The sequence below is a fragment of the Cherax quadricarinatus genome, chromosome 7 (assembly GCF_038502225.1).
Source record: "Cherax quadricarinatus isolate ZL_2023a chromosome 7, ASM3850222v1, whole genome shotgun sequence".
NCBI classification, from domain to species: Eukaryota; Metazoa; Arthropoda; class Malacostraca; order Decapoda; family Parastacidae; genus Cherax; species Cherax quadricarinatus.
The window spans coordinates 62,327,521-62,456,821 of NC_091298.1; the positions used below are offsets into that span (position 1 = coordinate 62,327,521).

The 129,301-nt window shown below is 40.0% G+C and overlaps 3 protein-coding genes and 1 long non-coding RNA gene across 12 annotated transcripts; 2 read left to right on the forward strand and 2 right to left on the reverse strand.

Moving 5' to 3' along the window:
* Positions 1-4,060: 4,060 nt before the first annotated feature.
* Positions 4,061-49,717, forward strand: Cul5 (cullin 5). 7 transcript variants are annotated; one of them, XR_008406732.2, is made up of 18 exons: positions 7,245-8,630; positions 9,229-9,438; positions 9,791-9,973; positions 10,895-11,095; positions 12,108-12,269; positions 12,502-12,595; positions 14,091-14,221; positions 17,444-17,611; positions 18,883-19,020; positions 19,410-19,534; positions 20,291-20,424; positions 21,530-21,702; positions 22,421-22,582; positions 28,847-28,965; positions 34,788-34,911; positions 36,217-39,262; positions 41,131-41,230; positions 41,604-49,717. XR_008406732.2 is itself a non-coding variant. In XM_053774196.2 (17 exons), exons 2-17 carry the CDS (start codon positions 8,613-8,615, stop codon positions 36,409-36,411), a joined length of 2,337 nt encoding a protein of 778 aa, XP_053630171.1. In that variant the 5' UTR covers positions 4,454-4,511; positions 8,357-8,612; the 3' UTR covers positions 36,412-49,717. The 7 variants fall into 7 exon arrangements, 4 of the variants coding, with proteins under 4 accessions (XP_053630172.2, XP_053630171.1, XP_053630170.1 ...); XM_053774196.2 differs by adding an exon at positions 4,454-4,511 and having other exon boundaries at positions 8,357-8,630; positions 36,217-49,717; XM_053774195.2 differs by adding an exon at positions 4,460-4,530 and having other exon boundaries at positions 8,357-8,630; positions 36,217-49,717.
* Dbp45A (putative ATP-dependent RNA helicase Dbp45A) lies at positions 40,287-68,936 on the reverse strand. 3 transcript variants are annotated; one of them, XM_053774199.2, is made up of 10 exons: positions 68,559-68,934; positions 66,329-66,522; positions 65,687-65,865; positions 62,900-63,065; positions 61,115-61,294; positions 59,382-59,543; positions 58,452-58,628; positions 53,907-54,043; positions 50,225-50,400; positions 40,287-40,414 (listed from the first exon to the last, which is right to left on the reverse strand). In XM_053774199.2, the coding sequence occupies exons 1-9, from the start codon at positions 68,650-68,652 to the stop codon at positions 50,265-50,267; spliced, it is 1,425 nt and encodes a 474-aa protein (XP_053630174.2). In that variant the 5' UTR covers positions 68,653-68,934; the 3' UTR covers positions 40,287-40,414; positions 50,225-50,264. The 3 variants fall into 3 exon arrangements, with proteins under 3 accessions (XP_053630174.2, XP_053630173.2, XP_053630175.2); XM_053774198.2 differs by lacking the exon at positions 40,287-40,414 and having other exon boundaries at positions 50,096-50,400; XM_053774200.2 differs by lacking the exons at positions 40,287-40,414; positions 58,452-58,628 and having other exon boundaries at positions 50,096-50,400; positions 68,559-68,936.
* Positions 68,937-72,371: 3,435 nt separating this feature from the next.
* LOC128686917 (uncharacterized) lies at positions 72,372-107,382 on the forward strand. The gene is made up of 9 exons (XM_053774191.2): positions 72,372-72,489; positions 77,802-77,873; positions 81,510-81,684; positions 82,584-86,109; positions 101,783-101,933; positions 103,054-103,193; positions 103,654-103,761; positions 104,291-104,504; positions 105,006-107,382. The coding sequence occupies exons 2-9, from the start codon at positions 77,839-77,841 to the stop codon at positions 105,067-105,069; spliced, it is 4,413 nt and encodes a 1,470-aa protein (XP_053630166.2). The 5' UTR covers positions 72,372-72,489; positions 77,802-77,838; the 3' UTR covers positions 105,070-107,382.
* Positions 77,186-77,843, reverse strand: LOC128686921 (uncharacterized). Its single transcript, XR_008406733.1, has 2 exons — positions 77,707-77,843; positions 77,186-77,439 (listed from the first exon to the last, which is right to left on the reverse strand). It is a non-coding gene; the product is annotated as an uncharacterized lncRNA (long non-coding RNA).
* Positions 107,383-129,301: the final 21,919 nt, after the last annotated feature.

Consider the following 129,301-nt stretch of genomic DNA (forward strand, 5'->3'; position numbering starts at 1 on the left):
CTAGTACTGAACTTGCACACGAAAATCACTCACTACGAAAGCAAAAGACTTGGCAGACGATGCAACATCCCCCCAATGAAAAGCAGGGGTGTCACTAGCACGTTAAGAGACCATACAATAAGTGTCATTGGCCCGAGACTGTTCAACTGCCTCCCAGCATACATAAGGGGGATTACCAACAGACCCCTGGCAGTCTTCAAGCTGGCACTGGACAAGCACCTAAAGTCGGTTCCTGACCAGCCGGGCTGTGGCTCGTACGTTGGTTTGCGTGCAGCCAGCAGCAACAGCCTGGTTGATCAGGCTCTGATCCACCAGGAGGCCTGGTCACAGACCGGGCCGCGGGGGCGTTGATCCCCGGAACTCTCTCCAGGTAAACTCCAGGTAAAGTTGAGAAGTATTCTCCTATTCGGTTTATGGCCCTTAAACGTTCACGTTGTTAAACATTTGTCACTGGTCATGCAGTAGTGACGTAACTGGAGTTTACTTCCCCCATCCCCCCGCCCTTGAATTTCATGGGGGTGACACCAAAGATGCTGCCCCGGGTGACACCAACTCTAGCGACGCCTCTGCTAAGGAAAAGGGCGATCAGCTGTCTTAAAAAAAAAAAAAGTTTCTCATAGGCCATGGCAGTTCCCCCCCCCCCCTTCAAGGGAGGTTTCTTGAAACTTGATGCCTCTAGCACTCCCCACAGCCCTTTCTACCTGTAAATACCTTTGTAACTTGTCATGATTGTGACCAGACCTACCTGGAGTTCATTACCTTTGTAAATTGTGAGTTCATTACCTTTGTAAATTGTGAGTTCATTACCTCTGTAACTTGCTCAGCTATCAAAACTTTGGAGTCCAGTCCCTGGACCAATTATGTACCTCTGTAATCTTTTGACTACCGCCCACAGGATGGGTATGGGGTGCATAATAAACATATTAAACTAACTACCTCAATTTCTTGCTCCCCTCAAGGGAGGTTCCTTGACGCTGGTGAGGGGCTCTTGATCTAGTGAATTGGATCTGTACTCCGGTTCCCTCAATTGAGGAACCTACCCTCCGCCCCCACATGCGCTGTATAATCCTACGGGTTTCGTGCTCCCCATAATTATAATACTAATCAATCTCTTGGATATTACCCCATTCCTCCATTTCCCCCCAAACTCTTCTAGAGTCACAACCAAAGCTTGGTCTTGGAGCCGAACAGGATGCCTTAAGCTGTATTGATAACTTAGTCACACAGGACACTTTCACAAATTATTTACGTGATGGTTCCGTACACCAATCCACTGGTGCAGCTGGTAGTCTTGCTGTTGTCATACATAGTGATGGCTCTCATAAAGAAATTGGAGCACGCATCAATAACTGGGCCTCTACCCTTCAAACAGAACTGTTTGCCATACTCCTTGTACTCAAATGTATCCATGTATCTAAGGTTGACACTTTAATTGTAACTGATTCTCTGTCATCCATAAATGCTCTCAACTCATTAAGTATAAACTGTGGCATGCTTGTGTCAGAAGCCAGACACAGGTATGGTAAGATTGTGGACAGTGGAGTCAGGGTGCACATGCTGTGGATTCCATCTCACATTGGTCTGCAGATGCATGATAGAACTGATAAATTGGCTAAGCTGTATGCTTTCAAAGAGGGGGTAGATTACAATCTTGGATTGTCAGTTCGCAGTTTGAAAACAATAATACGAAAAGAACTTAAATTGAACTTTATTGACTTAAGACTTAGGGAAATTGACGCAAGTCAGTCCATCTATCATCATTCCATCATGCAGGAGGAGCCACATGTCTATGGCGCATCCAACAAAATAAGCAGACTCTTGGATGTCACTACTGCCCAGCTCCGGCTGGGTTACAAGTATCTTTGGCAGGTTAAATCACCACCACCAGATGTAGACCAAACGAAATGTAAACTTTGCCAGATGGACTATTGTCACACCCTGCGTCATTATGTACTGGAGTGCTATAAAATTAATGAATTTAGAGACAACTCACTACGAAATGTTCAAGAAATGGCAAAGTATTTTATCCACACTGGTATATTTCTGGAGAAATGCCCTGACTTTGCTCCCTGTAAATAAGCATTACCACGTGTTTGTCTGTGCGCGCACTCGTGTACTCACCTAGTTGTGGTTGCAGGGGTCGATTCATAGCTCCTGACCCCGAGAGTGTGCGCGATCGTGTGGGTGTATGACCCACTTAATATTTATATTTATAACTCATTACAATTGTGACCGGGTGTGGACATGTCAGTGGCTCATTACTTTGTAATTTGTTCATGATTGTAACCATGTATATAAGTATAGATGATTCATTACCTTTGTAACTTGCCATGATTGTGACCAGATCTACCTGGAGTTCATTACCTTTGTAAATAGTTCAGCTATCATAACTTTGGGGTCCAGTCCCTGGACCCATTATGTACCTCTGTACTCTTTTGACTACCGCCCACGGGATGGGTATAAGAACAAAAGAACATAAAAAAGGAGGAACACGGCAACAGGCCTGTTGGCCCATACTAGGCAGGTCTTTCACAATCCATCTCACTAACAGAATATTTGCTCAGCCCAGTTTTCAATTCTACCCAAGCAATAAGCTTTGATAATTCTATTTACTCATGTGCAAGTCCCACTCAAATCCAACCCCTCTCATGTATTTATCCAACCAAAATTTGAAACTACCCAAAGTCCTAGCCTCAATAACCCAACTAGGTAGACTGTTCCACTCATCAACTACCCTATTTCCAAACCAATACTTTCCTATATCCTTTTTAAATCTAAACTTGTCTAATTTGAATCCATTACTGCGAGTTCTCTCTTGGAGAGATATCCTCAAGACCTTATTAATATCCCCTTTATTAATACCTATCTTCCACTTATACACTTCGATCTTGTCTCCCTCATTCTTCGTCTAACAAGTGAATGTAATTTAAGGGACTTCAATCTTTCTTCATAAGGAAGATTTCTAATATTATGTATTAATTTAGTCATTCTACGCTGAATGTTTTCTAACGGATTTATGTCCATTCTGTAATATGGAGACCAGAACTGAGCTGCATAATCTAGGAGAGGCCTTACTAATGATGTATAAAGCTGTAATATAACCTCTGAACTTCTGTTGCTTACCTTTATGATCATTTTACATACATTAGTACAAGTTCTTTATTTAATTGGCACCCCTGTCTAATATATAAATATATATATATATATATATATATATATATATATATATATATATATATATATATATATATATATATATATATATATATATATATATATATATATATATATATATATATATATATATATATATATGCAAAACAACCACTGTGAAAGAATAGAGAAGTTCCAAGCGCTTTCGTGACTACTCGCATTAACAAGGAACATTGTTCCTTGATGTGAGTAGTCACGAAAGCGCTTGGAACTTCTCTATTTTTTCACAATGGCTGTTTTGCATATTCGGAAATCACTTGTTTACTGTGATCTTATTGTGTATATATATATATATATATATATATATATATATATATATATATATATATATATATATATATATATATATATATATATATATATATATTGTTCCTAAATAAAAAAATATAATCCTCTATCAAAAAAAGGAAATTGAAGATGGGAATGTTATGTAGTGACCATAGTACCAGGGCAAAAAAAACAAGATTATAAGCAATAATGAAAAGCTTATATGCAAATTTATTTATACAAATGTGCTCTTCTCAGAAAGTCAGTTCATTTAGGCACAGGTACATATAAGTACAATTATTATACATAGTGCACATTACCTAGTCCCTTGATGATAGTTAAGAGCTCTTCATCCAAGGAAGTGTAGCTACCCTTCCCTTCCCTTCCTTGTATCCGACACGATTATTTTTCATCGTCTGTCCCTAAGTTTAATAATTCACAATATACTGATGTAATTAAAATTTACTTCAAAATTCGCGGGGAAGAACTGAGTCAAAATAAGTCAAATGAGAAACATAACTCTCTGCCTTACAACAATAATTTTGAAATGCAAAAATGAATTTATCTATAATTACACCTTGTATATATACGATATTATATGTGCTAAAACTGTAAAGATATGGTTTATGGTGGTATTATAGATATTATTAATAATAATAACGTGAACTTTAATACTATGTCATGGCGGCGTTGTTAAAGGTTTGTTATAGTCTGGAATTACTTCATTTATCTCTATTTCCTCTCCATTTAATGAGCCAAGATAAGTCACATTTTTTTTCCAAACACATGAATAGTCAAATATTAAATATAATGCGAGGTTACAGTAATTTAGAAGTTCTGTGAGGAGAAATAAGGGTGATAATTGAGTGTGAAGGTTTGTTTACATCTGTGTGGGACTTTGTCAGTGAGTTGGGCTGATGGCCAAGAATTTGTCTTTGTGACTGTGAGTGGTGCATGATGGTGTGTTTGTGGCGTAGTTGGTGTGTGGTGGTGATGGGAGGCATAGACCTGCACACTTGTGCACCTGGGAAGTGAGGGAGACCTAGGCTGGTATAGGGGACAGGAGCTGTGTACTTGCGAGTGTTCAAGAATAATTCCTTCACTGTGACTCTCCTCAAGAACGCTACTTATAGGCTTAAAAAAAAAAAAACCCTTAAGGGTGATCCCTTCAGAGGCTCATAATTCAAGTAATTGGATGTAACCCATTCCTTGGATCAGACCTAATTGTCTCCCAGTCCTTATGAGCTGCATAATCTCCAACTGGTTTAGCGTTTCACCGGTTATAATAATAATAATCATATACTACTTGCACATTATCTGCAATGTAAATAAGTCATTATGATATAATACATTTTCCTAGGCTAAGCCTATACAGTTGAATACTTATATATGCCTACAACATCTGTGTCTTCTGAATCTTTGTACAAATATATATTGCTGCAAAAATTTGTAGATTCCCTCATCCCCCCAAAAAAACTTACTTTACCCTAATACTATTATTAACTTGGGCATAAAACTCTGATTGCAAACCTATAACAGAAAATCAGCACAATAAAAGCAATAAACACCACCTTGATATTCCAAGTGTACCACTGAAAGTCACTAAGTCTTCGATATAATGGACTGATAAGAGAAGGGAAGTGAGTGGCTGATAATGGCAGTTGTGATGGATGCAGAAGACAAGTACTTTCGTCGTCGTAGTAAAAATAACTAACAATCCTATAACCAGTGGAATCTGTCCATTTTCTAATTGAGTGACAGTAGATTTTGTCTCGCATTTCCCAAGTCCATTATATAAAGGTCCTTTATGTCTAGGGTTTACTGCTAGTTACTGTGCACAAATAAATATCAAAAAGTATGGAGCAGCTTACTTTAAGAATGTAAAACTGTTTAATGGTTTAGGCACTTCTTTGAATATAATAATAATAATAATAATAATTGTATTGTACATTAGTTTTCAATTTCCAGCCTTGCAACCCATTGTTTAGTTAACAGTATTTATACTGCCTTATTCTTATATCCACTGTATATATAGTATAGCTACAGTATTTATCTACTAAGTAGCTCTATGTAATATTAGTATTAGTTATGCCTAAAATAGCATCCATTGAGTCACAGAATGTTCCACCAGTGTTAGAGAATTATTTAGGTATAAGGCTCACAGACTTGGTAAAATATTGCGATGAGTTATCCAACTTCATAAATGCATTAATTTCTGTTGAGTGTACCTGGTAAAGTGTATGGTAGAGTTATAATTGAAAGAATTAAGAGTAAGACGGAGAATAGGATAGCAGATGAACAAGGAGGCTTTAGGAAAGGTAGGGGGTGTGTGGACCAGGTGTTTACAGTGAAACATATAAGTGAACAGTATTTAGATAAGGCTAAAGAGGTCTTTGTGGCATTTATGGATTTGGAAAAGGCGTATGACAGGGTGGATAGGGGGGCAATGTGGCAGATGTTGCAAGTGTATGGTGTAGGAGGTAGGTTACTGAAAGCAGTGAAGAGTTTTTACGAGGATAGTGAGGCTCAAGTTAGAGTATGTAGGAAAGAGGGAAATTTTTTCCCAGTAAAAGTAGGCCTTAGACAAGGATGTGTGATGTCACCGTGGTTGTTTAATATATTTATAGATGGGGTTGTAAGAGAAGTAAATGCGAGGGTCTTGGCAAGAGGCGTGGAGTTAAAAGATAAAGAATCACACACAAAGTGGGAGTTGTCACAGCTGCTCTTTGCTGATGACACTGTGCTCTTGGGAGATTCTGAAGAGAAGTTGCAGAGATTGGTGGATGAATTTGGTAGGGTGTGCAAAAGAAGAAAATTAAAGGTGAATACAGGAAAGAGTAAGGTTATGAGGATAACAAAAAGATTAGGTGATGAAAGATTGAATATCAGATTGGAGGGAGAGAGTATGGAGGAGGTGAACGTATTCAGATATTTGGGAGTGGACGTGTCAGCGGATGGGTCTATGAAAGATGAGGTGAATCATAGAATTGATGAGGGAAAAAGAGTGAGTGGTGCACTTAGGAGTCTGTGGAGACAAAGAACTTTGTCCTTGGAGGCAAAGAGGGGAATGTATGAGAGTATAGTTTTACCAACGCTCTTATATGGGTGTGAAGCGTGGGTGATGAATGTTGCAGCGAGGAGAAGGCTGGAGGCAGTGGAGATGTCATGTCTGAGGGCAATGTGTGGTGTGAATATAATGCAGAGAATTCGTAGTTTGGAAGTTAGGAGGAGGTGCGGGATTACCAAAACTGTTGTCCAGAGGGCTGAGGAAGGGTTGTTGAGGTGGTTCGGACATGTAGAGAGAATGGAGCGAAACAGAATGACTTCAAGAGTGTATCAGTCTGTAGTGGAAGGAAGGCGGGGTAGGGGTCGGCCTAGGAAGGGTTGGAGGGAGGGGGTAAAGGAGGTTTTGTGTGCGAGGGGCTTGGACTTCCAGCAGGCATGCGTGAGCGTGTTTGATAGGAGTGAATGGAGACAAATGGTTTTTAATACTTGACGTGCTGTTGGAGTGTGAGCAAAGTAACATTTATGAAGGGATTCAGGGAAACCGGCAGGCCGGACTTGAGTCCTGGAGATGGGAAGTACAGTGCCTGCACTCTGAAGGAGGGGTGTTAATGTTGCAGTTTAAAAACTGTAGTGTAAAGCACCCTTCTGGCAAGACAGTGATGGAGTGAATGATGGTGAAAGTTTTTCTTTTTCGGGCCACCCTGCCTTGGTGGGAATCGGCCGGTGTGATAATAAAAAATTAAATTTATGTACACTTTAGGTTAATGTTACATTGAAGTTTTTCAGAGGGAGTGCCACGATGCTGGTGAAGGGCTCTTGATCCAAGGAATTGGTGAAATTCCCCCCTGTGTACTTTCCTGTGTTCTAGTTATTGGATGAATTAATACGCTACACAATGTTGGGACTTTATTGACAGATGTATCCAAGTACAATATAATTGGTAGCTGTGTCAGAGACACAGCCAAAAGTGGGATAAGTGGTAGTTACAAGTAACAGAACAGAAGAGATAGGGTCAGCATCAAAAAATCAGAGCAAAGCAGGGTCAGATGGCCCAGCTGCCTAAATGCTATTCTTGGTGGGAATATCTGTTTTTAGGTGCACAGGCAAGAAATACAATGACAGCTTTACACTGATAAATCCTGATTATCTCCCATAACCTTTTCATAGAACATTTATAGAGAACTTTCATGCCTTAATTCCTCCCCCAAGAACATTATTAGAGAACCTTGTGGCTTTAGTAAGGTCACCTTATATGGTGGGGAAGATTCCATGGATTGTATTTGGATAAAAACTGTGTCTCAAGCACGTTTCATGGACAAAGATCCCACCAATGATTTTTCTGTAATGAGGATATTTCAATTGTCAGAATTTCAGTACTGTTTGATCTTGATAGGCTTCATGTTTTCTCTTGAATATCCATGCATTAACCCCTCTTCTGGAGCCCTTTTTTTTTTTAGGAACCATTTATGGTTAAATTCCTCTGTAGTAAGGTGAGATTTGTTTGTATTTTTAACCTGGTGGGTTAACTACTCAAGATAACCCAATAAAGTCAGTGCGTCATCAAGAACTGTCGGTCTTGTTTCCATTGTTTTTTTTTTAATCTTATCCCCCAAGATGCAACCCATAACAGTCGACTAACACCCAAGTACATACCTATTTACTGCTAGGAGAACTAGGACAGCAGGTGTAAGGAAACATGCCCAACATTTCCACCTGTGCCAGGCATCAAACCAGGGAAACTTTGTATGTGAACTGAGTGTACTGTCAATGGTGCCATGGGACAAGTAATGTTTGCTGAAAGATGGAAACTTAATTATTGGAGTATATGCTTGCTTTAAGCATGGATCATGTGTTTCATAATTGTCAGTAGACTTTCCAGCATTACAAAAAATCTTCTAAGTGAATAAACTCGGTGCTAAAGCTGAGTGTTGTTCTTCATGTGTCGGATTACCAAAAGATGAAAATTACGAAAATGAATTGTTGGGAAACTCACTATAGAAACAGTGTTGGAATTCTGGAGTGACTAAATAAAATTTTGTGACACCACCACCACAGTACTTCATCAGTGTTTTTGAGTTTGTGTAAATTTATTGATAAAGGTAGTGTTGGCATCAGTACCCCAAGCCATGGGATCACTGTGGCAGGTTAGTAATTGTCAGGCACAAAAATTACGTTAATTGTCAGTTGTTTAATCTGTCACCGGGGTATTTATGTATACTAAGGATTGGCTTTGTGTGTAAGAAATCCTTAAACACTTAGATGGGAGAATTGGCATCAAGTTTCACCTTTATTATATGTCACCTGGCAGGTCAGGTAATTTTTTAGGATGGTCACATATTCTTGAGTTTTATTGTTTTAAGCCATAGTTCCCTTAATTCCCAAAAGATTGTTAGTTTTATGGTGCATAGCAAGTTTATCGCATTACAGGAATGTCATAGTAATTCTTGGTTATAAGACCATGACCAGGTTAACATTGAGCTGTCAGGCCATGATAGAAATTGTATTGAATTCTTAGTCCATGGAATGGATAGCACCAAGTGCTCAGGTCTTAGTATGGTATTGACCTGTCAGGTATGGTTGAGATAGTATCTGGCTATAATTTAAATTATCTATGGGTACTTGTCTTCAGTACAGATGATTTAGATATAACACCTCATGTCAGGCATAGTAGCTACTAAGCATTCAAGTTAGGTATGCTATTGTGAATGAAATTATAAAATCTGAATTTTTTATTTTATTCAGGATAAAGGAACTGTCACCTTCGAGGAAAAATGGCCGGCGATGCGACCGACCGTATTAAAGCTGTTAAGGCAGGAATGTGTGAGCCGTGCAGAGTGGCAAGACCTCTTTTGGGCAGTTCACAAGGTTTGCCTTTGGGATGAGAAGGGCCCACCAAAGGTTCAGAAGGCATTACAAGATGATATACTAGACTTCATCACGCATGCTCAGGCTGTAAGGAAAGCAGTGCTGTAATCAAAGCTTTCAAACTATGTTCCTCGGACATATTAATATCTCATTTAATGTGTATCTTACTCAGTTGTCTAATGAAGGCACAGTAGTCAGTTGATTTAACATGGTTCAGGTGGATATTGCTGAAATGAAAGTCATAATTTAAATGATAATACCTGAGTGCTTTACTTGCATGCTTCATTCAGAGTTTTAAGTTTAAGTGAAAATTAAATCTACTTTCACTTTACTTTCCACTCTAATGAAATAATATACAGAACTGTATTTCATTGTTGTGCTAGAGGTGGGGCATATAATCAGATTATTTACTATTTAATATTATTATGGTGTTGGATAGCGTGTTCTGGATCAGCATGAGGACCAAGCACTCCTGAAGGCATATATCAGTGAGTGGCGGAAGTTCTTCCAACAATGCAATTATCTTCCGCTGCCTTTCAACCAGCTTGAGTCTGCCTTGGCAGGCAAGACTACTACCTCAGTCTCCAAGAAAGTCCAAAATGATGATTCAATAGTTAGAAAGGTGAGATGCATTTATTTGGCCATTTATCTTTCAGCATCTCTAATGCTCTCTGTCACTTTGATTTTTTTTTTTTTAAGTTCCTTGCCAATTGATTCTGTATCCATGGCTCTCACCAATTTAAGTACTTAGCATAGCCTCAGGCACATCACAACTTGAATAATCACAACCTTTAGTTTAGTGTGGTGTTTGTCTAATCTTGACTCTCTTATTTCTTAATTATTGTCTTCATGATAGTGGGGTTGAACATACCACTGTCATTAATTTTCCTTGCTTCGTACTGAAAAATGTCGTTTCACTGTTGGTCTCTCTTGGCTTCATTTACATTCCATTGTCTTGCCTCTTCTCTTCTTTTCCCCCTACATCTGTTTCCCTTTTACAGCACTTCATATCACATTGACTTTATTATTTGCTGAAATTAAATAAATGCACTGTGCACTAAGTTTTGATAAAGCTTTTCCCCTTTTATTATATGTTGATACCTGTACTTGTATGTCCTTCAGTAATATGTTTCATAGATACTTCTCTGGATCAATGCTTTGTTGATACACTTCTCTGGACCATTGTTTTGTTTATCCACCTCTCTGGGCCAGTGTTTTGCTGGTACAGTACACACCTCTGCAATAATTCTCTTTAAGGCAACAATTTTTTTTAGTTATTTATTGCATGTATAGTTAAGGTGTTATGTGAGTATTTTTTTTTGGGGTGGGGAGGGAGGGGACAGGGTTCTGTGTATGTCTGGCTTAAAAATGGCATATCTAACATTTTTATTTGTAATAATTTTCATGTTGAAGCTTTCCTTGTTGGGAGACATTATTTTGTGGTATGTATGTATGTATTAAACTGTCTGTATAATATATACTGTATACCTTCTTTTAGTGTAAATAATTTACACTGACGTGTTTCTATTTCATTTTTTTGCAGTTAATGTTGGACAGCTGGAATGCAAGCATTTTCAGCAACATAAAGCAGAGGTTACAAGACTCAGCTATGAAACTGGTTCATGCTGAAAGAAATGGAGAGGCATTTGACTCCCAGTTAGTCATTGGTGTCAGAGAATCCTATGTTAATCTGTGTTCCAATTCTGGTGATAAATTACAAATTTATAGAGAAAATTTTGAAAAGGTAAACTGTTCATTTTTAATCCCTTCTTATTTACATCACTGATTTTCTCCATTTGCTATTTGCTTCATATTACCATGTACGTACTCACTTTTAACTTGGCATTTTAACGAAAACTTTTATGTAGAAATTAAGCTGAGAAATAGATTATCATTACAAGGCAATAAGATTAGGAGTATTGGACATTTTTGTATGTGAAATATTTACTAAAGCAAACCAAAAGGAAATTAATAAATTTCAAGTACACTATTTTCACATTATCAGGAGTTATAAACACATTAGGTTACCTTCAAGTAGGGTGACGATGCTAGCGAAGGATTTTTTCTTCAAAGAATTAGAACTACTCTTCCCTTGGGTCATACAGTGCCTGGGGAATGGGAGGTAATCACCTCCCATTCCTCAGGCACTGTATGACCCTTATGAGATTAGCACTTCCCCATGAATATAATGATAGGGCATCATGCTGTTGAGTTATACAGTTGGATTACAGTAGCTAGCATATAGGGCAATATAAACAAGGGTTAATGTATTAGATTTTTTAATGTGGTATATTGAGAGAAATGTTGCATTGATAAAATTGTGAAAGAAACTTTTGTATTTATGTAATTGTATGTACCTCAAGCTGGGCTTGGAGAGTAAAACTCTCAACACCAGTCAGGGGTAATTAATGAGAAGTCATTGACAGAAAACAGCTGTCTTGTACAGTATTCATATATAGACTAGTATGCCATTTGGAAATTCTTTGTAGTAGAATTTTTTGTATTAGTAATGTTATTCTAAAATGATCTCAGGAGACAGTAGTGATAGAAAAGTACAATAGATATAATTTAATAAGGTAAGAAAATATGTACATGTACTTAATTATTGGCGATATCCAATTTTAGAATGCACACTAGACAAATGAATGTTGCAGACAAACAATTTCATAGAAAATGCACCACTATCTAGTCTCATAAAAGCAGTCATTTTTCAATGACCACATGAGTGTTTTTATTAATAATCGTTTCTCCCACAGGCATATATAGAAGCAACTAAAGCATTTTACCGTGTCAAAGCACCTCAGTACCTAGAGGCCAATGGTGTACAAAATTACATGAAATACGCAGAACTCAAATTGAGAGAAGAGGAGCAGCGTGGAGAAAAATATTTAGAGTCATTTAGTGGGTCATTACAGAATGTAAGTTTATCAATTCTTAATTTCAATAAAATCTTTTTAATTTTTCCTTTTTGTCATAAGTAGATCAAACAAAAATACAAGCTCTATCAATACGTAAGTCACTAGAAATAGAGTACAGAGTTTGTCTTGGTTACCAAAGTTCTTTAAATCTTACATATAGCTACCATGTTATCATGTACTCATTTTTCTGATGACAAAATGCTGCTGCCTACATATTTCTCTTATGTTTCAGTTAAATGAATGCTGTGTTGAAGTGTTAGTGACAACCTTCCGTGATACCATCTTGGCAGAGTGTTCGCAGATGATCAAAAACAACGAGACAGATAGTCAGTATCTCTGTGTGTCAGTGTTGGCTGTTCTTGGATGGGTAAAGTGACTAGTTCACACTTAATTTGTATTGAAGTAGTAGAATAAGAGCCACAGTATCTTGGCTGGGACAATTCACAATTAACCCACTAGTTGGAGATGGAAATTAGGTGATGTTTCAGTCCACCCTGCACCTTTTCCAAATCACAACTGAATGATCCAGGTTGCATTATTAAGGGTGTAAAGCACCCTTCTGGCAAGACAGTGATGGAGTGAATGATGGTGAAAGTTTTTCTTTTTTGGGCCACCCTGCCTTGGTGGGAATTGGCCAGTGTGTTAATAAAAAAATAATAATAACTTCCATTTTTCTTTTTGTGGGTTAGTTGTAAATTATCTTATATTATTCCCAAATTAAATTTTTTTTTTCTTAACGGGAAGCAGGAATTGGTTTGTGACTAGATTGGCTTTACATCTAATTTGCATATTATAACATGGTTATATTTTTATATTTGTTTGTTATTAGGACAACTTTCTGCTAATCTGTGAATGCAAGTTGGCATTGAATCTGATAAAATGTAAGCTGGAAGTGTTAAGTTTTTGTATACAAAATAAATCACAAATTCAAGTAGCCTGGTCCAGGGAGACTTCTATGCTAAGAAACGAAGAAATTTTCTAGTGGTAATTTTTAAATATGATATGCTGTATCTCAGTACATTTTGGTTTCGTTATGTTTCTGGTGTAGGTGAGTATATATTGGAAATTTTTTTATTTATGTATACTTCAGTGGTTTATGAAAATACATAAAAATGGTAGGAAACAACTGATACGGCAAAAAAAAATACAGAAAAAAGTTTTGGTTTGTTTTAAGGATCTTTCTTTCAACGCACCAGCTGTATCCCACTGAGGTGGGGTGGCCCAAAAGGACAAACGAAAGTTTCTCCTTTTAAATTTAGTAATATATACAGGAGAAGGGGTTACTAGCCCCTTGCTCCCGGCATTTTAGTTGCCTCTTACGACACACATAGCTTACGGAGGAAGAATTCTGTTCTACTTTCCCATGGAAATAAGAGGAAATAAACAAGAACAAGAACTAGAAAGAAAGTAAAAGAAAACCCAGAGGGGTATGTATATATATGCTTGTACATGTATGTGTAGTGTGACCTAAGTGTAAGTAGAAGTAGCAAGATATACCTGAAATCTTGCATGTTTATGAGACAGAAAAAAGGACACCAGCAATCCTACCATCATGTAAAACAATTACAGGCTTCCGTTTTACACTCACTTGGCAGGACGATAGTACCTCCCTGGGCGGTTGCTGTCTACCAACCTACTACCTAGGTGTTTTAAGGATATTAATATAAATTTAAAGTGCCAAGAATAATCAGTTTTGTATAACAAAAATTATGGTAATGCCTGAGGGTTATAAGGAGGATGCAAGCAAAAGAATTTTGGGTTGGAACTGGCTTTTTCAATGTGTGTTGACAAAAAATTCCCAGTTTCTTTACTGCCTTGCAGAATTGCAGCTTATGTTCAAATTGATGGATCGTGTGCCGGATGGAATTCAACCCATGTTGGATGCTCTAGAAGAACACATTGCCTCCGCTGGTCTAGCGGACATGGTGGCTGCTGCAGATACCATAACACAAGTGAGCATTGTACTATTATATCTTAGTCTTTTCCTATCATGGATGTCTTGTATTCCCTCACCACTCTATTCCCTTTAAAGGGTGGCAGGGTGGCTTCATTTATCTCCAAAAGGTAACGTATTTATTTTTGAAAAGGTGACTTACAATATTTATGTTTTGAAAAGATGGCTTTATCTATCCCTGTTAGGTTAGATTTATCCTTGAAAGAATAGCTTTATTTATTCCTAAAGGGATAATTTTATTTATTCCTAAAGGGGTAACTTTATTTATCCCTCAAGGGGTAGCTTTATTTATCCTTATAAAGGTATCTATAGTTAATCTTGAAAAGGTAGCTTTGTTTAAACTCCTCTCTTGTCATTTCAAGTGCCTCCAACTTCAGGTACTCCTTGAAGGAGTATGCGTTCTGACATTTACTTATTCAAGAGAGGAAATGCCAGCTGCTGTTGGTTACATCAATCACCAGCTTACAGATATATCAGCTGGGAAAAAATGATGGCAAGTTGCATTTGCTTCTAATATTTCTGAGCAGAATAAGGCAAAGAAAAATAAAGTATGATAATAGCTTTCCATTTTATGGACTGTTGAAGTTGGCAAAAAATTGACAGGCTCTTGGCAATGTTGTTAAGATTCTCCCAAGAAGTATTTGTGTTTTCTTGTTTCTGTGACAGAAGACCTTTTTTTTTTGTGTGTGTGTGTGTGTCAGTATTTAACACTACATACACTTGTTTCTTATTATACTAGATGCATTTCAAGGCATTTTAGTACTCAGAATAGAAAATGCTTAACCTGACATAGCCCCACATTGAGCATTCAATACAATATAAATTTGTGCAGATATTTGTTTTTCCTTACTTCTTTCAATTCCTTTTGTCTTTTAACACTGTGTACAAGAAAATCATGTGATATTACAGTTGATTCAGGGTGTGATACCTGTAGACATTGGAAATAAGTCATGTTGTTTGATTTATGTTGTCCTTGGATAAAAATATTCAAATACTGTTATGTACTTTTTGTGCCCATAAAATCTGGAACAAAATAGAAGGACATCGAGAGAGTATATATCTGTAGTGGGGGGAAGGCGGGGTAGGGGTCAGCTTAGGAAATGTTGGAGGGAGGGGATACAGAAGGTTTAGTGTGTGTGAGGAGCTTGGACTTCCAGCAAGCATGCATGAGCGTGTTAGATAGGAGTGAATGGAGGCAGATGGTTTTTAGGCCTTGATGTGCTGTTGGAGTGTGAGTAGGGTAACATTTATGAAGGGATTCAGGGAAACCGGCAGGCTGGACTTGAGTCTTGGAGATGGGAAGTACAGTGTCTGCACTCTGAAGGAGGGGTGTTAATGTTGCAGTTTTATAATTGTAGTGTGGACACGCCTCTGGCAAGACGGTGATGGAGTGAATGATGCTGAAAGTTTCATTTTTTGGGCCACCCTACCTTGGTGGGAGATGGTCGATGTGTTAATAAAAAAGAAAATCTGTATGCTCTCAGGAGACTATGTGCAAAGAAATCCATATACGTGTATATCATAATTGATTCAGGGGATGCTACTTCTTAATTCTTGGTTATTCATAAGGTATCCTGGGTTAAAAATATACATACATGGTAATGTGCTTTTTATATGCCCTAAAGACAATTTTAAAAAAATATATGTATGCTGTGTACATACAACTAAATAAAAAAAATATACGTAGATGCAAAGTGGAATGTCACACATCTTGTGTACATGTCGTGCTGAGTCAGTGTTATTCGTAATGCAGTATGTGGACCTACCTGACCCTATATTTTTCTTTTCTAGAGATGACTAGATGAGAGAACACCCAGAGAGTTGAACTGAGATATAAATAGCAGTTGGCAGCAAATTTTAGCCCACCAAAAATTAACATTCATGTATGTCATGCATAAAACAAACTCCTGCATATGTACATCATACATAGATTAACCCTTAAACTGTCCAAACATAGACCTACATTCATGCGCGTAGCTCTCCGACCTTAATTTTCTCCATTTGAAAGCATGTAAAAAACGTAGATCTACATTCAGAGCACTATGTACATGAACGTAGATCTACGTTTGGACAGTTCAGGGGTTAAGGGTTAATACTTGAATGTTTTAAATATTTGTGAGGAAGATTTTGCTTGTAGCCCTTTCACAAGGCTGGGAAGTTCCCGGAGAATAAAGTCTTTACCCATTCACTACCCAGACCACCAATCTGAAACTTGTCTACACTGCCCAAATATTTAAAAAAAAAATTTCTTTTTTACCTATGAAATGTTAGAGAATCTTTTTCTGAAGATAATTAAACAAAATGTATGAAATTTGATGGAAAATTGATGAAATTACACTTTTGTGAATTTTGCTGTGTCAGCGATATTCACACAAAAAAATAGAAGATTTATTGTTATGCAATATTGTAATAATTATATAAATAATATCAGCGCATTCATGAATGAGTATTAGACCCACCGTTTGAACGTATATTGGATGAGTGACGTGATTTGTTTACTCTTGAATATTAGCAAAAATCGAACATTTCTTCCTCAGTTTCAAGCCATTTTCATTCCTGAAACCAGTCAAAATCATCTCTGTTTTTGTAATATATATTCAATTCTATCAAATGAGACCAAGAAACTGAGAATACAGTAATAAAAACCATACAAAAATACACCACAAATTGCTGTTTTAAACCAAAAACATGGTTGCAATTTTTTTTTCTCCTGCAATGTGTGCTGCAGGATTTTTTTTATATGGTGCATACTTACTCCATAGACCCATTCTCTCATATGTAGGCCCAAATTTACCACTCACAGTGTATCTGAGTCAGCTGAGCTCATGGTATAGTACTATGGCACAGCCAGTGACCTCAAAGCTGTAGTACTACGGCACAGCCAATGAAGTCGTTAAATATGCACACATTAATATGCTGTATTATTAACTGCTGTATGAGCACATTAAGTTTACACAAAGGAAAGTTCTTAAAAACAGCTGTGCTAATTAACATTTGATGCATGATGGAAAAAAATACAGCTGCAGCATTAGTGTTAGTTGAATACTATTTAAGAGAGAATTAACAATGGTTAGAGGCAGGTGTAATATCTAAAAGATTGGGATTAAAAGCAGCTATGGTCATAAAGAGCAGTTAGAAGACTGAATAGAAATGTCTTTACATATACCAAGACATGAATGATACCTAGAATGGAAGAATACTCATTATTTCATATTTTCAGGACTCGGAGCAGTATGTAGAAAAGCTTCTAGATCTATTTCAAAGATTTAGTAAATTGGTGACTGAAGCATTTAATGAAGATCCACGGTTCCTCACAGCGAGAGACAAGGCCTATAAACAGGTTGTCAATGATACACAAGTCTTCAAATTAGAATTACCAAGTAAAACGGTATGTTCTTGATTTTTAGTGATGTTGAAATGCTGAGTAATAAACATGTTTGTGTTTTATTTTAATATTAAAGTGTTATCCTCTGAATGAGAAAAGAATATGAATTGTGGATTGCTAGCAACTATTCATGGCAATACTTATAAACTTCAGGTGTTACACAGTATGCTTTATGTACTCTACATAATTTTAACTGTACTTTAAGTGCTGCATAACCCCTAATATGTATAATTTCCCTAAGATATATAATAATTCATTTCTACCTTCTGGCGATGGTAATATATATTTGCCTAAAACTGTATCACTGCAAATTTTTCAAAGATTATGCTTCAGCAAACACTACAACACACACTTTAAACACAGCATTACAATTTTCATTTATTTTTTACTGTCTTGTAAATAATATTGGTATACTAACTGTCATTATACAATATTGTCTATTGTTATATCATGTTTCAGAAATGAATCCCAGTGATAGTGATTGATTTGTTGGTGAAACATTGATTGTACTTCATCAAATGAGCTAAGAAGTTGCAAGTCTTTCCTACCTGCTATGAATTATATTTATTCAATTTCAATCATCTTTACATTAATTTTTCATATTGTGTTGAAATGATTATTGTTGGTTTTTATTCTGCAGACTTCATCTAACTATAGATCAGGTTGTGTTATAGAAAACTTTTCGTATTTAGTGTACCGTCTAGGAAAGTGCCTTGATACCTTGATCCAAGGAATTGGAGCTACTCTTCCTTTGGATCAAACCTGATTACCTACCATTCCCAATGTGTTGTATAACCTTTATAGATATATCACTTCCTCATGAATTTAGTAATACTGTAACCACACAATGTGATCTTGAAATTTATCTTCATATTTCTTTGCTCAGGCATCTCCTTACTCACAAAATTATAATAACGCGATGGCAAACAAATCAGGGAATGAGTGGGGTTTGAACCAATGGCAAGTGAGTCCTAAAATTCACAGGCCAGTGCATTAACCACTCAGCCAGATGACTCTAATCAAATTCATCCAGCTAGGAGTATTTCTGTACATACACCATAAGGAAGTTAGCATGGGTCCCACTGAGACCACAGATGCCAGCCATTTGCCAGTCACCCAAGGCCTACCCTGGTTCCTGACCTTGAGCATATAAGATGCAAGGTGATTTTCATGCTAGGTAGTAAAGTTAATTTTGTAACATAGTATATTCTCTGTAATTGTTATCAATTTTATAACAGTGGTAATGCCTTTAAAAGCTCTATATTCACTTACAGAAAGGCATTGGCATCAAGACCCAGCCTGAATCCAAATGTCCAGAATTACTTGCAAACTACTGTGATATGTTGCTTAGAAAGACGCCACTTAGCAAAAAGCTCACTGCAGATGAGATTGAAAGCAAATTAAAAGATGTGGTAAGTACTGTATTTTGTAATACTTTAGGTAAATAAAGATGTCTTTTGATGTTTGTAATATTTAGTGTTCTCCATGGGGAAATGGAAAAGAATCCTTCCTCCATAAGCCATGTGTGTTGTAAGAGGTGACTAAAATGCCAGGAGCATTTTTCTGTATAAATTACTGAAGGTAAAAAGAAGAAAAAACTTTTGATTCTTCTTTTTTGGGTCACCCTGCCTTGATGGGAGACAGTGTGTTAAAAATATATTTAGTATTGTATAAAATAGCATTAAATTACTGGGTTCATTTCTTTTTCTAAATGTAGTAGTATAAGAGTGGAGGCTTGATTAACTTCTAGATGCTACAGATATCTTTGTTGGCAACTCGTAATTTAGACATTATTATGCAGTTGCTGGTGCTAAAGTATGTGAGCAACAAGGATGTTTTTATGCGGTACCACAAAGCACATCTCACCCGCCGCCTCATCCTTGACACTTCTGCAGACTCTGAGAAAGAAGAAAATATGGTAGAATGGTAAGTAGAAAAAAATGGTGTGATTTGACTTTGCATGGTAGTATGCAGTAGGACACTTGGTCTAGGCCATGGTAGGGTAACACTGCAGTGGGGAAAGTCAAGGGGAAACTTTCTTCCTCTGATCTTGATGGTGCTCTATGTTTTCCTTACTTCCATGTTATTTTTCCAGTCTGTTTTTTTTACTTTTCTTGTGCATGCCTGCCTTTATCTGCCTTTTCTTTTCGATTTTTTTCATTTGCAAGTGGCATTCCCAGTGTAGCTTTGAGCTGAAAGTTGGCCTGCCTGTGTGGCCTGGATGACCATTACCTGGTGGGACCTCTAGGGTCAAATCTGATATTTCTAAGAGATGAATTGTCTGTTTTTTTCCCCTAATTTTTTTTTTTAAGTAATAATTTTGTCTCATCATTGTAGTTAGGGCAAATACTTTAAAAGAGTGATGCCTTCGTTAGTAAATAAGGCATTATAAAAAAAGACAGATAAACAGAGTCTCTTGAGTAATGAGGAATCTTATAATAGAATGTTAACTCATGGGCAAATGTAGGTAGGTATAGGGTAAAGAAATATATTACAGTACTGTACATGCTGACATTGTTATAGTAACATCTAATGTAATATGGTAGCGTAATGGCCTGTAGGTATGGATTTGGCAATATGGGGAGCAAATATTTATTTTTAGTGTTAGATAAATAAAAAATGTGAACATGGAACCGAGATCAGTTTCTAAGATTATAAAACAATTTCCCACACACAATATAGGTTACGAGAGGTTGGCATGCCTGCAGACTATGTGAACAAGCTAGCAAGAATGTTCCAAGATATTAAAGTATCAGAAGATCTCAATCAACAGTTCAAGGAGACAATCAGAACGACTACCAAGTCTAGTGTAGCAGGTAAGAACTTTGCACGTATGATGCTTTATTTGCCTCATATCTGTAATTTAATCAAATTGAGGAGGAGGAGTATGGAAGAAGTGAATGTTTTCAGATACTTGGGAGTTGACGTGTCGGCGGATGGATTTATGAAGGATGAGGTTAATCATAGAATTGATGAGGGAAAAAAGGTGAGTGGTGCGTTGAGGTATATGTGGAGACAAAAAACGTTATCTATGGAGGCAAAGAAGGGAATGTATGAAAGTATAGTAGTACCAACACTCTTATATGGGTGTGAAGCTTGGGTGGTAAATGCAGCAGCGAGGAGACGGTTGGAGGCAGTGGAGATGTCCTGTCTAAGGGAATGTGTGGTGTAAATATTATGCAGAAAATTCGGAGTGTGGAAATTAGGATAAGGTGTGGAGTTAATAAAAGTATTAGTCAGAGGGCTGAAGAGGGGTTGTTGAGGTGGTTTGGTCATTTAGAGAGAATGGATCAAAGTAGAATGACATGGAGAGCGTATAAATCTGTAGGGGAAGGAAGGCGGGGTAGGGGTTGTCCTCGAAAAGGTTGGAAGGAAGGGGTAAGGGAGGTTTTGTGGCCGAGGGGTTTGGACTTCCAGCAGGCATGCACGAGCGTGTTCGATAGGAGTGAATGGAGACGAATGGTATTTGGGACCTGACGATCTGTTGGAGTGTGAGCAGGGTAACATTTAGTGAAGGGATTCAGGGAAACCGGTTGTTTTTATATAGCCAGACTTGAGTCCTGGAAATGGGAAGTACAATGCCTGCACTCTAAAGGAGGGGTTCAGGATATTAGCAGTTTGGAGGGATATGTTGTGTATCTTTGTACATATATGCTTCTAAACTGTTGTGTTCTGAGCACCTCTGCAAAAACAGTGATTATGTGTGATTGAGGTGAAAGTGTTGAATGATGAAAGTATTTTCTTTTTGGGGATTTTCTTTCTTTTTGGGTCAGTCTGCCTTGGTTTATAAATTTGGTTTATAAATTCATCTTTACTACCAAGATATTTTAATATTATAATGTTTAGATCTTAGATATTGAGGAAATTTTATATAATACAATGTACAGTACAGTATATTGTTTTACTAGATTTTTTTTACAGATAATCTTAATATAAAAATATTAAATGCTGGAGCCTGGGCTAGAGGAAGTGATCGGGTGGCTGTTAGTTTACCAATGGAGCTGGAGGACTTCATCCCAGAGGTTGAAGACTTCTACCGTAAGAAGCACTCAGGACGCAAGCTTCAGTGGCATCATCATATGTCCAATGGCACAGTAGGTGCCCACTTCTCATGTTTACTTTTTGGTTTTGAACTATTTACTCATCTGTATTCAGCTAGTATTTCATATTTATTTAAATCAAATGATCATTAGAAGTGTAATGTCCATGCTCTTCTGAAGTGTGTGATTAGGAAATTTTTTTTTATCATCTTACCATAATGGGGAAACTGCAAATGTGATAAAAAAAATTAACAACTTGTGGTGTTCCCAAGGTTTTGCTGTTATTAAACCTTTTTCACGTGGCATGTGAAACATAAGTATAGTATCAGCTATTACTGGCAATGTTTGCTAACTTTTGTATAGGTCATTGTGTGAATGTTGAAATTAGTTTATCAGACATGTATAAGAAAAGCCTAAATATAAGTCTGGTTTCCATGTATATCTTTTATATTTTCTATCCATAAATATTTGTGTCTGCCTGCCTGCTTTATGATGTAGTTCTTTACACATGAGATTCAAGTTCATATATAGAAGACAACTTTACACCTGTAACTTTTAAAATTAATCATTACAAATTATGTCAGTAATGACTAACCGTAGTCACTGATTAACAGCATAATGCTTGGTACAAGTGCTTTGTGCCCTAAGTGGTTTAGCACGTCCACTTGAGTATGATAAAATATTGGCACCAACATGACTGGTGAAGGTGAATGTGAATAATTTTTGACATCCACTGCTGATGCTCACTCTTCTTTCTTTTCCGTCATCACAGATAACCTTTTCCAATAATATGGGAAGATTTGACTTGGATGTCACCACCTTCCAAATGGCTGTCATGTTTGCGTGGAATCAGCGGACACACGACAAGATATCTTTTGACAACCTTCGACTTGCCACTGAGCTGCCAGATCCTGAATTGCGACGGACACTCTGGGTATATTTCCTCTTTTGATACTAGCTTGATATAATTCTCTCCTCTCCCTCTCGTTACCAAATTTAATTCACGTTGATTCTTAAGCATGGTATAAAAACGACATGGAAAATGGTAATGCTAGTGTGTGAAATGAGAAAATAAGAGTAAGATAAACCACTAAACATGTATGATGAATGCCTTAGCTACAGAAGTCTTCAGAGCAATAAGAAAAACAAAAAAGTGTTGTACAGAAGTGTTGAAGAAAGCAAGATAATATAAAAGGGAAACAAAAAAGAAAGCAAGAACAGCATATAATTTTCAAATATATGTAAGAAATTTTAATGAGTGTTGATTGATAATTAGCCACATTATATTAATGTGTAGATGATAGAGCATAAAATTTATTATTTGAATATTGATGATTTAATGAATCTGATTTACACAAGTAAACATGGTGAAATATCATGATTGCGTTAAAAATCAATGTATAGTGATGGTAGTGTTTGCTGAAATGGGATCAACTTCATTTTTTTTTTTTAACAAGTCGGCCGTCTCCCACCGAGGCAGGGTGACCCAAAAAAGAAAAAAAATCCCCAAAAAGAAAATACTTTCATCATCATTCAACACTTTCACCTCACTCACACATAATCACTGTTTTTGTGGAAGTGATCAGAACACAACAGTTTAGAAGCATATACCTATAAAGATACACAACATATCCCTCCAAACTGCTAATATCCCGAACCTCTCCTTTAGAGTGCAGGCATTGTACTTCCCATTTCCAGGACTCAAGTCCGGCTATATAAAAATAACTGGTTTCCCTGAATCCCTTCACTAAATATTGCCCTGCTCACACTCCAAGAGATCGTCAGGAAAAATATAAACTCTCCCACCCCCTTCAGCTTTGTTTCACTTAAAGCCAGGACATCCAGCTTCTTCTCATTCATAACATTCACAATCCTCTCTTTCTTATCATTTGCACAACATCCACACACATTCAGACTTCCCACTTTGACAATTTTCTTCTTATTCTTTTTAGTAATTATTACAGGAAAAGGGGTTACTAGCCCATTGTTCCCGGCATTTTAGTTGACTTACAACATGCATGGCTTACGGAGGAAAGATTCTTATTCCACTTCCCTATGGATATAAAAGGAAAAGTAATAAGACCAAGAACTATTAAGATAAAATCAAAGAAAACTCAGATGAGTGTGTATAAATAAACATGTACATGTATGTGTAGTGTGACCTAAGTGTAAGTAGAAGTAGCAAGACGTACCTGTAATCTTGCATATTTATGAGACACACAAAAGACACCAGCAATCCTACCATCATGTAAAACAATTACAGGCTTTCATTTCACACTCACTTGGCAGGACGGTAGTACCTCCCTGGGTGGTTGCTGTCTACCAGCCTACTACCTACAATCAACTTCATTATGTTCATTAAATCTTATAAGAGGAATATTTTAAGTGATATCTGTTTTAGATTTTTCATTTGGTGTATCAAAGCAGATATGCTATGTGTGTATTATGTCTGTTTTTATACATATTTGGAGTGAAAAAAGCACAGCTATGCTCAAGGTGTTTTGTGTTTAGTACTACTTAGTTTATTATAAAATTGTTTTATCTTTTCTCCTGTTAATCAACAAGATAATGTTGTGTGTTTATAGTCATCATAACTTATACTTTTTGACTGTAAGTTAATCTATAGCATGTCTTTAGACGGTTTATTCTTTACCTATATTTTTTTTCAGGTGTGGACACCACACTACACTTGCATATTCCAGTTTTTCATCATGTGTTTTTGTCAACAAAATTTTTTTTTTATGGAATTTCACTGTCCATGTAGGGATGTCTCCATGTGATAGATGCACTTCTGGTCCATGTTGCATAAATCAAACCTAATACATTATGACATGTAAAACATTGGGATACTTATTAGGCTTTGCAAATTCCACATTTCTTTATTAATGCCTGCAAAATATATGATTACTACACATGCACCAAATTGTCATATATAAAAGAGAAATTAATTTGGTCCAAAAACAACCAAGAAGAAAGTGATAATCCCTAGTCCCAACTTTGCATCAGGACAGTCCAACTTCGTCTGGCTGGGTGCCCATTTTCTTCTTAGTGCAAAAAAAGTTAAATTGAAAACCAGATTAGATTTCCCATGCCCAAATCTAATTGTTGTTTTTCCTGTTGTTTTGTAAGTGTCAGTATAAAAAGAGTTTAAAGTAAGAATAAGGTTGTCTTATAAAGCAAAACTGCATAAAGTGAGACAAACATATCTGAAGGCTATTTTGAAGTGTGTCAGTGTAGTATATGAGCTTTTTGCTACAGCCATTTTGTGATCTGATGGTAATTTTTTGTCTTAATTGTTCATAGATCTTCATCTCTGTCATTCATAAGCATTTTATTACAATTTACATTCTTTATGTTGCACATTTTTGTTTGTAGGAAGTGCACAGCATGACTGGTCAGAGACCAGTTTCTGTTAGCAGACAGTGGATCAAGCCTTCACCAGTCTTGTGCTAAATGATTTGCACAGGTTTAGCAATTCAAATAATAATAATTCTTGGCCCAAACTCTAACTTTCTATTGCTTGATGTAAAATGGTTTCATCATACTGTAGTTACATTTGAACCTCGGTATGGAGTCCATTTTCACTTTCATTCATAGGGTCATTCCACTTTTTTTTTTACCACCCTTATGTTGAAAAGTTTTTGGATATCCCTGTGGTTCAGTTGGGTGTGTAGGTTTCACTCAGGCTCCTTTTTTTTTTCTTTTGGGGGGAGTAAAGAGCCTATCCTTGCCTATTGTGTTTTATGTGTATGAGTATTTCATATAGTTAAAAGAGACATGTATAGCAAAAGGAGATCTTTCATTATTTTGATGTTTCAATTACAAGAAGCTTTACCTAGGAAAAATACAAAATATCAGTGTATAGTGCCAAAAGGCAGTCACATCAGGTGCTAGGCTAGTGTAAGGTCAGATGTAAGTGACATGTCCTTTCAGGTGTAAGTGGCATGTCTTTTCAGGTGTAAGTGACATGTCCTTTCAGGTGTAAGTGACATGTCCTTTCAGGTGTAAGTGACATGTCCTTTCAGGTGTGACATGTCCTTTCAGGTGTAAGTGACATGGCCTTTCAGGTGTAAGTGACATGTCCTTTTAGGTGTAAATGACATGTCCTTTCAGGTGTGACATGTCCTTTCAGGTGTAAGTGACATGTCCTTTCAGGTGTAAGTGACACGTCCTTTCAGGTGTAAGTGACACGTCCTTTCAGGTGTAAGTGACACGTTCTTTCAGGTGGGGTGGGCATGCATGGCAGACTGACAGAGACACACAGACAGACAGACAGACAGAGACAGACAGACACACACAGACACACACACAGACACACACACACACAGACACACACACAGACACACACACACAGACACACACACACAGACACACACACACAGACACACACACACAGACACACACACACAGACACACACACAGACACACACACACACAGACACAGACACACACACACACAGACACAGACACACACACACAGACACACACACACAGACACACAGACATGCACACACAGACACACAGACACACACACACACACACAGACATGCACACACAGAGACACACACACAGACACACACACAGACACACACACACAGACACACACACACAGACACACACACACACAGACACACACACACAGACACACACACACAGACACACACACACAGACACACACATATTTTTTGTTTTTTTTCAACAAGTCGGCCGTCTCCCACCAAGGCAGGGTGACCCAAAAAAGAAAGAAAATCCCCAAAAAGAAAATACTTTCATCATCATTCAACACTTTCACCACACTCACACATTATCACTGTTTTTGCAGAGGTGCTCAGAATACAACAGTTTAGAAGCATACACATATAAAGATACACAACATATCCCTCCAAACTGCCAATATCCCAAACCCCTCCTTTAAAGTGCAGGCATTGTACTTCCCATTTCCAGGACTCAAGTCCGACTATATGAAAATAACCGGTTTCCCTGAATCCCTTCACTAAATATTACCCTGCTCACACTCCAACAGATCGTCAGGTCCCAAGTACCATTCGTCTCCATTCACTCCTATCTAACACGCTCACGCACGCTTGCTGGAAGTCCAAGCCCCTTGCCCACAAAACCTCCTTTACCCCCTCTCTCCAACCCTTTTGAGGACGACCCCTACCTCGCCTTCCTTCCCCTATAGATTTATATGCTTTCCATGTCATTCTACTTTGATCCATTCTCTCTAAATGACCAAACCACCTCAACAACCCCTCTTCTGCCCTCTGACTTATACTTTTATTAACTCCACACCTTTTCCTAATTTCCACACTCCGAATTTTCTGCATAATATTTACACCACACATTGCCCTTAGACAGGACATCTCCACTGCCTCCAACCGTCTCCTCGCTGCTGCATTTACCACCCAAGCTTCACACCCATATAAGAGTGTTGGTACTACTATACTTTCATACATTCCCTTCTTTGCCTCAATAGATAATGTTTTTTGACTCCACATATACCTCAATGCACCACTCACCTTTTTTCCCTCATCAATTCTATGATTAACCTCATCCTTCATAAATCCATCCGCCGACACGTCAACTCCCAAGTATCTGAAAACATTTACTTCTTCCATACTCCTCCTCCCCAATTTGATATCCAATTTTTCTTTATCTAAATCATTTGATACCTTCATCACCTTACTCTTTTCTATGTTCACTTTCAACTTTCTACCTTTACACACATTCCCAAACTCATTTATTTATTTATTTAGCTACATTAATTAAAATAAATTTTTGAATACACAGAAAAAAATAGTGTGCTGAAAGTTCTATAGTGACTGATTAGTATGACAGGAGTAAGCTAGGATCTATAGCAAGCCAACAAAACATTGTTTCTTTTTGAGTATTCTATGCTTTTTTCACAATCATTTAATTTAATGATGTGCCAGAGTATCTGTATGAGAGGTATCTGCTGATTTTATTTGTATCAGTATTGGGTAATTTTTATGGTCTCGGTACAAGCTAATTTTGATGTTATTGGTATGAGCCTAAAATTTAGTACAGTGGACCCCCGGTTAATGATTTTAATCCGTGCAAGAGGGATAATTGTTATGCGAAATAATCGTTATGCGAATGAATTTTCCCCATAAGAAATAATGGAAATAAAATTAATCCGTGCAAGACGCCCAAAAGTATGAAAAAAAATTTTTTTTACCACATGAAATGTTAATTTTAATACACACAAACTGAAAAAGGCATGCACAATTACATGACACTTACTTTTATTGAAGATCTGGTGATGATTGATGGGATGGGAGGAGGGGAGAGCATTATCTTCTTACTGTTTAGAAGGGGAATCCCCTTCCATTACGACTTGAGGTAGCAAGTCCTTTTCCGGGGTTACTTCCCTTCTTCTTTTAATGCCACTAGGACCAGCTTGAGAGTCACTGGACCTCTGTCGCACAACAAATCTGTCCATAGAGCTCTGTACCTCCCGTTCCTTTACGATTTGTCTAAAATGGGCCACAACATTGTCATTGAAATAGTCACCAGCACAGCTTGCAACAGCTGTGTCAGGGTGATTTTCATCTATAAAGGTTTGCAGTTCAACCCACTGTGCACACATTTCCTTAATCTTTGAAGTAGGCACAATGGATTCCACAACTGGCATAGGCTTCTCAGGGTTAGCCCCAAACCCTTCAAAATCTTTCTTAATTTCCATACTAATTCTCACCCTTTTTACCACAGGGTTGGCACTAGAAGCTTTCTTGGGGCCCATGGTCACTTATTTTCCAGAAACAGCACCGAAAACACTGTAATAATACGAAATATTCCGAGTGTATGCTTGGATGTTACCGCGGAGGCTGGCTGGTAAACAATGGGACGGGCGGCACATGTGAGGGCACATTGGACGCGTCTCGGACGAAAATCGGTGAGCGGGTTTTTAATCGGTATGCGCGGCAAAAATTTTGCGATAAAAGTAAGCGGTATGCGGAAAAATCGCTATGTGATGCCATCGTTATGCGGGGGTCCACTGTATTAGTATCATTATAGGTAAAAATTTGGTATCATCCCATCCCTAACTTGATAGAAGTCATTTACATGGAAAATATTAGATGTCTGAGATAATTTTTATCATATCAAAATCAAGGTTTTAATTTTGTATATGCTGTTTGCAGTATTTGAAATTTCTTCCTTTTGTGTTTCCTTTCAGTCTTTGGTAGCATTTCCCAAAATGAAAAGGCAAGTTCTCAGTATGTCTGGGGAGGTGACGTCTCCGAAGGATTTCACAGAAAACACACTCTTCTGGGTTAACCAGGAGTTTGCTCCTATGTGAGTAGAGCTTAAGGTTTTGTGATCCACTGATTCCTTCAATCCTAACTTAATAATTATTAAAAAGTAACTAATGAAAATGGATGGTTCATATCTTGGTGATTAGATAACTAATTTTGATTTATAGATTTTTTACTCAAACCCTGACAAAGATGGTCTTCTCATGTATAGGGAACTTAAGCATTATGGCCATTCATGCAAAATTTCAACTAGTTTAGACTTTTTTTAGGATATAATGCCTATAAGTGTAATGACTATCCCAGACTTCAGCAATGGAATGAATGGATCAGTCCTGCACCTGTTGTGTGGAAATGTTCATGATCATAATACCAATAACAGTGTCCGAACAATTGAATCAGGTCTAGTAAATACCCATACAACAGACCAGGGTGCCTTACCTGTCCTCGGGAAATTTGGAAAAAATCAAATATTTTTGCTAATTTGAGGCTGATTTAAAGTTACTTTTGGTCCTCTATTCTATTTTATCAATGATACCAACAAACAGCCAATAAAACCATCTTAGGAAATACCTTAGAGACCATTTTCAATCAAATACAGGGTCAGATTTAAGCTTTTCCCCATCATGTATCACATGGAGCAGGATTTGTTTATATGTACTACAGTAGAATCCCCGTATCCACAGATTTGGTTTCCATGGTTTCAGTTATCCACGGTTTACTGTGGCCTGAAAATAACCCTTAATTTTGCTAAATAATGACACCAAAGCACAAAAGTAGTGATAGTGACAGTTCTTCAAAGTCTAAGAGAAGCTATGAAGTGCTTCCCATCAGTGAAAAAGTGCTAATTCTTCACTTATTGTGTATAATTTATCAATTAAACTTTATCATAGGTATGTATGTAAACAAAAAATGACATATATATATAGGGTTCGTTACTATCCACGGTTTCAGGTATCCATGGCAGGGCTTGGAATGTATCTCCTGCAGATACGGGAGGACTGTTGTATGTGCACACACCGCACAGACCTATTCTCTCATATATTGGACAAAATTTATCACTCAGCATTTTGTGAGAGAGTTGAGCTCAAGACATAGAGATATGTTAGGGACCCTGGTGGCAAAAACAAAGTCATATGATAGACAGGAAAAGCATTAATAACATAGGTGTACCTCTTTGATCTGGAGCTAGGAAGTATCTGTTAGAGAGGATGTATTCTCATTTTCTTGGTCTCATTTGATAGAATGGAAGATATATTACAGAAATAGAGATGATTTTGATTGGTTTAATGATGAAAAGTACCCTGAAATTGAGCTCAAAGTAGCAGAAATGTTCGATTTTTGTCGATGCTCAAGAGTAAACAAATCACGCCATGCGTTCAGTACATGTTAGCTGGTGAGTCTGATATTCTTTCACAAGTGCATTGATATCATTTATACCATTTTTACAATAATGCAGTAGTCTGCATAACAGTAAATCTTCTATTTTTCTGAAAATAAAAATTCAAAATGGAAAGCAAGAGTAATGTAAGAGGGGCCTGGAGCCATGACTAATGAACAGAAAATTTTTTATTTTAGTGCCAGGAATGTCTGTCTTGTTTATTCTGGACCCTGTTTTGAAATTGGCCAGATTGCCAATTTTTGACCACTTCATTGGGTAATTGAAATCGGTAAATGGGTGGTTTCTTGTACTCATTCAATAGAACAAATGGAGTGAAATAACTATGATTTTAGTCGACTGGAACATTGGAATTGGCCGAAAATGAGGCTCAAAGTGGGCAAAATTGCCAATGCTAACTTCGCGAGAGCATAATTCTGTAAGTTTTCCTTCAAATTTCATACTTTTGGTGTCATTACCATCGGGAAAAGATTCTCTATCATTTCACAAGAAAAAATAATTTTTTTTTTTTTTCGACCCTGAGAACGAGTTCAGGATAGGGGGTCTCGACCCTGAAAGGGAAAATCCAGTGGCCACAGGCAGTATTTTACCTTAGTCAAACATTCTTGGCCATGGCTGACCAAGTACAGTTAATTATTTTGGTTTTCTTTTTCTGTCTCATAAACACGCTAAGATAACAGGGATATCTTGCTACTCCTACTTACACTTTGGTCACACTTCACAGACACGCACATGCATATATATATATACATACATCTAGGTTTTCCTCCTTTTTCTAAATAGCTCTTGTTCTTTTTTATTTCTTCTATTGTCCATGGGGAAGTGGAAAAGAATCTTTCCTCCGTAAGCCATGCGTGTCGTATGAGGCGACTAAAATGCCGGGAGCAATGGGCTAGTAACCCCTTCTCCTGTATACAATTACTAAAAAAGAGAAGAAGAAAAACTTTATAAAACTGGGTTGCTTAAATGTGCGTGGATGTAGTGCGGATGACAAGAAACAGATGATTGCTGATGTTATGAATGAAAAGAAGTTGGATGTCCTGGCCCTAAGCGAAACAAAGCTGAAGGGGGTAGGAGAGTTTCAGTGGGGGGAAATAAATGGGATTAAATCTGGAGTATCTGAGAGAGTTAGAGCAAAGGAAGGGGTAGCAGTAATGTTAAATGATCAGTTATGGAAGGAGAAAAGAGAATATGAATGTGTAAATTCAAGAATTATGTGGATTAAAGTAAAGGTTGGATGCGAGAAGTGGGTCATAATAAGCGTGTATGCACCTGGAGAAGAGAGGAATGCAGAGGAGAGAGAGAGATTTTGGGAGATGTTAAGTGAATGTATAGGAGCCTTTGAACCAAGTGAGAGAGTAATTGTGGTAGGGGACTTGAATGCTAAAGTAGGAGAAACTTTTAGAGAGGGTGTGGTAGGTAAGTTTGGGGTGCCAGGTGTAAATGATAATGGGAGCCCTTTGATTGAACTTTGTATAGAAAGGGGTTTAGTTATAGGTAATACATATTTTAAGAAAAAGAGGATAAATAAGTATACACGATATGATGTAGGGCGAAATGACAGTAGTTTGTTGGATTATGTATTGGTAGATAAAAGACTGTTGAGTAGACTTCAGGATGTACATGTTTATAGAGGGGCCACAGATATATCAGATCACTTTCTAGTTGTAGCTACACTGAGAGTAAAAGGTAGATGGGATACAAGGAGAATAGAAGCATCAGGGAAGAGAGAGGTGAAGGTTTATAAACTAAAAGAGGAGGCAGTTAGGGTAAGATATAAACAGCTATTGGAGGATAGATGGGCTAATGAGAGCATAGGCAATGGGGTCGAAGAGGTATGGGGTAGGTTTAAAAATGTAGTGTTAGAGTGTTCAGCAGAAGTTTGTGGTTACAGGAAAGTGGGTGCAGGAGGGAAGAGGAGCGATTGGTGGAATGATGATGTAAAGAGAGTAGTAAGGGAGAAAAAGTTAGCATATGAGAAGTTTTTACAAAGTAGAAGTGATGCAAGGAGGGAAGAGTATATGGAGAAAAAGAGAGAAGTTAAGAGAGTGGTGAAGCAATGTAAAAAGAGAGCAAATGAGAGAGTGGGTGAGATGTTATCAACAAATTTTGTTGAAAATAAGAAAAAGTTTTGGAGTGAGATTAACAAGTTAAGAAAGCCTAGAGAACAAATGGATTTGTCAGTTAAAAATAGGAGAGGAGAGTTATTAAATGGAGAGTTAGAGGTATTGGGAAGATGGAGGGAATATTTTGAGGAATTGTTAAATGTTGATGAAGATAGGGAAGCTGTGATTTCGTGTATAGGGCAAGGAGGAATAACATCTTGTAGGAGTGAGGAAGAGCCAGTTGTGAGTGTGGGGGAAGTTCGTGAGGCAGTAGGTAAAATGAAAGGGGGCAAGGCAGCCGGAATTGATGGGATAAAGATAGAAATGTTAAAAGCAGGTGGGGATATAGTTTTGGAGTGGTTGGTGCAATTATTTAATAAATGTATGGAAGAGGGTAAGGTACCTAGGGATTGGCAGAGAGCATGCATAGTTCCTTTGTATAAAGGCAAAGGGGATAAAAGAGAGTGCAAAAATTATAGGGGGATAAGTCTGTTGAGTGTACCTGGTAAAGTGTATGGTAGAGTTATAATTGAAAGAATTAAGAGTAAGACGGAGAATAGGATAGCAGATGAACAAGGAGGCTTTAGGAAAGGTAGGGGGTGTGTGGACCAGGTGTTTACAGTGAAACATATAAGTGAACAGTATTTAGATAAGGCTAAAGAGGTCTTTGTGGCATTTATGGATTTGGAAAAGGCGTATGACAGGGTGGATAGGGGGGCAATGTGGCAGATGTTGCAAGTGTATGGTGTAGGAGGTAGGTTACTGAAAGCAGTGAAGAGTTTTTACGAGGATAGTGAGGCTCAAGTTAGAGTATGTAGGAAAGAGGGAAATTTTTTCCCAGTAAAAGTAGGCCTTAGACAAGGATGTGTGATGTCACCGTGGTTGTTTAATATATTTATAGATGGGGTTGTAAGAGAAGTAAATGCGAGGGTCTTGGCAAGAGGCGTGGAGTTAAAAGATAAAGAATCACACACAAAGTGGGAGTTGTCACAGCTGCTCTTTGCTGATGACACTGTGCTCTTGGGAGATTCTGAAGAGAAGTTGCAGAGATTGGTGGATGAATTTGGTAGGGTGTGCAAAAGAAGAAAATTAAAGGTGAATACAGGAAAGAGTAAGGTTATGAGGATAACAAAAAGATTAGGTGATGAAAGATTGAATATCAGATTGGAGGGAGAGAGTATGGAGGAGGTGAACGTATTCAGATATTTGGGAGTGGACGTGTCAGCGGATGGGTCTATGAAAGATGAGGTGAATCATAGAATTGATGAGGGAAAAAGAGTGAGTGGTGCACTTAGGAGTCTGTGGAGACAAAGAACTTTGTCCTTGGAGGCAAAGAGGGGAATGTATGAGAGTATAGTTTTACCAACGCTCTTATATGGGTGTGAAGCGTGGGTGATGAATGTTGCAGCGAGGAGAAGGCTGGAGGCAGTGGAGATGTCGTGTCTGAGGGCAATGTGTGGTGTGAATATAATGCAGAGAATTCGTAGTTTGGAAGTTAGGAGGAGGTGTGGGATTACCAAAACTGTTGTCCAGAGGGCTGAGGAAGGGTTGTTGAGGTGGTTCGGACATGTAGAGAGAATGGAGCGAAACAGAATGACTTCAAGAGTGTATCAGTCTGTAGTGGAAGGAAGGCGGGGTAGGGGTCGGCCTAGGAAGGGTTGGAGGGAGGGGGTAAAGGAGGTTTTGTGTGCGAGGGGCTTGGACTTCCAGCAGGCATGTGTGAGCGTGTTTGATAGGAGTGAATGGAGACAAATGGTTTTTAATACTTGACGTGCTGTTGGAGTGTGAGCAAAGTAACATTTATGAAGGGATTCAGGGAAACCGGCAGGCCGGACTTGAGTCCTGGAGATGGGAAGTACAGTGCCTGCACTCTGAAGGAGGGGTGTTAATGTTGCAGTTTAAAAACTGTAGTGTAAAGCACCCTTCTGGCAAGACAGTGATGGAGTGAATGATGGTGAAAGTTTTTCTTTTTCGGGCCACCCTGCCTTGGTGGGAATCGGCCAGTGTGATAATAATAAATAATAATAAAAATAATATATAATTTACTTGTACTCATCTTTGGTCCCAGTCATACTGAGACAATGTAGTAGTTTGCTTTTAATGTACAAGAATTGATAAGAGAAGTGTGGATTCTTTTATGGAAGGTGGTTCGTAAGAAGGGTTTGCAGTTTAACTAGAATATGGCTAACTTTTAAACAGAAGCATAATTTTTGTTAAGGTGTGAGTGATTTATTATTTTTTTAGAAGTCACTGATCTGCTAGTCTTTTGATGATAATGAACTTTATTAATTCTTAAAAGTAGCCATTATGTCTGATGTATTAACATTTTTCACTCTATGTATTGTAATCTTATTTCAACAGTAAAAATGGGAAGCCTCAGAAAAGGGGAAAAGTAAATCTTATTGGGCGACTACAGCTGAGCACTGAGAAGAGCAAAGAGGAGGACAATGAGGGCATTGTACAGCTGAGAATACTGCGCACCCAGGTCAGCGTTTTTGCATCACTTTTTGATGTTGTGTACCCTCGTTGCTTAGTAGCAAATGTGTGTGCTATGCTTTCACTATTGTATACCCTCATTGCTTAGTACCAAATACCTGCACTACCCTGTCACTATTGTGCACCCTCATTCCTTAGTAACAAATACTTCTACCACACTTTTACCATTGTGTACCCTCATTGTTAGTAGCAAATACCTGTGGTGCAAAGAACAAGTGGAGGTGCCTTGTAGTCTTAGTGTTCTTGTAAAAAAAATGCAAGAAATATGCCTGAAAATCTTAAGTCTATTCTTTTGTATTAGCGTAAATTTATAATCTTCCAAAATACAGTACAGATAATGAAAACGCGAGATTTGTAGAAAAAAGTGTATACCACTATATTTATAAGAAGCTTATAACTTATGTTGGTCATTCTGCACAAGGAGTGGTGGAAGGCTCAATCTATCTAATAAGAGTGAAAGAGACTCACTATCTAACTGAACCTGAGGGAAACTTATGTTTTTGTATGTAGTGTTAGTGTTTAAAGAGAAATCATAGAATAAAGATGTATATACTTAAAACTGCATGAGCAGGTAGAAAACAGTATAAAGGAAAATTGGCCCAAAGCCTTTTTAGGACATTGTAAAGTATGAGAAAACAACACAGTAAATATGTGATATATTCCTGTGCCAAGAGAATTAATATTTTTAAGAATATGGAATGAGTTCATTGTATTGCATAAAACACTTCAACAGGTGTGAGTTAATCATTGCAAGTGTTCATTCTTTGTGGACTGAGCCTTCACCACCTTGCACTGAATAATATATAGGTTTAATTTACTTTGCTTCTTTCAGTATTTATTGAGGGGAATTTAATTTATTGTAGAGGTTCTGCAACCTTATCCTGCTTTATTTACTTGGAAACAATGTATGATTTAATAAGTAGAAGAGTTGGCTAACAATATATATATATATGTATACTGTATTCATAAATTTCCATATAGAATCATGCTCACAATGTAGTTGCAAGGAAAAGAGGTTGGATGTAAAGGAATGTTAGGATCATTGAAAGTATGGTATTACATAATAAGATTTTTAGTTGTTATAACTTAGAGGTAAGCTTTATAGACTTCTTAATTAGTATTTTCTGTAGTTTTATACAAACTGTAGTATAAAATCAAATGAGTAAATACTGATACATGTATTATGTTTGAAGAAATGTGTAGTATAAGATAAAAATAGCCAGGTTGTTAGTTTACTCAGATATGACACAAATGTTAAATGTTTGTTTAGTGCAAATGTACTTTTGATCCACAGGAAGCAATAGTGAAGATATTGAAGATGAGGAAGAAGATCTCTAATGCACAGCTGCAGACAGAACTAGTGGAGATGCTCAAAAACATGTTCCTGCCTAGTAAGAAACTAATTAAAGAGCAACTCGAGTGGCTCATAGAACACAAGTACATGAAACGCGATGATGATAACATCAACATATTCATATACATGGCCTAACCGAATCATAATGAACCACATCAGAGGAAAACCGTCTACGAGTGCAACCTCCTGGCACATCTTGCAGCTGTACATATATCCGAGTCTCTTGTGGCCAAGTGGTTGTTGCAATGACTGCTGCCTGCTTACTGTCTGGTGGCTGTTACTGTATAAATAATAGTTTATTAAGATTCATCACTCCTATTGGCCAGATAGTTAAATATTTGTTTCTTCTACCAAGCAAGCGGCCAGTGGTGGGTGTCGTGGGGCTTGTGCAGGCACGGGTCAACAGTCTAGATAGTACTATACTAGGAGCCAAAGTCAGGAGTGCTGCCATTTGCTCTACTACCAGTTGATCAGCAATTAATACTAGTGTCATAAATGAATGCCAAAGTTTTATTTAATATTTCATTGACACCAATAATATCACTTTCCAACCCTCAAAAGTGAAGCTAGTTAAAAATTTTAAGAACAGAATTAAAAAAAAAATTATTTCTAATTTCCACGAAGAAAACCTGGACATTATAGGATTTCCAAGCTACTGTCTAACAAACATGTATAAATAATTGGATGCAGTAATACTACTTCATTAGTTTTTACAGTTGAATTTAAGGGCTAAGAGCTGTTGTCTTACCTCGGCTCATTTCAAAGGCCAGCCCTATCTTAAGTGCACTACCATCCCTCCTTCCAGGATGTAGTCCACAACAGCTACCTTACACCTAGGTATTTATTTACTTTTAGGTAAACGGGTGGCAGGTGGAGAGACTTACCCATGCCTCTTGCCATACTTGGGAATCAAGCCCAGGTTCCTTTGGTTGTGAGCTTAGCTCTCTACTATTGAGCTACAAATGATTCTTTAATCAGGGTGAGTTACTTATAATCCTGTCAGGTTAACTGGGTCTTGAAATTGTTGGATGCATCCAGTATTGTGGTATAAAAGAAGTAACTGAGATAGTTTCTAATATAAAGAGATTCTCCTTTGGAGATAAAGTTACATCACTGTCAGTTGTAGTACTTACTTTCATTAGTCAGCTGAATTGAGTGTTATATTTAGTTAAGTATTAAAATTCCATAACGTTTAAAGTCTCTCCAGCTGAGGCTCATGATGCATGTGGATAGAGCAGGGCAAGGTTAGGGAACAAAAGCTCAATCAAAATGGCAGCAGACTTCATTGTGATTCCCAGCTCTGCATACACATGACTATTGTGCCCTCATTTGTGCCTGCAGCATTCTGTGGGACCTCAGGTAGCTCAGAGATTAATAAATTGTGTGGCTAACTTGTGATACAAATACATATATATTCTGTAAATAAAGTAAATATTATAGTAATATTAAAGGTAGTATTTCTGAGCTGGGTTGTATTGATTTTTCTGGAAATCCTAGTTGTCACCTTTTCATAATTTGCAATAATAGTACTTTTTATAGCATCCTTATCTATTTTTTGTTTTATAGTTACATCAGAAGACCACTGTAATAAATTTATGAAAAGGTATAGTGAAAGTAAAAATGCATGCCAAATATATAACCTGAAATAGTCTCGCATAAAAAAATTATACACAAGAGTTGGGCTGGCTATTCCCTGCCACTATGCCCAAAAACCCATATGCCATGAATCTTATTTCATTCTTTCTCGTGGATATACTAGATAACGATTGTTCTATGAGGTTTATAGTAAGTGAAAAATGTCTGCTGCTGGTGGCACAGTATTGTAGCAGTGGCAAGATGGTAATTAATGACTAATGTGGATACTAGCTTGGATTCTGAACTATCATGATGTGTGATGTTTACATTGGTGCCTCAATCATGTTTGAAAATTTCTTGTTCAATATGAATATAGAGCATTCTGCTCTAGCTGTAGTTTTAATACCAAAAGTTTTTACCTATAGGAAATTTTTCTTTACCAGTTTTGCAAAGCTTTGAAATATATTAGCTGTATGGTAGCTAGTAGAAAAAGCTAAATCTTTTCTAAGAAGTTACTTCTGGCAAGTGATTTACACAAAATTTCCCAATAAGAATTACCATTATGTTTTGGTTACTACAGTACTATAAATCACAGTTGCATATGTTATCTGTATGTTGTCCAGAACAGGGTGATATAACACTGATCAGATTTTTTTTAAAGTATTTAAACCCAGTTTTAAATTATTCTTATACAGTATGTATTTAAAAAATTTTGCAATAAGCAAAATCTCTGCAAAGGTGTATTTATTTCATGAGCATACTGTCGAGACATGCAATCTGGCCAAGTAGTACCACTGTCGTATCACCATGAAAAATTGCCTTACCTGTGCCCTTGGCACTCATAATGTAAATATTATTGTAATTACTACTGTATTACCTATAAAAATGTCAACTGTCCAGAATGGCAAAATATGGAAATCAAGTGATTTTTTTTATTGGTATGTTATGTGACTAGAACAATTAGGATGATGCAGCATCATGTGTCCCTGTGTGATCTCAATAAACATCCTTTTTTTTTTTTCCCTCATACTCCTTACGAGTTATCTTGGACCATCAGTTATAATAGTTTGAGGTCATGATATAACTTGACTTTGTATGGTATGTGCAGAAGGAAAGTAATTTTCTTTTGAGGTGTAATTAAATGTTTGTGGAATTTTCACAGGTCTTGATCTGCTAGTCTTTTGATAAAAATGAATTTTATTTATACTTCAAAATATCTTACATAAAACAATGCCTGCTATTTTGAAAGCTGAATGCCATTTTCCCTGATACACATTTATGACTGCTGCAACACTTTTCTCTCCCTTTGAGATGCACAATAGCCAGTGCAGTACATCATTTGAGATATATTTTGGTTCATGATGCTTCTGGGACAAGTCTTAAGAAGATTAAATCTCACCTATTACATAAAGTAAGTCAAACTTGAGGTTTTTGTAAATTGTGTTGGCTTATTAACAGAATCTTAGGTGTGGAATAATTAATTATGTATTCCTTCCGTGTGACTGGTTACCCATGAAGTACGGTACTTCTATGAGGAAAGTAAATGCAAGGCCCTATTTTCAAATGATGCTTCCTTAGTTATTCTTAAATTTTAGTAAATAATTTCCCATGGGTTTCTTCTTATCTATAATATTCTTACAGTGACCCATGGTTTATCTATTTCTTGTCTAATCTTTCTGTGTTTACAGTATTTGTTCCTAGATAAAAGAAGACATGAAAAAAATTTTTTTTAGTATTTTTAGCAATTTATGTTTTCTAAGCCTTTCATTCATTGTTTCAAGAATAATAAACTTGGTAAACATTGTATAAAAGTAAACAATTAAACCATTAATATATTCTTGATGACCTTTATCAACTGGAATATTAATGTTAGTGCCTTGGACTTCTTGATATCCCACACTAAACAAGTCTTATGACAGTTGAATATCAAAAACACTCAAGTACCAAAAGGGAGTTGACAGGAAAAAATATGTAGACTCCATGCTTTCTTAATTGGCACCAATTTTCTACACCATCTGTGACTTTCCTCCTTTTTTTTGAACTATCCTCTCCTTGACACTTCCACCTCTATCCTTATACCATCGCTCTCCATGAATATAATAATGTAGTACATTATACAGTATAATGTGATTTCTCAAGGTAAAGGGTGCCTGTATCTGTTGCCAGTAACACCGCAAGTGTACAATTTTTAAATGTTTAATGTAATCAATTTAGTTCTCTTTAACCCTTTCACTATTGTTCATACAGATCTACGTCAGTGGGATCAGTGTTGCAGACATAGATTTACATCTTAACCATGGTGCCCTCAAATATGCTGAGCTGAAAATTTTCGCCTAGACATGAGAGAATGAGCCTGTATGGTGGGTGTGCACAGTATAAAAAAAAATCCTGGCCCATGCAGTGTGTGATGGGAACAGTTAACCTCTGACTTTGGGTTAAAACAACAACTTTGAGGCATTTTCTAGGGTGGTTTTCATGGTTTTATTAACTTTCTTGGTGCCAATGGATAGACCAGAAGATAGTGAAATGGAGATGATTTTGGTTGGTTTCAGACCAGAAGTACCTGAAATAATGGTGGAAATATTCAATATTTCAATTTTTTTGGTCTGTTTTATGGGTTTTTACCACGTCTGCTGTAACTACTAGGATGGCTTAAACCATTACCAAGCAATCTTGGTCATATTTTATTAGCCAAAAAATGAAGAAAACTTGACTTTTTTGTGAAATGGAGTTAAAATGGAGGGCAATGATTAATGAACAGGGGAAAGGTTGCTTTAGTGTTTGTTTTGGAATTTGTTGAACTTTGAGCAAAATTAGCTATATTATAAAATTTTTGGCACTTTATAGTGGAATGGGCGAGTCTTGGGCTTAATGGTGAGGAAGGCATACTAGTAAAATAGCCAGGAATTTTCGATTTGAGTACTAGAATTGCCTAAAGTGAGCCTCAAAGTGGGTGAAATCACAGGTGAGTAAAGTGCTTCTAACTTCAAAATTTGCACCTGCGTAATTCTGTAAATTTTACATCAATTTTTTATGTCATTATCTTCAGAAAAAGATTCTCTACCATTTTAGAAGATAATTTTTTTTTGTGACACTGACAGGATTTTTAATTTTAGAGGTAGCAACAGTGAAAGGGTTAACTAGCCTCTAATATTTACATTATAGATATTTGAAAATTATAGCTGAATGAATGAATTAGTAACACTATTATAGTCTTCCAATATTGGTTCATATTCTTATCATTCAGTAGTCTACCATTAATGGTTCATATTGCTACAGGAAAAACACTGCAGGAATGGTGGGGATATTGCAGTTTGGAGAGGCACCTGAGCTGTAGTGTCAGTACACCTCTGGCAAGACATTGATGGAGTGAGTGATGGTGAGTGTGTTTCTTCTTTTTTGGGTCACTCTACCGTGGTGGGAGACAGTCAGTGTATTAAAAAAATGATACAGGTTTCATTTGGTAAAATGAAATTAGTTTCTTATTGTATCCCTTAGTGCAAATAACTGCTTAATGTTTCAGAACATATGGGTGGCATACTGATCTTTCCTTATCAAGAGTCCCTCAGTGGCATAAAGGAACCTTTCTTGAGGAGTCCATGTTTATAAACCTGAATGAGCATTTGTGAGCACAATAATAATTCATGTTTAAATAGCAGTGTTGCAGAATATATGTAACTACCCTGTAAACTGTCAAAGTGATTGGAAAAAACATTTTCTATTAAAATAAGTTTTGATTTCCTCTGCTACAGGTACCTGTAACATCTTGCTGGCCTACCTGCTACAGCATCCTCAGTTTTATTTTTGCATGAATGTACAGGGGAATCAAATAATTACACCATAGGTTTATTGATGCAATATGTTTCATAACAGGTTTATAATTAACTTTCAACACTTGGATGGCTTGCTTAGCCTAATCTGTAGCCTTTAATGGAGATAGTGACCAGCATACTCCTCTTACAATTCTCCATCTATGCCTGGTTGTGGGCTAAAATTTATTTATTAGCAGATTGGGAGTCTCGAGTTTTGCACACCATGTTATAGTACTTGTACATATCAGTTTTAACAAATTTTAAAATATGACTGACTGGCTACAGATTTCTAGTCACTCTTCTCATTTAAATGGCAGACTTGCATAATATCATACTGAAATTTGAAGAAGTGACACATTATGCAGACCAAGTTTTTAATGGGACAACATTTTGATCTGTTATCTAATCACAGATTTTTAATTCTCAAATTAATTTTATACAAATGTATATTCATGGGGAAGTGCTAAAAAACCCCTCCAGGGTCATGCAGCACCTGGGGAATGGGATTATTAGTACATACAGGAGGGCCTTGCTTATATAGCAGGTTAGGTTCTGGGCTACTGTTGTAAAGTAAAAATTGCTGTAAAGTGAATCATAGCCTTTTTTTCACTTTCAAATGCATGTAAAAGCCTGATAAAATGTTTACACTATCATATATTAAGTGAGCAATAGAGCTAGGCCTAAAAAAATGCATATATGGTACACACATTACTTAACTTAAAATATTTTCATCCTTAGCTTATAGTGAGTGGTGAATATATTTATTGTAGGAAGTCTGAATAAATGAAGAATGGGTGTAATTGAAAACCACTGCATTAGCGAAACACTGTAAAGTGAAGTGCTATACTATATATTTATATGAAGCGCTAATCCCACATAGGTCATTCAGTGCATGGAAGGCAGTGGCGGAGGCTCAATCCTCCACCTACTAATCATGCAATAGATGCATTACTCTTGCAGTCAGCCAAGCTGTAACATACAGTCATATAGATACAAAAATTATATACACACTAAGTGACCACTTTATTAGGTACACCTGTATATTTGCTTGTTAATGCAAATATCTAATCAGTGAATCACATGGCAGCACCTCAGTGCCTAAAAGCATACATACATGATCAAGAGGTTCAGTTATTCATGCCAAACATCAGAATGGGAAACAAATGTGATCTAAATAACTCTGACCATGGAATGATTGTTGGTGCCAGATGGGGTGGTTTTAGCACCTTTGGGATGTGGTGGAAGGGGAGATTCGCAGAATGAATGTGCAGCCAACAAATCTGTAGCAACGGTGTGGTGCTATCATGTCAATATGGACCAAAATCTCTTAAGGAATGTTTCCAGCACCTTGTTGAATCCATGCCAAGAAGTATTCAGACTGTTCATGGGGCATAGCATGGGGGTGGGGGATATGGCATACCAACAAAGAGGGTGTGCATAATTAAATAGCTACTGAGTGTATATACAGTTGTCCCTTGAGTTACAATAATTTTAAGTTCTGATTTACCTTCATAAAGGAATTTAGTTTTGAGTTCCAGTGAAAAATTTGAGATACAATATGTATATAACAGTCAACATGCATGGGTGGGCCTCTGGTCAGAGACAACATAGGGTGAAGGTCTTAAATGTAGTGATGGTGGAGGGTTTGTTGGAGGTGAGTGGGTGGGAGTAAGGGAAGATGGTAGGGAGGAAGGCAGGCAGACATGTGAGGGAGACTGTATGTGTACCAAGACATCGGCAGTGGGAGGCTGTGATAACAGGAATATAAGTTTTAAGTCTACAATTCTTTACCAGTCTCTGCCTGCCTACCTGCCTGCCCAAATCTGTTCTGCCCTTCCAGCTTTACTTTGCTCTATATGCCCCAGCCTGCCCTGCCTGCTCTGTCTTGCTCTATATGCCTCAGTTTGCCCTGCCTGCTATATCTTGCTCTAGATACCCCAGCCTGCTCTACAATGCTCTACATTTCCCAGCCCTTCCTGCCTGTTTTTCCTTGCTCAAACTACCCTGTCTCCTGTGGTCTGCCTGCCTACCTATCTAAAATGGAGTGATGGTGGAGGGTGTGTTGGAGGTGAGCAGGAGGGAAAGGGGTAGTGGGAGACTATGCACACCAAATAAGGGCATTAGAAGACTGCGACAACAAAAATGTAAATATTAAGTCTGTCCTGCTTCTGCCTTCTCCTGCCTGCTTTGTCTATATATACATGTCAATAACAACACTGTGACTAGCCAAGGATTCGAACCCATGTCGTTTTGGCCCGCCTCATGGTGAGCGAAAATCACACGATGCTCTAACCCACAGGACCATGCAGTCCTACCAGAATCAAGCACCCAACAGAGCTAGGTGTTTTACCTTGATCCGAGGACACATGTGGCACCCACACCACCATATGTCCTCGGATCAAGTAAAACACCTAGATCTGCTGGGTGCTTGATTCTTGTAGGACTGCATGGTCCTGTGGGTTTGAGCATATAGAGTATGAGAGTATAGTTATACCAACATTCTTATATGGGTGTGAAGCATGGATGGTGAATGTTGAAACAAGGAGAAGACTGGAGGCAGTGGAGATGTCATGTCTGAGGGCAATGTGTGGTGTGAATATAATGCAGAGAATTCTTAGTCTGGAAATTAGGAGGAGGTGTGGAATTACTAAAACTATTATCCAGAGGGCTGAGGAGGGGTTGTTGAGGTGATTAGGACATGTAGACTGGATGAAACAAAATAGAATGACTTCGAGAATGTATAAATCTGTAGTGGAGGGAAGGCGGGGTAGGGGTCAGCCTAGGAAAGGTTGGAAGGAGGGGGTAAAGGAGGTTTTGTGTGCGAGGGGCTTGGACTTCCAGCAAGCATGCATAAGCGTATTTGATAGGAGTGAATGGGGACAAAGGGTTTTTAATACTTGATGTGCTGTTGGAGTGTGAGCAAACATTTATGAAGGGATTAGGGAAACCAGCATGTCGGACTTGAGTCCTGAAGTTGGGAAGTACAGTGTCTGCAATCTGAAGGAGGGGTGTTAATGTTGCAGTTTTATAACTAGTGTAAGCACGCTTCTGGCAAGACAGTGGAGTGAATGATGAAGAAAATTTTTCTTTTTCGGGCCACCCCGCCTTGGTGGGAATCAACCGATGTGTTAATATAATATCAAAATATAATAATATATGTAATATATGCCTTTTCATCCACTTCTTCGAGGCTATGGGTTCTGCAATTTACACCAGAGATGGACCCCTTTTATGTATGTATACAGAGGTCCCTCGTTGTTCGTAATTACTCCGTTCCTGGAGCCGTTACTATAAACGAAATTTACAATTTACGAATCAATTTTCCCCATAAGAAATAATGTAAATACAATTAATCCGTTCCTGACACCCAGAAGCATTAAAACAAAAAATTTTTTAACATGAAATATACATGTAGTACATAAACAATACAATGGGAAATGATGAATGAAACATTAACAGCATAACACTTACCTTTATTGGAGATTCTTCTTAGTGTATGGGAGACTGGAGGAGGAGAGAGAGTGGATTGTTTATAGTCTGGAAGGGGAATCCCCTTCCATCAACACCTCGGGTACCATTTGCTTTTCTGGGGTTGCTTCTCTTCTGTTTCTTAATGCCACAAGGACCACCTTGAGAGTCACTGGAGTCCTGTCTCACAAAATAACTGTGGAGAGAGCTCTGTTTCTGGCGTCTCTTTAACACTTCCCTAAAATGGCCCAAGACTTTGTCACTGTACATGTTGCCAACCTGGCTTGCAACAACCTTGTTAGGGTGATGTTTCTCCATAAAGCTTTCCATCTTACCCCACATAGTAAAAATCTCTTTAATTTCTGAAGAAGGCACCTTCTTCCATCTCTCTTCCTCCTCCTCTGCAGCAAGATTCTGAGCTGCGATGTGTTGCTCTTCCTGCTGAAGCTCTTGCAGCTCCTCAGTGGTGAGCTCTTCATTGTGGTCTTCCACCAATTCTTCCACATCCTCCAAACTCACATCCAACCCCATGGAACTCCCCAGTGCCACAATTGATTTTACAACAGACATAGGCTCATTAGGGTCAGTCCCAAATCCTTCAAAATCCCTCTTGTCGACACAATCTGGCCACAATTTTCTCCAGGCAGAGTTCAAAGTCCTGGTAGTCACTCCCTCCCAAGCCATACCTATAAGGGTTATGCAGTGGAGGATGCTGAAGTGTTCTCTCCAAAATTCCCTTAGGGTCAAGTGAGTGTCTGTGGTCACAGTCAAGCACCTGTGAAACATTGCTTTTGTGTAGAGTTTTTTAAAGTTTGCAATAACCTGCTGGTCCATGGGTTGGAGGAGAGGAGTGGTATTCGGGGGCAAGAACTTTACTGTGATGAACCCAAACTCCTCGAAAATTAAGTCATCCAAGTTTGGAGGATGAGCAGGCGCATTGTCCATTACTAGCACGCACTTGAGATCCAATTTCTTTTCCAGGAGATACTCCTTCACACTAGGGCCAAACACTTCATTGAACCACTCTACGAAAATTTCCCTCGTGACCCATGCCTTACTATTAGATTTCCAAAACACACACAATTTACTCTTCATAACATTGTTTTTCCTGAACACTCTGGGATTTTCAGAATGGTACACTAGTAATGGCTTCACTTTGAAATCCCCACTAGCATTAGCACAGAACATTAGCGTCAGCCTGTCTTTCATAGGCTTATGTCCTGGCATTGCCTTTTCCTCTTGTGTAATGAAGGTCCTCTTTGGCATTTTCTTCCAAAAGAGGCCTGTTTCGTCACAATTGAACACTTGTTCAGGTTTCAGTCCTTCAGCCTCTATGTACTCCTGGAATTCATGCACATATTTTTCAGCCGCCTTGTGGTCCGAACTGGCAGCTTCACCATGCCTTACCACACTGTGTATGCCAGTACGGTTCTTAAATCTCTCAAACCAGCCTTTGCTGGCCTTAAATCCACTCACTTCACCACTATTTGCAGGCAATTTCTTTACCAAATCTTCATGCAACTGCCTAGCCTTTTCACAAATAAACGAAGTCATAAGAGTATCTCCTGCTAATTGTTTCTCATTTATCCACACCAATAATAACTTCTCAACCTCTTCCAGTACTGGTGATCTCATTTTTGTCAGCATAGTTACTCCCTTTGCAACAACAGCATCCTTTATTTCATTTTTCTTGGCCACTATGGAACATAAGGTTGTGTAGGGTTTCTTATACATTCTGGACAGTTCTGCCACACTTGTACCACTTTCATATTGTTCAATGATGGTTTTCTTAAGTTCAATCGTATTTCTCACCTTCTTTACCACAGGCTTGGCACTAGGAGCTTTCTTTGGAGCCATGGTAGCTTATTTAGTACTTGCAAGCACTAAAATAAATGGAATATTATGAAATATTTTGCTGGAGCACGCGAGGGGACCTTCGCTCACTGGTAAACAATGCCAGACTGGCTGCCGCCCTGGCCCAAGCCGTGCGTACGCGTCCCGGACGAACTACGACTCGCGAGTCAACCTATGAAAAGCGAGTCCATGTTTATACAAAAATACCCCTATGATTGGCGAATTTTACGATTGCCGGGAACTACGAAAAGCGGGGGACCACTGTATATGTATGTATGTATGTATATGTACAGTATATATGTATGTATTTTTTTTAACACTAGCCATCTCTCACCGAGGCAGGGTGACCCCCTCCCCCCAAAAAAAAAGAAACACTTTCACCATCATTCACACATAATCACTGTCTTTGCAGAGGTGTGTAGATACTACAGTTAAGATGCCCCTTTAAACTACAAATATCCCCACCCCTCCACCAGAGTGCAGGTATTGTACTTCCCACCTCCAGGACTGAAGCCTGGCTAACTGATTTCTCTGAAACCCTTCACAAATGTTACCTTACACTCCAACAACTCAAGTCCCAAAAACCATTTGCTTCCACTCACTCCTATCTAATAAATATCCAAAAAATATATATTTATTTATTTATATGTATATCTTTATATGTATATGCTTCTAAACTGTTGTCTTCTGGGCACCTCTGCAAAAACAGTGATTATGTACGAGTGAGGTGAATGTGTTGAATGATGAAAGTATTTTCTTTTTGGGGATTTTCTTTCTGGGTCACCCTGCCCAGGTGGGAGATGGCCGACTTGTTAAAAAAAAAAATTGGATCACCCCTGCCTCGGTGGGAGATGGCCAGCATGTTGAAGAAAAGTAAAAATATATACAGTGGACCCCCGCATAACGATTACCTCCGAATGTGACCAATTATGTAAGTGTATTTATGTAAGTGCGTTCGTACGTGTATGTTTGGGGGTCTGAAATGGACTAATCTACTTCACAATATTTCTTATGGGAACAAATTCGGTCGGTACTGGCACCTGAACATACTTCTGGAGTGAAAAAATATTGTTAACCGGGGGTCCACTGTACAGTGTATTTTTTTAAGATGTTGGCTGTTTCCCACCAGGGCAGGGTGACCCAAAAAAGAAACACTTTCACCATCATTTACACATAATCAATGTCTTTGCAGAGGCACCCAGATACGACAGTTCAGATGTCACTCCAAACCTGCAATATCCCAAACCCCTCCTTCAAAGTGCAGGCATTGTACTTCCCACCTCCAGGACTCAAGTCCAGCTAACCTTCCTGAATCCCTGTATATATATTTATTAGATAGGAGTGGAGGCAAATGGTTTTTGGGACTTGATGAGTTGTTGGAGTATGAGTAAGGTAACATTTGTGAAGGCTTTCAAGAAAATCGGTTAGCCGAGCTTCAGCCCTGCACTCTGAAGGAGGGGTGGGGATATTTGCAGTTTGAAGGGCATCTTAACTGGAGTATCTGCATTCCTCTGCAAAAACAGAGATAGTATGAATAATGGTGAAAGTGTTTTTTTTGGAGTCACTATCTTAGCTGGAGACAGCCAGTGTTAAAAAATATAAAATACACATACATACAAGCATGCATATATCCTGTATAACTTGATGATCTTAATATAAAAGCTTGATCTGCAAAGAGTCCTGTCTTTACTATATTCTTCAAAATTAGTCATTTCAGTTATCAATGAAAATTTACAGGAAATGTTTGGGTAGGGTTAATGTCACCATTTTGCATTTGAAGTCACTGAAATGCAGCTGTTTTAATATCCCAATGGAATATTTTATTGTGCACATTTTCATCCATAGCCATACTATTAAACTGAAGTCCTGAAACTTGTCTGCCACCTTTTGCACACTGACAACTCAGTGCTAAATATAGTCAGGGTTAATATGCTGTGTGTAGACCTTTTGTGATTTATACTGATAAAACTGCAGCCTTCACATTTAAGGATGGCAGGACTGCATGTTATATTGTAATGCAATGTTTTGAGCCACGATATCAAATCTGTATGGATTATTTACAGATATATTGTGAAATTATTCAAATAAAATAATGGTATTCTGAAACACCAGAATAGGAAAATTTAACTGTTTATAGTTCTTTTCTTATACTTTTGTGAGAATATATATTTAAATGCAATGGTGAAAATTTGTGGATAAAAGTATCAATGTGAACATGGCAAATCCCATGTAGGCAGTGATCATGGTGGTAGGTCAGTGTATGCTCGAGCAACTTCATCAGCTGCCTGATTCAAGTTTAATACCAGAGTTTGTCAAGACAGCTAGTGATGTATATGACTTTCAAAACCACAAAGAGTAAAAATGTTTTTAGTCCCACAGAAAAGCCACACAATGCTTAGTATAGCACAGGGTTTAAAAAAGAGAATGGTATCTAAGGACTACTGTTATCAGGATTTTAGGAATTTAAAATATTTTTAAATATGCTAATGCTTCTGAATGTCTCAAGTGCAATTAATCAATTTAAGTAGTACTGTATTATGGAGGAGTTACTATGGGCTTGTATGTTACTTAAAATAACTTATTAATGGAATGAACAAATAGGAAAAGTTAATGTGATACAAAGATAAAACACTCCTGCCAGACCACACACCCATTCCTCATGAGACCTGTGTTACTGCTGTCCCCATCTTGTATGCTGTGATGTTATTTTAAATAAATAAATGATTACTTAATTACTTCTTTCTGCCTTATACTTAGTATGGAAATTTACCTAAATAGCTCTGTACTGACATTTCCTGGTGTCTAAGAGAGTAATATAAGATAGTACTATTATATTTGCCATTAAAGGAATTTCACTAAAAAAAGTGTTCAACACTTTGCTATAGAATGGCTAGCAGCAGTGATGATGACACAATACTAATGTTTCTTAATGCAACAGCCGTTTGCCACTGAGGTAGGGTGACCATCCCCCCCCCCCATAAAAAAAAAACACGCTTCCACCATCACTCATTCAGTGCTAATATTAGGAGAATATTATAATGTAGTCATAAAAAAAAAGCCCTACCTGTATATCATTCAGCCCCAATATTAGGAACAGTATTTAGTGATACTCATTGTTTAAATTTATTTGAAAAATAACATTTGCAATTGTTTTCTACAAATTATGTGTCAGCAGAGGAACAATTTTTTAAAATTTACTGAAAAAACTTAAGTATTAGTTAAATTGGTGTTAATGTTACCTTTTTCTTATATTCTTTTACCGTCTTTTAACCTCATCAGTTATGAGTCTCCATCGTCTTGCTTTTCCCACTTTTTCTTCTCCAAGTGTTTGAGCAACTCGTTCCTTTCTTGCCTCTCTGCTTTTCTGAGTTTTTTCAAATGCTTTCGTTTCTTCTTCTCTTCCTCATCAGGATCTCTAATCAATTAAAAAATTGTTAAGGTTAATGAAGGGGTTATTTCCTCTCTTTTACAATTAAACTCATCATTGTTTCATCAGTACTTACACACCAAAACTTTTTCTGTTTTCACAGCTGTATTACCCTTGTGGGTTTAGCACTTTCATTTCTTTACCTATCCTTTTAGTACATAATAAATCTGTAGTATTTGTAGTTCAAATAAAATTAAAATGTCAGAAGTTTACCTCTCAGAATTCAACTTATCCTGTTTTGAAGATATTTTAAGTAATATTCATAAAATTTTGAGAAATCTCTAAGGAAATTCAGGTAGTCAAATTCATCAGGCAAGCATATGGACAACTCAGTATTGTTATTGGGGAAAGCACAAATCCTGTAGGGATCAAATAGTGCCTGGGGAATGGAAGGCAAATAGGCTTGATCAAAGAGATGGACAGGTTAAATTCCTTGGATCAAGAGCCTTTCACTGGCATCAACTAGCCTCCCTCGGGTGGAATCAACTTGGCAAAATAACATTAGAAGTTCTATGCATTCTGCTTCACATAATTATCCTTTCATATATCCTCACTATATCACCTATGACAACTCTGCCACTGCTCATTATACATCCTATGTTTACAATCTTATATACTTGTCAAAATTTCTACTACTTTATAGCAGTAAAACTTATGCATTCCTTATATTATCATTATTTTTTTTCTTTTCACACACCAGTAGCCTCCCACAAAGACAGGGTTACCCCAAAAAAGAAAACACTTTCACCATCATTCATTCAATTATTGCCCTGCCAGAGGTACAGTAACATCACAATACAGATGGCTCTCCGAACTGCAATATCCTCACCACTCCAATGGAGTGCAAGAACTGTACTTCCCACCTCTAAGACTCATGTCTAGGTAACTGGTTTCCCAAAATTTCTTCATAAATGTTATCTTGTTCATGCTCCAATGGCATGTCAGGCCATGAAAACTACTTTAGTCTAATTACTCCTATTTAACATGCTCACACAAGCCTGTCAGATGTCCAAACCCCTGGCATTAACCCTTTCAGGGTCCGTCCCGTAGATCTACGGCTTTACGGTGAGTGTCCAAACCGTAGATCTACGCCATGAGCTCAGCTCACTCTGATAAACTGTGAGTGGTACATTTGGGCCTAGATATGAGAGAATACATCTATGTGGTATGTGTGCACCACATAAAACAGATCCTGCAGCACACTGTGTATAATGAGAGAAAAAAACTGAGACCGTGATTTTCGATTAACCCTTTGACTGTTTCAGGCCCCTCTCTGAAACTGTCATTCTATGTCGCTCAATTTTTGAAAAAAAAAAAATTATTTTTTCTTATGAAATGATAGAGAATCTTTTCCCGATGGTAATGACACCAAAAGTTCAAAATTTGGTCGAAAACTCGTGGAATTATGCTCCCGCGAAGTTAGCGGTCTCGGCGACATATGCGTATCGGCGATTTCGCCGACTTTGAGCCCTATTTTCAGCCAATTCCATTGTTCCAGTTGACCAAACTCATAGCTATTTCTTTAGAACTCCATTTTATCTATCAGCTGAGTACAAGAAACCTCCCATTTACTAATTTGGACTACCCAATATGGTGGTCAGAAATTGGCAATTTGGCCAATTTCACGCAAAATAAAAAAGATGCCAATTTCAAAATAGGGTCCAGAATAAACAAGGTAGACATTCGTGGCACTAAAATAACAGATGCTCTGTTCATTAGTCACATCTCTAGGCCCCTCTTATATTATTATTGCTTTCTATTTTGATTTTTTATTCATACAAAAAAAATACAAAATTTACTGTTATGCAGACGACTGCATTATTGTAAAAATGGTATAAATAATATCAGTGCACTAGTGAAAGAATATTAGACTCCCCAGTTGACGTGTATTGGACGTGTGGTGTGATTTATTTACTCTTGAACATTGGTAAAAATCGAACATTTCCGCTACTTTGAGCTCAGTTTCAAGGTCGTTTTCATCGTAAAAGTAATGAAAATCATCTCTGTTTCTGTAATATGTTTTCCATTTTATCACCTAAGACCATGAAAACGCGAATACAACGATAAATACTATACGAAAATACACATCAAAGTCGGCGTTTTATTCCAAAAAAACGATCAGAGTTTTTTATTTCTCATTACGTAATGTGTGCTGCAGGATTTTTTTTACGTGGTGCACACTGACCACACAGACCCATTCTCTCACATGTGGGCCTACCAGCTTTCTCCCACTTGATTTGAAGCCGCTAGAATTATTGAGTATATATACGTCAAAAACATTGGCTCGTAAGACGTATTTATACGTCGAAAACAGTCAAAGGGTTAAAACAGCGACTTTGCAGTGTTTTTTCGTATGTTTTTTATAGTTGTATTTGTGATTTCTTAGTCTCATTTGATAGAATGGAAGACATATCATAGAAATAGATATAATTTTGAAAGGTGTTAGCACTGGAAATGGCTTCAAACTGAGCTCAAAGTGGCAGAAATGTTAAATTTTTGCAGATGTTCAAGAGTAAACAAACGACCTCACACGTCTTATACATGCCAGCTGGTGGGTCTAATATACATTCACAAATGTGGTGATGATATTTATACAATTATTACAATATTGCATAACAGTGAATCTTCTATTTTTTGGTGTGAATAAAAATTCATTATTTGAATAAAAATTCAAAATGGAATTTATTTGTAAAGCCTCAAAACATAACTAATGAACAGAGGAAATGTTAGTTTAGTGCCAGGAATACCTACATTGTTTATTCTGGACCCTATTTTGAAATTGGAATATTTTGAACTTTGTGTTAAATTGGCCAAATTAACAATTTCCGATCACTTTATTTCATAAAACAGCCTTTATCCACTCCTTCTAACCTTTCCTAGGATTACCCCTACCCTCCTTTACTCTCAGATTTATCCACTCCACCCTCTGAATAATACCTTTGGTAATTCCACATCTGATCTCCAAGCTTGGAATTCTCTGTATAAAAGTCACGCCACACATTGTCTTCAAACACATCTCCACTGCCTCCTTGCTGTAATGTTTAAAACCAATGCTTCAAACCCATATGACAGTATTGGTACCACTATACCCTAGTACATTCCTAGTATGATTAGAGGGGAAGCACTAAACCCACAAGGGTCATACAGCACCTAGGGAATGGGGATAATTAGATTCAATCCAAGGAAAGAACAGGTCTAATTCCTTGGATCATGGGCCCCCCCTCACAACCTCAGGGCACCTCCTTCGAGGAGTTCTTTCATGTATGACTGGCAATACACTTAATATATAACCAGTGTTAGGAACCTATTTACTTCTGAAATACATCACTCTTATGCCAGCATACTACAGCACTGTACATTCATTTATCACATTTCTCATAATAATTTTACAATAAAAAGAAATTTTCTCACTCATAAAAATGCCATTCAATTTTTACAACACCATCTGATATAAAACTTTTCTTGTGGCAAACTAACAATCATTAAAACCTTACCTGCCCTCTAAGATGAGCCGTTTACGCTTGTTAATGTTCCGACGCTCATCAAAGTCAGTTTGTTCAAGCCTGATTTCTTGTTCTCGTCGAGATACATTAACTTGCTTCATGATCTTGCGCACCATAGCTTCATCCACCTGTAAATACAATATGTTATTAACATATTCATGTGAAAGCATTACACCCAAAAGGGTCGTAAAGTGTCACACAACAGAGATGAGAAATGGGAGAAAGGAAGTGGCACAGATGCTGAGATGGCAACACCAACAGAAAGGAACACGATGAGATCACAGGTGATGTAGCAAAGTAGAGGCAGAAAGTCTGCACTAAGAATGGGACTGTGAAGAAAGATGTTGCAGTAGTGGCAGTGTCAACAGTGGCAGCATCAGTGACTCTCATCAGCAGCAATGCCAGTATCAGTGGCACTTGCAGTATCCACAGTTGCAGCACATGGTGAAGTCTGGTTGTCACAATACAAGATTAGTCACAGGTTAAAAGTAGCAACAAACTTTGATAAATTGGAATGGCCCTGCTATTTAGCCTGTAAAAAAAAAGGGAAGGGTGGGGGTATCTAGGGATGATCTGAAGAAAGGCAGGTGTTCTCTGAATCCTTATATCAAGTGCCTTTCATGATGACAAGGAACCCCTTTAAAAGGTGCTAACACAACATAATTCTGTACGAAGAGGTATTCTGTTTTTTTTTTTATCTTATCAGTTATTAAAAGTAATAACAACAAAGAATTCCTCAAGCTTCTTTAACTACTTATTAGCGCTGTATAGCCCTTGTGGTTTAGCGCTTCTTTTTTATTATAATAATAATAACTTAACTACTTATTACATTTCATAGGTTGGTAGACAGCAACCACCCAGGGAAGTACTACCGTCCTGCCAGATGACTGTGAAACAAAAACCTGTAACTGTTTTGCATGATGGTAGGATTGCTGGTTTCTTTTTCTGTCTCATAAACACGCTAAGATAACAGGGATATCTTGCTACTCCTACTTACACTTTGGTCACACTTCACAGACACGCACATGCATATATATATATACATACATCTAGGTTTTTCTCCTTTTTCTAAATAGCTCTTGTTCTTTTTTATTTCTTCTATTGTCCATGGGGAAGTGGAAAAGAATCTTTCCTCCGTAAGCCATGCGTGTCGTATGAGGCGACTAAAATGCCGGGAGCAATGGGCTAGTAACCCCTTCTCCTGTATACAATTACTAAAAAAGAGAAGAAGAAAAACTTTATAAAACTGGGTTGCTTAAATGTGCGTGGATGTAGTGCGGATGACAAGAAACAGATGATTGCTGATGTTATGAATGAAAAGAAGTTGGATGTCCTGGCCCTAAGCGAAACAAAGCTGAAGGGGGTAGGAGAGTTTCAGTGGGGGGAAATAAATGGGATTAAATCTGGAGTATCTGAGAGAGTTAGAGCAAAGGAAGGGGTAGCAGTAATGTTAAATGATCAGTTATGGAAGGAGAAAAGAGAATATGAATGTGTAAATTCAAGAATTATGTGGATTAAAGTAAAGGTTGGATGCGAGAAGTGGGTCATAATAAGCGTGTATGCACCTGGAGAAGAGAGGAATGCAGAGGAGAGAGAGAGATTTTGGGAGATGTTAAGTGAATGTATAGGAGCCTTTGAACCAAGTGAGAGAGTAATTGTGGTAGGGGACTTGAATGCTAAAGTAGGAGAAACTTTTAGAGAGGGTGTGGTAGGTAAGTTTGGGGTGCCAGGTGTAAATGATAATGGGAGCCCTTTGATTGAACTTTGTATAGAAAGGGGTTTAGTTATAGGTAATACATATTTTAAGAAAAAGAGGATAAATAAGTATACACGATATGATGTAGGGCGAAATGACAGTAGTTTGTTGGATTATGTATTGGTAGATAAAAGACTGTTGAGTAGACTTCAGGATGTACATGTTTATAGAGGGGCCACAGATATATCAGATCACTTTCTAGTTGTAGCTACACTGAGAGTAAAAGGTAGATGGGATACAAGGAGAATAGAAGCATCAGGGAAGAGAGAGGTGAAGGTTTATAAACTAAAAGAGGAGGCAGTTAGGGTAAGATATAAACAGCTATTGGAGGATAGATGGGCTAATGAGAGCATAGGCAATGGGGTCGAAGAGGTATGGGGTAGGTTTAAAAATGTAGTGTTAGAGTGTTCAGCAGAAGTTTGTGGTTACAGGAAAGTGGGTGCAGGAGGGAAGAGGAGCGATTGGTGGAATGATGATGTAAAGAGAGTAGTAAGGGAGAAAAAGTTAGCATATGAGAAGTTTTTACAAAGTAGAAGTGATGCAAGGAGGGAAGAGTATATGGAGAAAAAGAGAGAAGTTAAGAGAGTGGTGAAGCAATGTAAAAAGAGAGCAAATGAGAGAGTGGGTGAGATGTTATCAACAAATTTTGTTGAAAATAAGAAAAAGTTTTGGAGTGAGATTAACAAGTTAAGAAAGCCTAGAGAACAAATGGATTTGTCAGTTAAAAATAGGAGAGGAGAGTTATTAAATGGAGAGGTAGAGGTATTGGGAAGATGGAAGGAATATTTTGAGGAATTGTTAAATGTTGATGAAGATAGGGAAGCTGTGATTTCGTGTATAGGGCAAGGAGGAATAACATCTTGTAGGAGTGAGGAAGAGCCAGTTGTGAGTGTGGGGGAAGTTCGTGAGGCAGTAGGTAAAATGAAAGGGGGTAAGGCAGCCGGGATTGATGGGATAAAGGTAGAAATGTTAAAAGCAGGTGGGGATATAGTTTTGGAGTGGTTGGTGCAATTATTTAATAAATGTATGGAAGAGGGTAAGGTACCTAGGGATTGGCAGAGAGCATGCATAGTTCCTTTGTATAAAGGCAAAGGGGATAAAAGAGAGTGCAAAAATTATAGGGGGATAAGTCTGTTGAGTGTACCTGGTAAAGTGTATGGTAGAGTTATAATTGAAAGAATTAAGAGTAAGACGGAGAATAGGATAGCAGATGAACAAGGAGGCTTTAGGAAAGGTAGGGGGTGTGTGGACCAGGTGTTTACAGTGAAACATATAAGTGAACAGTATTTAGATAAGGCTAAAGAGGTCTTTGTGGCATTTATGGATTTGGAAAAGGCGTATGACAGGGTGGATAGGGGGGCAATGTGGCAGATGTTGCAAGTGTATGGTGTAGGAGGTAGGTTACTGAAAGCAGTGAAGAGTTTTTACGAGGATAGTGAGGCTCAAGTTAGAGTATGTAGGAAAGAGGGAAATTTTTTCCCAGTAAAAGTAGGCCTTAGACAAGGATGTGTGATGTCACCGTGGTTGTTTAATATATTTATAGATGGGGTTGTAAGAGAAGTAAATGCGAGGGTCTTGGCAAGAGGCGTGGAGTTAAAAGATAAAGAATCACACACAAAGTGGGAGTTGTCACAGCTGCTCTTTGCCGATGACACTGTGCTCTTGGGAGATTCTGAAGAGAAGTTGCAGAGATTGGTGGATGAATTTGGTAGGGTGTGCAAAAGAAGAAAATTAAAGGTGAATACAGGAAAGAGTAAGGTTATGAGGATAACAAAAAGATTAGGTGATGAAAGATTGAATATCAGATTGGAGGGAGAGAGTATGGAGGAGGTGAACGTATTCAGATATTTGGGAGTGGACGTGTCAGCGGATGGGTCTATGAAAGATGAGGTGAATCATAGAATTGATGAGGGAAAAAGAGTGAGTGGTGCACTTAGGAGTCTGTGGAGACAAAGAACTTTGTCCTTGGAGGCAAAGAGGGGAATGTATGAGAGTATAGTTTTACCAACGCTCTTATATGGGTGTGAAGCGTGGGTGATGAATGTTGCAGCGAGGAGAAGGCTGGAGGCAGTGGAGATGTCATGTCTGAGGGCAATGTGTGGTGTGAATATAATGCAGAGAATTCGTAGTTTGGAAGTTAGGAGGAGGTGCGGGATTACCAAAACTGTTGTCCAGAGGGCTGAGGAAGGGTTGTTGAGGTGGTTCGGACATGTAGAGAGAATGGAGCGAAACAGAATGACTTCAAGAGTGTATCAGTCTGTAGTGGAAGGAAGGCGGGGTAGGGGTCGGCCTAGGAAGGGTTGGAGGGAGGGGGTAAAGGAGGTTTTGTGTGCGAGGGGCTTGGACTTCCAGCAGGCATGCGTGAGCGTGTTTGATAGGAGTGAATGGAGACAAATGGTTTTTAATACTTGACGTGCTGTTGGAGTGTGAGCAAAGTAACATTTATGAAGGGATTCAGGGAAACCGGCAGGCCGGACTTGAGTCCTGGAGATGGGAAGTACAGTGCCTGCACTCTGAAGGAGGGGTGTTAATGTTGCAGTTTAAAAACTGTAGTGTAAAGCACCCTTCTGGCAAGACAGTGATGGAGTGAATGATGGTGAAAGTTTTTCTTTTTCGGGCCACCCTGCCTTGGTGGGAATCGGCCGGTATGATAATAATAAAATAATAAATGCTCAATTTTTCCTAACTCTTCTGTGTCTAATGTTCTGTAAGTTATTCAGAATTTAAATACAGCCCCAAAAATTATTTCAAATTTCATTACTATTGCCCATTCTACTTACTTTCAACTCAGTCATTTTCCTTCGTGTCTCTGACTCAATAGCTAGCAAAATCTTGATTTCATGTGGAGTGATGAAGGAAAGAGCCTGACCAGCCCTGCCTGCTCGAGCTGTTCGACCAACTCGATGGATGTAGTTCTTGGGAAGGTTAGGAATGGCATGATTGATTACCAGCTCCACCTTGAAAAATAAAATTATGCAGTATTAACAACATAAGCAAAAGCACTAGGAAAGAAAAATAAGAAAATGACAAAAATAAAAGCTGGCCAAGATAGAAAAAAAACAACTTTCTGAAACTACTTAGAAAAGATACAAAAATAGACTATAATAACACAGAATTTTTAAGAAAGGAAGCTTGGAAAGACAATCATGTACCTAGTGGACCTCAGGTAATGTATGACCCCCAAAAGGTTTACCTCTTCCCCATGAATATAATATGCATTTTTAACACCAGCCATCTCCCACTGATATTATCATTATATTTAGGGAGAAGTGTTAAACCCATAGGGGTCATACAGTATCTGGGAAACAGGAAGCAATCAGGTTTAATCCAAGGAAGAGGAGGACAAGAAGTGAAGGATAGCTTAGCATCAAAACACTATTGAAAAGGATCAATGCTATAACATGGTTATTGGAGAATTCTGCTGAAGAATGATATAATGGGAGATAATCAGAGATTTTTGATGCACCACAAGTGTTCACAAGTTTATTATATTAAAATTCTAGTATAATGTTGCCATTCCGAGGGTCATTTGAATTGTAATGTCTGTATCCTTCTGGCAAGGTAGCTATTGAATGTTATTATTAATACAATCAAAATTTAGTGCTAAACTCACTAGGGTCATATAGCAGCTATTGAATGAATGGTGATTTTTTTTAAAAAGAAGTACAAAAATAAATAAATTATTCTGAGTAACTCTTTTCAATACAAACCAAAGGAATATCCAGCCCTCTACTTGCAACATCAGTGGCAATGAGAACCTTCACTTGTGATGACTTGAATCGTGCTAAGGCAGACAGTCTCTCTTTCTGGGAGAGCATGGAGTGAAGAGCCACACACTCTATACTTAAGGAGTTCAGCAACATGCTCAGTACCTGCCAAGAAACACAAACCAAGACATGGCATAACCTCAAAATAGTCAATTCAAGTGTTAGTCATGGAACTGATTTTTTTATTACCTCTCTTGCCATCAGTGTTTATGGAAACGTAAACTTTCAACGTAAACCATGACAAGTATTATTATTATTACTGGGAAGCACTAAACCTATAGAGGTCAAACAGTACCTGGAGAGTGGGAGGTAATCTAGTTTCATCCAAGGAAAGTGAGAATGGCTTAATTTCCTTGGATGAAGATCCCTTTGCCAGCATCAAGGCATCCCCTTGAAAGGATTATTACCCTGTACATTAACAAGTATGAACTAAACCTGTATGAGTTGCACAAAGTCTGAGGAATGGGAAGAGTGGGAGGCAATCTGGCTTGATTGAAGGGAAGGACAGCTCCAAATCATTGCAACAAGAACACTTCAGTAGCATCAGAGCACCTTCCCTACCTACCTTGGAAATGATCATGGAAAGTAAAATCCTCAATGACAAGGTATTACTTTATTATTATAATTACTATTATTATTATATTACAATAAGGAGTGAGTACTAAACCCAAAGACGTCAAATAGTCCATAGGAGGCAATCAGGCTCAGTCCAAGGGCAGGATAATTCCATTTTCTTGGATCAAGAGTCCTCTAACCACCGTCAGGGCACCTCCCTGAGGTGTCTATGAAAAGGTAAATATGACTTCTAGCTAAAATTGGGCAGAATTTTATTTTACTACCAGAGATTTGCATTCAGTTTTCTGTTTAGGTAATAAGTACATAAATGCTTACGTAGCATCCCAGTCACCCCCACACTTATTTTAGATGAAGAATTACTCTTTATCAACTACAGAAACTTTTGCTCCAGTTAGTAAGTTTGTTCAGGTATACACAAATGCAGTTACATAGATTATCATACATAACAGCATAAGTGTAGAGAACCTAGGATAACCCAAAAAAGTCAGAGTGATTTATTTCCATTGGGGTCTTTACAGAGCATACTTGATATTTTACAGCTGAATCAAACTATAACTTCTATTTTCCAGAGAGGGAGGGACCAATGGGAAGGACATGGGGTGCCTTAATACTAGTGAAGGGTTCTGGATCTATGAGATTAGAGCTACCTTCCCTTTCCTCAAATCAAACCTATTTATCTCCCTTTCCCAAAGGTGCTGTATGACCTCCTATGGGTTTAGCACTTCCATAATGAACATAATAATAATAATAATAATAATATACTACTATGAGAATATCACCATCATTAAAACATAATTTATTACTGTGCTCTCACTATACAAAACTGGGCCAAACATTAGATATAACATTGATTTATTAACAAAGAAATTATAACATTTTTATTTCATCCACAGCATTTATTTCATATTCTTGCATCCTTCTATTTGACACTGTGGGACTATATATCTTGAAAGCTCTAACACTGGTAAAAGAATGGCCTTTTATTACTGGAGAAATATAAAGTGTATTGTATTTTTTTTTTTTTTTGGGAATTTTGTTATTCTATGGTTCCTTAGAATTTATGAAGTAATTTTCTCATGTTCAGTTTTTGTATACTGTACCTGTGTATTCTTGCATGTATCAGTAAAAATCATTATTAAACCCCTTGGTTTCTGTTCAGTTTGTTGAAGAACCATAGCAATCATGGTGGCATCTTTCACAATGGGATTGACTAAAGCATAGCGCTCGTCCAGCTGTTGCACCGTTGCCTGTTTATTTCCTGATGACTGCCAAAGAAATACCTAGAAATATACAAATCCTTTTAACCCTTAAACGGTCCAAAGAGATTGACGTTCAAATTCGTAGTGCTACAAAAGTAGATCTACTTTTTTTTACATATTTTCAAATATAACAAAAAAAAAATGTAGATAAAAGTTTTTTTACACGTTTTCAAATGTAAAACAAAAAGGAAGATCTACATTTTTTTACATACTTTCAGATGTTGAAAAAACGTATACAGTGGACCCCCGGTTAACGATATTTTTTCATTCCAGAAGTATGTTCAGGTGCCAGTACTGACCGAATTTGTTCCCATAAGGAATATTGTGAAGTAGATTAGTCCATTTCAGAGCCCCAAACATACATGTACAAACGCACTTACATAAATACACTTACATAATTGGTCGCATTCGGAGGTGATCGTTATGCGGGGGTCCACTGTATATACATTTGGACCATTTAAGGGTTAAGATGTTTAAAAAATTCAATAGAGAAAAAAATAAATGAAGTCCTGCTGCTACCTGTGCATACACTTCTCTTAACATGTATCTCCAGCCCCACACACTCATCCACAACAGTAAGGGAGTGGTGAACCTATGCAGAGTATCGTGTCAGATACAGTGTGAGAGAGGATGGGTGTGAATAGAAGTGCAAGAGAGAAGGAAAGTGAGAGGGAGGTTAGGAAATGGGAGTCAGAAGGAATGAAGGAAAAGGGAAGAAAGAGGAACTGATGTGAGTACTATACAGTGGTACCTCGGGATACGAACAGCTCAAAACACGAACAATTATGTAAGTGTATTTATGTAAGTGCTTTTGTAAGTGTATATTTGGGGTCTGAAACGGATTAATCTAATTTACATTATTCCTCATGGGAACAAATTCTTTTGCTATCAGTACTCAAACAGCCTTCTGGAAAGAAATAAGTTCGTATCCCGAGGTACCACTGTATAATGCTTTTTTTTATTTCAGTTTTAAATAGTATAAATGAAATTAGGCACAGAATATCGTAGCTAAGGAATGCATCTTGGATTATAACATTTTTTTTTTTCAACACGTTGGCCGCTTCCCACCAAGGCAGGGTGACCCCCCCAAAAAAAAAAAAGAAAAACCCAAAAAGAAAGAATAAACTTTCATCAACATTCAACACTTTCACCATCACTCATACATAATCACTGTCTTTTCAGAGGCCCCCAGATATGACAGTTTAAATATCACTCCAAACAGCAAATATCCCAGACCCCTCCTTTAAAGTGCAGGCAATGTACTTACCACCTCCAGGACTCAAGTCTGGCTAACCAGTTTCCCTGAATCCCTTCACAAAATATTACTCCAACAGCTCGTCAAATTCCAAAAACCATTCGTCTCCACTCCCTCCTATTTAACATGCCTGCTGTATGTCCAAGCCCCTTGCACACAAGCCCTCTTTTACCCCCTCCTACCATCCTTTCCTAAGACTACTATATCAATATCAATTTCATTCTTCATAATTTACTTTTATTCTTTCTTTAATAAATTTCCAGTAAATTTATCTCAACATACATTTTTCATTTTCTTTTACCATATTTTTTATTATACAATACAGTAAGTGTTTATGAATGATAAAGGAAAATTATGTAAACAAAGGTTACCTCAGATGATGCAAGTTCTTTCATTCTCTCTAGCCTGTCCGTGATGGTTGCAGAGAACAGAAGTGTTTGTCTCTTCTCTGGCAGTGACGACCAGATAGTGTGTAGCTGAGAGTCGAACCTGCCATCCATTAAGCGGTCAGCTTCATCTAAGACTAAGAATTTTATCCTGAAAGAAAGAAAGAAGTCTTATATAAACATACCATTTAAATCTTAAATATTTCTCCAGATGGATAGTTATTCCATGGGCAAATAGAAAGTAATCACTACATTTGTGTAATATAACTTGGTATTGTACCGATTTATAAGCAATTTTCTATATGAAGTTTTATAACACTCCAGCTGTGTCTCACCAAGGTAGGGTGACCTGACAAAGAAGAAAATACTTTCACCATCCCACATTCAATCACTGTCTTACCAGAAGCATGCTGATATTACAGTTCAGATGACCCTCCAAACCATAACATACATGCATTGTACTTCTCACCTGCAGGAGTCAAGTCTGGTTGACCAGTTTCCCTTAATTCTTCCATAAATGTTACCCTGCTCACACTCCAACAGCATGTCAATTCATAAAAACCACTTGCCTCCACTCACTCCTGTCTAACACACCCATGCAAGCCTGTTGGATGTCCAAGCCCCTAACACTCCAACCCTCCTTTACCCTCTCCTTCCATCCTTTCTGAGGAAGACCCCTACCCCTCCTTCCCTCCACCTCAGATTTGTATGTCCTAGTCATCCCATTTTTTTTCCCATCCTCTCTAAATGTCCAAACCACTTCAACAACCCCTCCTCGGCTCTCTGAATAATACTTTTGTTAACACCTCTCGCTAATCTCCAAACTCCAAATACTCTGCATGATAGTCACACCACACAATGCCCTCAAACATGGCATCTCTACTGCCTCCAGATTTCTCCCTGCACCATTCAAAAGTCATGCCTCACACCCATACAACAATGCAAGTACCACTATACTATAAAAAGAAATGTCCCCACTGAAATTGCTGGAGTGCATTTTGGTTATTTAATGTCTTTCTTAAAGAATGCATGCATGTATGTATGTATATAAGTATGTATGTAATTTGTATGTACATACATATGTATGTATGTAGTTAGTCTGTGACCTAGCCTGAATGAACTTGTCATTTTAGAGACGTTTTAACACTTGAAAAATATAAATAAAAATATAAATAAAGGTAGGGAAGTTTTTATTGCATTTATGGATTTAGAAAAGGCATATGATACAGTGGATAGAGGAGCAATGTGGCAGATGTTGCAAGTATATGGAATAGGTGGTAAGTTATTAAATGCTGTAAAGAGTTTTTATGAGGATAGTGAGGCTCAGGTTAGGGTGTGTAGAAGAGAGGGAGACTACTTCCCGGTAAAAGTAGGTCTTAGACAGGGATGTGTAATGTCACCATGGTTGTTTAATATATTTATAGATGGGGTTGTAAAGGAAGTAAATGCTAGGGTGTTCGGGAGAGGGGTGGGATTAAATTTTGGAGAATCAAATTCAAAATGGGAATTGACACAGTTACTTTTTGCTGATGATACTGTGCTTATGGGAGATTCTAAAGAAAAATTGCAAAGGTTAGTGGATGAGTTTGGGAATGTGTGTAAAGGTAGAAAGTTGAAAGTGAACATAGAAAAGAGTGAGGTGATGAGGGTGTCAAATGATTTAGATAAAGAAAAATTGGATATCAAATTGGGGAGGAGGAGTATGGAAGAAGTGAATGTTTTCACATACTACTTGGGAGTTGATGTGTCGGCGGATGGATTTATGAAGGATGAGGTTAATCATAGAATTGATGAGGGAAAAAAGGTGAGTGGTGCGTTGAGGTATATGTGGAGTCAAAAAACGTTATCTATGGAGGCAAAGAAGGGAATGTATGAAAGTATAGTAGTACCAACACTCTTATATGGGTGTGAAGCTTGGGTGGTAAATGCAGCAGCGAGGAGACGGTTGGAGGCAGTGGAGATGTCCTGTTTAAGGGCAATGTGTGGTGTAAATATTATGCAGAAAATTCGGAGTGTGGAAATTAGGAGAAGGTGTGGAGTTAATAAAAGTATTAGTCAGAGGGCAGAAGAGGGGTTGTTGAGGTGGTTTGGTCATTTAGAGAGAATGGATCAAAGTAGAATGATATGGAAAGCATATAAATCTATAGGGGAAGGAAGGCGGGGTAGGGGTCGTCCTCGAAAGGGTTGGAGAGAGGGGGTAAAGGAGGTTTTGTGGGCAAGGGGCTTGGACTTCCAGCAAGCGTGTGTGAGCGTGTTAGATAGGAGTGAATGGAGACGAATGGTACTTGGGACCTGATGATCTGTTGGAGTGTGAGCAGGGTAATATTTAGTGAAGGGATTCAGGGAAACCGGTTATTTTCATATAGTCGGACTTGAGTCCTGGAAATGGGAAGTACAATGCCTGCACTTTAAAGGAGGGGTTTGGGATATTGGCAGTTTGGAGGGATATGTTGTGTATCTTTATATGTGTATACTTCTAAACTGTTGTATTCTGAGCACCTCTGCAAAAACAGTGATAATGTGCGAGTGTGGTGAAAGTGTTGAATGATGATGAAAGTATTTTCTTTTTGGGGATTTTCTTTCTTTTTTGGGTCACCCTGCCTCGGTGGGAGACGGCCGACTTGTTGAAAAAAAAAAAAAAAATTAAATAAATAAATACAAAGCCAATGTTTTCAAGGTCCCTCCAATTACAACCATAAAACAGCTATTACCCACCCACCCACTCCTGTGCTCTAAGGTAGACATTACAAAATACATATGTGTAAGTTTTACCGTTTAAGTGTAAATTCTGGAGATGTTTCCAATATATCTGCCAGCCGCCCAGGTGTGGATACAACTACATGTGGAGACCGATTCAGTTCTGCACCCTGCGCTACAATATCCAGGCCTCCCACGACCACACTTAATCGTAGTGATACCGGAGCTCCAAGAGCCCGGAACTGGTCAGCTATCTTCAGGATAAAATTGTTAATTCATTGAGAAGTTAAACGAATTTTGTTTAAAGATGCAGTTAAAATGAGTTTATAGTATCAACTTCTAAGCAATTATACAAGGTACTGTATGTACTACTACAGGGTACAGTACATATCTGATGTGCATAATCATTTTAAATGTGTGTGTATGTACATGTGAGTGCACAAGCATATGCACACACACTTGCACACATGCACCCACACACACTCACTTGTGCCTGCACACACACTATGTACTGAAGATGTACCTAAAATACATAATCATTTAAATGCATAATAAAATGCAGTACAATATTGTCAAATAAATTCCTGTATATTTTTATTTGAGGATTTACCAATCCAATAAATTTATGACAGATGAGTGAAAAAATGAATGTAAATGGAAAATAAAAAAAAGGGAACAATTCATAGGGTATGACTACTCTTTACACTTTGGACATACCTGAAAAGCAAGTTCTCGTGTAGGTGTCAGAACAAGCGCATAAATGCCATAAGGGTCAATTGATAATCTTTGTAGTATGGGAATAACAAAAGCAAGAGTTTTCCCCGAACCAGTCTTTGCCGCTCCAATGACATCTTTGCCCTCAAGTGCAGGCTGAATGCAGTGGTACTGAATGGGGGTTGGTTGGTGAATCTCTGGTAGGTAATAAAAAGTGCAATTTTGAAAATGAATTTATATTTATAATTCACATAATAAATGACATTTTTATTTTGCCTATTATCTCCTAAATAAGTAATTTCTACAACAAACAACTATTTTTTCCAGGAAATGGATAACATGGTTGTATTTTTAAAATAAAATGTTAATGGATTTATCCTGGGGAATAAGTATGCAATGATCAGCTCTTTAATTAGAAGCATTAAGTTTGGCTTCAATGACTTTGACAATGAAAAAAATGAGAAAGTGACAATATTTATGGGACTAATTGCCTGCACAATGATTACACCTGTTATGATTTTTTAAAGCAACTGAAGTGATAATACTGACAGGAGACTAATATTATAATTGTGGCTCAAATGATGAGCTAATATATCAATTTAGGGGAAGGGGATATGATTACATTCATGGGGAGAACTAAACCCATAGGGGTCATACTGCACCTGGGGAAACAAGAGGCAATTAGGTTCAAGGGGAGTACAGGTGGAATTCCTTAGATCAAGAGACCCTCACCAGCATCAAGGAATCTCCCTTGAGGGATAGGGAAATTAGATATACATACACTAGATATCTCTCTTTCACTGCAAAAACAATTTTCATTACATGGAAATTGTGAAAAATTACATTAAATGGCTTTTCTTAAAGTACATATTGTAGACAGTATGCCTACCCAACTTTCACATACCTCCCACTAGGGAAAAATTACTGGCCTATAGCCTGGTTTCAGCAGTGCTCGGCAGAGGACAGGCACCTAGGGCGGTCCTTGCCTTGAGCACCTGTCCTCACTTACAGCCCAGACGTTTACTGTACAACATCAGCGCTCTTCCCCGGTAACTTGGCTCCGGGCTACCCTACTCACGTCTGCCTGGTGTACCCACATAGCCAATAAAACTTTAGTCTACGTGTCTATATAACCTGAATGCTACCACGCCAGCACATTTCATGGATATCTATGCAAAACACCAGCATTACAATATTATGCAAATCATTTTTATCATGCTTAAAACCAAGACAAAATAAAAAATAGCAAATACTTAATATAAAAATTATAATTTGCATAAAAGTAAATGAAACTAAAATTATCAGCAGCATTCCATCAAATATTTATGAGGGTATCTTCAATACTATTATTATAATAATTATAGGAAAGCAATACCCAAAGGCATCATACATTACTTGGGGAATGAGGCAATCAGGAAAGATCCAAGGAATGAGCCGGTAGCTCCATTTTCTTGCATCAAAACTTTATCAGTAACATGGCACGTTCCTTGAAGATGGCACCTTCCTTGAAGATGGCACCTTCCTTGAAGAGGGCACCTTCCTTGAAGATGGTACCTTCCTTAAAGATGGTGCCTTCCTTGAAGATGGCACCTTCCTTGAAGATGGCACCTTCCTTGAAGATGGCACCTCCCTTGAAAATGGCACCTTCCTTGAAGATGGCACCTTCCTTGAAGATGCCACCTTCCTTGAAGATGGCACCTTCCTTAAAGATGGCACCTTCCTTGAAGAGGGCACCTTTCTTGAAGATGGCACCTTCCTTGAAGATGGCACCTTCCTTGAAGATGGCACCTTCCTTGAAGATGGCACCTTCCTTGACAATAGCACCTTCCTTGAAGATGGCACCTTCCTTGAAGATGGCACCTTCCTTGAAGATGGCACCTTCCTTGAAGATGGCACCTTCCTTGAAGATGGCACCTTCCTTGAAGATGGCACCTTCCTTGAAGATGGCACCTCCCTTGAAAATGGCACCTTGAAGATGGCACCTTCCTTGAAGATGGCACCTTCCTTGAAGATGGCACCTTCCTTGAAGATGGCACCTTCCTTGAAGATGGCACCTTCCTTGAAGATGGCACCTTCCTTGAAGATGGCACCTTCCTTGAAGATGGCACCTTCCTTGAAGATGGCACCTCCCTTGAAGATGGCACCTTCCTTGAAGATGGCACCTTCCTTGAAGATGGCACCTCCCTTGACAATAGCAGCTTCCTTGAAGATTGCAGCTTCCAAAGACACTTACTTAACTGGTTCAACTGCTTTATCACCCAAGGCTGAAGTCCCTGGATGTCCGCATAAGTTCTCCCGCGGGTGTCCTCACTCACAACATCTGCCATATTCCCCTCTTGTAATTGATAAACTTGTTAGGGCCACCACAGTACAAGAACTAAACCTTGCCTCTTAAGGTTCTGGAAGACGAGGTTCAAAGTAGAGCAAGGATTCAGGGATAGTGGGCATTGATGCCAATATTCATTGTTGTTGCAGCTTAAACCGTATTAACCACCGATGTCCGGGGAGGCAATACTGCACAACTATAGACGAAAACAAATAAAAAAAAAGGGGGGGGGGGAACAAGTGACCTCTAACACGTGAGCAGAGATGTATGAACATCTACCATCTTTGTTGTTGTTTTGGGAGTTGTTAAGGGCCATCAAAGCTTACATCTAATTGAACCCAACTTCCCATTCCCCATATCAATACCCCAATACCCAACATGTGGGAGGTAGTAGATAAGATAAGATAAGACAATACCCCAATACCCAACATGTGGGAGGTAGTACAAAGATTGCAGAGGCGCATAATGGATCCAGGGACTGGGTCACGAAGTTTTGATAGCTAAAAAAAATTACAGTGGTAATGAAGTATTTACATGTTCATATTTGGTTACAATCATAATTTGCATAAATGGTTTAAAAAAAGAACAAATTGATAATTGGGGCACTGGGGCAACATTTAGGAATCTTCATTCTGGAAACTGAAAAGTTTCACAAGTACAACGATAAAGGTTGCGAATGACAAATTTGTCACTACAAATAAATTTTATGGAGTTATTGAAGGGGAGTGGTGAAGCAGAGCATAAGAATTTACAGACGGTTAACGGATATAACAGTTATATGAGAATAGGTGCTTTTAACAATATTAGTATCTATTAAATATCACATAAATGTTAGAGCCATTAGGTTCAAAGGTGCGCCTGCGTTAAGGTGTTATACTGGGACCGGTACTGTTTTTTGGGTACGGACACAACATGCCAGAAAAAATCGAGTCAAAGTGTCCTTGTTTGCAAATGATCTAAACCTAATGAAGAGTATACAAACTGAAGCAAACCAGAACTGACTACAAATGGATCTGGACATACTACAGGATTGGTCTCACAATTAGCTATTAGAATTTAACCTTAACAAATGCAAAGTTATGAAAATTGGGGAAGGGCAGAGAACTCTGGAAATAATGTAGAGGCTCAATGGACAAATACTACGAATTTTCCTGAAAGAGAAGGATCTCGGGATGAACACAGTTATGGGTATTTCTCTCACGGTACATATCAAATGAATAACGGCCGCAACAAATACAAGACCTACGACCCTATAACGGCATATGTCAGGTCCATCTTGGAGTACGCAGTGCCAGTATGAAACCTACATCTGATAAAGCATGTCAAGAAGCTGGAAGAAGTGCTAATGTTTGAAACGAGACCAGTCCTAGAGCTGAGGGACATGACCTAGGACGAGACACCAAAGGAGTTAACCCGTATGACGCTAGATAACATTAAAACCAGAGGTGACATGATTACGACATACAAAATACAATACGATACAACTGTACTTCTTTTCTGCAGTATACAAAATGCAGTTTATATTTAATAAAATAGTGTTAAGCACAAAAGAAAGCCTTTGCAGATGACACCCGAATCTGCATGACAGTGTCTTCCATTGCAGACACTGCAAGGCTCCAGGCGGACATCAACCAAATCTTTCAGTGGGCTGCAGAAAACAATATGAAGTTCAACGATGAGAAATTTCAATTACTCAGATATGGTAAACATGAGGAAATTAAATCTTCATCAGAGTACAAAACAAATTCTGGCCACAAAATAGAGCGAAACACCAACGTCAAAGACCTGGGAGTGATTATGTCGGAGGATCTCACCTTCAAGGACCATAACATTGTATCAATCGCATCTGCTAGAAAAATGACAGGATGGATAATGAGAACCTTCAAAACTAGGGAGGCCAAGCCCATGATGACACTCTTCAGGTCACTTGTTCTATCTAGGCTGGAATATTGCTGCACTCTAACAGCACCTTTCAAGGCAGGTGAAATTGCCGACCTAGAAAATGTACAGAGAACTTTCACGGCGCGCATAACGGAGATAAAACACCTCAATTACTGGGAGCGCTTGAGGTTTCTAAACCTGCATTCCCTGGAACGCAGGAGGGAGAGATACATGATTATATACACCTGGAAAATCCTAGAGGGACTAGTACCGAACTTGCACACGAAAATCACTCACTACGAAAGCAAAAGACTTGGCAGACGATGCACCATCCCCCCAATGAAAAGCAGGGGTGTCACTAGCACGTTAAGAGACCATACAATAAGTGTCAGGGGCCCGAGACTGTTCAACTGCCTCCCAGCACACATAAAGGGGATTACCAACAGACCCCTGGCAGTCTTCAAGCTGGCACTGGACAAGCACCTAAAGTCAGTTCCTGATCAGCCGGGCTGTGGCTCGTACGTTGGTTTGCGTGCAGCCAGCAGCAACAGCCTGGTTGATCAGGCGCTGATCCACCAGGAGGCCTGGTCACAGACCGGGCCGCGGGGGCATTGACCCCCGAAATTCTCTCCAGGTAAACTCCAGGTCTCCAGGTAAACTAGCATGCAGTTCATTTTGGGCAGACTAATTACAATGCTTACAGACTACTTAAGATCTAGACATAGGTTAATGATTAGGAGTCTTTTTTAATCCTGAGGTATTGACAAGGAGGACTATTTGAGAGGCGAGTCTCAGATACACGAGAGCACAGCTGGAAGTTAAAATCACAGATGAATTACAGACACGTTAGCAAATTCTTCTTTAACCTTATAATGGTCAGAATGTGAAACAACCCAGACAGCGAAGTGGTAGAGGCAGGAACCATATATAGTTTTAAGGACAGATAATGATAAGGCTCACTCAGCTAGGAGAGGGAGCCCCGTAACGACCAGAGGAAAAGGAGCTGAGACTCGATCCCTGCAACCACAAACATGTGAATAGGAAAGTAGTATATCCCCCTACTAGAGTCAACAACAACAGGATTTCTTTAAACCTATGAGCTGTTGCAATCCGCCATCTACGTATCCTTGTTTTGTAAATATTGCACCACGTTCATGTATGACTTAATTATTTTATTATCTGAGACAATATGTCAAAATAATTATAAATTTATTAAAGTGTTTCGTAAGATTTCACTTAGTATATAGCACATATTTTAATAGTACCGTTGTCCTGTGTGATCTTTAATCCCCGTCTAGAAATAATCTGGAGTACCTGGAGTTTACCTGGAGAGTTCCGGGGGTCAACGCCCCCGCGGCCCGGTCTGTGACCAGGCCTCCTGGTGGATCAGAGCCTGATCAACCAGGCTGTTGCTGCTGGCTGCACGCAAACCAACGTACGAGCCACAGCCCGGTTGGTCAGGAACCGACTTTTGGTGCTTGTCCAGTAATGTTTCATTACTAAATACACATTGTGTCTTCTTACCTCTCCACGACTTATGGAGAAGTAAGACGATACTTTTCTATAACTTGGATATGAATGAATGAAGGGCGGCTAGTTCGAACGTGCGCCTGCGTTGCAAGTACCAGGAGAGTGCCATCCTAACATCCACCAAACCTTCTCTAACTCTTCCTCATTGCACACTACTGCTATTTACCCTTCTACATATACCTTAAACTGTTCTTCTGGGATTCAGAATATTCAGAAAATATAAGATATTTATGGAGATTAATGGAAATTAAGGTGGCATCTTGCGCTAACTGGCACCAGTGACAAATTCCCCTCTTCCTGAGACTGCCTCCTCAGTTTAACATTTGAAAGAGAAGGTGATACCTCCCGTTCTCTCCTCTGTGCTGCTTCTGCCTCCTCTTACTCTATCCCGACATGTCTCTTGCTCTGCCATCCGTCTAGCATCATGGTGAGTACTACGACACAACTTGACATTCCACGTCTTTTGTAATTATATTTGTAATGCGATTTCTCGTCTGTTTGGAAACTTTCTAGTTCAACATCTGCGTATGAGAAGAAGCAGGATAAACGTGGGGAGACAGCAAGGTGTGATGAACTCCAAGACAAGACGTGAGTGAGCTTGGCGTGACCACCTCCGGATATTGTAGTTCAATACTGGAAGAAGCAATTCAACAGTCCGGATATAAGAATTAATCACAACTTCCCATTCAATCTCCTTTATTTCCGAATCAGCTTTTTATATTTATATTATCTCCTGCCAGTTTACAGCAGCAAGTGTTGTAATATACTCATAGGAGAGGAACAAGACAAGAGGATCAATGCAATTAAAAGAGATAATTATTTTCTTCCAGCGGCACCAGCGTCTCAGGGACGGTGTTGCCACTCGCAGGGTTTTATTATTGTGCTGCTGCATGACCCATCAAACATTTTATTTATTCAAATTCAAATTCAAAGTTTATTCTCTATAAGGATTACAATGCTGAGTTTACAGAAATTTGGTTATTGTGTGGTTTACATGTAGTAAAATTGTGATTACAGAGTGTACCACTGTATCGTATTTATACTAAATACGATACATTCTTGGTATAATTTCTTTTTAAACATTACAATCTACCAAAAGTACAGTACTAATGCAATGGATATAGATTGCGCAGCATAAAAATATAACAAATCCTGCCTTATCAAAACTAAATTGCGTCTACCAATGCATTTTGCGATAATATTGTTTCAGTGTTTTGTAACACATTATAGGAATACATTTAGGCCTACCCAGACATACATGACACGTTATGTGTAATACTAGTATTTTGTTGTTGTTTAAATGTAAGTTAAAATGTTTAAAAGGATGTCGTTTTAGCGTTATGTAGACATGGAACCTTCGATAATCCAGTAAAGCTAATGGGATTTATTTTCATTGAGGTACTGCATAATTAGCGGGAGCATGAGTACACCCACGATTGGTAGTGACTTGTACTGGTGACTGGTTGAGAGTTGTAGTGGTGCGGGTACTGGTGACTGGTTGTGAGGTATACTGGTAGTGACTTGTACCGGTGACTGGTCGAGTTATACTGGTGCGGGTACTGGTGACTGGTTGAGGTATACTGGTAGTGACTTGTACTGGTGACTGGTCGAGTTATACTGGTGCGGGTACTGGTGACTGGTTGTGAGGTATACTGGTAGTGACTTGTACTGGTGACTGGTCGTGGTGCTAGTACTTGTAGTGGATCCTTAAAAAGCATCTTCTATAACATGGTTTTTCTTCAGACATGATTCACTATGAACCATACCCCCGGCCGGGATTGAACCCGCGGTCATAGAGTCTCAAAACTCCAGCCCGTCGCGTTAGCCACTAGACCAGCTAGCCACAATAAGATTCATCCAACTAGGTATATTTCTACACCATAGGAAGGTTAGCACAGGCACCTCTGTGACCACAAATGCAAGTGTAAAAACTTGCATTTGTGGTCACAGAGGTGCCTGTGCTAACCTTCCTATGGTGTAGAAATATACCTAGTTGGATGAATCTTATTGTGGCTAGCTGGTCTAGTGGCTAACGCGACGGGCTGGAGTTTTGAGACTCTATGACCGCGGGTTCAATCCCGGCCGGGGGTATGGTTAATTTGCAATCGTGTCATTACGATTTCTTAAGTCATGATTCACTATGATTTTTACTCACTTTATTTTGAAGCCTATTGCTGGTACGTCTTTAACCTGAGTACCGTCTACCACCTCATTCACATTCACACTGCTGGCTTCTCAAGGACTTTTTTTTTTTGCCTGTGTCTGTGATGTGAATTCAGTTTTTGCCACCAAGCCCCGTGGCCTGGTGGCATAAGCTTTCGCTTCACACGGGGAGGGTCCGGGTTCGATTCCCGGAGAAGTGGTGGAAACATTGGACGTGTTTCCTTACACCGGTTGTCTATTTTCACCCATCAGTAAAATTGGTACCTGGGTGTTAGTCGACTGGTGTGGGTCGCATCCTGGGACAAAACTGACATAATTTGCGAGAAATGCTCTGTATAACAAGGGACTTTCTATATAGTAGTATGTCGTTGATGTCAGCTATGGTCTGTATAAGTTGTATCATGTACTTGTAATAAATAAAGATATTATTATTAACACGTTTCCACACTAAACAAGCATCAAATGAACATTTGGAATATTATCGAGCTATTCATTCTGCCTGAAGAATCATTTTATACATATAGTTTATAAAATCCTTCATATGATCATGTTACCGGCGTATCATGATGTTGCAAATAATTTTGATCTTTGGTTCTCAATCTGTGGGCTGCGGACCCCTCCGACAAGCAGACTGAATTATTCCAAGGAGTTGGTGACGCTTCTCAATAGGTATTATTCTTCCTGCTAGAGCTTGATTTTCACAATTGAGTCTAAAAGCACAATTATTGGCATTCGACAGTCTGCATTCGCTGCTAAATAATATACCCAGCTCCCTGGATCACGCACAAAATTTAAATTAACATGAGTAAATGTAATAGGCGGTGCCAAACAAGATGAACGACAAATTTTCCTAGCAGACAAGAGGAAATACTTCTCCTCATAGAATGCTTTAAACATACTACTACCTACATGGAGTCCACTTGGAGAGTAAGAGACAATCAGATTATATCCCTGGGGAGAATTGGCCCAATTTCTTGCATCAGGAGCCCCCTCACCGGCATTAGGGCACTTGCCTTGAAGTGACCATACCAGTGATCCATCTCATGTAACATAGGCAACAGAGTAAGGTGCCTGACAAAACATAATCGGCTGTCTAAAAAAATGTACAAACACAGCATATACATATTTATTACTGAATAAAATATTATACAGTTCTGTATAACATGATTGTTACATTATTCACTGTCACTCAAGTTCAGAGTGTTTTGTTCAATAATTTCTTCCAGCTGTTAACCCTGGAAGGTTATTAATCAAGAATAACCTAAGTCAGCAAATTATTATTATTTTCATAGTCATTATTATTATACAGGAGCGCTAAACTCGAAGAGATCATACAGCTCTTGAGGGATGGGACTTAGGCTCCATCAAAGGACCTATCTAATTCCTTGAATCAAGAGCCCCTCACCAATATCAGGGATGGTAATTTCACTTGTGGCCCCTCGGTCCTCCTCCAGGATGCCACCCATAACAAACCATAACCACTAGCAGTCGTAGGTTGAACACTTTATAACTACAATAAATGCAAGTGTTTAAGTACAGTGTAGTTCATGTCCTGCTATATAACGTATTCTCCAAGTGCAAGCCATGGAACATGAATATTTACTCTTTATCACACTATGTATGTGTCGTGTGTTTTAAAGTCAGACTGGGCTTCCAAAGGAACGATTTTATCTTACATGCTCAAAATAAATTAGGTGAAACTCTAAAAATTATTTTTTTGTGTGTGTGTATTAAATAATACTAATTCTATTTAGGTTCAGCCAAGATAGAATGGGTGTGATTAAGATAAATTATATTACATTGATTTTATTCACCAAATTAAAAATGTGTATTCAATGTTAATTCACAAAATATATCACATATCAACGATTGGGATTTTTTAAAAGTTCTACTTTGAGGACATGCCTGTTGAGCTCTTACGATAACAGCATATGCAGGTTTGGTAGATTTTGAAGACTGTCTCCTGCACGAGGGTCATTAAAGCTGCAAGTCACCTGTACTCCACAAGTCAGGAATACTTTAATCCTAAAATTGGGGCTTAAACTCCCAGTGTACATGCACTGAGATATACACCCTTCAGTGCACATACATCCTTGAAACGAATATATTGTTAGAGAGACATTATTAAAATATTCCTGGAGAAGCACTAAATTCATAAGCGGTATGCAACTCCTGGCGAATTGGGAGGTAATCAAGTTTGATTCCAGGTAGAGAAGGGTAGCTCTAATTCCTTGGATCAAGAGCCTTTCCCCATCGCCAAGGAATAATACCCCTTAAAACTACATAAACACAGGAGGCTCCACGTACACTGGCCACTATCATTATCTGTTCTGGTAACGCCAACCGTCGGCTTGGTAATGAGGCACGTACTGTGAAAAAAACGCGCGTTGGGAATTGTTGCAATTATATTTTGAGTTAATTATATTCCTTCTGTTAAGTGGAATGAGGGAGGAGGGTAGAGGGAGAAAGGAAAGAGAAGGGAGGGAGGGAAGGAAGTGACTAACGGGAGTGACTTGCTAGTATAACTCTCAAACAAAATGCGCTACTTGTATATTGGAAACATTTAAAATTGCACTTTAAAAACGTTGTCTAAATGTTTGCAAAATGCTGTCTTAAGATGACGTGTAGCTCAGTGGCAGTGCTCGGCTCACAACATGAGGGACCCGGTTTCGATTGCCAGGTGGGGCAAGACGTAGGGACGTCCAATTACATCTTCTGCACTTGTTTAGTTAGCAATAAAGTGACCTATTTTACTCCATCGTTGGTTTTGTATTCTGTTAACTTAAAGCCGATTTATCTTCATACGTTCCAGGTTTTAAGTCATACCGTTTTATGTTCTCCAGTTGTAGTAAATAGAAGACTTTTCCTTATAAGGATGGGATGAGTAAGTATGGGTACCTGGATGTTTGTGAATAAATGGTTTACAAAAACGAACAAGTTGATAAATGAGACACTTGTGCAACATTTGGGTATTTTTATTCTGGAAACGTTTCGCCACACAGTAACTTCGTCAGTCCAGTGCAGAAAAACGTGGAAGCTGAGGAGTTTGAGGTAATCAGTCCCTCAGCCTGGAGTCGTTGTTTCCGTTCCATCAATTTTTACAAAAGTGCAGCATATTTGCGGAGATGGAGCTTATATACTGATGACAGATGAGGTGGAACAGTGGTAGTCGGAGTCACCAGTGAACAAAGCCACTAGTGGAAGTAGGTCGTGTCTGTAAGTTAAACAAGTTTTGAGGAAATCCCTGCATCAAGATCCTAAGATGTTGCTGTGCTGACAGGATGTGAATAAATGATTTACAGAACCGACGAGTTCATAAATGAGACACTTGCGCAATATTTGTGTATTTTGTGAATAAATAGTTTACAGAACCGATAATAAATGAGACACTTGTGCAGATGTTGCATGAGTGTCTCATTTATCAGCTTGGATGTGTGTTGACTTTTGGCTTACTAGGAAAAAAGCGATGGTAGAAACATACCTCAGCTAGGGCTGGGTTTTGAAATCAGCTGAGGTAAAATAACAGCTTTTATCCTATTAAATAATGTATTGTAACACTGACTGTAAACATTGCAGGTCGGTGTGAGGTGTTTTGTGCCGCCACTCCGCCGCCATGACACCTGCAGGCAACTTCCAACCAGAGATTAAGTACGTTCACATTATTCTTGTATTATATTGTTCTATGTAAAAAAAAAATACAAAGTGTAGTTTTTAGGAAACTTTTAAATGCATCCTTTCACCTGCACAGGAGGCTTGTGCACGTGTCTTTAAACGGTTGCCTTATTTTTTTTTTGTCTTCCAAGGTTTTCGTTTATAACTTGTGAACGTTAGTGTACCGTAACTAGAGAAATATTCATGTAGCTATAGGTATGTGTCAGTGCCCTCTGGACATTGTTATATAGACTATTCTTGATTTGGGTTTCCAAGGTCCACAAGAGAAAGCCTCATCTGATTGGCTTCAAACTTTCACAAGGTGTTAATTTTAATTTTAAAATTATAGATTAATTTTTCCTTGAAATTTCTTCATTATGTCTCATTTGAATGGCTTCCGCCCTTAGTGACGGATGTTTCACATGAAAAGGATGATTCCCTATAAATTTAGGCTGTGTAGATGCATGACTGCCAATATTCTTACACAATTACAATATAAAAGTTGGATTCCGTGCAATACCTGAGACTGCTTGTTGTGGTCGGCTTCAAATATTTAGCTCTGGAAGGTTCACATTGTAACTGGGCTGCGTAAGTTACATTTTCTCATTTTTATTAAACAAGTTATTGACTTCCATTCAACAACTGGAGAATGACTCCAAGTCAATGGTCATGTCACGACATCAAAACAAAAACAGACAGATGTACTAATAGGATTTTTTCTACTCGCCCACAGGATTTGCAGCCCAGAATTCGAGGAATTTAACCGTATCAAGATACTGTCTTAAAATTATAATAATTCTACATTATTTATACAAGATTGCAGGAGGAAAATCACAAAAATACTCAACATACCGAAAACCGAGAACAACGTTGATACTCGAATTTTCTCACAGTTAACGTATTTATCAATATCACAAGATTACTGAATTATGACGACGACCAAGTATCAGTTATCATTTCATCCATTACAGGAACTCACAAGGCATACATAAACACTACCTCACATTTTTAAGAAAAACGGCTTGTGGAAAGTTGTGATAAAAAATGTTGGGGAAACAACCAGAAATCTGTTATCACGCATCAGCGAACAAAAATATGCTTCCAGAATATTTATATATATTTTTATCCTGGGGAAGCGATAAGCTTGTAGGGGTCATGCAGCACTTGAGAGTCATTCAGGTTAGGTCTAGGGAAGGGCAGGGTAAGTCCGGTTTCTTGGCTCAAGAACACTTCTTCGGTGTTTCTAGGATACACATTTTGAATAACACTTGTGTTGCAGATCATAACTCGGACAACCAATATAATGGACAGAGGACAGACTACTAATTAAAGATTTAAGAGAAAGTATTTGAAAACTCTCGGCGTAACTTCTATCACTGACGTTCAAAACGAAGGAAGTTTTCATTGTTTGAAAGCCAAGCTTCTGTTAGTACAGTTACTGAATATAATATATCGTCTTGACCACCCATCATATTAAATCTTTCTCTCATTATGGCACCTCATCGTCATACCTATCTTCGTTCTTCCGCCTATTATGCTCTTCCTGGGTATATCTCTATTGACTTCAAAAGCCTACTGTACCGATGTAACGCTTTCTTTAATAGTTTCCAAAAACTGCGCCTTGTGTCTCTATATATATAACGTCTGTCGATATTCATTTACTGTCATAGTCTGTCACACTGTAACTTTCAAAATAGAGGACACTTCGGAGAAGATGGACGGGAAGGTAGGGAGGGCGTATATACCAAGTTTCGTTGCATTAATGTTTTATATATATACTGTACCGTACGTCATTTTTCACCATCAGAAGCAAACAACCACCAAGAACGTAAACAACCACATGATGAAGATTGAGACACTTATGCAGAATATGGGAATCTTTATTCAGGAAACGTTTCGCCACACAGTGGCTTCATCAGTCCAATACAAAGAGGAAGGCGTAAGGAGAGGAGGAGTATGAGGTAATCAGTCCCTCAACCTGGAGTCGATGTGTTCAGTCCATCAATCTTGTAGAATGTACAGCATAGGGCCGTAGACGTGGCTTATATACTGTAGTGAGGTGAGGTGAAGCAGGTGGAGGCGGGGTCATAGTGGTACCATCCACTAGTCGAAGTAGGTCTTCGTCCAAAGGTTGAACAAGTGTTGAAGAATTCTTTGTAAAAAGATCCCATGATGCTGCAGTGTCTGACAGTTGTGATGAATGGTTTGAAAAACCTACTTCGACTAGTGGATGGTACCACTATGACCCCGCCTCCACCTGCTTCACCTCACCTCACTACAGTATATAAGCCACGTCTACGGCCCTATGCTGTGCATTCTACAAGATTGATGGACTGAACACATCGACTCCAGGTTGAGGGACTGATTACCTCATACTCCTCTCCTTACGCCTTCCTCTTTGTATTGGACTGATGAAGCCACTGTGTGGCGAAACGTTTCTTGAATAAAGATTCCCATATGCTGCATAAGTGTCTCAATCTTCAACTTGTCGGTTTTTCAAGCCATTCATCACAAACAACCACATGCTGACTCTGGCTAGCTGACTTGGTGTTCAACAACGTAACCACATGCTGACGCTGGCTAGCTAACTTGGTGTTCAACAACGTAAACAACCACATGCTGACTCTGGCTAGGTAACTTGGTGTTCAACAACGTAAACAACAATAACATGCTGACTGAATATAGTACAGATACATGAACGACAAGATACGAAATTAAGATGTGGGCCTTTGCGCTCATGACCGTAATCAACACTATTCTGAAAATGGGATTTCTGCGTCGGTCTTGGTAATGTGTAGACGTCTGGCTCTGCTCTTGCCCTCACCATGTTACTAATATGCACCAGGAAGCTTGTATGATTATTTAATTGGTTATGCTTGTCAAGCTGGAAGACTTTATAAAGTGACCACTGAACCCTGACTCATGCGAATCAGGGTTCATACAAGTAATACAAGTAATTCAGTGATCACATTGATACCGGTCATTCTTATTGAATAATTTGTTCAATATCTAATTGACAACGTGGTTCAGTTGGTAGCGCCCTCAGCTCACATACCGAAGGTCCAGGGCTCGATCCCCGGCAGTAAGTGGGGTACCTGGGCTTAAGTGTGCCTTAGATATGGCTTGACTTTGAAATGAACCCAGGTAGGATAACAGCTCTTTCAAGGCTGTATGACCCTTGTGGGTTTAGCTCTTAGTTTTGATTGTAGTAGTATAAAGTAATAATAATAGCTCTTAGCCTGTAAATTATACTGTGTATACAATTCACAGCACTGTGAACCATTCAAGAGGGTGCCGTAATGCGAGAGGGCTCTTGATCCAAAGAATTGGATCTAACCCCCACCATTTTCGAATCTCATTACGTCCCATACCCGATTATACCACAAATGTATTACTTATGGGTTTAGCCCTTCTGTGAATTTAATAATAACTATAATTGTGGTGGACGCTTGTATACTTTTTTTATTCGGGAATACATATAATAATAATAATAATAATAATATTATTATTATTATTATTATTATTAGTATTATTGTTATTCACAGGGAAGATCTACATTAATACAGCGCCTGGGAGATAAAAGATTTTATTCAAGATCTTGTGATATATTTGTAAGTGAGAGTTTGTGCGCAGGTTCCGCTGGTGTCGGACAGTGGGTTGTCGGTCTCAGCAGGTGTGGCTAGTGCTGACTTCAGTAACAGGGACGCGAGTGTGTCTTACTTGGCAGCCTCAGCTGGGCTGGTACGAAGCCTCACCTACACCCATACCTTGCGGCCTCCACACCGGCTTCATACTCATCCAAGACAAGGTTTGTCGTCTTCGTACCTCGAGTTTTTTTTTATATCGTTCCCAAGTTTTATACTTCCAGCATTGTACTCTCTTATGTTACAGGCTTTTTAAATAGAGTCTGAGCTGATCAGTGGTAGACTACTCGCAAATGAAAGGACCCGGATTCATTTACCAAGCTAGACGAGACGTGATGGCAAATCTCCTTACACTTATTGGCCTGTGCACCTGGTCAGAAGTTAGTCAGCTGTTGTGGATGGCATCTCAGGGTGTGGTAGTATACCTCATATAGAGCTGGGATTTTAATTTCTCCGCGGTAGGACAGCGACTCATATCCTGTCAGTGGAACTCTATTAAAAAAATCTAAAGCTTTTCATTTGCGAAATGGTAACAGAACATAATGCGAATTACCTATTAGTACCTACATGAGCTCATAGTATTCCATCATCATTGTTTAATCTATTATATTTTTAATTTCCAGTGGTTGTAGCACTTTCTATACCTCCCTATTTCTTTATCTAATTCCGTTTTCTACCGCAACGAAGTAAAATTTTCTAATATCTCTTAGGCACCGCTGGATATAAAATTTTGTACTCAAACAGCAAATTGGAATACAGTAACTGCCCAGGGAGGTACTGCTTATTTGTCAAATGTGTGGATTGGAAACCTGTTTTTTTTTCACTTGGGAAGGACTGCTGAATTTTGTCTCATGAATATGTAAGATGACAGGTAAATCTTACAAACTTCTACTAACATTTAGTATACACATATCTTTACTTTCCTGTGTGTTTCTTAATAGTTCTTTACCCTGTAATGCTGCCTTTCTAACTTATCTGTCTTGGTCTGAGACCAGACTGGGGATGATCCCCAAGAACCATTAACAGAAATATAAAGCCTTGGTGAATCCATCTTGTTTCTCAGGTGCGTGACGCGATCAGCGGGAGCCTACGGGTCCGGGAGAGGGACTACAAGGTGGACCCATTCCACATCGTGCCACATAAGTTCGCCGTGGAATTGTTCTTGCAGTCAGATCAAACGTCTCCCTTCTGGAGTGACGTGCCTGAGCTGCGTCGGCGTTACCTCAGTTCGGATCATTTGGAGAGGCTTGCCACCTCCAGTCACAAGGATTCTCTCTCTTATCATCAATTTAGAGGCCTCGGCGGCCGTAAATGGGTTTCTTCTACGTCACTTACTTACACTGAAGAGGTGACATCTTCAAACATTCCAAAGAATTTAGCTAGAGGAGATGGCAGGAGCAGAGCTCATCCCAGAGGTTTAACTCGAGGCAGATCTCACAGTCAACTCCGGGCATCATCCACGTCATTTGATAACCTCAAAGACCAAGGAGCAACATCGATTTCATCGCCAAATCTCTCACGTGCTTTTCAAGTGGCTGTTGATCTCTCACGTGCTAGTTCTAAGTTCCTGGCTGGATTGTCTTCGACGAGCAGCGGCGTATGTCTTGGCTTCGAGGATGGCAGTGAGCCTCCTTCTCCAGATAATAAAGACACTCCAAACAACAACAGCCCTTACGCAGCTGGAGGAGAAACTTCAGCCGACTCCGAAGACGCCGCTGGTGAAGGTGCCAGACGCAAGAAAGCTTTGTATAGTTCTCGAGATCGATCTCTTCACATTGAGGACTTAACTGGAGAAGAAGCCTGGGGACAAAGAAGGGAAGGAGTAGCCAAGAGCTTCGATGGGTCAAATGCTTCCAGCACTTCATATGAGGATCTACTTGCCAACATTTCATCAAGAAGAGCAACTTTTAAGACTGAGCTGAACCTCTTGCGATTCGACACCTTAGCACAGGAACGCTTGGTGAAAGAAATATTAGCTCCATCAGACTCTGATTTTGAAGACGAAGAAGGGGCATGTGAAGTTAGTGATTCTGACTTCGCGGGTCATTACGGGTGTGTTATCACATTTGAGAGTCGCAGCTCCAGTATGGATGATGTCGGGTCTCCCAGAGCACTGGAGGACGTGCTCGTATCATTAACGTCCAACGACAGCCACCCTGAGGTTACATTTGAGCCATCACAATCCAGAACACATTCTTCAGATATGGAGAATGACTCTGAGTTCAACCTTGGAACACCCAGCAGCTCTGAAAGGAGACAGTCTGAGCCTAAACCTGGAACAGCTGTTACCAGGTCGTGCTTAGTACCTTCAAGTTTTGAAAATAAAATATTAATGCCAGCGCCTCCAATAGTGAATATAACTCCAGTGTCTGATACGCTACTGAGTGATGAGCCTCGTGATGCAAGACTTAGCACTTCCCAGGACAGCTCTCCAGGGCATGATGACTCTTTCGAGGGTGAAGACCATCAAGCCATGTCTGAGGAAGAAGTAAATGAAAATGAAGTAGGACCCGGCACATCGCATCTGGGGGAAAATGTTACTTCAACCAGCGGGACAAGTGACCCACCTGTCACTCCTGACATTGCGGAGGATGATAACTTCCAGTACGAGTCTTTGAAGCATGAGGATGAACACTTCCCAATAGACATCAGGAACATTGACAGTGAAGACTCGATGGAAGGTGTTGTATCTAAAACTCATGTTCGTTATGATGTAGAAGAGAAGGAAGCTTGTAGCAGATCAGAAGGCGATGATGATGACAGAGAAAGCGGCTTGTACGAGATAACGGAGCCACAACCCACTACTTCACTGGATGGTGAAGTGCCTACAGATTCTCTTAGTCTAGTACCACTGGAGGACAGCCAGAAAGCCACCGTGAGAGAAGCCAAAGAATTCAGTGAAGCACAAACGTTCAAGAAAGTATCCAGCGATGAAGGTGATGTGCCAAAGAGTAGCGAAGAGCCGACAGTACAGTTGCATGAAAGTGAATCCACTTCAGGTGTAATGAAACCCAGAGAAATAAATAGCAATGAAAATGCCGAAGCTACCTGTAGTACAGCTAGTGTCCCAGGAAAAACTTTAGAAAACAGTGGCACAGGCATAACTTACGAAGTTGGTGAGAGAATCAGAACTTTAGACGATGATGGTGATCATGGCAGAATTTTTGACAATGGAACTTATGAAAAAGGTAACGACAAAGCTTATGACAGTGAAAGTTATGAAAGTGGTGACAAAGGCAGAACTTTAGAAAGTACAACTCATAATGATAACAGAGGCAAAAATTTAGATATTAGAAACATTGAAGGTGACAGAAATAGAAAGTCATATGATAAAACTTATAGAAGTGATGACAGAGGTAGAACTTTAAATGTTAGAACATATGAAAATGGTGACAGAGGCAGAACTTACAAAGATGGTGATAGAAGCAGTGTGCTGATGCGTGATGAAAAAGGCGTAAGTTTTGATGTCGATCAAAAGAGAACGTTTCCTTGTACTGGTGGCAGAACTTTGACAGGCAGCGGTGACGTAGGTAAGCCAGATGTTTCTGGCAGTCTTTCTTCTAAAAAGTACAGAGACTATGATAGAGAGAGGAACTTGAAGGCTACTGCAGGTGGGAACACTGGGAAGCAGGACCCATCTACTGCAGAGACCAGTAGCCACCACCTACAGGAGAGAGATGCGGAAAATCATGAGTTGCATCAATTTGATCAATTTGTACGACTTCAGGACGCCGGCACACAAACAAGGCAGACAAGACGGGCGTCGAAAATGACATCAACACGGATGCATAAATTCAACAAGAGTGAGGATATTACCACGCCATCAGCAACTAAGTACAGCCGCTCTCCCCTACGCAGTGTACAGACAGAATCTTACGTGGCTCTACCAGACCGACTGAGTGGTCCATGGTCTCAGAGACTTGCCAGGGGCTCCAATGCTCCACCAGTGTCCCCTGGCAAGCCTGACCTGGCCGCCCTACAAAGGAACCTTTACAACCTGGTGCAGGGACACGAGAACGCGGTGTATCTCAGGCAACTACAGAATGGGTTGCAACAGCAAACACACTACGCTCCACGGCTGGCTCACTTATCTTCTGCATCAGACCCATCACACCACCATCAGTCTGTTGGGAAACATCACCACAGCCAACACCAGTCTCCCATTAAGCACCTCCATTCTCCTGTACATCGCCACCACGAGCCTCCTGTGCATCACCACCACGAGTCTCCTGCGCTTCATCATCACCAATCTCCGGTGAAACATCACCAGTCTCCCACGCATCACCACCACCAATCTCTCCCCATGAAGCATCACCATTACCAGTCTCCCATCCACCATTACCACCATTCGCCAAACCACCAGCAACCTCTCCCATCTGTTCCTCAGACCAGCACACCCATTCAGTACAAGTATCCAGTGATGAACTCTTCCATCGTGCAGTCATCCTCTTCCCTGGCTTACTTCGCCACTCGATCTTCTACGACCTCGCGTGACCTGCTAGGCAACAGGTCAAGTGGGGTCAACTACGGCGGCAGTGCCAGTGACCTCAGCAGACACCACCACGCAAGCACTTTCATCAACCACGGGGGTAAGTAGCCCGTGATTTTATCTTAAAAAATCATTAGTTTTTTTTTTTTTTTTTTTTTTTTTTTTTAGTTAGCAGGATTGTATACATCAGCAGTGATACTGTCCTGTTTTAAATAATAGTTGCACAGTGGGGACAAAAAGTAGCTGTTTCCCTGTCATATTCCATCACGCAGGAATATGAAAGCTGAAAGTCTTTAAATCTTTCGGCCTTCATATCGTCAAGTATTCCATTACAGGTTCTTGTGACTAGTTGTGGCGGAGGATAGTGTGTAGCCCGTCCTCCTACACACCAGCATCAGGTTTCCAATAACTTAAGCCACATGTTTACTCGCCGTTGTTGCTATGAGTGAATAGCTTCGTTCATTATATATTTGTTCATTGTGTCTCGTAACAGGCCTTTAGTTTCCAACGTACTCCCATACTACAGAGTATCGTACGCATTTACACGACTGCTGTTATCACACGATAACATTCCAGTTATATATTTTGTTAGTTTGTTTTCTTTATACAGGAAAAGGTCTTTGATGTTCATCATACCTGTATGTTACGTGTTCACTCCAGTTACCACGAAGTAACTTACTAGGTTGCTGGAACTTGCTAGGTTGCTGGAACAGAGGCGGATGTAGGGAAAGGGGGTAAAAGGGCCAGGACATCCCCTCTGAACCACTCGTTTTGATTATCATTGAGTAATTAGTCATTAAATTATTACTGTTACTATAAAAAAGGCATTATTTCTTGACCTTTAAAACTCAAGAATTCATTTTTAAAGAATCGTTCCTCCGGCGGGCTGACCTCCCCACAGTACAGGCAAGGATGTCTTGTCTCTCAACAGTTCCTGGATCCATCCCTGGGCTTTAACTGATTCATTAATATGGAGAACTTAAAGATAGAGGATGCAAAAGCGGCCGGATAATCTAGTGTAATGCTTAAACCGGGCTGAAATCCATGGGCTGTAACTAACGGAAAATGAGTGTTATGATCATACTGTCAAGTAATTTATAGCTCTCACGGTGGTGACGCATAGATCTCATCATTTATTCATCACAGGCTATCCTGCCTCCCTTCTTTTCCGTGCACAAAACTGTGCACGCAGAGGAACATAACTGAATTACGGGGTGTATATACTCAGAGGTGAAGAAGAATTTATTCGGATTTTTTAACCCAGAGGGTTAGTAACCCGAGACGCCTCGAGAAGCCAGTGTAGCTTATTTCCATTGGGGTCTTAAGGTGCTCTTCCTCAGGATGTGACCTACAATAGTCGGTTAACACCAAGGTACCAATGGAACAGATGCAACAGGTATAACCACTATACAGCGTACACCGATTAATGCTTGAATATATGCTATATGAAGTTGCTGATCTTCCTCTTACGATTAGATTACATGATTTACCGAACATGACGAGTTTCACCAGGATCCAGCCTATGCAAGGATATTCATTTTTTTTCATTTGTCTTTATCTGTGTCGTTTGCATGATCCCTCGTTGAAATTTCTGTAGAAGACCTCTCGAATCAATATACCTGACAATGGCCTCAATGACATCTGTTTTAGTAGCGTATTGTGCGTGCCTCGGTGTTTGTTCCACCCTACTCTCATTCTCTCTTTCTCTCTCTCTTCTTTCTATCTCTCTCTCTGCTTCTCGTTTATAATATATGAATCTAATTGTTCCACCAATATTAGCAAATGGAAGCCTTTGCGTGTAATTAGGTCGATAGATGTGACGATTATGGTAATGGTCAGTTGGGTCGTAAGTGGAGAGAGAGCAGTTAATTGTTGGTTTAGTAATATCTGTGGTAAATGTCAATCACTGTAATACTGAATACTTGTGTAGGAGCTGAAAGAACATGTCAGTGTGTGTGTGTGTTTCGTATGTGTGCGTGTTCACCTAATTGTGATTGCAGGGGTCGAGTCTCAGCTCCTGGCGTCTGTCGGTCGTGTCCTGGTCTATATTAGTGTATAAGTGTCTGTTTTGCGTGCATGTGTGAGTCTTCTCTCATGCACACGTGTGCTTCCATGCCTGCCTGTGTGCATAAACTTGTTATCGTTGTTTCCCTGTCCCACCTTAAGCCGGCGAGGTAGGGAGGTCAAGTTTGACAGGACCTATATAAATGGAAATTGCAATTATATCGATGACTGTTGTCTCTCGTTGTAGTCTCTTCGTTGCCTCATACGTGTTGTTCTCGGTGTTTCTGGCATGCCCTCTTCAAACTCGCAAAGAAGAAGTATCGTCAATTTTCGAGGTGGGTGGGGGCACATGCGTGAGTAGGGGAAGACGAACAACGATATTGTGCGTCCCCTACCCTACCTTCCCCCATTCCATGCTCCTGACACAGGTGGTGTTTACTGATAGTATCACAAGAGGAAGTGGGGGAGGGGAATGGTGGGGTCAGACTCCCCAACACTCTTATATCTCTAACATCTCCTCCCACGATCAATACCCCACCTGCCACCTCTTATTAGTCTATGTACTCTCAGGTCTAACTAGCTTCCTAAAGTTCCAGGTCCTCTAGTAGACTCGTAGCTAAGCGGTAGCGACATGGACACGGATTTGATCCTAGAGCGGGTACAGACATCGGGCATGTTTAAATTACACCTGTTGCTCCTGTTCACCTAGCAGTAAATAGGTACCTGGGTACTAGCCGACCATTGTGGGTGGCATCCTTGGGGATAATGGGGTAGTTATCTTAGATAGGAAGAATAACAGCCTCTAAATTCAACTGTAAGATATCCTAATGTGTTTCCAGGATTTAAATCCTTACAGATCCTACTGCTTTAGGAGCCTATTTGATCCCTCCCGGTCCTAGGATACTCTAGGCCCTTTATGTTTTCCCGGTAACAAATCCAAATTCAATAAAAGACTGGTGTGGGCAGTCAACCAGAAGTCACAGTAGTTAATGCTGGAAAAAAAAATGTGATTTGCAACTTCTCTACGACCTAGCTCCGCCCTCCTCATGCATCTCTTTGTTTCCTGGACCTCCTACATCTCTTTGTTTCTCTGACCACCTCAAACCCCCTTTCGTTATTTTCCAGACCTTATCCCTTGCACCTCTCGTTTCCCAGATCTTTTTGCCTCCTTTTGTTTCCTAGACCAATTACACCTTTCTTTAATGGATCCCTTTGTACTTCTTTTTTTTTCTAGACCACTTACGCCTGTTTTCTAGACCACTTACACCTCTTTGTTTAATAGATCCCCCTCGTAACTTTTCTAGACCACTTACACCCCTTTGTTGAATAGATCCCCTTCTGCCTGTTTCCTAAACCACTTACACCTCTTTCTTTAATAGATTCCCTTGTACCTCTTTCCTAGACCACTTACACCTCTTTGTTTGTTACCCGTAGCATCCTTGCTTCCCAGACGTCATACCCTCCGCCTCTTTGTCTCTCCTCACCGGAACACTAAAGGTTAAGTCACATGACATGTTCTCGTGATCTGGAAATTCTCTCCTGGGTCGAACATGTAAGAATAAAGACATTCAAACGTATGACATTTATTACACGTTTTGCCTGCTGGGAACTTATCAATACAGTAGAGAACAGAGAAATAGAATGTAGTTTATTCTCTATATTTAACCAATAGCCGAAACCTGCAATAAATGTCGTGAGTGTTGCATGCCTGAAGGATGTTTTGGGACCGGGCCGCGGGGTCGTTGACTAACGACCCCGCGGCCCGGTCCCAAACCAGGTCTCCTGGTGGCTCAAGGCCTGATCAATCAGGATGTTACTGCAATCAGACATGCGAACCACAGCCTGGCTGATCCGGAAGTACCTTGAACTTTTCAAGTTCCCTCTTGAAGACAGCCATGAGTCGGTTGGTAATTTCCGTTGTTCGAAGGAAGGCTGTTGAAAAGTATTGAGCCCCATTACACTTACTGTGTTATGTTTTAGTGGACTCATGGTACCCCTCCTTTCATACTCTTGCTTTCGTAGGGAGTGATTTCTGTGTGCATATTTGGGACCAGTTCTTTCAGGATTTTCCAGGTGTAAATTATGATGTATTTTTCTCGCCTTCATTCTAAGGAGTACAGATCAAGGGACTTTCAATGTTCCCAGTAATTTAAGTGCTTGACTGAATTTATGCGTATAGTGAAGGTTCTCTGCACATTCTCTAGGTCTGCAATTTCGGCCGCGTTCAAGGGGGCTGTTAGTGTATAACTATATTCCAGCCTTACAGAGGACCATTATTGGCTGGGCACCTCTTGGATGTCTCTTTATTCCGCAGTTTGTGGAATTTTGTGAATGTATGAGTGGCATTGCTGGAGACAGCTGGGTTTCTCTTGTATGGGCCAGTAGGCCCATACAAGAAGCACTAAACCCGTAGGGGTCGTGCAGCGCTTGTAGAATGGGAAGTATTCACGTTTGATCCTAGAGGATGGGTATACCTGGAGGGGGTTTTGGAGGTGAGCGCCCCCCATGGCCCAGTTCGTGACCAGGCCTCGCGGTGGATCAGGGCCTGATCAACCAGGCTGTTACTGCTGGCCGCATGTAAACCGACGTACGAACCACATCCCGGCTGGTCAGGTACTGACAAAAGATGCCTGTCCAGTGCCATCTTGAAGAGTCAGGGGTCTATTGGTAATCCCCCTTATGTATACTGCGAGGCACTTGAACAATCTTGGGCCCCTGACACTTAGTGTTTTCTTAGCGTACTCGTGGGTAGCTAGAATTCCTTGATCCAGACATCACGTCCCCCTTCACAAGCACAAGTCAAAGACCTCAAACAACTTGCGCTGTTACTGAATTTTTCCCACCGGAAACTTGAATATTTGTATTAATAAATGGGTCGTGGAAAGATTAAGACTCACTTCAGGATTCTCTCCCAACGAATATTAAGGTAAATAATTTCTCTGACTGAAAAAGCCCTTGGCTGGCGAAACATCTGTTTAATGTCCTAATACCATTTTTGCCCTTTATTTGTATATATTCCATTTACAGCTTACCTCTGCCACTTCTTCCTCCTTTCCATTTCCTCTTCCCGACCCACCTTCTGGTCTTCTCTGGTTTTTGTAGATCAGCTGTGACTTAATCATAGGTCAGCAGGAGCTGAAATGTCGTATAAAGTATCCTCTCTATATGTGTGTGGGTTATTTGCAAATTGGTCCAGTTACGGTACGGTAATTTTTATTCTTCATTGTCCTTCGTGTCTACCAAATGACAGTGTTGCTCCACTGATTTGTCTTGCTGATATTTTTAGTCTTTTCCAGGAAATAATATATTTTCTTGAATAGTGCCATTATATGTGTCATTATATTTTTTTATGTGTGTGTGTTAGCGTGGATATTTAAGTTTTAATTTGTGTGTGTGTGTGTGTGTGTGTGTGTGTGTGTGTGTGTGTAAGTACATGTATTTATCATTATGAATACACCCGTGTTTTGACTCCTCTTCCTATTTTCTACTTCTTCTACTACTTCCACTACCAGCCTTACCACTACTTTTTCTTCCTCTCTTGATCCCGTCCCTGTCCCCCTTGCCTATATATACCGGCTCCCTTACTCTTTTATGTTAGTGTGACTTTGTAAGTGGTCCAAGTTGGACCGAAACGTCGTGGTAAGCTTCTCTCTCTCCTATGTGCGGGTTATTTTTGTATCGTTCCAGTCACAATATTGTGCCTTTTTGTTCTTTAAGAGAGGACAAGACGGAGCTATAAAGTATAGCTGGATTACAGCCAGCTGATGCTAACCATTTATTTTTGCACTTGTAAGGACAAGAGGTGTCATCCTACCTCATTTCCATCTAAGGTATACTGCGACCCACAAAGGCAAGTGAAAATCTGTGTGTGCAATTATTTCGCAAAAATCATTCTGAACCTAAGGAAAAAAAATATATTTCACTGTTTTTGTTTATTAAAATATTGTAAACTTGTATAAAATATATTTAGTTGGATTAGGCTAAATTAAATTGCGCTTATAAAAAGGTTAGGTTTCCTAAGGTTCTTTTGGTACAAATCATTAATTTTTATATCAACATAAATTAAAAAAAATCTTTAAATGTATGAGAGAAAATTTTAGGACTTAATTTTAAATGAATTCTTGCTAATTGACCAGTTTTACCTGTGTGTATGAGAAATAAATGATCACTGTGGAGTGTTGCCCTTAAAAAAAAGTAACCCAGTCAAGCCTCTGATGGCTACCCGTCTTGTGGCATAATAGGTGTCATGTGGTTGTCCACGACGTTCAACCAAGTGAAGCTGTGGTCAGTGAAGAAGAGCTCTGGAACACTGACCTTATACAGTTAACAGTAACGCTGCCACCATCACCTACCTTAGCCCGTCTTGAAGCCTAGTATCAAACGTTATCCCTCGTGATCCCTACACTTATTTTACGTTAAAAACATGTGATGATTTCTCTACATACGATATATAAGTTATACGAACTTATGGCAGAATAATGTCAATTAACCAGATTTAATGTGATGACATATATTAACACCCAGGTATGTTTAGGAGGATTAATTGTAAAATTAACAGGTCCTTCCTTCTTTTTTCCCCTCACTACCTCCTGTCTCTCACTCTTTGCTTTAATATCCTTACCTGAATCGTCTAAATAATGGAAGATATTTCCAAATCAAGATAGTAGTAGATAGCCTGGATGTATAGTAGATTATTATTATAATCATGGGGAAGCGCTAAACCTGTAGGATTATGCAGCGCCTGTGGGGGGGATGGAAGTATTCAGGCTTAATTCAAGGAACTGGATCACAGATCCAATTCCCTAGATCAAGAGCCCCACACCAGCGTCAAGGAACCTCCCCTAAGGGGATGTAGAGTCTCTCTCCTGCTATTTGCCTTTCCCACATACTCTCTCTCTCTCATAATCACAACATGCGTGAGAGTGTATCATGAGAATAGAACACAAATAGACCGCTTTGTTACTAGTCACCCTCAGGTCGCCGCCAGTGGAGGACACGTCCGTTTCTCCCTTCTCTCACCCTTATATCTCTCCCTATCTTTTAGCTCCTGGTGCGTCCTTTGTTCACTTCACTCTTCCTCTCTATGCGCTGAATGACCCATACGGGTTTAGCGTCTTTTATGCGAATATAATAATGTGTGGTAACCTGGGGGATCTGAAAGAATTCGCTCCCTACCTGCGTTATTGAACATCTTGTGTAAAGGTCAGATGATTCTCCTCCTCTGGCTTGTGTCTGTGTTCTTCATGCTAACTCATGTTGTGCTGACTTTTCATGCTTACCCGTGACATGCAGACCTCTCCCCCCCCAAAAAGAGGTGATAGCCTGTCACTGTTTTGCTTCCACAGGTAATATCCTGATCTGTCATGCTATGCTTCCACGGGTAACATTCTGACCCGTCATGCTTTGCTTCTGCAGGTGACATCTTGATCTGTCATGCTTTGCTTCCGCAGGTGACATCTTGACTTGTCATGCTTTGCTTCCGCAGGTGACATCTTGACCTGTCATGCTTTGCTTCCGCAAGTGACATCTTGACCTGTCATTCTTTGCTTCCCAAGGCAACATCCTGAACTGTCATTACTCTGCTTCCCCGTATTACATCTTGATCTGTCATTACTTTGCTTCTCCGTATTACATCCTGAACTGTCATTTCTTTGCTTCTCCGTATTACAACCTGAACTGTCATTACTTTGCTTCCCCATATTACATACTGACCTGTCATTACTTTGCTTCCCCATATTACATCCTGAACTGTCATTACTTTGCTTCTCCATATTACATACTGACCTGTCATTACTTTGCTTCTCCATATTACATACTGACCTGTCATTACTTTGCTTCCCCATATTACATCCTGGTCTGTCATTACTTTGCTTCTCCATATTACTTCCTGAACTGTCATTGCTTTGCTTCTCCATATTACATACTGACCTGTCATTACTTTGCTTCTCCATATTACATCCTGAACTGTCATTACTTTGCTTCTCCATATTACATACTGACCTGTCATTACTTTGCTTCTCCATATTACATACTGACCTGTCATTACTTTGTTTCTCCGTATTACATCCTGAACTGTCATTTCTTTGCTTCTCCGTATCACATCCTGAACTGTCATTACTTTGCTTCCCCATATTACATACTGACCTGTCATTACTTTGCTTCCCCATATTACATCCTGAACTGTCATTACTTTGCTTCTCCATATTACATACTGACCTGTCATTACTTTGCTTCTCCATATTACATACTGACCTGTCGTTACTTTGCTTCCCCATATTACATCCTGGTCTGTCATTACTTTGCTTCTCCATATTACTTCCTGAACTGTCATTGCTTTGCTTCTCCATATTACATACTGACCTGTCATTACTTTGCTTCTCCATATTACATCCTGATCTGTCATTACTTTGCTTCTCCATATTACATACTGACCTGTCATTACTTTGCTTCTCCATATTACATCCTGAACTGTCATTACTTTGCTTCTCCATATTACATGCTGACTTGTCATTACTTTACTTCTCCATATTACATACTGACCTGTCATTGCTTCCCCATATTACATCCTGGTCTGTCATTACTTTGCTTCTCCATATTACATCCTGATCTGTCATTACTTTCCTTCTCCATATTACATCCTGAACTGTCATTACTTTGCTTCTCCATATTACATCGTGACCTGTCATTACTTTGCTTCTCCATATTACATCCTGAACTGTCATGCTTCGTTCCCCCAGATGACATCCTGACCAATCGTGTTATAATTAATATTCTTTTCCTCCCATTATACTCATGTCATGCATAACCAAGTCATGCTTGCGTAAGCCATCTACCTGTCATGTGTACTTGTGGCATTTTACTTGTACTCTGCGGACATATACTATACTGACTTGTATGGTACTGGCCTGTGTCATGGTCTGTATCATGCTTTCTTGTGATTTGTCACCATCATTCTTTGGGTCTCCTTAATCACCTGTGGTCTTATGACTACTTGTTAATCCCCACAAAAGCAAGGGTTACTTCCCATAATTATGTTTCTCTATAATTCTTTAATTTACCATAATTATCTGATTCTTCATAATTACCATTGATTCTCTGTAACTGTTTAATCAAATAATTAACCATTCTTCATAATTGCCTGTCATTCCTCAGAAATACCTGTTACAACCCAGGTACTCGTTACTCTCCATAGTTGACCTCTGATTCCCTAGTTGATTCTCAATAATCATTGGTGTCTATAATTTCCTATGAATCCCTCAGTTACGTGATACTTCCATAATCGCCCTGTTCTCGATGATTATGATTCTCCATAATTACCCATCAATTCTCATAATTACCTGTTAATCCCCTTTTAGGTGGCTCCTTGCTCAGTGGTAGCGACTTTGGCCCACAACCGAAGGACATTAGTTCGAATCCGGGGTGGGTGGAGACATGGGTTAAATATCCACGTGTGTGCTGCCCGTTCACCTAGCTAGGTGTTAGCCATCTGTTGTGGGTCGTATATCTTAAGCTAAGGTCCATTACTTCCTGTTTTTTTTTCACAAATACCGTAAATATCCCACGGACCAAAGGAGAACACATTGGCAAGGTTATGATAAATAATGGTATATGGATACCGACAGTTTGTATGTAACAACCTCAAAAGTGCTGCCTAGAGCAGCTGCTGCTACAGTTAACCTGACGACTGCTTTGTGGATTTCAAGAAAATTAAAGCCCGTGTAATGGGGGGAAAAAATCATGCAGGCTGTCTTCACCCTGCCGACATCAGTGAGCGGTGTGTGGAAGGTGCTTAACTTTGCTGACACGGAAATGGCAAGTTACCACTTCAGAATTACCACTTATTATTATTATCAAAAAGAAGCGCTAAGCCACAAGGACTATACAGCTACCACTTCTGATAGTCCAGCAAAGATTAATTTCTCTGCTTCAACATAAGTTCTCTTTATTTACCATTTCCAATTACTGCATATTTTGATGTTTTGCTGTGAACACTGATTTAGTTTAATATGTTTATCACTGATGGCTCTTAAATCCCCTGTATGGGATTATTATAATCAAAGGGGAAGCACTAAACCCGTAGGATTATACAGCGCCTGTGGGGGGATGTGGAAGGTATTCAGGCTTAATTCGGGGAACTGGAGCACAGATCCAATTCCCTAAATCAAGAGCCCCTCACCAGCATCAAGGAACCTTCCTTGAGGGGCCCTGTATGGGAGAGGTGTACTACTGGGCAGTCTGCCAATATTATCACAAGTGTATCAATTCAATTCAATTCAGTTTATTCTCTATAAAGATTACAATGTTGAATTTACAGAATTTGGTTGTTGTGTGGTTTACATGTAGTTAAATAATGATTACAGAGTGTACCACTAGAACGCCTAGCATGGCTAGGCATTTCGGGCAGACTTAGTTTAATTCTTTATTTTAAAATATTACAAATTATGAGGTAAGTTGGTATTATGGCTAAGTGACTAAATACTAGTTTGTGAGTTTAGCAATGTGAATGCTTTTGTTTTGGCACAGTACATAGTTTCAGTATTGGAGTATCATAGGATTCATTATTTTAAGATTGAGATTAATATTTCTGTTTATGGTCAAATGAGTGAGTGAGTGTAAGTGTGAACCACCAGGTGGTATTCGTGTAGTTAGTTGATGGGGTGTATCAGGGAGATAAGATGTTTTCTAATGGTAGTTTTGAAGGTGATGAATGTGTCTGCAGTTCTAGAGTTCTCAGGTAGGGTGTTCCAGATTTTAGGGCCTTTGACATACATTGAAGTTTTGTAAAGGTTTAGTCGGACACGGGGAATGTCGTAGAAATGTTTGTGTCTGGTGTTATGCCTGTGGGTTCTGTCACAACTATCAAGAAAGCGTTTTAGGTCAAGGTTGATATTGGAGTTTAAGGTCCTGTAGATGTAGATTGCACAGTAGTAAGTGTGCATGTACTGAACAGGGAGTAAGTTTAGATCTATGAAGAGTGGGGGGGGTGTTGCCAGGGAGGGGATTTAGTGATTATTCTTACTGCAGCTTTTTGTTGGGTTATTATTGGCTTTAGGTGTGTTGCTGCAGTTGATCCCCAAGCACAAATAGCATAGGTGAGGTATGGATAAATAAGCGAGTGGTATAGTCATAGTCGTAGATGGGTTCCTTAACCTTTCTGGATTTTTTTTTTTACTTTAGCTTGTATTGTATTTTTAAGTCTGTCTTGGTATCTGTACTTGCATCTGTCATCTATAGTGCTGTGTCCCCGTCAGTGTTTATATTCTCATTGCATTAAACATTATCCAGGCTCATTCTTCCTCTTTTGTGCTTCACATTCGATGTTTGCTCTATCATAAAGTTTGTACACGCAAGTAAATGCCGTTTATTATTGTGTTTATTCATTCTTCTGTGTCTGGCATTAAGGTGCTGTGGCACCCCCTACAAGTTTTGGCGCTTCCATGTGAATATAATATTTCTGGCATTGAATTTGTAAACCCCTGAACATGGTCGGTGGTTTGAAGCTTTGGATTTCCCACAGTCAGTTGTCCCGTTTTAAAATTACTAATTGTCAGTCAACACACGCGAGTGCTGGTAGCATAATTAATGCATGATGGCACCCAACGAGCGGCTTTTCAAATAAAAAGGAACACATGGACTTCACATCGTTGGCACTTTTGGAAGTCATTGCTCTAACGACGAAACACTGTCCATAGCAGATTCACTCCTGGTTATGTCGTGGATGAGTTCCCTCTTTGTGCAGTGTTCGCCTGGTTGTTGTAGCCATCTAAATCACAATTGCTAATTACCCTATTTATCTAAGGGCAGTCACAAGTTTCAGCCCCTTGTTTATGCCCTCCTTACTGAATGTGCCATTTTGGATGCTTTCTGTGAGCATCAATATTAAACGCATTACCACATTATTTTCCTGTTTGTCTTTGCCCTGTAAATCCTCTTTGCATCCTTTATATAGTATATGCTTCACTTATCTTTTGCTATGTTTTCACATCTGCCATGCAGTGCTGAATGACCCTCAACACAGCTTGGTACCAGGATGTTTGCCGACTAGTGTGGGGTCGCATCCTGGGCACCAAATTAACCTAATGTACCCGAAATGCTCTGCATAATGGGCTTTCTATATATATAGTATGTTATGAATATCAGCTAGATCTGTGTAAGTTGTATCATGTACTTGTAGAAATAAAGATTATTATTTTTATTATTATTGCTTTCCCCTCATGGGAGGTTCCTTGATGCTGGTGAGGGGCTCTTGATCTAGGAAATTGGATCTGTGCTTCAGTTCCCTGAACTGAGCCTGAATACCTTCCATTTCCCTCCCCACAGGCGCTGTATAATCCTACGGGTTTAGCGCTCCCCCATGATTACAGTATTATAATAATACTATTACCCTCATCCTTCATTATGCATGTAACTGATAATTGGTTAGCCTTGAATTATGATGGGGAATGATGTAAATCATGTAGAAAAAGCTTGAACCCTTCAGGAGAGGTGCAGTGATGCTGGTGAGGGGTTCTTGGTCCAAGGAATTGGATCTGTTCTTCTGTTTATTGGATCAGACTCGGTTGTATTCAATTTCCCATGCACTGTAAAACCCTTATAAAATTAGCATTCCCCAAGAGAATAATAATACGTACATACTTACAAAAAAATTAATAAAACAAGAATAATAATGTTAGGTTTTAAATAAAACTGTTAGGAAAAATAACAATTTTACATTAAGAACTTTTTTTTATCAGTTTATCTGACATCCATGGCAGTGTTGTATGACCCTTTTGAGTTTACCACTTCACTTGATTATACCTGGAGTTTACCTGGAGAGAGTTCCGGGGGTCAATGCCCCCGCGGCCCGGTCTGTGACCAGGCCTCCTGGTGGATCAGAGCCTGATCAACCAGGCTGTTACTGCTGGCTGCACGCAAACCAACGTACGAGCCACAGCCCGGCTGATCAGGAACCGACTTTAGGTGCTTGTCCAGTGCCAGCTTGAAGACTGCCAGGGGTCTGTTGGTAATCCCCCTTATGTATGCTGGGAGGCAGTTGAACAGTCTCGGGCCCCTGACACTTATTGTATGGTCTCTTAACGTGCTAGTGACACCCCTGCTTTTCATTGGGGGGATGTTGCATCGTCTGCCAAGTCTTTTGCTTTCGTAGTGAGTGATTTCGTGTGCAAGTTCGGTAAGTCCCTCTAGGATTTTCCAGGTGTATATAATCATGTATCTCTCCCGCCTGCGTTCCAGGGAATACAGGTTCAGGAACCTCAAGCGCTCCCAGTAATTGAGGTGTTTTATCTCCGTTATGCGAGCCGTGAAGGTTCTCTGTACATTTTCTAGGTCAGCAATTTCACCTGCCTTGAAAGGTGCTGTTAGTGTGCAGCAATATTCCAGCCTAGATAGAACAAGTGACCTGAAGAGTGTCATCATGGGCTTGGCCTCCCTCGTTTTGAAGGTTCTCATTATCCATCCTGTCATTTTTCTAGCAGATGCGATCGATACAATGTTATGGTCCTTGAAGGTGAGATCCTCCGACATGATCACTCCCAGGTCTTTGACGTTGGTGTTTCGCTCTATTTTGTGGCCAGAATTTGTTTTGTACTCTGATGAAGATTTAATTTCCTCGTGTTTACCATATCTGAGTAATTGAAATTTCTCATCGTTGAACTTCATATTGTTTTCTGCAGCCCACTGAAAGATTTGGTTGATGTCCGCCTGGAGCCTTGCAGTGTCTGCAATGGAAGACACTGTCATGCAGATTCGGGTGTCATCTGCAAAGGAAGACATGGTGCTGTGGCTGACATCCTTGTCTATGTCAGATATGAGGATGAGGAACAAGATGGGAGCGAGTACTGTGCCTTGTGGAACAGAGCTTTTCACCGTGCCTGCCTCGGACTTTACTCTGTTGACTACTACTCTCTGTGTTCTGTTAGTGAGGAAATTATAGATCCATCGACCGACTTTTCCTGTTATTCCTTTAGCACGCATTTTGTGCGCTATTACGCCATGGTCACACTTGTCAAAGGCTTTTGCAAAGTCTGTATATATTACATCTGCATTCTTTTTGTCTTCTAGTGCATCTAGGACCTTGTCGTAGTGATCCAATAGTTGAGACAGACAGGAGCGACCTGTTCTAAACCCATGTTGCCCTGGGTTGTGTAACTGATGGGTTTCTAGATGGGTGGTGATCTTGCTTCTTAGGACTCTTTCAAAGATTTTTATGATATGGGATGTTAGTGCTATCGGTCTGTAGTTCTTTGCTGTTGCTTTACTGCCCCCTTTGTGGAGTGGGGCTATGTCTGTTGTTTTTAGTAACTGTGGGATGACCCCCGTGTCCATGCTCCCTCTCCATAGGATGGTAAAGGCTCGTGATAGGGGCTTCTTGCAGTTCTTGATGAACACGGAGTTCCATGAGTCTGGCCCTGGGGCAGAGTGCATGGGCATGTCATTTATTGCCTGTTCGAAGTCATTTGGCATCAGGATAACATCAGATAGGCTTGTGTTAACCAAATTCTGTGGCTCTCTCATAAAAAAGTAATTTTGATCTTCAACTCTCAGTCTGGTTAGTGGCTTGCTAAAAACTGAGTCATATTGGGACTTGAGTAGCTCACTCATTTCCTTGCTGTCATCTGTGTAGGACCCATCTTGTTTAAGTAAGGGCCCAATACTGGACGTTGTTCTCGACTTTGATTTGGCATAGGAGAAGAAATACTTTGGGTTTCTTTCGATTTCATTTATGGCTTTTAGTTCTTCCCGCGATTCCTGACTCCTATAAGATTCCTTTAGCTTAAGTTCGATGTTTGCTATTTCTCTGACCAGTGTCTCCCTACGCATTTCAGATAGATTGACCTCTTTTAGCCGCTCTGTTATTCTTTTCCATTGCCTGTAAAGAGAGCGCCTGTCTCTTTCTATTTTACATCTACTCCTCCTTTTTCTTAGAGGAATAAGTCTTGTGCATACATCGAGTGCCACCAAGTTAATCTGTTCTAGGCATAAGTTGGGGTCTGTGTTGCTTAGTATATCTTCCCAGCTTATATCGGTTAGGACTTGGTTTACTTGGTCCCACTTTATGTTTTTGTTATTGAAGTTGAATTTGGTGAATGCTCCCTCGTGACTAATCTCATTTTGTCGGTCTGGGGCTCTGCGCATACATGTCTGAACCTCAATTATGTTGTGATCTGAGTATATTGTTTTTGATATGGTGACATTTCTTATCAGATCATCACTGTTAGTGAAGATGAGGTCTAGTGTATTCTCCATTCTAGTAGGCTCTATTATTTGCTGGTTTAAATTGAATTTTGTGCAGAGATTTAAAAGCTTGTGTGAGTGTGAGTTTTCATCAGAGCTGCCTCCTGGTGTTATTACTGCAACAATATTATTTGCTATATTCCTCCATTTTAGGTGCCTTAAGTTGAAATCCCCCAGGAGCAAGATGTTGGGTGCAGGAGCTGGAAGATTTTCCAGACAGTGGTCAATTTTTAACAGCTGTTCCTGGAATTGCTGGGATGTTGCATCCAGAGGCTTGTAGACTACCACAATGACTAGGTTTTGGTTCTCGACCTTTACTGCTAAAACTTCCACTACATCATTTGAGGCATTAAGCAGTTCTGTGCAAACATTATTATTATTATTATTATTATTAAGACATTCATATATTGTAGTATCATTGTCTATTAATATCCCTTTGCAGGAATGCTAATCCTTAATGTATAAAGCTCCTGTAATACATGAGTGGTCATATGGCATTGTGTACTTAAAATCCTATATTAACCTAATTTTGGCAGGTGGTGGATCAAGCATCCGCAGTGTCTCCAGCCTTCCAGACCTGCAATATCCAACCATCAACCACCCTGGTCTTACTCACACCCCACGATTCTCTGAAACCAACCCTGGGCCCTCACATGCCCACTCTGCCTTTGATGTGATGGTTGGCAGGTGAATCATCATGCAGTTCCTTTCTTGTTACATACCATCTTACATGAGTCAGTAGGTCACTGTACTGTCTGTGGACAAAAAAAAAAAAAATTCAATATTATCACAAGTGTATCTTAGTCCCATAGGGATCCTTAACATTTCTAGATATTTTTTATTTCAGCTTATACTGTATTTTTAAGTTTGTCTTGGTTATCTTTAATTATTGCAATTTAATTTATTTCCTCATTTTTGCCACATGTAGCATGTTTATAAATTCACCTACAGCACTTGTATTGTATTAATTTTTTTTGTCATGAAATTTAAGTGAATTCACACATGCAAACAGCTCTATTCTCTCCATTTTGCATATACAGGCTGTACTATCCTCTGTGGGCTTTGTAGGTGTCAATTTGCCACTTTATTAAAGATATTAGATTACTGTACATGTATTAGTTTTCATACAATAACTTTGAATGCCTCTGCAGGTTGGATTTAAACTCAAATGCCAATATTTAACTGCATCAAAGATATTTCAAATGCTTTTGAGTGCACTGACATGGAGGGGGCTGAGCTTATGGGGTACAGGTACACAATGTTTAGATCACGCAGCAACTGATGCACATTAGCTTGATACATAGCGATAATCCTACTCTTTTACACTTGCCGACAGTCCTGATCTCCAATTTATACTTACTGACAGTCTTGATCTCTCCCATTTATTCATACTGACAGCCCTGATCTCCAAATCCTTTTAATACATATAGTACTGTATTTGTATTTTTTCTTAATGCACGGTGTCCCATAGCTTGATCACTAGTGCACTCAGCTTACACACTGAGGTCCAGGGCTCGAATCCCCAGTACGGCTGGATAACATTAGGACGTGTTTCCATAGACATCTGGTGTCCATGTTCACCCATCAGTATAAAATCGGTACCTGGGTGTTAATCGAATGGTGTGGGTCACATCCTGGGATAAAACTGACCTAATTTGCCCGAAATGCTCTGCATAACAAGCGGCTTTCTATATACTGTAGTAGTATGTCATTGATGTCAGCTAGGCCTGTATACCTTGTACATGTACTTGTAGAAATAAAGATATTATTATTATTATTCTAAGATTTTTGCCTTTTTTTTCCAAAGTGGCAGTGGTGCTAGGCGGAAGGGGTTGTACTGGGATAGTGACAGTGGTGGCTCAACAGACTCTCTTATTGATGAAGCAGAGCATATCACCACTACACCCCTGGACCCAAACATTTACCATATTTATCCTCCTGCTCATGGTATGTACTGAACTTTTATACATACAAAAGATAAATATGGCCAAGTGGCTGGTGAACAACTGATGAGTGTATTTTTTCTGCAAAAATGTGGAAGCAAAATAAACATAAATAATAATAGCTTGGAAAGACTTAAATTGTCCTCCAGGTATAAAGTTGCAATACAAAGGAAAAGATTACTGTACATGCAAGATCTTTAGAATGTCAAATTACCAAAATTAAACTTTAAATTTTAAAATTAACTGTAATAAGGTTAAGAATAGATAAACACATATTCTATAGAGTGGAATTACATAACTTTGGATACCGAATGCATTGTAGTTCTTAGCTCATGATTGATTTACTGTACTGACAGAGTACATTTCATAATATTATAGTATACCATAATTTGAAGTGATAGGTGTAATAGTGGTATTGCATTGTTATTTATCTCTCATAATAAAATCCATGAGTCTGTCAACAGACAGGGATATGCCACAGAGAAAACGGCACAAACAGCAGAGGCGGAGAACACGTTCACACCAGGGAGGATTCAGTGCTTGGAGAAGTGAAGCTGATTCTACTAGTTTAGGTTAGTTGTGTGCTGAAACTTTACAGCAGGATTTATCTGTCTTGACCATGTTTGTACTGCAATTTGGAGTGCCGTTGTGAAATGTGTTTATACCCACTTGTACTGACCATACCACGGTCATTACGATTTCGTGAGTCACTTGTACTGTATTTATTAAAACATCTTAATACAGTACACTCTTAAATTACTGTTAATCTCTTTCTTTTCAATAGTTCATAAGAAGGTAATTGGTTTTCCATTTATTCATTAAACTGATGAACATTTTATCCAGTCATTATCAGAACTAGTACAGTTATAGGTGTGAAAAAGTGAATGGCATAAACATAATAAAAATTTCACTTTTCTTGTGTAAAGGAGGGCCACTGATGAATTTTAAATATAGTATCTGTATTGGCTTACTTCATATGATGTACAGTAATTCTTTGCTATATATATTTCAGAATGGTTTTACTAATTTTTGTTTCATTTATCAAGGGATTATCAAATGACATTGAAGATTCACAATGCTACAGATAATTTTGTTCCACAGCTGCCAGCAGTGGGCGTCCATACCTGCCATACCGTGGTGATCAGCTGTCTCCTGGCCAGCAGGTAAAGGTGCTAGCACCAGGTGGAGGAGTAGCTGTAGCTAGAGTCCTGACAAATCAAAAGTCTTCACGGCAGATCATTGACAAGAATCGTCATATTTCTGACCCTATTTCCTGTGCTACTGTGACAGTCATTCTGCTGAGTGAACCAAACAGGTGAGAATGAGCAGAGGTCATATTGGGTTATGACACTGAGCATATGTAGCCATGTTGAAATGAACAGTTCGGCCATTCCTTTTATTATGGTTGAAACAGGAGGATGCAAAAGACAATCTGGGGATAGGGCGACATAACCAAATTATCCCCATTTAAAGTAAAGTAAAGTTCCTTTCAGATACTGTACACTTAAACATAATAGTATATATTAAATGAAAAATGAATCCATAATTTAATATACAGTATATCACTCCACATAGATCTCCTTCTGAAATAAAAAAGTTGGCTTCAAAATAATTTATTATCATGGCTTCAAAATAATTTATAATTACGGTACTGTATATAACAATTTGAAACAGCATAGCTGTTTGTTATATACATTACAGTAATTATACAAATTAAAGCTATAAGTAGAGACTTAACTGATGTGAAAACTCATTCATATATGTAGTACAGTAAATATATGATTTTCAGTATTAATACAGTTAGCTTGTGTTTCAGGTTGCAAGGAAGTGTGGTGACTGTTCCCCTGGAAAAAGTCCTCCTTGCTTGGCCTAAAGTCTGACAACACATCATATCTACAATCCATAATCGAGCAAGGGAAATATTATTGCTTATTTTTCAAGTAAAATTATTATAATATACTGTATTTTGTATCATGCAGTTCATAACAAGAGAATTGTGTGCTAAATATTCATTATTATTTGTGAATTTGTTACAGTACACTAAACAACTAAAAATTAAAATTACTTACCATTTGTTAAAATGTTATAAACAAATTGCAGTATTTTCTTGCACTTGTTGAATTATGTTGGCCCACCAAAATGAAAGGTAAAATCTAAGTCAACCATTCTCTTATTATTAATGTCCATCCTGGTACATAAAAGGACACAACAATATGTCACATTAGTTGCACTTGTGTCCTTTTACTTAGCATATTGTTGGTAATTCTACCAACATGAACACTCCTGGTACAGTATATACAAAAATTAATTGAGTTTCCAAACATGGAAGTATTTCTTGCTAATATCTTCTACAGCAGTGTGTTTTGTATCCTCAGTCTAATCCCACTAGCTAATGTCCATGACCAGCAAGGAGAAACAAAGCAGAAATGAAGATATACTAGATGAGGCAACAGTCAGAAAAGATAAAAAAGAAAAGTGAATCTGGATAATTACACCATGAAGAGATGGGTGTGGTTTTGAACACTGCTTTCCTTCAAGCCAGTTCCTTTGACATTCCAGTTTTTTGGATGGATAAAGACACTGTTGTAGAAGGTGTGTTAAGAAAGTTTCGAATACCATGTGGTAACAGGATAAATATGTATACGAGGCATGATGAAGTGTAAAACGAAGGTAGTCTGCTAGAGTACAGTATGTGCTGGCAGATAAAAGGTATAGTACATGTTTGTACAGAAGTCTGATGTATATTATCAGTAATTACCAGGTATTTTGTGGTAATTAGAGCAAGAGGAAGGAGCCCAAGGCAGGGTAGATTATGTCAGTAGGTAAAAGGATAAGTGAATTAATTAAATTAAGAGATAGTTGGTGAGAGGTATGAGCAAATGTTGGAAAAAAGGATAGCAAGCATGAAAATAATAAAGAGGACATAAAAGAAATGTTCTTTCAACACACCAGCTGCATTCCACCAAAGGAGAAATGTATGGTAGTTTAATAAAAACTAAGCAGGCAACACAGCCATTGTGTATTGATACCTTCAGTTACATATGTGTGGTACACAGGCGGAGGCTTGACTGACGAGCTAGGTGCCTCAAGCATCACCAGGTACCTGCACAACATGTGGTTACAGGAGGATAAGTACTTAAGGGGGAAGACGAATTATCAGTGGAATAATGAAGGTGGGATTGTGGTGGTTATGGTAGGTGGGTGGACTGTCATTGGATTACATATGTGCCCTTTGGAAAGAGCTAGGGAGCAAGCAATGGTCAATGTATTATCTCTGGGCTACCTGCCTTGGTGAGAAATAGCCGATGGCAAAACTATTATGTATTACATTTTATAGAAATTTGGGAATTACAATTTGGTTTAGTTTGTGAAAAGTACAGCATATGGGGAAACTGAAAATCTGGATTTCGTCAGGGATGCCAGATTTTTCGTTTTGTAAGAGATAAGATATAAAACTGTTGACAAATATTAGAATGTTTGCTGAAGATTTTGAATTTGTCACTATCCTCTAAATCTAGGAAAAGTCCTATTGTTCTGACGAAGACGTTGCAAGAAGTCAGAAAATTCGTAAGAGATTTTGCAATTTTGGTTCTTTTTTTTTTAATTTTGCATTTACTTCATGCTAAAGATGATGGATCTGTGAACATTTTTCTTACAATGTAATTTTTTATTAAGAGCAAATCTGTGTTCTATGTAGCTAAAAAAAATATTTATTGTAATGCCCATAATGCTCTCTTTGAGGTCAGTAAGTGTTATGTAATAGAGGATACTTTTGTTTTCTGCATATATTAAGATGATGCTCTTGCATACACTGTGTCAGTATTCTAATGATAATCATACTAACGTGTGTAAATTTTATCTTAAAATTATCTAAGAATTAAGCATGGCATCTTTGTCAGCATGATTCTTGTGAAGGTCTTTAGCATTTTTCAAGATCTGGAAAGAATTTTTCATAATTTTTCTTTGTGCTCGTGATGATACAAGATACAGTGCCAGAAAGAGTAACTAACTCCATTGCAGCTTTCAAAATGAAAATGTTAAGTGTTTGGTTAAGTAAGAATTCTTTGTACTTTTCTGAACTTTGTAATAAATATTTACACAATGTCTAAAACAAAGTGCGATGCATGACTCATTCAGTCAGCATATTATGGTACTGCCATTTATCATTGTGCAAACATAATAAAAATTGCTAAATAACACATGGAATTTTATTTCCTTCATTGAATGGAATGTATACCTGCCACTTGTCATATACAATATTAAAAAAAAAGTGCTTTAACAACATATTTTACTTTCATCATTATATGCCCTTCATGAGAACTTTATGCAGATTATTATTAAACATTTATTATTTTTATTTTATCCTTTTAGTTTTATGTCATAGATAAAAAATCTTTATAAAACAAATTATTACCCTACTCAAAACAGCAAATAGCCATTCCTTGTCAAATTATGTACAGGTACTGGTACTGCAATTTGAAATTCCTAATTATTTAATGCATTTTAATCCCTTCAAAGGAAGGGCCTTGGTCATGGAATTGGAGGTATCCTCCACTTCCTTGGATCAAATCTGATGGTCCCTCATTCCCCAGACTGTGTGATCCCCGTTGGTTTAATACTTCTCCATATATAATTCTTCTTTCAACAAACCGGCTGTATCCCACCAAAGCAGGGTGGCTCAAAACGAAAAACGAAGTTTCTCTTTTTACCTCTAGTAATGTATACAGAAGGGGGTTACTAGCCTCTTGCTCCCGGCATTTTAGTTGCCTCTTACGATACACATGGCTTATGGATGAAGAATTCTGTTCCACTCTCCCATGGAGATAAGAGGAAATAAAAAACGACAAGAACTAGTAAGCAAAATAGAAGAAAACCCAGAGGGGTGTGTATACATACGTTTGTACATGTACGTACTTATGTTTCAGTAACCTCAGCATTACTGTATTCGTGAGTGAGAGCTAAACCCACTGGGAAGTGAAGTGTTCAGTGGTAGCCTGGAACCTAACCAGCTGTATAAGTGGGGTCCTTCTGTATGTGTAGTGTGACCTAATTGTAAGTAAAAGTAGCAAGACATGCCTGAAACCTTGCCTGCTTGAGACAGAAAAAAGACACCAGCAATCCTACCATCATTTAAAACAATTACAAGCTTCCGTTTTACACTCACTTGGCAGGACAGTAGTACTTCCCTGGGCAGTTGCTGGGAAGTACTACTGTCCTGCCAAGTGAGTGTAAAATGGAAGCTTGTAATTGTTTTAAATGATGGTAGGATTGCTGGTGTCTTTTTTCTGTCTCAAGCAGGCAAGGTTTCAGGCATGTCTTGCTACTTTTACTTACAATTAGGTCACACTACACATACAGAAGGACCCCACTTATACAGCTGGTTAGGTTCCAGGCTACCACTGTAAAGTGAAAATTGCTGTAAAATGAAACATTCGTTTTTCATTTTCAAATGCATATAAAACCTGATAACATCCTTACACTATCATATATTAAGTGAGCAACAGAGCTAGGCCTAAAAAATGCATATACTATATATACACACATTACATACTTTAAGGTATTTTTATCCTTAGCTTATAGTGAGTGGTGAATATATTGTAGGAAGTCTGAATAAGTAAAGAATGGGTATAACTGATAATTGCTGCACTAGCAAAATGCCGTAAAGAGAAGCACTATAAAGTGGGGCTCTCCTGTATATTAAGGAGCTCCCTTTACTGGGAGTACCTTAATGCTGATGAAGGGCAGTTGATCAAAGGAATTGGAGTTAACCTCTCCTTCCTCGAATTATACCTCCTTACTTTCCATTTCCCTGGTGATGTATAAACTACAAGATAATACTTTTCCATGAACAATTTTAATAATATGGAATCACAATATATAAAAAATCTCATCTCAGATAAGAGGTTTAGTATTACCTAATTATACTTGCTGCTCATGCTCATCTAGTAGTATATAAAGTACCCGGGTGTTTATCTCCTTATACCTGCTACACTCGTTCACCTAGCAAAAAACAGGTGCTACCCTGGGTGTTAATTTCCCTATACCTGCTACACTTGTTCACCTAGCAAAAAACAGGTGCTACCCTGGGTGTTAATCTTACACCTGCTGCCCTTTCTCATCCAGCAGATAAAAGGCACCTGAATGTTAGTCAACTGTTGAAAGTTGTATTCTGAGTTGAGCTGCAGTATACAATAGACAGAACTGAGGTAGGGTAAGAGCTCCTATCATATATTATAATTATATTTATGGCAAAGCACTAAAAACCACATGGGCCATATAGTACCTGGGGATGTAATCTTGTTGAATTCAATTATTACACTTATGTTATTACAATCATGGGGCAGCATTAAACCCATAGGGGTCCTACAGAGGTTCAATCCAAGGCTGGGGAGGAGCTCCAATTCCTCGGATCAACTGTGGAAAAAAATCAATGGATCCGGGTTTGTGGCCCCGTATAGAGTTGTGGGGTGCGCCTGACCATGGTGTAAGTGCCTTGAATGTAGATGAGCCACACCATATTGCTGTGACCATGTCTCATTCCTTCCCAGGTAAGGAGCTCTTCATCCAGGAACTGGAGCTACCCTCCTCTTCCTTGGATCAAACCTGATAACTTCTCATTCCCAGGGTGTTATGGGACCATACCAGTTTACCACTTCCAAATTAATATAACAATAATAATAATTATTATTATTATTATTATTATCAAATAATAATTATAATAATGTGACTGAATCGCCAAATTTTTGAGAGGAATATTGGTAGCCTGAGAGTCTCTTATGAGGTATCAGTAGCCTCACCCTCACTTAATATGCAACTCCCACAACTATATTGCTGATATTAATAATGAATGAGTGCCCTGGTAGGTGTGTCTGTTAATTATATATATTATATTATATAAATATTGTATGATACCTTCACCTGGTTGGTTCCATGTTCGTGATATGTATTCCAAAATGTGGTGTCGTGAATGTTGAGGCTTAAAATCTAATCTTATATTTGCCAAACACGCATTATTATTATTATAATCAAGGGGGAAGCGCTAAACCCGGAGGATTATACAGCGCCTGGGGGGGGGATGTGGAAGGCATTCAGGCTTAATTCGGGGAACTGGAGCACAGATCCAATTCCCTAAATCAAGAGCCCCTCACCAACATCAAGGAACCTTCCTTGAGGGGTGCCAAACACGCAAATACCACAGACGTTATTGTGTGATGCCCCATGGGGAGTAGGTGCCTTGAAGCTATGGAAGGGCTGCTGATTTCGTCCCTTCTAGTATCAGCTGCATTGGCTCCCTATCAAAGGTATTAAGCTTAAACTCAAGTATCTTCCTAATATGCTTTAATCTTTTACATCGGGCTCGGGAATGTTCCTGTGAATTACCGCGGACACTTTTAGACTAAAGAACCTCGTGCTGTTGGAGTGAAGTCATTCCCAGGAAGAGCATATTCTTACATAGCTCCTAGATTTTTCAGAAAGTTGCTAGTCTGTTGAGTCAGGAATCTGTTCATGCTTTCAAGTCTCAGTTGAAAGCATCTATTTTCTAGAGCTTGTGATCGTATTGTCACTCCTGAATATAAACTTAAGCATTTTTTCATCATTGTTGTTGCATTTCCTCATGCTGTTGCGAGCTCTTGTGAATTTCTTGAAAGAACAGATTCCCTGTATACTCACTTATTTGTGGATGCAGGAGTCGATTATCAGATCCTGATCCTGCTTTTAACTTGCCGCTCCTCTGATTAATTCCCTCTTAGCCTCGGGGGTTCTATCAGACCTGCTCTTGAAATTATGTATGAAAGCTACCTCCACCACTTCCTCACCAAGATCATTCTACTTTCCAACCACTCTGAGACTGAAGAAATACTTCCTAACATCCCAGAGTTCCCATTTCTCGCCACTCAACCTGTCCTTGTCTACTCTGTCAATTCCCCTGAGTATTTTGTATGTTTTTATATCTCCCCTCGTTATTATCCTTCACTGTTGCTTAGTCATTTCTGTTTACCTCTCCCCGTAGCTCAAGCCCTTTAGCTCAGGAACAAGCCTTGTTCCACACTTCTGCACTTTCTCCAGTTTTTTAAGATTTTATTTTCAGGTGCAGGTCTCATACTAGTGTTGCATGTTCCAAGATGGCCCTGACATATTTTGCATAGAGGGGCCCGCAGAAATGTTGAGTCCTGAAGGCTATTCTTAGTTTAGCCAGACAAGCATTGGGCTGTGAGTCTCGGGTAATATACCAGGCACTATGGTCATTTTTAGGTCTTTCTCTTAGAGTGAGGTCTGCAGCTTCTGTTCCCAGACTATACCCCGCTACCGTTCTTGCTTTTCCCCCATTCTTTATGACCTTGCATTCACTGGAATTAAAATCAAACAACCATTTAACTAACCAGTCTTGCATTTTGTCCAAATCCATTTGGAGCGTTTCCTTGTACTCTTGTTTTTCTTCTCATCGGTTTTACGTCATGAATCAATCGCATCTGGAAAGTCATTCACATAAACGAAAAAACAGAGGACCTAATAATGATCCTTGGGGTCCAGTCACTGGACCCATTATGTACCTTTGTAATCTTTTGACTACCGCCCACAGGATGGGTATGGGGTGCATAAAGATATTAAACTAAAGTGTGTGTGTGTGTGTGTGTGTGTGTATACTCACCTATTTGTACTCACCTATTTGTGGGTGCAGGGGTCGAGTCCTAGCTCCTGGCCCCGCCTCTTCACCGGTTGCTACTAGACCCTCTCTCTCCCCGCTCCATGAGCTTTATCAAACCTCGTCTTAAAACTGTGTATGGTTCCTGCCTCCACTACGTCATTTTCTAGGCTATTCCACTGCCTTACAACTCTGTGACTGAAGAAATACTTCCTACTATCTCTCTGACTCATTTGTGTCTTCAACTTCCAATTGTGGCCTCTTGTTTCTGTGTCCCCTCCCTGGAACATCCTGTCCTTGTCCACCTTGTCTATTCCACGCAGTATTTTATATGTCGTTATCATGTCTCCCCTGACCCTCCTGTCCTCCAGTGTGTGTGTGTGTGTGTGTGTGTGTGTGTGTGTGTGTGTGTGTGTGTGTGTGTGTGTGTGTGTGTGTGTGTGTGTGTGTGTGTGTGGTGTGTGTGACTCAACAATCAATATTTGCACCAATAACTCATTACAGTTGTGACCGGGTGTGGAAGTGTGAATTGCTCATTACTCTATAATTTGTTCATGATTGTAGCCAAAGTATAAACGTAAGTAACCATTCTACAGAATTCATTACCTTTGTAACTTGTGAGCTCATTACCTTTGTACCTAGTTCAGCTATCAAAACTTTGGGGGCCCAGTCCCTGGACCCATTACGTACCTCTGTAATCTGTAAATACCTTTGTAACTTGTCATGATTGTGACCAGACTTATCTGGAGTTCATTACCTTTGTAAATTGTGAGTTCATTACCTTTGTAAATTGTGAGTTCATTACCTTTGTAAATTGTGAGTTCATTACCTCTGTAACTTGCTCAGCTATCAAAACTTTGGAGTCCAGTCCCTGGACCAATTATGTACCTCTGTAATCTTTTGACTACCGCCCACAGGATGGGTATGGGGTGCATAATAAACATATTAAACTAACTAAAAACTGATCCTTGCGGAACCTCGCTATCTACTCTACCCCAATCTGACGTCTCTTCTTTCACATTCCCTCTTTGCTTCTTTCTCCTGAGGTACTCTTTGATTCATATAAGTAAATTTCCTATTATTTCCGACTGCACCTCATGTTTCTTCACCGGTCTTTTGTTGGGTTCAATAGCAAATGCCTTCTCGTAATCTAAGAAAATGAAATCCCCCCTCCCCCCGGGCCTGTCTCTTATCACACATGTTACTTTGTCATAAAGCTTTAACAAGGTAACAAGACAAAATCTGTCATATGTGTGTGTTCGTACTTACCTATTTGTGGTTGCAGGAGTTGATTCACAACTTCTCTCCCCGCCTCTTGGCTGGTCGCTGCTAGGACCACTCTCTCCCTGCTCTATGAGTTTTAAAGTGTGTGTACTCACCTAGTTGTGGTTGCAGGGGTCGATTCACAGCTCCTGGACCCGCCTCTTCACTGGTCGCTACTAGGCCACTCCTGCTCCATGAGCTTTATCATACATCTTCTTAAAGTCAGAGTAGAAACATTGGGCATGTTTCTTTACGCCTGTTGTCTATGTTCCCCATCAGTAAAATGGGTACCTGGGTGTTAGTTGACTAGTGTGGGTCGCATCCTGGGACACTGACCTAATTTGCCTGAAATGCTGAGCATAACAAGCGGCTTTCTATATAGTAGTATGTCACTGATGTCAGCTAGGACTGTATACCTTGTACATGTACTTGTAGTAAAGATATTATTATTATTATTATTATTATTATTATTATTATTATTATTATTATTATTATTATTATTATTGTTATTATGTATGGATCCTGCCTCCACTACACTACTTCCCAGACTATTCCACTTCCTGACAATTATTGCTGTGTCCCATCTCTGGAGCATCCTGTCTCTGTCCACCTTGTCAATTCCCCTCAGTATTTTATATGCCATTAGCATATTCCCCTATCTCTCCTGTTCTCCAGTGTATGTGTGTGTGTATACTCACCTATTTGTGGTTGCCTGGGTCAAGTCATAGCTCCTGGCCCCACCTCTTCACTGATCGCTAATAGGTGTGTGTGTGTGTGTGTGTGTGTGTGTGTGTGTGTGTGTGTGTGTGTGTGTGTGTGTGTGTGTGTGTGTGTGTGCGTGCGCGCGTGCATGCGTGCGTGAGCTCTCTTATACTACAAAAAAAACACTATTGCATACCAGACATACAATGAGTCATACAAAACAGTTAGCGAATAACTACTAACCTTGTTTGAAAGTCAAAGGTAACCGCGAAGGTTAATGTAACATTAGCCAAGGTGGTTATATATCACCAGGCGACCTACCTGGCCTAGCCACGTCTCCCACCGACCTACCTGGCCTAGCCACGTCTCCCAGCGACCTACCTGGCCTAGCCACGTCTCCCAGCGACCTACCTGGCCTAGCCACGCCTCCCAGCGACCTACCTGGCCTAGCCACGTCTCCCAGCGACCTACCTGGCCTAGCCACGTCTCCCAGCGACCTACCTGGCCTAGCCACGTCTCCCAGCGACCTACCTGGCCTAGCCACGTCTCCCAGCGACCTACCTGGCCTAGCCACGCCTCCCAGCGACCTACCTGGCCTAGCGACGTCTCCCACCGACCTACCTGGCCTAGCCACGCCTCCCAGCGACCTACCTGGCCTAGCCACGTCTCCCAGCGACCTACCTGGCCTAGCCACGTCTCCCAGCGACCTACCTGGCCTAGCCACGCCTCCCAGCGACCTACCTGGCCTAGCCACGTCTCCCAGCGACCTACCTGGCCTAGCCACGTCTCCCAGCGACCTACCTGGCCTAGCCACGCCTCCCAGCGACCTACCTGGCCTAGCCACGTCTCCCAGCGACCTACCTGGCCTAGCCACGTCTCCCAGCGACCTACCTGGCCTAGCCACGTCTCCCAGCGACCTACCTGGCCTAGCCACGTCTCCCAGCGACCTACCTGGCCTAGCCACGTCTCCCAGCGACCTACCTGGCCTAGCCACGTCTCCCAGCGACCTACCTGGCCTAGCCACGTCTCCCAGCGACCTACCTGGCCTAGCCACGCCTCCCAGCGACCTACCTGGCCTAGCGACGTCTCCCACCGACCTACCTGGCCTAGCCACGCCTCCCAGCGACCTACCTGGCCTAGCCACGTCTCCCAGCGACCTACCTGGCCTAGCCACGTCTCCCAGCGACCTACCTGGCCTAGCCACGCCTCCCAGCGACCTACCTGGCCTAGCCACGTCTCCCAGCGACCTACCTGGCCTAGCCACGTCTCCCAGCGACCTACCTGGCCTAGCCACGCCTCCCAGCGACCTACCTGGCCTAGCCACGTCTCCCACCGACCTACCTGGCCTAGCCACGCCTCCCAGCGACCTACCTGGCCTAGCGACGTCTCCCACCGACCTACCTGGCCTAGCCACGCCTCCCAGCGGCCTACCTGGCCTAGCCACGCCTCCCAGCGACCTACCTGGCCTAGCCACGCCTCCCAGCGACCTACCTGGCCTAGCCACGCCTCCCAGCGACCTACCTGGCCTAGCCACGCCTCCCAGCGACCTACCTGGCCTAGCCACGCCTCCCAGCGACCTACCTGGCCTAGCCACGTCTCCCAGCGACCTACCTGGCCTAGCCACGTCTCCCAGCGACCTACCTGGCCTAGCCACGCCTCCCAGCGACCTACCTGGCCTAGCCACGTCTCCCAGCGACCTACCTGGCCTAGCCACGCCTCCCAGCGACCTACCTGGCCTAGCCACGCCTCCCAGCGACCTACCTGCCCCAGCCACGCCTCCCAGCGACCTATCTGCCCCAGCCACGCCTCCCAGCGACCTACCTGCCCCAGCCACGCCTCCCAGCGACCTACCTGCCCCAGCCACGCCTCCCAACGACCTACCTGGCCTAGCCACGTCTCCCAGCGACCTACCTGGCCTAGCCACGTCTCCCAGCGACCTACCTGCCCCAGCCACGCCTCCCAGCGACCTACCTGGCCTAGCCACGTCTCCCAGCGACCTACCTGGCCTAGCCACGTCTCCCAGCGACCTACCTGCCCCAGCCACGCCTCCCAGCGACCTACCTGGCCTAGCCACGTCTCCCAGCGACCTACCAGGCCTAGCCACGTCTCCCAGCGACCTACCTGGCCTAACCACGTCTCCCAGCGACCTACCTGCCCCAGCCACGCCTCCCAGCGACCTACCTGGCCTAGCCACGTCTCCCAGCGACCTACCTGGCCTAGCCGCGTCTCTCACCGACCTACCTGCCCCAGCCACGCCTCCCAGCGACCTACCTGGCCTAGCCACGTCTCCCAGCGACCTACCTGCCCCAGCCACGCCTCCCAGCGACCTACCTGGCCTAGCCATGTCTCCCAGCAACCTACCTGGCCTAGCCACGTCTCCCAGCGACCTACCTGCCCCAACCGCGCCTCCCAGCGACCTACCTGCCCCAGCCACGCCTCCCAGCGACCTACCTGGCCTAGCCATGTCTCCCAGCAACCTACCTGGCCTAGCCACGTCTCCCAGCGACCTACCTGCCCCAACCACGCCTCCCAGCGACCTACCTGCCCCAGCCACGCCTCCCAGCGACCTACCTGGCCTAGCCATGTCTCCCAGCAACCTACCTGGCCTAGCCACGTCTCCCAGCGACCTACCTGCCCCAACCACGCCTCCCAGCGACCTACCTGCCCCAGCCACGCCTCCCAGCGACCTACCTGGCCTAGCCATGTCTCCCAGCAACCTACCTGGCCTAGCCACGTCTCCCAGCGACCTACCTGCCCCAACCACGCCTCCCAGCGACCTACATGGCCTAGCCACGCCTCCCAGCGACCTATCTGGCCTAGCCACGCCTCCCAGCGAGCTATCTGGCCTAGCCACGCCTCCCAGCGAGCTATCTGCCCTAGCCACGTCTCCCAGCGACCTACCTGCCCCAGCCACGCCTCCCAGCGACCTACCTGGCCTAGCCACGCCTCCCAGCGACCTACCTGGCCTAGCCACGCCTCCCAGCGAGCTATCTGCCCTAGCCACGTCTCCCAGCGACCTACCTGGCCTAGCCACGCCTCCCAGCGAGCTATCTGCCCTAGCCACGCCTCCCAGCGACCTACCTGGCCTAGCCACGCCTCCCAGCGACCTACCTGGCCTAGCCACGCCTCCCAGCGAGCTATCTACCCTAGCCACGTCTCCCAGCGACCTACCTGGCCTAGCCACGCCTCCCAGCGACCTACCTGGCCTAGCCACGCCTCCCAGCGACCTATCTGGCCTAGCCACGCCTCCCAGCGCCTACTTCAAACTTGGCCACAAAGACAATCAGCTTGAAAAAGAATTATTATCTCATTCTACCGTGATCAACTATTAAAAAGAGGCCACAAGAATTCCGTGATAAATGGAGTGTTATCACTGTGTAGAAATGATTCATCCCACAAACTATACACCATTTGTTCAGCTTGTAGATGATTACGTATCATGTTTGGAAATAAATGGTATAAAATACCGACACAATGGCAATATAAACACAAATGCAGTATAATGTGATCCTTTATTGACTACGTTTGTGACTTGAAAAAGCCCACTGTGTGGGCGAAACGTAGTCAATAAAGGATCACATTATACTGCATTTGTGTTTATATTGCCACGTATCATGTATACCAATTAGATTAAAAGACAAAAGATGTGTTATTTATATACAAGATATCTGCAATTTCATTTCGTTTAACCCCTCAAGGAAGGTTCCTTGATGTTGGTGAGGGGCTCTTGATTTAGGGAATTGGATCTGTGCTCCAGTTCCCCGAATTAAGCCTGAATACCTTCCACATCCCCTCCCCCCAGGCGCTGTATAATCCTCCGGGTTTAGCGCTTCCCCTTGATTATAATAATAATAATCATTTCGTTTAAATGTTTAAAAGTTTAAAACAAAACTGTAACACCTAATATGTCTGAGGTATCACCTTTATGTATCTATTCCCCTCAATATCTATTTCAGTATATATTTCTCCACTCATCGAACTATCGGTGTGTAGAGAAATATATAACATAAGAACATAAGAAAGGAGGAACACTGCAGCAGGCCTGTTGGCCCATACTAGGCAGGTCCTTTACAATTCATCCCACTAACAAACATTTGACCAACCCAATTTTCAATGCTACCCATGAAATAAACTCTGATGTGCAATCCCACTCAAATCCAACCCCTCCCACTCATGTACTTATCCAACCTAAATTTGAAACTACTCAAAGTCCTAGCCTCAATAACCCAACTAGGTAGATTGTTCCACTCATCTACTACCCTATTTCCAAACCAATACTTTCCTATGTCCTTTCTAAATCTAAACTTATCTAATTTAAATCCATTACTGCGGGTTCTCTCTTGGAAAGATATCCTCAAGACCTTGTTAATATCCTCTTTATTAATACCTGTCTTCCACTTATACACTTCGATCAGGTCTCCCCTCATTCTTCGTCTAACAAGTGAATGTAACTTAAGAGTCTTCAATCTTTCATCATAAGGAAGATTTCTAATGCTATGTATTAATTTAGTCATCCTACGCTGAATGTTCTCCAACGAATTTATGTCCATTCTGTAATATGGAGACCAGAATTGAGCTGCATAATCTAGGTGAGGCCTTACTAATGATGTATAAAGCTGCAGTATGACCTCTGGATTTCTGTTGCTTACACTTCTTGATATAAATCCCAGTAATCTATTTGCCTTATTACGTACGCTTAGGCATTGCTGTCTTGGTTTAAGGTTGCTGCTTACCATAACCCCCAAGTCCTTTTCGCAATCTGTATGGCTAAGTTCTACATTATTTAACTTATAAGTGCTAGGGTTATGGACACTCCCGAGCTTCAGAACCTTGCATTTATCTACATTGAACTGCATCTGCCACTTTTCTGACCAAGAGTAGAGTTTGTCTAAATCCTCCTGAAGTTCCCTAACATCTACGTTTGAATCAATTATCCTACCTATCTTCGTGTCATCGGCGAATTTGCTCATATCACTATTAATTCCTTCATCAAGATCATTGATATATATTATAAACAACAACGGGCCCAAGACTGATCCCTGTGGAACGCCACTTGTTACTGATCCCCACTCGGATTTAACCCCATTTATGGACACTCTCTGCTTCCTGTCAGTGAGCCATGATTTGATCCACGAGAGCACCCTTCCCCCAATGCCATGAGCTGCTACTTTCTTCAACAGTCTTTGGTGCGGAACTCTATCAAATGCCTTACTAAAATCTAAGTAAATAATATCAAATTCTTTATCATGGTCAACAGCCTCAAAAGCTTTACTGAAGAAAGTTAATAAATTAGTTAGACAAGACCGGCCTCTTGTGAATCCATGCTGAGTATCATTAATCAAGCTATGCTTATCGAGATGGCTTCTTATAATCTCAGCTATAATTGACTCTAGTAATTTGCCTACAATTGAGGTCAGGCTTATTGGGCGGTAATTTGACGGTAACGACTTGTCCCCTGTTTTAAAAATAGGAATTACATTAGCCATCTTCCACATATCAGACACTGCACCTGTTTGAAGAGATAAATTAAAAATATTAGTTAATGGTTCACAGACTTCCATTTTGCATTCCTTTAGAACCCTTGAAAAAACCTCATCAGGACCCGGTGACTTATTTTGCTTCAGTCTGTCTATCTGCTTCCCAACCATTTCACTAGTGACTGTGATGTTACATAATTTATCTTCTTCTGATCCACTATAAAAATTAATTACCGGAATATTATTAGTGTCTTCCTGTGCAAAAACCGAGAGAAAATAATTATTTAAAATCGAGCACATTTCATTCTCTTTGTCAGTAAGATGCCCATAGTTATTTTTAAGGGGACCTATCTTATCTCTGACTTTTGTTCTATAGACCTGGAAAAAACTTTTTGGGTTAGTTTTAGAATCCCTAGCAACTTTAATTTCATAGTCCCTTTTAGCTTTTCTTATCCCTTTTTTAATGTCCCTCTTAATGTCAATATACTGATTCATAAGATGACCCTCGCCTCTTTTGATACGCCTATAAATTCCTTTCTTATGCCCTAGTAGATATTTCAGCCTATTATTCATCCATTTTGGGTCATTTCTATTTGATCTAATTTCCTTATAAGGGATAAACGTTCTTTGAGCAGCATGTATTGTGTTCAGAAAACTGTCATATTGATAGCTCTCTTCGTTACCCCAGTCAACAGATGATAAGTGTTCTCTAAGCCCATCGTAATCTGCTAAGCGAAAATCTGGAAAAACAGATGGGACGTGCAACTATGACCACCCTAGAAAATGCCATGCCCATATGACAACAGGAAAATGCAAACTCCCTTCCTGTAAGCTTTTTCACCCTGAAATGTGTACCTCTTCAGTACAGGAAAGACTGTGCTATAACTTAAATTGCCAGGCATACCATCTAAAGGGGACAAAAAGATACAAAACAACCAGGCCATGGGAAAACCTGGGTAGCCACAGCCACTCAAGAGGGAGAGGTTTTTTAGTGCCAGGAAGGAAAAAAAACTGGCAGGAAATGGCAGAAATCGTACACCAAATCCAGTCATTCCTGGAGTGGAACCACAGTCGATGGCCTCCACTCCAAACCAACAGATACAGATACTAATGCCGGAAAAAAAATCCCCCCCCAGTACCAACAATACCACCAGTCCGATAACATTCTTCTTTGCAAATATACAGGGTCTAAAGCCAGCAACAAACAACAAAATACCTTTCATCCGTGGACTGCTTGCAGAGGCAAAGGCAATGTTCGCGGCTTTCACTGAGACCCACATAAAGGATCACTTGGACAATGAAATATGGATCCCAGGTTACAACCTATACAGATGTGACAGAGTGAACAGGCAAAAGGGGGGGGGTTGGCCTGTACATTGCAGAGTCACTTGTTTGCACAGAACTGCTTAATGCCTCAAATGACGTAGTGGAAGTTTTAGCAGTAAAGGTCGAGAACCAAAACCTAGTCATTGTGGATGTCTACAAGCCTCCGGATGCAACATCCCAGCAATTCCAGGAACAGCTGTTAAAAATTGACCACTGTCTGGAAAATCTTCCAGCTCCTGCACCCAACATCTTGCTCCTGGGGGATTTCAACTTAAGGCACCTAAAATGGAGGAATATAGCAAATAATATTGTTGCAGTAATAACACCAGGAGGCAGCTCTGATGAAAACTCACACTCACACGAGCTTTTAAATCTCTGCACAAAATTCAATTTAAACCAGCAAATAATAGAGCCTACTAGACTGGAGAATACACTAGACCTCATATTCACTAACAATGATGATCTGATAAGAAATATCACCATATCAAAAACAATATACTCAGATCACAACATAATTGAGGTTCAGACATGTATGCGAGGAGCCCCAGACCGACAAAATGAGACTAGTCACGAGGGAGCATTCACCAAATTCAACTTCAATAACAAAAACATAAAGTGGGACCAAGTAAACCAAGTCCTAACCGATATAAGCTGGGAAGATATACTAAGCAACACAGACCCAAACTTATGCCTAGAACAGATTAACTCGGTGGCACTCGATGTATGCACAAGGCTTATTCCTCTAAGAAAAAGGAGGAGTAGATGTAAAATAGAAAGAGACAGGCGCTCCCTTTACAGGCGACGGAAAAGAATAACAGAGCGGCTAAAAGAGGTCAATATATCTGAAATGCGCAGGGAGACACTGGTCAGAGAAATAGCAAGCATCGAACTTAAGCTAAAAGAATCCTTTAGGAGTCAGGAATCGCGGGAAGAACTAAAAGCTATAAATGAAATCGAAAGAAACCCAAAGTATTTCTTCTCCTATGCCAAATCAAAATCGAGAACAACGCCCAGTATTGGGCCCCTACTTAAACAAGATGGGTCCTACACAGATGACAGCAAGGAAATGAGTGAGCTACTCAAGTCCCAATATGACTCAGTTTTTAGCAAGCCGCTAACCAGACTGAGAGTCGAAGATCAAAATGAATTTTTTATGAGAGAGCCACAAAATTTGATTAACACAAGCCTATCCGATGTTATCCTGACGCCAAATGACTTCGAACAGGTGATAAATGACATGCCCATGCACTCTGCCCCAGGGCCAGACTCATGGAACTCTGTGTTCATCAAGAACTGCAAGAAGCCCCTATCACGAGCCTTTTCCATCCTATGGAGAGGGAGCATGGACACGGGGGTCGTCCCTCAGTTACTAAAAACAACAGACATAGCCCCACTCCACAAAGGGGGCAGTAAAGCAACAGCAAAGAACTACAGACCAATAGCACTAACATCCCATATCATAAAAATCTTTGAAAGGGTCCTAAGAAGCAAGATCACCACCCATCTAGAAACCCATCAGTTACACAACCCAGGGCAACATGGGTTTAGAACAGGTCGCTCCTGTCTGTCTCAACTACTGGATCACTACGACAAGGTCCTAAATGCACTAGAAGACAAAAAGAATGCAGATGTAATATATACAGACTTTGCAAAAGCCTTCGACAAGTGTGACCATGGCGTAATAGCGCACAAAATGCGCGCTAAAGGAATAACAGGAAAAGTCGGTCGATGGATCTATAATTTCCTCACTAACAGAACACAGAGAGTAGTCGTCAACAGAGTAAAGTCCGAGGCAGCTACGGTGAAAAGCTCTGTTCCACAAGGCACAGTACTAGCTCCCATCTTGTTCCTCATCCTCATATCTGACATAGACAAGGATGTCAGCCACAGCACCGTGTCTTCCTTTGCAGATGACACCCGAATCTGCATGACAGTGTCTTCCATTGCAGACACTGCAAGGCTCCAGGCGGACATCAACCAAATCTTTCAGTGGGCTGCAGAAAACAATATGAAGTTCAACGATGAGAAATTTCAATTACTCAGATATGGTAAACATGAGGAAATTAAATCTTCATCAGAGTACAAAACAAATTCTGGCCACGAAATAAAGCGAAACACCAACGTCAAAGACCTGGGAGTGATTATGTCGGAGGATCTCACCTTCAAGGACCATAACATTGTATCAATCGCATCTGCTAGAAAAATGACAGGATGGATAATGAGAACCTTCAAAACTAGGGAGGCCAAGCCCATGATGACACTCTTCAGGTCACTTGTTCTATCTAGGCTGGAATATTGCTGCACTCTAACAGCACCTTTCAAGGCAGGTGAAATTGCCGACCTAGAAAATGTACAGAGAACTTTCACGGCGCGCATAACGGAGATAAAACACCTCAATTACTGGGAGCGCTTGAGGTTTCTAAACCTGTATTCCCTGGAACGCAGGAGGGAGAGATACATGATTATATACACCTGGAAAATCCTAGAGGGACTAGTACCGAACTTGCACACGAAAATCACTCACTACGAAAGCAAAAGACTTGGCAGACGATGCACCATCCCCCCAATGAAAAGCAGGGGTGTCACTAGCACGTTAAGAGACCATACAATAAGTGTCAGGGGCCCGAGACTGTTCAACTGCCTCCCAGCGCACATAAGGGGGATTACCAACAGACCCCTGGCAGTCTTCAAGCTGGCACTGGACAAGCACCTAAAGTCAGTTCCTGATCAGCCGGGCTGTGGCTCGTACGTTGGTTTGCGTGCAGCCAGCAGCAACAGCCTGGTTGATCAGGCGCTGATCCACCAGGAGGCCTGGTCACAGACCGGGCCGCGGGGGCGTTGACCCCCGAAACTCTCTCCAGGTAAACTCCAGGTTACTGAGTTATCCCTACTATCATACTTCCATTCAATGCTAAATGTAATTGATTTGTGGTCGCTAGCACCCAGTTCCTCTGAAACTTCTAAATTATTAACAAGGGATTCGTTGTTTGCCAGAACTAAGTCAAGCAGGTTATTTCCCCTTGTAGGTTCTGTCACAAACTGCTTCAAAAAACAATCCTGAACTACTTCTAAGAAGTCGTATGATTCTAAATTCCCAGTCAAGAAATTCCAATCAATATGACTAAAGTTAAAGTCTCCTAGAATTACTACATTATCGTGCCTTGTGGCTCTAACAATTTCCTCCCATAGTAGTCTCCCCTGGTCCCTATCTAAATTTGGGGGACGGTATATCACACCTAAAATTAATTTTTCATGCCCCTCTGAAAATTCTATCCAAACAGACTCTGTATGTGTTACTTCAGACTTAATACCCGTTTTTATGCAACAGTTCAAGCGATCTCTGACATACAATGCCACCCCACCCCCCTTTCCGACACTTCTATCTACTTGGAACAATTTAAAACCCTTGATGTGACATTCTGCAGGCATGTCCCGACTTTTTGAATTAAACCACGTCTCAGTAATGGCAAATACATCTATGTTACCTGCACTAGCAACTAGTCTCAACTCGTCCATCTTATTCCTAGCACTGCGACTATTTGTGTAATAAATATTTAAAGACCCTCCTCTCTCTTTACCCTTCCTGCTCCTTTCTGTTATTCCACTAAACCTATTACTGTCCTTGTCAATTAGTGCCACTGGCTTTCCAATATCCACCTCATTTTGCCTATTACTAGTTCTCCTAGTACTCATATTACTACCCTGCGACTTCACAGTTTTCCCGCAAAAACCCATACCACTAACTATTCCTAGTTTAAAGACCTAACAGCTCCCTCCACTGCGTTGGCCAGTGCTCCCACCCCACACCTAGATAAGTGAACCCCGTCCCTGGCATACATGTCATTTCTGCCATAGAAGAGGTCCCAGTTGTCAATGAATGTTACCGCATTTTCCTTACAGTATTTGTCCAGCCAGCAATTGACACCAATTGCTCTGGACAACCATTCATTTCCAACTCCTCTCCTTGGCAAAATGCCACATATGACAGGTTTCCCACCCTTCCTCCTAATTATCTCTATTGCTGACCTATACCTGCTAATCAGGTCCTCACTCCTACGTCTGCCAACATCGTTGCCTCCAGCACTGAGACAGATAATGGGATTGCTCCCATTACCTCTCATGATGTCATCCAGACGGCTAACAATATCCTTCATCCCAGCCCCAGGAAAACACACTCTCTGCCTCCTACTCCTATCCTTCAAGCAGAATGCCCTATCCATGTACCTAATCTGGCTATCCCCAACAACAACAATGTTTTTACCTTCCTTTGCGTCGTCCGTCGTGATGCTCCGAGTGTCTTACACTATGACACTTTCTTAAGCACATAAGACGTCAGTGGTTACCTACATTATCTATCTTTCTCCAAAGTTTTCCTTCGTAATTTGGGAACGCCTGATGGGATGTGTTTCAGATTATCACAGCTATGTTGTGAGGAAGATCCATGCAGCTGCTGGCATCTGCACTCTTATCTTATTTGTAACACCTGTGTATGTTTACCTGGAGAGAGTTCCAGGGGTCAACGCCCCCGCGGCTCGGTCTGAGACCAGGCCTCATGGTGGATCAGGGTCTGATCAACCAGGCTGTTACTGCTGGCCGCACGTAACATTTTGGAAATAATTTTATATATTTGGTTTTTGTTGTCGTGGAACTTGAAAATATTTCTTCTTATCGGACACAGATGTATCCTATTAAGAAGAAGGTGGGGATTGTTAATGGACTTTATGGTGTTGTACTTTTTTTATGAAATATTTCGACTATGCTCTCGTCTGCTCAGCATCAGTTATTAGTGGATGATATATCTTACGTTAAGTGTAAGGCTGCAGGCCTATAGGCCTGGCTCCAGGAGGCCTATGTGCAATTATTTTAATATATTAGTACCTGCAAAACAACCACGGGGGGGAGGGGGAAGAGGTGAATGATAGTTCTATGGCTTTCGTGGAGGAAGCGTGTTTGCTTGAATTATTCAAGCAACACTGCAAGCTCTTGCAATATTGCAAGCTCCTGATGATTTATTGATATCAACACGAAAGGCCTAGAGCTATCATTCAACTCCCGCTTAGTTGTTTTGCATCTTGTATCTCTTGTTCGCGATTTTTGCATAATATTAACAAATGTATATCACTCTGGTGGTCGTGAGTGCCAAGGTCAACTACTGGTGGTCATGAGTGCCAAGGTCAACTGCTGGTGGTCATGAGTGCCAAGGTCAACTGCTGGTGGTCATGAGTGCCAAGGTCAACTGCTGGTGGTCATGAGTGCCAAGGTCAACTGCTGGTGGTCATGAGTGCCAAGGTCAACTGCTGGTGGTCATGAGTGCCTAGGTCAACTGCTGGTGGTCATGAGTGCCAAGGTTAACTGCTGGTGGTCATGAGTGCCAAGGTCAACTGCTGGTGGTCGTGAGTGCCAAGGTCAACTGCTGGTGGTCATGAGTGCCAAGGTCAACTGCTGGTGGTCATGAGTGCCAAGGTCAACTGCTGGTGGTCGTGAGTGCCAAGGTCAACTGCTGGTGGTCATGAGTGCCAAGGTCAACTGCTGGTGGTCATGAGTGCCAAGGTCAACTGCTGGTGGTCGTGAGTGCCAAGGTCAACTGCTGGTGGTCATGAGTGCCAAGGTCAACTGCTGGTGGTCATGAGTGCCAAGGTCAACTGCTGGTGGTCATGAGTGCCAAGGTCAACTGCTGGTGGTCGTGAGTGCCAAGGTCAACTGCTGGTGGTCGTGAGTGCCAAGGTCAACTGCTGGTGGTCATGAGTGCCAAGGTCAACTGCTGGTGGTCGTGAGTGCCAAGGTCAACTGCTGGTGGTCGTGAGTGCCAAGGTCAACTGCTGGTGGTCGTGAGTGCCAAGGTCAACTGCTGGTGGTCATGAGTGCCAAGGTCAACTGCTGATGGTCATGAATGCCAAGGTCAACTGCTGGTGGTCGTGAGTGCCAAGGTCAACTGCTGATGGTCATGAATGCCAAGGTCAACTGCTGGTGGTCATGAGTGCCAAGGTCAACTGCTGATGGTCATGAATGCCAAGGTCAACTGCTGGTGGTCATGAGTGCCAAGGTCAACTGCTGGTGGTCGTGAGTGCCAAGGTCAACTTCCATTGGATGTATCGGTAATAAATTCCATCATTTTTAAGTCAACGGATAATATAATAAATGCCATGTTAGGTAAAATGTTAAAAACACCATGCCCCGCGTTGCCAAATTCGTCATGAGAGTGTGAAAATGCTGAAAAACATATATCAGAAAATGTCAACATGTGATTTAAATCATTTATCGCAAAAAAGGGATATAATGAGAGACTTGAAGCCACTGGTATATAACACCTGTGTTAAGGTAAGATCTTCAGAGACAGGTAAATACACACATATAATACCTGTGTTAAGGTAAGATCTTCAAAGACAGGTTAATACACACTTACAACACCTGTGTTAAGGTAAGATCTTCAAAGACAGGTTAATACACACTTACAATACCTGTGTTAAGGTAAGATCTTCAAAGACAGGTTAATACACACTTACAATACCTGTGTTAAGGTAAAATCTTCAAAGAAAGGTAAATACACACTTACAATACCTGTGTTAAGGTAAGATCTTCAAAGACAGGTAAATACACACTTACAACACCTGTGTTAAGGTAAAATCTTCAAAGACAGGTAAATACACACTTACAACGCCTGTGTCGAGGTCTTAAAGAATTTCTTACCACAGACGGATATACAATATTACTCAATAGATATTCCGGATATGCTTAGACATGACTGGACAATGAAATTTCAACAACTGCGCTTTTATATATATATATACTGTTGCCTCAGGTGTGTCCTTCAGTACCCTATTAAATATTTATCCTCTGTCGTTAACTCTGTAATTAAGAAGTGGAAATTTTTTTTCGAAAATATTAAAAACTACGAAAGCAAAAGACTTGGCAGACGATGCAACATCCCCCCAATGAAAAGCAGGGGTGTCACTAGCACGTTAAGAGACCATACAATAAGTGTCAGGGGCCCGAGACTGTTCAACTGCCTCCCAGCACACATATGGGGAATTACCAACAGACCTCTGGCAGTCTTCAAGCTGGCACTGGACAAGCACCTAAAGTCAGTTCCTGATCAGCCGGGCTGTGGCTCGTACGTTGGTTTGCGTGCAGCCAGCAGCAACAGCCTGGCTGATCAGGCGCTGATCCACCAGGAGGCCTGGTCACAGACAGGGCCGCGGGGGCGTTGACCCCCGGAACTCTCTCCAGGTAAACTCCAGGTAAACTGTATCATTTTTATATCTTTCGTGAAAGAGGATGTGTTGTATATTCATATGGAAGCGATAAACCCATAAGGATCATATAGTGCCTGGGGTGGGTGGTAGGTTTGAGCCGAGGAGGAGGGGTAGCTCCAATTCCCTAAATCAAGAGCACAGAACCATCAATGCTTCCCCCTAGAAAGGGAGTGAAGAGAGAGGAAATACTTGTGTATTGTGGTCAGTACTGAATTTTAATCTTACATACGTGTCCACACACCTCACTCATACACTATGTTGTATTCTTGTATGTTTGGCCCTTTACCAGGTACCTTCATGCAGGTGAGAGGCTTTTCGTCCGAGGAATTCGAGCTGTCCTCTCCTAGGCTTAAACAATAACTCCATTACTCACTTATGAAGAGGCGGGGCCAGGAGCTATGAATCGACCCCTGCAACCACAACTAGATGAGTACAAAGGTAAAAAAAAATAAGACAATTTTTTTTTACATAATTTCCTAAATGAAGAAAAATTTCCACATAGGCCTACAACATAGGTAATAAATTTACATATATAACCTATTTATGCCTGTAAAATAAATAATACATTAATAATTATTTATTAGGGTTACAATATTTTTAAGTTACATTAAGTTACGATATTGATGATATTGTGTAAATTTTGGTGTTATTAAAATAGGTTGTCAAATATTTTGAGAGGCCTAGCTTGTGGCTAGGCCTGGGGACAGTTGGTCCCAAAGATGAGGAGGTACTTGTGCCTCCTCCCATGGGAGACTTAGGTCTCAGACACTCCCTAAAGAGGGAGACAAGGCCGGGCCACCACTTGGAAAAGGCCCGGGCCGGGAGAATACCGGCGAATCTTTAATAATAATAATAATATTTTGAGGACCTGGATAAATTTATGTAATAGCCGGAGAAGTGGAAGATGTAGATTGATGTAGGTTTATGTAAGATTCTAAGCTTAGAAAAAGAGAATAGCTACGAAATATATAGACTAGAAAATGTAGATCTTGATGTGAATGCGAAAAAGATTTAAGAGTTCTGGTTATCGAAATTTCGCAATAAAGCTAATAGAATTCTTGACTTTATGTCAAGATTTATAAATAATAGCAATCCTAAGGTTATACTTCGACTTTATATCATCGGTTAGACTTTACTTAAATTATGCTGCTCAGTTTTGGTCTCCATATTACATGATGGACATTAATGTGCTGGAAAATATACAGAGAAAGTTGACCAAGTTGATCCTGTGAGGATAAGTGAGACATTTGTTAGGTAAAAGTTGGTCAGGAAACAGAACAAGTGTTTCCTGACGCTGGTCTTCCATGACACGCCGTTGGAGCTTTTGGTCGTCTGACCGAGGCCTTCCGCTGGCTTTTATATAATAATGATACCATGGAGTTGAAACCTTCCCTACGAAGATAAGCTGAATGAACTGAACTTGCGAAGAATTAGGAAAGATGATTGA

Excerpts from the sequence above, each read along its gene's own strand:
- Cul5 (XM_053774197.2), top strand. Across the intron at positions 12,270-12,501 it reads TTAGTGGGTCATTACAGAAT|TTAAATGAATGCTGTGTTGA; the intron begins GTAAGTTTATCA and ends CTTATGTTTCAG. Across the intron at positions 19,535-20,290 it reads GAAGAAAATATGGTAGAATG|GTTACGAGAGGTTGGCATGC; the intron begins GTAAGTAGAAAA and ends CACACAATATAG.
- Dbp45A (XM_053774199.2), bottom strand. The coding sequence starts at position 68,652 with ATGGCAGATGTTGTGAGTGAGGACACCCGCGGGAGAACTTATGCGGAC. Across the intron at positions 65,866-66,328 it reads CACGAGAACTTGCTTTTCAG|ATAGCTGACCAGTTCCGGGC; the intron begins GTATGTCCAAAG and ends TTTATCCTGAAG. Across the intron at positions 50,401-53,906 it reads CGGCTCATCTTAGAGGGCAG|AGATCCTGATGAGGAAGAGA; the intron begins GTAAGGTTTTAA and ends TTAATTGATTAG.
- LOC128686917 (XM_053774191.2), top strand. The coding sequence starts at position 77,839 with ATGACACCTGCAGGCAACTTCCAACCAGAGATTAA. Across the intron at positions 103,194-103,653 it reads TATTTATCCTCCTGCTCATG|ACAGGGATATGCCACAGAGA; the intron begins GTATGTACTGAA and ends GTCTGTCAACAG. Across the intron at positions 104,505-105,005 it reads CTGCTGAGTGAACCAAACAG|GTTGCAAGGAAGTGTGGTGA; the intron begins GTGAGAATGAGC and ends CTTGTGTTTCAG.